This window comes from Echeneis naucrates, chromosome 4, assembly GCF_900963305.1.
Source record: "Echeneis naucrates chromosome 4, fEcheNa1.1, whole genome shotgun sequence".
In the NCBI taxonomy this organism is placed as follows: Eukaryota; Metazoa; Chordata; class Actinopteri; order Carangiformes; family Echeneidae; genus Echeneis; species Echeneis naucrates.
In genome coordinates this window covers 10676403-10820581 of record NC_042514.1, presented here as the reverse complement: position 1 = coordinate 10820581, position 144179 = coordinate 10676403, and the positions used below count along the sequence as shown (strand labels likewise).

The 144179-nt window shown below is 39.1% G+C and overlaps 1 protein-coding gene across 3 annotated transcripts; it reads left to right on the top strand.

The window, feature by feature from the left end:
* Positions 1-56439: 56439 nt before the first annotated feature.
* On the top strand, positions 56440-123452 carry LOC115041980 (uncharacterized). 3 transcript variants are annotated; one of them, XR_003840655.1, is made up of 6 exons: positions 56440-56710; positions 61380-61501; positions 65035-65082; positions 112076-112281; positions 122026-122299; positions 122628-123452. XR_003840655.1 is itself a non-coding variant. In XM_029499941.1 (5 exons), the coding sequence occupies exons 1-5, from the start codon at positions 56653-56655 to the stop codon at positions 122246-122248; spliced, it is 606 nt and encodes a 201-aa protein (XP_029355801.1). In that variant the 5' UTR covers positions 56440-56652; the 3' UTR covers positions 122249-123452. The 3 variants fall into 3 exon arrangements, 2 of the variants coding, with proteins under 2 accessions (XP_029355801.1, XP_029355800.1); XM_029499941.1 differs by having other exon boundaries at positions 56440-56659; positions 122026-123452; XM_029499940.1 differs by having other exon boundaries at positions 122026-123452.
* Positions 123453-144179: the final 20727 nt, after the last annotated feature.

Below are 144179 nucleotides of genomic sequence, written 5' to 3'. Positions count from 1 at the left end.
ACATGTTGTTAATATTCTTTAGTACAACAGCTGCTCCACTTTTGACGACATGGATAAATTCAAACTGGTCAAAGATATGGGTCCTGGACGGAGGTGGAACTTTGGTGCATGCCAATTCAATATCTGTGCTAAGCATAAGACTTTGATTAGCGTTATTAGCACCGCAGTGCACCTAGGTGTTTTCCTGGAAGGCTAACCACCACCAACTGAGCCAGGTGACCAGGTCTTGAGTGGAGGCAATAAAGTTTATAGAGATTGACAAATTTTCTGAGTGGCCTTCTAAGGAGCTGCAGTTTTTGGCACTTTTCTTGGTGGCTTATTTCTCCAGCCTAGGAGGTTGTTCTTTTAACTGTGGATTGTGATGCAACTGATCATACAGCTATGTGTAATTAAGTTAACTTAATAACATGTTATTTTGTTAACTTGTGGGCTTGTATAGAATTTTAGCACTATATCTATCTAATTAATTTAATAAATAAATAAATAAATAAATAAATACTTGATTTAACAAATCCTGATTAAACCTGTACAGTGAGCGAGCTGGGAAAGCTACATTGTGAGATTAATGAAGTAAGTGCTTAACTGTACTCTTTCGCATAGAAAGGAAAAGAATTTGGTTTCATATGTTATACAGTCAGTTAAAACTGTGGTACTGTGGTATGGTTTCCATGGTGTCTACCTCAGGCCGCTGTACCACCAAGAATAAATAGTAAGGGACTACATTTTACCCCCAAACCTATCTGTAGCTGTGCATGTACTTTGTGAACTGTGGATTGTGCATTAATGGCCTACATCTTATATCCTTGTACTCTGGTCTACTATTGGAATCCGTATCTAACTTCCTCCCCAAAGGAGTCCACTCCAAGCCATCATTTAAGCTTCTTAGGTAAATTTTGTGAACCGCTGTAGATTGTGCTTGGAATCCACCTGAGTGCTAGGTGTAGTAATTACCGCTGTTACACTGCTTTGATTCGGTGCTCTGTTGATCTGGGTTGATAAAGTCAAAATGCATATTGTAGTGTGAATAAAGGAAAATGTATGTGAGTTTATTCTCTAGTCTTAAGTGGCTTCCTTTGTCATGTTGTACTGTTATAAGGGCTGGATGTGACTGCAGCACATTCAGTTCTAACAGTGTTTTTGCAGAGAAGCAACATTATTAACAGTTAATCATAGAGTCGGTTGTCAGCAGGGGTGGCTGCAGTTTTCATAATGGTCTAATTTCAAGCAATCGCTGACTAATTATCTGCATTTGCACTTGGTGTGAATTCTCTTAGTAAATCTGCAAGAACTTTTAATATAGAGTTTATGGTCCAGGGATGAATTGTTGGGTTATATGTCCCTAAACACCATAGGGCATAACTGTCCCATAAAGCTGTGACATAACTGCAGCATAATTAAAGGGGTAAATTCTTAATAGAAGACTGTCACACTAACGCTTTAATCCACTTCTTGCCATCATGGATTGTGTAAGGCTGAACAACAAACTAATGCACACACTTTTTTAAATTAAAGGCATTATATTTTCACCAAATATTAAAAAACATATGGACCAAAATAACTTTTGTTGGATATTTCAAAAGGAGTGCTAATATTTTTACTCGTGGCTTTCTTATAACTTTCTTATAACCAAACCAAACAACCAAAGCCTTTGCTCAATTAGTTTTACATAACTTTATATAATTTGGCATGAGTGACTGACTGTTTGAACAGACTTGCAGGGTGCCGATATTTAACGGTTCCCACAATTATATGGCTGACGGCTAAACACTTGTTGTTGTTTTTTTTTTTTAATCCCTTACCTTGAGTTTTGATGCACAGGGCATGATGTCCACACACACACGCACAAGCAAAAAAGAGGGCACAAAACAACAAATCTGCATAATAATTTTGATCTTGCTATGTTGCACTTATTAGTAGTATTAGTATTAGATAGTACTTGCTACTTATTAACGAGAAACAAAAGCCACGTTGTCGCACACTTTCACAGCTAATGTCAGGAATTTCTGAAAACTGAAATTTACATATTATTTTAGACAACAAAATGTTAAAAATCATTGTCCAATACTAAGCCAAGGCCAAAGCATAAGGTTGGCAGGAATTTGATGTCATCTGTCACAGACTGGGGACGCATTCAGAACTGTGTACTCGTCTCACAATCCTCCCCAAACCTATTTCTGACAATCCCTGAAATCTGTGTTCAATAATGACCTTAATACGTCTATACTTCTCCCTTCAAAGCCCACTTTAGTCATGGTGACAGAGTTAAAAATTTATCAAGTAGAGAATTTATCAGCAGAGAGGTAAAATAGTCTTACATACAAACCAAGGCCTTAAAATCGTCTCAAAAGGGTCCCCGGGAAGTGAGACATTGTCTGAAATCACAAAAAGTTCCCACAATTTACTCAATATATGAACCTTAAACTTCAACTCCAAAAGGCACCAGATACCAGGGAAGGGGAAAATATGTATTTGGAAACAATAATAAACACGTAATTGTTAAAACTCAAACCAGATCCTGTGTGTAGTGGGAAAGAAAGTGAGGGGTAAATACCTTCAGTGATACAGGGTTCACTCTTTAATAGCCAGGTAGGAGGACTATTAAAGAAATATTAAAGTTTTAATACAGCAGCCAGTAATTTAAGAATTTATTTCCACTATTACTATACTGCTGTGTTCTCTGTTCCCTGATAAATTCTAAAAGTAAATTGTCCAATTTATAGAAAGTGGTTTAGATGCAAGACGAACATAGAAAAATAGAGCTTCAAAGTTTCTCTACCATAGTCAAAATACCAACTCCTAGATGTTCAAAAGCTTTTTGCACAAATTTGGAATAGTAATCGGGGCAGCATGGCGGCATAGTGGTTAGCGCTGTCAGCCCGTAACAAGAAGGTTGCGGGTTTGGTTCCCAGGCCTATTGTGAAGTTTGCATGTTCTCCCTGTGCCTGCATGGGTTTCCTCACACCGTCCAAAGACATGTTTGGGTTAACTGATGACTCTAAATTCTCCGTAGGTCTGATTGTGAGTGGTTGTTCGTCTGTCTGTCTCTGTATGTTGGCCCTGCGATGGACTGGCGAACACTTCCAGGGTGTACCCTGTCCTCGCCCAGTCTGAGCTGGGATTGGCTCCAGTACTCCCCACGACCTGGAAACTGGAAACTGGAAGCGTTAGAAGATGGATGAATGAATGGAATAGTAATGGTCTCGAAGATAATCCTGAGCTGCCTTGTTAAACAGAAAATAGTTAAAAAAAAGACAGACGTATCCCAATGTATGCCACAGTTATTAGGATCCAAGCCACTATGATTATGTGATTCTTTGTGTTGTCTGTGTGTGGGTGTGGGTGTGTTGGTAACAGAGAGACATGGCACAGGACAGTTAGTTGCTCAACATCTCTGTAGTAATCAGCCTTGCGATATACTGATTTAAGTTTGATTTGAATAAGCTCTGGAAAGTAGGTTAACTGGATTTGTCGATAGCTGAACAGTCCCACATGGTGCCTGCTGCATTATGTATTTATTAAAGGGGAAATACAAACAGCCTAGAACCTGAAATGTAGAAGGCAGAAAAAGACCAATTTTTTTTGTCTACCTGCAACTTGTGCAAATTTCCATTACTCAAGAATAGTAGCCGTGTGCCAAAAAGTAAAATAAAGAAGTACTGATACTCCTGCTCTTGCTGCCTGCAGGTATCGCTGATGGAAAGCTAGACAGCTTCTTCATAAGCTAGTTCAAAAAAAATAGGTGTGTTGCCACTTGGCTGCTGTATTTATGTAAAACAAACTGTGGTGGATGGGAGCAGTTGAAAATTTGACTTTTCTGTACATTTAAAACATGTTGAATATGCATAGTTATGAAATTGACATTGACTCTTATCAGCTGTGGCAAAGTAATACAAAGCATGATCATGTAGGTGTGCACACAATGTATACAGCACTTATTATAGTTCACCTTCTATACCAGTACAGTTAACATCTGACAGGTTAAGTAAGGGCAAAGGGAACGAGAGGGAGGACTAGATTATATGTGCTGAGGTGAAAGGTGAGCTATTATTACAATAATCTGATGTGAAGTCAGAAACATGAAGCTGATATCATTTGTGGGTTTACCCTGTACATTACCCTGTATTGCATTTACAAGCAGATGTAGGAGTGGATAATCATTTTGATTCTGTATAATCATGCCATCAGGAACCTTCCCTCTAAGTACAAAGAAGCTGCGGTTTTCTCTGGTGCCACGAGGCTCACGTTTTGAAAACCACACGTACATGTGACAGATAGTGACAATAGGGACATTTCGCATGACATGACATGTGTCAATGCCAGTGTTTGTTTTCAGAGACTTTAAAGAAGTTTTTTCAGGCACTTGTTTGTTGCTTGTTGAGAAGAGGCTGTGACAACACAAGAATATGAGTAAATGTACGCTGAAGTCAAAACATGCTGCTGAATGCAAGTGAAGGAAATCAGGTAATGTTACATCAGAAAATATTGTTTAACCTTTTTTATGTTATAATGCAGCCTGTTTAAAATAGAGCTGCGCTCTTTCAACACATAGATTCTTAGACATTTTACATCTCTAACATTCTTACTAACCATACTGTGTACCTGAACTGTACATATTCACTTGATATAAATTGTGACTTTCTTTAAATGATACTTATTTTAAGCTTAAAAACAATAGTTTCAATGAGACAAAAAAATAACATGATCACACACTAACAGATATCCACTCACACACAAAGCAATTCTGTTAGCGAGGCTCCCCACACATAAACTATTGTTCATCACCCACATAGTCAGAAATTCACATTTACCCTAAAAGGAAGTTCCACATTTTTTTAAACAGGGAATAGTGATCATTAAAAAAGACAACAAAACATAAAAAAAAAACCACACACACACACACACACACACAAAATACCAACCTCAATGTCATCTATTTACAAAAATGTCTTACATTGAGCAAGCTGGGGGGGGGGATTAAAGATTCCTGCATCTGACACAGACACAGACACACACACACACGCACACACACACACACACACACACACACACACGCACACACACAGCACAAGGGCAGCAGTGAATAGTGCAGTAGTCAAAGTGGTTCTTTTTAATTAGTGTTGAATTATTGAGGCTTAAGCAGGGAGTGTTCTGGTGGTGATTGAGTCACAGTTGGGGGGGTACCCTCAATTTTACGTATTGATCCCCCTTTTTGTTCAACATGCATTTTGTGAACTTTTCATTTTTATTTTTTTATTTTTTTATTTTTACTTTACTGAATCAATAGTTTGTATTGTCAAGATTTTTTTGACTTTGGTTATTAATCCAAAGGTGACATACAAATTAACTGAAAATTGGTACACCAAACAGAAAGTGCTTTAGATGGAGAGCACAGAAAAACAGTATTTAGCACTTTTGTCACAGCTCTGTTCACAGTAACAATGTCAAAAGGTGTCGATCCTATTTTTCTTTTTTCCTAGTACAAGTACAATGGAGCTACAGTGGACTCGCCTCTACTGTTCTCAGTAGCTTTTCTTCTTCCATCTCTCATTTGCTTTATCTTTGCCTCCCCCCCCCCCCACATTCTTTCCTTCAGAGAAAAGAAGGCTACGCATTAATGAGTCAATGCGGAGCTGTATTATGTTTAATTAGGTAGTTTATATAATGAGGTGTTCATTTCTAATGGAGGGACATGCTGTGAGCAGCACATCTGCAAGAATAACTCAGGCAATCAGTGGCATGAGGACCCATGGAACTGCAAATGAGACTTACTTACTCAGAAATGAATTATGTCTCAGTGCCTTTCGCAAAGCCCATTAATTAAATCCACTGGCATCAAGGTCTTTTTCTTAATTTCATGTACCATTAGCATAATAAACACAATTTGAGTTAGCACAATGTGATCAGTTTAATGGATGCTATTTATTTTACTTTATTATTTAAAGCTCTGGTAATGGGGGGAGAAACATAAATATATCTCTCTGGCTCCCTCTATGAAAAACTCTCATCATGTGCTGGCGTCTACACAGATGGCCCCATACATTTTGGAGAGCTGCTGCTGCCCATATAAGCGTGCAGAGTGGAAAGGTGTTACGTGGCTATAATTTTAGGGCTCTCCACTGCAGTCCAGCGAAAACCCAGGCCAGGTTTCACATTCATTAAAATGAGCCTGCGGTCTTATATGTCACAAGCTTCTTATTCATAATGTTAGTAGTTCAGAAGTGTAAGCTTTTCCAGTTTCTAGTTTCTGTTAAGTGAGAAGCGAATTCGGATTTGGAGACGTTTATACAATCGGGGTATTTGAGGTGTAAGTGCAGTCTGTAGCAGCAGGAATCCGTGCACCTTCATTAAAACAATGCATGGACTTAATGTATGGTAGTGAATTTGTCCTGACCTTAAAGCAATACCCCAGAGGTGAGATATGATTAGCGTTATTGTTGAGGACAGGTACATCATTATCTCAATGTACCTCAGCCATTGCCAAGTTCCACAGCCACGCTCCATCCACAGAGTTGTGCACTGGCACAAGCCATAATCTCTTCTCAGGAGCAGAAATGCACTTAATCATCTGCTCAAGTTTCAGGGACTGCCCCTGAGTGCTCTCTGTCTAGTAGAACTACGACAATTGCTCGGCAGAAAATCTGCAGCAATGTTTTAAGTTCTGAAATTAATTGCCTAATGGATTAGGAGGTATGGAGTGTCCTACTTTGCTGGGATGGAGCAATAATTTAAATTGTGCCAGGTGAGAACAAAGAGAAGTTATATTTCAGGAATGGGTAGGTTTTTTTTTTTTTTTTTTTTGGGTCCCTCAGATGAAATGCATATTTTATTGCCCCAAATACTGTGAAGCCTCCACTACCCCCTCCATTGGCATTCAGGGGTTCATCAAACAGTCTCGTGCCTTGAAAAGAGAATTAGAGCCAACAATTTCTTGTTACTTACACACGTGGCCAGACACAAAAGTACTCAGAGAGCCAGACATGGATGTTCACACATTTTGCATTGCAGAACAGTGTCGCATACACAACAGATACAGTGAGACTGTGTTACCAAGACAACTTACCACACAAAGATGCAAAGTGAGGCTCTGAGCTTCAAAAAAGAGGGATGTCTTTAAAATAGACTCCCATTTTTTTGGACAGTCTAAGTGACCGAAAGCCAGCCTGTTACTTTGGCATACCTCATCGTAATGGACATTTAAGTGAAGGAGAACGGCTCCATGTGTCAAGTGTTGAGTGAAAAACACATGACACCAAAACCCATTAGCGTCGCCCAGAGAGACAATGCCCAGAACTCTCCCTCCTCCTCACTCCAGACTCAGGGTGCTGTTTCTGACAAAAGACACTCTTCCTGCTACAGATAAAAGGCCCCTCGATTAGCCCAGGGGTTGAACTGTACTCCATTCCAGTTTCACTTTTTTTTTTCTTTTTGTGTAAAATGAGAACTTGAAGTGATGTCAAAGTCTGGTGTAATGAAAGTGAGTGTTTTTTTTTTATAATAGATCTCAGGAAATCATGGAATTATCTGTTCACTGAAAGAATATTTTATATGAAATGCTGATGCTCAGAGATGACTTTTCTCGATGTTTACTGAATAAATTTACATTGACAGTTCTTAGTAAATTCCACTCAGATTATTATATCACTACTTGTAATCACTATGGTATATTGAAATCTATCTTCCTTTTTGTCTTTATAACATCCATTGGGAACCTGTTTTACATAACAAACAAAACTAAAGAAAAAGTAACCTATGAAAAAATTTATATCACAAAGTTTATCTTTAAGTCAAAATCAAATTTAAAAAAAGGAAAAGATTCTCAGCTTGTTTGTTTTCCTGATCATCATTACTCATGTTACAAATGAAATAAAGAGTGCTGTCTAATCGTCTAATGCATAACGTGGAATATTTTTCAGGTGAATAAACCAAATAATGGAACAATGTCAATTTACAATTTGCTTGTGTTTTCACCTGTCAGACTTTCTAAATTAATCATAAAACTTGAATCTAATCCAAAGGTCTCAGTTTGGTCAAATCAGTTCTTCACAGTGGTTTTTTTTTTTTTGACACCCCCTATTAAGAGTGTCTGACACAAAAAAGGGCATAAGAGGATCAATAGTGGAGTTACGTGCTTATGTTACCCTGAGAGTCCTGCTGGTCATTGAGTGGCGCCATGAGCTCATAGCTAATGACTGAAGATCGATGGTCAGAAACTTGGCTGTGGTTTGTTTCAGTGTTATGTTTACCATACACTGACTGTTGCTGCACCACTGACACACTACCCCCCAGGGAGAAAAAAACTAAACTCTGGCCCTGGAAATACATCTGCTGAAAGTGGTTTTAGTTGCTTATTAAATTTTCAACTACATGACAAAGCCGTGATTGTATTAGTAAAACAAGACAGTCTGTCAGTTGAACCACATAGATTCTCTAGCATGTCAGATGGCAATGTCATTTTTATCAGGAGACTTGGCAGCTACCAGAAGCCCACAATAAGATTCTCTTCAAATGTATCATCATAACACCATATAAATGGGTAAAAAAATAGCTTTGACATTTTATCAATTATACATTTAATTAAACATAAAAAAAATCTTGCTAATGTGTGAAATTACTGAAGAATTGTTGAAAATTGTCAGATTCATTCTTTTCCACTGTGATATATTTTTTATTTTTTTTACAGCTCAGTGGAAGAAGTATCTCCAAGGGTAACTAGCTATGTGACTGATGCATCATGTAATTGATTTGAGAGAAAGTCTGTCATCAGATCTCATGCACATCAGGCTCCACCATCATCAGCTCTAATTAATGTATTTGTTTCAATATGTGAAATCAAAGGTCATTGGCTGTGCTTGCTTCACTCATGATATTATTTTAAAATCCCTATCTATGTGTTTTAACCAACCCAAAGGATATTATGATTTAAATGTAGTTTTTGCATAAAACTGTGAAAAACATAGAAAACTGACTGGGAGTCCATTTACATTTATGTCGACAGTTAGTGATGGAAACAATGGAGAGACCAAACAACAATTGAACCTCAGTTGGATCAGGACTCAGGACTTTATGAGGAGTTTACTGAGCACCAAAACCGGAGAATGTATTTATTTGTTAATGCTGTTTGCTGTCTTGTGACTGGCAGTGACTGACACAGTGTTAGTGATGCAAATGCAAACTTGCTCTCTGTTGGCAAGAGTCAAGTTGAACACAGTTATATGACACTGTGGGTGACTATATATATCAGAAGTTTGCACCATTAGCATCTTTTATTGAAGTTGTTTGCTAGTTTCTAACTGGCAGTGGCTGACACCATATTTTTGGTTGTGTTCATGCAAATTCTGGCTTTTTGTAGTTCCAAAGTTATGGGTTTATTTTGTCTTTCCCCATGTCCCTGTTAGCTGACATGACTGATCTATGAATCCATGGCTGTCTAAATCCCTTGTTTTAAGACTGTTGTAGTTCCAAGGTGGAAATGTGCATTTACTGCTTATTTCACTCAGGATGTGTCTCATAATATATGAAACAGTGCTGAAAATATATTGCCATCAGGGGGATTCTTAAGTACAAGTTTGTTTTGTGGGAAAATATGGCATATTTACTTTAAATAGATTAATATGACATGTTTTGGGCCAGGAGTAACCGTTGTTTTTCCAAGTTAGGGGAGACTTCCAAAAATGCATTGAAATGAAGGTGCTTAAGAGGATCGTTGTTTTCACAAAATGATATGCAAGATGCAAGAGTGCCAAACATTTCTGTGCAGTCTTGAACAGATTGTTTAAAATTGTCATTGAATACAATGGAGCCTCTCTATTTAACCGCTCTCCCTCAGTCAGTGATGATTCCATGTGAAGAAAGATTGAAAATGACTCCCAGTGCCACCATGAGCCGCTGTGGTTTCAGGCTCAGAGCCCACATTCAGACAGGGGCCCATCCAGTCCATTTTTTCAAATGTAGACTTATTATTACCTTCCCACAATAAATTGCTCTAGAGGCCTGGGGAAATGCTGCTCTCCGTTTCTGTAACAGTGGCATCTCGGATATCATTAGGAAAGTACTATGCAGGGGGACAGCAGATCAATGGATTCCACCACAGAAGCATTAGTACACTCTGTGTATGATCAGTTTACTGAACAACACCACCTCTGTGTCTCTTACTGGAAACAATTGATGTATTGTTGCAGTGAAATGAATCCCCTGAATTCATAACCCCAATCAGATATTCAATTGGCACTACCCAAAATAATTATGTGGATGCCTACAAATGAGAAACTAATTCTGCCTGTTCAATATCTTACACTGATTTGTCATCTCTGTAAACCAGTCTGAGCATTTCAGTTTGACGTGATTTCATTGTTCTTTCATTTTATATTCTTTGTAAATCAAAAGAATCCAATTTGAATCCACAGGAGAATACTTCATTGCACAGCAACATAGTGTGCTGCTATTGGAAAATACCTTTGGATGTTTTGTATGTCATGTTCAATACTGAATTCTCTCCAATCCAAACATGATCGACATGTTGGACCTCAACAATGCTTTGACGAAAATATTTTGCACTCAAAATCGACATGCTGAAATCCAAGCCTAATATAATCCGATGGGCATACAGCAATAATTTAGATACTTCACAAAGTGGAAAACGTCTTTCATTCAAATGTATTAAGCAAAAAGGATGTGAACATAAGCCAACAACCCTTCTTCGTGAAAATACAGTCAAAACACAAAACAAATGAAATAACTTGAATTAAGGTCCAATAATCAACTATTTGGTTGGTAAACATGGAGTAAAATAAGTAAAAGTAGGCACCTCAGTCACTTAAAGATTAAGTTTAGCTTCCAACATTTGCTTTTAACTGAAGCTAAATATTAAATTTACACCTGATATAACATTTGACTGATGTTGGCAATGTAAACTTAAAATATAATGTGCAGCATAACGTGAAATGTTTCTCTAACTGTACTCCCATGATATGGTCAAAGTTTGACTGCATCAATTCTTGAAAGACAGACTCGACCATCTGTTGTTATTAAACCACAAAACTACACAGTCCACCCGTGGTTGTAGAAGGATATTACTGAACAGTGTTTCTTTTCGCTTACTCTCTTTGGCTGAGTACAGGCACCAGCTTGCAGAGAAAACATTTACAAGACAACAGCCAACTCATTAATTTTAGCTGTTCTGGAATTAACAATTATTAACAGCTGATGTGAAATATCGTTGTTTGTTATTTTAACTGACAAAAGTGACAATCAGCGCCAGGTAAAAACAATGCAACTTTAATGTGTGTCTTTTGCCTTTTCTTTTTTTTTAAACATAAATTAAAATTACTATTAAAGAGTGAGGAACTATTGCATGTTTAATGAGTTCTGCAAATTGAAGGTATTTTGTTTATTGAAAATTTAAATTGTACCCAACTTTAGCTGCAAGTTGTGATTAATAATGTATTCACTTTTTGTGGTGCTGCGCTGGTATGAATGCATTTTATTTTTGCTCTGCAAGTTTCATGATATAGGTCACCTACAAAACCCTCAAAATTTAAAGCCACATCCTCTGCAGGCAACAATAAATATTCCAGAGAGGTTGTATTACTTAAGTGACATGGTCACAATGAGAGAAGCTCGCAGTCTGAATTAAAGATGTACTCTTTACAAATGATGTGGCTACATTAGATTAGCCACAACCTGTAATCTGTCACTTAACTGCAGCATGCCTTGCTGTTTGAACTGATGTAAACTGCTGCTGTCTGGGCACAGAGCTGGGGAGGGTAATGGGGATTCATTGATCCACTGGTCTTTAGCTGATTGAGTTAGATAATTAAAAAGCCTCTTGTATCAGTTCCATTAAGGATTGTTTGTGTTGCTTTTTTTTTGTTTTCTTCTTGCTTTTGTTTTCGAGCAGCAAAAGTTGGAGCTCCAAAGAGCTAGGAAACAAACTTGTCGTTTTTTTTTTTCGTGGACCATTTATCATTTGGTTTTAAGATCACAAATGATATTGTGGACTAGATGGAGCACAGCGTAATGTACCATTCTAATCTACATCACATGGCTACATTTCACAATAATACATCCATGTGATGTAGATTATGCAGAATGTGAAGGAATGAAAATGGGTCTGTGTAAGTAAGATTTTTAAGCAGTGTGTGTGATTTTGCTGGGATCACACATCCCTCCTGTCCCTCCGAACAGGAACTGGAGTGACTGTGCTGTCTTGAAGCGTGCAGGCCGAGGTCTGCTCTGTACCTTCTCCAACAGGCCAACTGTCCTCTGCTGTCACTGGAAGCTGCGCCAGGCTTCCTCAGAAATGGCTATGATGTCTGCGGCAATGCTGAAAATAGCCATGCTGAGCTCATTAGCAGATTAGGTGTTGCAATGAATCTGTGTGGTTAGAGCTCCACAGCCTGATATTGTTCCTCCAGGACGGCAATTATAGCTGATTGACGTGTTGGCATATGGGGATGGAGGGGTGGAGCCCACAGCTCGTGCTTCTGGAGGAGCTACACATGAAGGGCAAAATTATTTTCTCTACTGTAACATACAGTCCTTAAACAACTCTACTCATTTTGTTAGTATCAACTGAGAGATCTGTAGTTGTGAAGTAAGACATACTTTACTTTGCATCAACTGAAATAAGAAGTGACACGCTGATCCTGGGCTGTAGGTGCCGCCTAAATTGCATGCACACCACAGGGCTTGTTGTCTGGTTTAGAAAACAATCTTGGGCTCAAAGTTGTTGGCATATTCGTTATTTTCTCACATACCTGCACTCAGGGATTTACTTGTAATTTCTTCCCTTTCGATCACGGACGCCTTGCCATCTCTGGGGCTTTTCATCACAGCTGCTAATCAAATAAGTGTGCCCTTATAAATAGATGCTGTATGTGGTTCTAAATGGCAGCCCTACCTCCTCCATTTGAAAGGGAATCATTAGGAGTTTCTGGTTACTGGCTGACCCCTTGTCTTTTAAATTATCTAGTTTGATCTGTGGTTGTGTAAAATGCAAAGGAAATAAATTTAATTTCACAACATCAATAGTATATCAGTAGCAGCATGAGAATATTTGATTCCTTACCAGATGCAGCAAATTGCCAACTGGCATTGAGGCACCTGATCAGATGCTTTTCAACTAGGTCAAATTAGAAAATGTGGAAATATTTTGAACTATGCTGACATGTCATGAACTTTATATGCCATGCACCTTTTCAAGATCAGGAAGCTGGACATGCTGAAAATAGGGGGTTGGCAGGCTGTCTGTGTAAATGATTGACCAAAAGCAAAGTGAAGAAAAGGATAATGATTTAAAACTGTGTGGCTTGATGATATTTTTTGGGAGGCGAGGGGTTTCATCTACCACAAATAATGATTGTCAACCTCATTCCATAGTGTAAAAATCCAGGTTAAAGTTCTTCTATTGTAGGGATTGTAATCATCCATCCTTTGAAGTACTCTTCTCAACAAATTGATATTCAACAAATATCGAGGACATGACCTTCAAAAAAACAAAAAAACTTTTCTAGTTCCCCAATCCCGGTCCCTCTGGCATCCTGTGACCATAAATGTCTGCTTTGGAGCCTAAATAATACTTCGTATTGTCCAAGAACAAAGGAAGCAGCACATGAGAGGTAATTTTAAGAGAATCAAAGAACATGAATAACCAAGATTTTCTGGGTTGCTGTTTATGAATCCACAGGTATAAAGTCTGTGGTTGAAGTAGTAAGTCACAGTAAACTGCTCCTTCGTAAAAGTTGGAAGTGGTAAATAACCATCATATAGCTATATGAAGAAAATTGTTTATTTTATCTGTTTACAACTCCAACCTGACCTATGGATAGGGCGGGGCGATAAAACGATAATGATAATTATCACGAAATAACGTTTCCTCGATAGAAACATCAGACGTGGTCGATGGAGCTCATTCCATCCATGTTTTGACCAGCAACACGAACAGCCAATGAAAATGAAAATAGAGCCCTGCCAAGCCAACCACGCAGCTGGAATAGAGTTACAGCCACGTCAGGCTAGGTTGACACACACACACACACACACACACACACACACACAGAGGGTAGTTGATGCAGCCGGCTTCAGGGTAAGCTCACGTGCGTACGTTAGGAGTGGGAGTGAATTACGTGAAAATGGCAGAAAATGTTAACACAAGCGACAGCGCCCCTGAAGAAGGCACTCCAACGGACACAACCCGAGGCTCAAAAGATGAGGACATTGTTGAGAAAAAAGGTCAGAGGAATTTGGTAGTGTGGAGATATTTTGGCAATTTAAAGTCCAACAAGAAGCAGAGTAGCATGCACTGCAAATTGTGTCGAGCTTTTGAATGGTCAGAATTTAGGGTTAGGGTCTTTTTTTTTTTTTTTTGTAATTGACCAAAGAATTTCGTTGTCGATTTATTTGTGTTCTCCTGTAACGCTTGAAGCTACTGATTGGTCAGAATCAAAATTTTTGTTTATTATATGATCATTTCATTTATTTGAAATACAATTCTACAAAGTCCGTAGTTCATATGTTTAACTTCTGAGAGAAAATAAATAATATTTAAACCAATATTAATGTTGTATCTTCACATCTCACATAACAGTAAAAAGGAACCTTTAAACTTGACAGAAATAGTTATTTGATTTAAATCGTGATATATCGACTATCTATATCGACTGATTGTGACAGGGTTTTGTTCCATATCGCCCAACCCTACCTATGGACGCCCTTAAGAGGACATGCTGTATATGAGCACTTATAAATGTGTGTTTTCAGAGGAGAATGACTCCTAATAAACACAATATGTTTATATCTGCTTAAAGCTACAAATGTGCTGTAAGATTTTATGTAACATTTACATGCCGCTGATAAATGCTAAAAAGGGGGATTTAAAGTAAGCTGGCATCGCCACAAGATAAAGGAATCCATTGATGGCAGCGAAAATCTCTTCCATAAAGGCAAGATACAAGATTTAGGATGAATTTGGGGGAACTGGAAAAGTATTTAGTTCAAACACAGTGTAGAAGTTTTGTACCCAAAAATTTAAAGAACTCGGTGTGAGCAGACACAGTATAAGGTGTGAATGAAGGGATCTTTATAGACCCAAATGCACTGCATGTCGACACAATACAATTTGTTCAGGGAGAGGTGCATTCAATTTACTAAAAAAAAAAAAAAAGTTTATTCAAGAAGATGGGGTGGAAAACCTGAGACAAGAGGGAAGCACTTTAAAGTAGGGAATTTTTATTTTATTCTAAGAATAAATTTTTTGTTTTCTTTTTCTTTTTTTAAAAGAAGCTTACACCTTAGAAATTATTTCAAGTATAAAGTGGGATACAGAATAAATAGGCAGTGTATTTACCCCCAGGTTCACAACCCCCCAAGACACACCAGCAACTGAGCACCCTGATGCCTAAAATAGAAAAATAAATAAAACAAGACGAAGAATGAGCTTAGTGCGTTCAGGTTCACCGCCAGGGACAAGCCTGGTTTAAGTTATAAAGGATTACTTAAACCAGCTCAACCAAAGCAGCAGTCCGGTGCTTCATCTGCAATAGGTGCAAACACTTAAAAATAACTCAAGTCAATTATGGAGAAGATACTCAGAGGGCCCAGCAGTCTCACTTTAGCACAATAGCAAGGTCACCTTCCTCACCCTGGTTCCTGATTAGAGGTTGACAAAGGCAGGGTCAATAGGCTGACCACTCTGACTCCATGGAGAGGGGTTGGAGGACAAGGCTGAATTTCCTACAAGATTGACTCTTTGGCACTGATAAATGTACAGTTGAACGACACATGACTTACTCATGGCCTACCTCTTCAATACAGACCTACAGAGCATACGATGGATCAATGTAGGACACAGCTCCACTACAACTGCATGCACCGAGCAGTCCTACCACACCGCCACCAGAACGCCGACAGAGAGACCTGATTGATCCCATCTGTTTATATAGGCAGAAAAATCTGTAAACCTGCCTAAAGGGGGCGCTGTTCTCCCCCAGTGTGATGGCCTTGACATTAGGAACAAAGAAGTAACTAACAACAATTAACTAACTGGATGATGGATAAATAAAAAAATAACAAACAGAAAGAATATTCCTGAAAGGTTTGAGGAGAAAAACGTTACTGATGCACTAAGAGCCTAAATCTTCCTGCTTAGAATGATCTCTGTAATCTCAGCTTTAATAGTTTTTAACTTTCTACATTTGTATTGACGGGATGTTGCTTATGTTATTGCATGTCGTATATCTCTCATTGCAAAGGGGCTTTTCTGAGATCTTGTGAAAAGAAAGTGAGCATATAAATGTGCTTTTCACACTCGGCTGTTTTGGAACAAGTAAAACAGATTTTGAGGGAGGATAAAATAGGATAAGTACTTTTTTTTTCTCTTCTCCATTTCTTTATTTGTATGTCAGAACAACACAACATTTCTCGGTTACTTCTTACCTGCCATCTGAAAAATAATCCTGCAGTAGCTTGTTGGTTTGGAATTACAAGGCTTTCAATTAATTATAGCTCACGCTAAATTAATGTGTATCTTAGTCAAAAGCTTCTCTCGTTTTGGTGCGCATATCTTTGTGCTTAAAAGATCCTTGGTGGAAAAAAACAGACAAAATAGATTTATAAAACAGTTTGGGGTTTTTGTTTTTTTTTGGTTGTTTTTTACAGTTTACTGAGGTGGAAGAATCTCCATTGCCATAAAAATGCAACAAAGTGCAATGGAAACAGACAACAAAGAAATCACGATGCGCAATATTTCCATCATTTTTTCACATCTTTCTTTCTTTGAGGTTTGACTGCTGTCTTTTTCTCTGCCATGGTTTGAGTCCTCATGTTTACGTTTAAACATAATCTATCAGGAGGGGACTTTTTTGTTTGTATTTATCATATATAAAGCAAAAACAAATACAAGGACAACTCTTACAATTAAAATTTGCTCTGTGACATTCTTGGAATTAAAGTCTAGAATAAACTGGAAGCCATTTGGGAATCTCCATCTATTGTTGGACACCAGATTCACAGCTTAACACTCCTTGATTAATTGGTTTTTAACGGATATCGTTAGTCATAATTTTGGTGTCTAATTAGCTGGAACAATTTTTTTTTTTTTTATATTTGTTTTGATTTAAGTTTTATCAAATAATTTTTGGCTTTTTTTTTTCTCTGTTTATCTCATCAAACTATGCTCTCAAATAAGTTCAAAGTTCTACTTTGGTTAAATACAGTAAGGAGGCATGAATTAATACATTTAAATAAGTTTTCTAATCTAGAGACATTTGAATATATTCTACATACATGTCTTGGATCAGGGATAATTCACATTAATAGATAAAACAGTACATATTTCTGCCATGATTGGATTATCATAGCCAAAGTGAGTCAGAATATAAAGACAGTTAAAAATTACTTGTGGATTGAATTCATTTCTACATAATTATACAACATTTCTCAAGTCATTACAATTTAATACAAATTTGTTATAAGTCTGTTTAGGAGTTGGCGCAGCCAGTAACTCATCCAAAATGAGGACTTTGACATCATGTAGTTCTGCATATTATCTGAAACAACAATTCAACAGATGGATTATGAGACTTCTTTTAATTAGCTTCTGCGTGTAGAAAACAAAATAGGACCTCTCACTTTTTCTGCAAATTCATGTAAGTTACAGATCAAAAGGTGCAAAGAAAATGCTAATTGATGCTTCCCACATTTATTCTGAATGAGGAAAAAATGGGTGTCGTAATGATTGTATAAAAAGATAAGAAGTTCAAGTAGCCTATAATAACTGAACGCTTGGCCTGCTAATGCTCAATTTAGTTTCTTTCCATTTTGGAAAAACACACCTTGAAAATTGTCAAGTACATTCTGTGAATGAGAGAAAAGACCTTTGCAGATCATATTATCATAAAATAATCCAAAGACTCAAAAGTTGTGTGCACCGTATATTTGAGCTTCTCTGTGATGGTCTGATGTCAGAGGGGAGAGTGATGACCACTGTGTGTAGAGTGCAAAATGAGAATACAATTGTTTCAAGGTGAATGTACTCATCATTCATTTCTACTTTGTTGTTGTATGGAACTCTGTCAATTCATCTATTTGTCAGTCTTCAGCAAAATTGTGTCAGCTATGCTGCAGTGTATTCTAGAGAGTAAATGCTTTGGCGTTATCACATCCACGCTTCACAAAGGCAGAGCATGTATATGTGTGCATAGCACACAGACCATTCTGCTGTAACTCATTTTCTCCAATGTTACTACTTATTCATCTGTTTTACAGGATCAAGATTTATTTTCATTAGTATGGATTCATGTGGGAGATGACACATGATGATAATCTATATTAGTAATGTATTTTTTATTTTCCTCTCTACATTACAGCCTCTCTGTATAATACAAAAAACCATGAAACTTTAAACATTCTGCTCCACTCATGATGTACATTACGTTTATATGTGATTTTTTTTTTTTTCTCCCAGGTTTGTAATCCTCCCACCGCTAACCTGTGATTTCAGGCTATCATAAGAGAGTTTCAGATTAAGGCTGATGTCACAACATGTTTCTCCTTCAAAGGGCGTTATCTGACCCCCTGTTGCCAAGCAGTGCAAAGCTTTCCACAGCCATGTTTCAATTTAAATGATCACAACTCTGAATGCATAGAAAATATTTCACAGAGAATAATAAAGACTGAATGATGGTAACTTCGTCAGTGGGAACATGAATCTGGCCATTACCGTTTCAGATGTGTTATCATTATGGTTCAAAGAGATTACAAAGAGTGAGGAGACGACTTGTGCCAAATTAAAAAAAACAAAACAAAACAAGACATCATAGCAGCATTGTGAGCACATCTATATTGTATGTGGTACAACCCCCTGACCCATCAGGACAGCTCACATGAGGTCACTAGCTCACATCAAAGGTATCAACATAGTAGGAATTGGCTAATGCTAACTGTTACCAACAGAATGTGATATTGCTGTTGCTGTTTGTTTAATAGAAAATAGTAAATAAGTACTAAATAAAAGAAATGAATCATTATAATGAACAAAATTTGACAATTTTTTTTTAAATACAATGGCCTCCCAGTGTATTGTACTGAACCCAGAACCTTCTTGCTGTGAGACAAAGACGCTAACCACCAATCCACCATGACGCCTCATTTTCGTCATATTAAGTTCGGTATTCTTCCGTGAGGCAGCTTTTATTTATTCCTGTGGTTTAATTGAGCATTTTAATGCTAATCTAAAGGAGAGATACAACTTTTTGAAGAGGCCACATCTCTTTAATGAAAACTTGATGAAATATCTTCAAATTGGAGTAAAATGGAGTTAAAGTGCTACATTATGTTTTGGCTACATTATGATAAATATGCTCTCACTTTGTTAATGTTAAAAGCCTTGGCCTGACATGCAGAACAGCTATAATCCACTCTGTACTGTTCCATATTTATTTATTTGACTTTTATTGATGTACATTTTGTATGGCATCCTACTTAGGCTTGAAAATGCCTCGGTCTTGGCCTTTATCATTTGATAAATGTTTTTCCTCTGAGTGCACGTCAAGTTCCCTTACAAGTATTTCGTGGCTTTTACCAAAAGATATCGCAGCAGGAAGTAATCTAATAATGAATACAACAACAGTTTACACACTGCTTGGCTTTGTACCCGTAATATAAACAATGGCACTGCGGCCATCCAGACCTACGCTAATGGACTACCGGAGCAAACACATTCATTTAATCACAGGGATTTCTTTCAAAGCAAACTGGCCAAGCCAAGCAGCAGAAGATGAGAGGCTAATGACCCATGAGCAATAAGCAAGTGTTAGATTGGATGTACTCAAGAACGACTACAAAAAGAAAGGGGGAGAAAAAAAAAAGCTTTTACGAATAGCGTATCAATATTTTAAAGCATAACCTCTATGGCATCCTGCTCTAACTGGATTAGTTGCGTGATGTGTTCTGACAGTATGCTGTTAGTGATACTCCATTTGATTTGTCTGTCATCTGATTTTCCCTTGGTAATCCACAGAGCACCCTTATATTTCATAATTTGTTTTGCTATCAGGGTTGATTTGTAAATGTGCAAATTCTAATTAGCCATAGCTACTGTTTCTCATTTATTAAATATTAAATGATTCCTGTGGTGGAGTCTTTCTTCACATCCCCCAGATGAAAGTTTGTGGTATGCAAATTCAATTGCCTTTTAGATGTAAGCGGTTTTATAAATGCCCCATTTTGCGAGTGAAACCATTTCCCCCCTTGTTGTTTGTCTGTCCCTGGTCCTTAAGTTGATATTTATTCATCTCCACTTGTGTTTGGGTTTTCAACAGAGCTTTCAGGCTCCTGTACCAGCACTTTGTTTGACCTCATTACTTTCGGTTGAGAATCGACTTTGATCAATTACAAGAAATAAGGTTTTGCATTGTCTCAGAAGTTAACCAGTAGGTTAGAACACAGACGTTTTTTCTTCTTTGCTTATTTATCCTTGTTGTTTTTCGTTGTATTAGCCAGGGCCCTGATTGATGTTACAACTTGGGAACCTTTTTTATGAATACTTTCTATACACATTTTCTAAAACTGCATAGAGCATCATGGTAAGACCTTTACAACATTGGCGCGCTCGTCCTGGAGAGAATTCACAATACACATGGTATAGTTTGTCTATAAGCCATACAAGAGTATTTTGAGTACATGAATCCATAAACCCCAAAGAGTCACTGTACAACATAAATAAATGTTTTCCATTTGGAATTAATCTGTATAAAAATTGAAGTTCATTTGTTGTGAATACTTAAGAACCCTCACCTTGTGAAAATTCATGTTCCAGAGAGTGAAGTTTAAAGAAATGAACTCTGATTTAGCTGGTGCTGGTGGCAGTGTTTACATTTAAACCAGAGTTAAAACAAAAATGTAGGCAGTCACCATTTATTTTATTTATTTATTTGCAAAATGCTTGCAGAGCAGTTTTGCTTATGTCACATTTGAACTAACTGTAAGCACATTTTGGGAGCGGACAGTATGAGTACAGCAGCCCTGAGATCGAGGGATGATATTCCAACATTAGGTGTTGATTTTTGAGATATCTCCCATTTGTGTTCAGATCTGGTGACTGCGAAGGCCACACGAGTTGCATCATTATCATGCGCATCAAACTATGCAGTGACCCCTTATGCCTTACAGATGGTGATCTCATCCCCCCCCCCCCGTTTCTCCACCACTTTATTCAAGCTTTTCCTTCAATTTGCATCTTCATATTTGCTCCTCTTGCTTCACTCATGGCTGTTTTCTTGCTGCGCACTCTCAGTTTTATGTGATCAGAAATGTTTTTGAATGCCACTTGTATTCAGCTGCCAGACATTTATTGAACACCCACTTATCCCAGGAGAACTTTACACTAATTAAGTTTTAAGAAACACATCCATCAAGCTATTGAGGCAGTTAATTTACTATTGCAGTGTGAATTTGACTTTCGCCACAGGATGATGCACATGTTTCACACCACATTGTGCAAGTCTCTACAAAAACACTGGACGTTTATTTATTTATATATATAAACATACATCTTCAGCAGTTGTAGTGAAACCTGCTTTCAGAATAACAATACATAAAATTAATAAATATAAATAATTGTTAAAACAAACAAAAAAAAAAACATGGCATGGACTCTATCATTCCCTCATAGTTAGCATCTGAGCCAAATTTTTTACAAGTCATTACCACAATTTCTTCTATTCCTAACAATACCTCCCTTTATCCTACTTTCTCTCTGTCTCTGTTTCTGCCTTCTTCTTGCATAATAAACCACCACCTAATTTGTCATGAAATCCCTCATTTGCTGGATACTCAGAAAGGCAGATTATGCTTATTTTTCATTTGGACAGTGGGAGATGGAGCCAGGTGTTTGGCAGCAGCAGAGTGTTCAGGTGTAACTGTGCCGTTGACGGAACATGACGAGCAGCCACAGATGAAGGATGAGGCGTGGAGGATTTTGGGAAGAGGGGCACCCACGACCTGCTCCCTCAAGAATACCCCCGCTGATTGAGAGGAGGTAGAAACTTTCTTTGGAATCACTTCTTGCTAGAATCAGCTCCTATTTCTTAATTAGCCAGTTAAAGCCACATTGGACATGCAGCTGCTATTCTGGGAGAGACAAGGAAGGATTTTGCTTTGCGCAACAAGATTAATTTGTGCTCCTTCAAACAGTAATGGTCTGATCTATAACAAGTCCATTAAATCAGTTGGTTTCAGCTGTCATCATGTTAATGGTGAACATTGGTATAAAAGCTGTGGGGGTCATGAGTGTGGTGTCTGTTATTCGGTCCTGGTTATAAAGGCCGATTATAAACAGGAGACAATGGACCTTGTCTTTCATATTGATTTACTTTATGTACTGTAAAGGTCAGTTTAGAATTTCGGTTTAGAGATTGCTTTGATAAATGTCTGTAAGGGTAGTTTGGTTTTTGAAACCCTTTTTACCATGTACCAATACACCCGTATAATGAATAACTTTATTTATTTAGGACAACAGCTATAACAAAAATACAACATCGTTAAATTGGCTATAATTTGGCATTTTTTCAGAGTTTTAAATAAAATCATATATAGAATTACCTTGCTGAGGTGTTAATGGTGTTAATGATCAGATCACATAATAAATATCACATAATTTGAATTTACGAGTAGCACGGTGGAATAGTGGTTAGCGCTTTTGCCTCACCACAAGGAGGTCATGGGTTTGCTTCCTGGGCCTGGGGCCTTTGTGTTTGGAGTTTGCATGCTCTCCTCGTGCCTGTGTGGGTTTCCTCCGGGTACTCTGGTTTGCTCTCACCGTCCAAAGACATCACGTTTGGGTTAACTGGTGACTCTGAATTGTCCATAGGTCTGAGTGTGAGTGGTTGTTCGTTTCTGTCTGTCTCTGTATATTGGTCCTGCCAATCATCCAAAATGATCCCATCTTGACCAATTTTACAGCAAGGCTTCGATCAGTGGTTTGCCTTATTTCTAGAATCTCATAGTCTAACATGCATGTGCGCCAGAAAGGGCCAATGTCGTGTGCAGTCAGTGGTGGTAATGAGCCATGATAGGTGATCATGCACCAGTATAAGAGAGGAGGATAACCAGAAGCTGCAAAATGATGGCAATTCCTAAACAAAGACATGATTTTTTTGCATTCTGGTGAGAGACAAAGTTAAAATTATGGGAAAATGAAGATGAATATTCCTCAAGTTACTGTTATTATGCTTATCTAAAAATGATGATGAATTACAGCATGTGTAGCTCTGATTGAATGTTCTATTACTGACACCTGTGATTCAAAGTGGTTATGAGAAATGCATTTCAGTGACACAGGTCATTACTCAGTATGTCCATGTTGGACAGCTATAGAAACTCCATCCTCATCTTTTTGAGCATGCCCATCAAGATTAATATAACACTTCATAAAGTCAGTTCAGTTCAAAACGGCACATATAGTGACCTCAAACCAGCTACTAGCAGGTATTAATGTATTTGTTAAGAACTCATGGAGTCATCATTGTGTATTGTTTTCAAGAACACTTTAGAAAACTGTTATCAATTCAATTCATCCATGCTGAAAAATTTCTTCTAAGCTGGTAAGTACACAGCTGTTAATGCCAATGCTGGCAATGAAGCAATGAGAAAGCGACTGTTGTATTCTTTTCTTAGCAAACATTCAAATGACTTTTCATTTAGCCCTCTCTTGGCCCTTCTAAAGGGAGATGTTGTGGTTGTTTGTTTTTTTTTTTTTATTTCCAGCCATTCCACACATCCAAATCCCAGACTTTGACTTCCCTCACAAGTTAATTTTGTGGCAAAACTCTAGCCATGCCTGCAAGCTAGCTCATCTGAGCACACGGCGCCTATCATGCGAGCCCCTGAATTGAAAAATCCTTTGCTTGAAATATTGACTTTAATATCTCATTTGAAAAATTCATGTAACCTTTTGATGTTAAATCCATACTCAATTTTGCAGAGTGTCATAGGAATATGCAGAAAGGGGATAGGAGGCATTATTATGTTTTTTCCTGCAGAGAAATTACATTTTATGGTTGTAACACCAACCTCCCCTGTGTTCTTTTTAGTCCATGAGGAAAAAAGGACAGGGCCATTAAGGCAAAATGAAAAGAGCTATTGATTGGGCTCTTATGCCTTTTCTATTTGCCTCATTTCCTAAATGCATGATAATAAGGGCTCAGCCACTGAAACTAACAATACTCCTTAATGAATTGAACTCAAAAGAATTAGCCTAAGTTTGCATAATGATTCACAGATGTTTCCATCAATAGATGATATGCATTGAGTTTGTTATTTTGTACATTCATGTTCCATTTACCAAATATACACTCATCTCCTTCGAGCATCATGATGCAATGCGGACTTTATTTGATGATTTCTGTTTTGCAAAATGTGTGGATTGCTATTACAGATATCTGGCGCGACATTTTTAAAAGCTATGACATTATAATAATGTTGCCGTTGATGTATAAGAGTCCAATGGGGAACAGTGGGTTATAACAAGCTGAGGAAAAAAAATGCTTTTAGCTAATGGAGTTAGTGTTTTAATAGAAATGTGGCCATCACAAAGAATGAGATGAATGGAAAGACAAACCATCGTCAAATCCACTGTTTAACAAAAAAAATTTGTCTTAGAAATGTAAAATTTTTTTCTACAAAGTGTTCAAAATAAGGTATGTGTCTTGTTGCCATGACAGCAGCTCATATCATATAGATAGTTGAAATGTTACTGCAATCATGATTAGTGTAAAGACAGAAGTTTTCTTCCTTGAATAATTGTCTGGCTTCATAGTTGCACACAGGACAATACATTTCATACTATGTGAAGCCATGTCCCATTTTGAGCCGTCATGAATGCAGTTTTTTTAGTGTGTCCACATATGTGTTATTGTTATCATATCACAGAAACAAAATACATATGATAAAATGAAGTATTTTAAATGCTATACAACAGTGATGTATATGTCATCATTTTTTACCTTCATGAATTCGATAGAATGCAAATTTACTTTTCTAACACCCTCACTTTTATCTGAAGGGTACAGAGAAACTTTTCAAGCAGAATGTTTAAGTCAGTATTGAACCAAGAAGCTGGTTTCCATTGTGTGCGATTTTATTTTATCTTTTTCCAAAGGGCAAACTGAGTAATTTGAACTTGACTTGATTTGAACTGACTTTGTACCTCAGGTCCTGTGATAGCCAGGGGCATGATGTTTTCAGCTTGTCCATCCCTTTGTCCATCTGCCTGTCCCATGAATGTGATATCGGTCACATCTGGCAGGAGTTTCCTAAAATTTGGCACAAATATTCATTTGGACTCCTGGGTGGACTGATTAGATTTTTGTTGTGTAAGGTTAAGGTCATACTCACAACTGGCAAAACCAAAATGTTATATGACAGAAAAAAAAACCTAATCTACTGTATATCATTGGCTTGTACCACCCACTCCTCTCATGAGTTCATGCATGTGGAGGCACCACAGTCATGTTCATTTCTGCTGAATTCAGAGGACAGTGATGGGAATGCAGACTTAAGAACCAACAGAGGAGGAGTAGATCTAAGGTTAAAACAATATATCTCAAATGTGTGATGAGAGTGTATTAAGGCTGAAAAGATTCATACACCATTTTTGCTTAAACTAAAAAGAAAGGCCATGTTTGTTTTTTTTTTGTTTTTGTTTTTTGTTTTTACAATGAATACTCCACAGCAAAATTTAAATTGTGTTTCAGAATTTAGTGCTCACCTACTCAATCCTCTTGTTTTATATCCGTCCGCACTACTTGGACAGATATTTGCACCTTATATTTTCCGGTATGATGAGCTTGCCTTTGTTTGTCCTACTTTACCGTATGTTGCTCATGAACTTGGCTACAACAGAAGCATGTCAAATTGCCAAAAGTCTCCTTATCACAGCGATGCTTGCTGATACACTGATGCTAGGTAAGTTATTTCCCTCTAGACAAATTATATATTGTGTCCAAGCAGCATATCTGAACATGAAAGCAAAACAAAGTTGGCTCGCAGCCCCCACTCCTTTGATCCAAAATACAGTAACACTGTTAAGTAAGATGTTAACTGTAGTATCTTTACTGCACAGAATTGTATCATCTAATTTTCTTTGCCTGTTTGGGTTTGCCTTACCTCGGGCTACGTATTTGCATAATGAGCATTTGCAGTTGGAGCAGCGAATTGTCGAGCCAGATGCACAGAGGTGAGGGTGAGATGTTTGAAAATGCCTCTTTATTTATTTATTTATTTATTTTTAGAATTCACTTTGGCAGTAAGAAACTATAACACTTTGATGCCATCTAGAACTAAAATGGAAGTCTTATCACAGCAGTATTAGTCAATACAAGCAAGGAAGTGATGCCATTTTTTTTTTCCCCCCCTCTCTCCGGTACATTACTGCAATCAGATATTTATACATCAGCTTACAAGAAACGTTCACGACCTTTCACATTCATATTATCACATTGTTGTGATTTTTTTTTTCTTCTTCTTCCTTTTTTTTTTTTTACAGCTTCTTTGTCTCTTAATCTTCATCATCAGTGAAAATGATCTCTGCATGTGGCACTCATAGCCTTTCTAAGCCAGTGGCAGATCCATGGCCACCAGTGTCACTGGTGAGGCACCCAGAGGGAAGTCATTCAACTCTAAAAGTAGTGTCCCTGTGGTTTAGCACACGGCCAGTTACAAGTGAAATTGATCACTGTGATACTTAAGAAAAAGGAGTAGTCTTCTGAAGAGAACCAATGTCAGCTGTAAGGTGCTTTGTTGTGAATCCATAACAGTTCTTTGTCTGCTGCAGCAGCCTCATAGCAGGACAGTTTACCCTGCTGCTCTCTTTCGCTGTCTCAGCTTAACTCTGTCCTCTATCTGGGGACAGTCACCTGCAGAGGGGCAGATGGTCTCATTTCTCCCACTGGGACTGTCTCACTTCATGTGCGCAAGTGTTGCAGTGCTTTACTTTGCATTTCTTTCTTGAAATGTAAATATTCTTGTTCATTTTAGTCATAGAATCAATTTCAATAACAATTTAAATGTTGTGCAGTTTTATGATGGATTTTTTTGATCATTATCATCAGTACACATTAATGAAAATTAACCAAGAGTTGGACCAATCAGTGGGATGGATGGCCTACTTTGGCAGTCCTGCAGAAAGTGGGTTGTTGGTCAACTCAGCCAGTGTTGTAGATGTGTTACATCTGTTACAGCTGCTAGTGCTACTAAAGAAGCTTTTCATCATTTTGAAATGCTCCTATACCACTGTCTATACCAGAACAAATTTATAGCTATAGTAGTTTTAATGAGCATTATCAAAATAAAAGTCTTCACATCTGCAAAAAGCTGTATTCTGCGTTTATTAGACTAAATTCAGTTGGGAAAGAAATAGTATGAAATGTATTTTTTATATTTTGGGGAAAGGCTGTATCCCCAGTGTCATGGAAACATCTTAGACTATGCGCCCTAACTTCTCTCAATAGTCTGTAGTGAGAGAAGTTTTAAATCATTGCAGTTATGACCACATTGTTTAAATGGCAAATACACTTGCCAGGCCTGGTCAAATGCCTTGTCGGTGCATTAGTATTATAAGACAGTGAAAAAGGGAATGCAACTGACAAACAAAAAACAAGTATGTCACTGTCACTTTAAGTGCAAAGTATCTTGCTATGTGGGTGTGCGCTCGGTGCCACCAGGTCTCCTCTAATCAACCGACCCCAAATAGAATCCAACACTGTGACTATCGTTAGCAATCACATATGGTGCAAACTTTTAAAAGCTTTTAAAGGGAACAGGAGATGGCAATCTGATTGGTTTATTGCCGTCCGCACATAAAACACCCTCATGATTAATGGAGAGCATTTCACAAAGTACAGCACCTTAGAAACAGCCAGCTTTTTTTTGTTGTTGTTGTTTAAACACATCCCTGCATGTCATTGGTCCATTGTGCAAACACTCACTGTTTTGCTTTATTCCGTGAATATTTGACTTTTTCTCTTTGGTTGCACTTGTTTGTTTAAAAAAAAAAAAAAAGCATTCAGAGTTGATATACTTTCATCCCTTGTTGCGTGCCTTTTCTCATCATAATTCTTAGTTACTCTATTTTATAAATGCAAGTGCTTGCGCTGGTGTATAATATTATTCTCCTGCAAACACAGTGTCCGGTTTGCCTTGCATGTCCTACATCTCAACTCCTTATTAATATTGCATGATCTTGTTAGTGTCTTCTACCTCTTCTTTACCCCTCAACATCCCAGCTGCAGAAGCTGGAGGGTATATCTGAGAGTCAACTACAGGCATGGTAAAGGTTCAAGGATTAGCCTCCACTGTCTGTCTTCTATAAAATCATTATATGGAAGTGTCAAAGGAAACAAGATCTGTTGCCTCTTCTTTCCCCCCTGCACTAGAAAATATATTTGTTTGATATTTATCTAAATAAACCAAAGGCACAGATGAGTAGGCTTTTGACTATTCTGAAAGAGGACCGTACAACATAAAGCCAATGAGAGATTGAGACACAAGTCAGGGTTTCAAAAAGCATTTGAATAAATCACAGTGCTTTATATCCATCACTATAGATGGAAACATTTCTTTAAAAAAAAAAAGAAAAGAAAATATTTAAACACTTACAGTGTCTATAAGTCTGCAGGTCCATATGTGGACCGTCTTCTCTCATCACAGTGGGCATATGCTGTGGCAACCCCAAAGAGGCCAGGGGGAAAGGCTACCGTGCAGTGGGAGCAGAGGAAAAATAGGTGCCTCAGAAAGAAGGTCAATACTGAAAGTGGAATAATGAATACAGGGAATGTCGGGGCTATCATGCATCTGTAGAAAATTATATATTTAAAAAAAAAAAAAACACCCTTATTGTGCCTGTTGAGTTCATCCATTGTATTCATACGAATTCATGTAAGTTCATGTGTGTTGTGTCTTAGTTTGACTTGCAGCGGTTAGAAGACTGTATTGGCAAAGCATCAATCAATGTGTAGCCACTTAACCATTCATGTTAGTCAAAGAGAGACAAGTCTGAAAACTATAATCTGAGTGTAGCTCAGCATTAGGTGTAGGCTCAGTTTAGTGTAGCAGCTTTAAATTGCTTTGCCCCTTATTTGAAAAATTAGTTTTTAAAACGTACTACCAATAGCCAGGATTTACTGATTCAGTTCCTTCAGATATTAAATTGGTGCCTTTGAGTGACCATAATTAAGAAATAAATGTGTTTGCTATTTAAACTTACAGTTATTAATAATAATAGAATAGTAATACAAAAACAACAAATGGCTGGTAAAGCCAGTAGACTTGCAGCTGAAGAGTGACGGGTCTGATAACTTATTGATTTATTTTACCCCTCCAGGAGCTGCCACCTTAATATGGTGGAGGGCTTTGAGTGCCCTAGCGATCAGAGGAGCTGTGTTGTCGGGGGTATGCCTCAGGTAAAGTCTCCCAAAGCAAATTCACCCAGTTGATTCATATTAGTGATTGATTTGGGTGGCAAATTGGATCAGGAAGTCTATCAATGGATACAGCTCGTAGGACCCAGATTGTCTGGCCCATGAGGCCCAACCAGGTGTAGCCCAAATAAGTGACATGGGTCCGTGCTTCCTTGGGCCGATCTACCACTGAAGGAACCACGACAGCTCGATGCAGTGCTGATTGAGAGGCAGCCGAAAATCGGGGCCTTGGCTGTCCAATCCCCTGCTGACATGTCTGTGGTGGTATCAACTCATCTCCAACCCCATGTTTTGGCCGCCTGAGTCATTGACATGACTCTGCAACATTGTGTGGTCATTGGGGACAGTACCGTCCCAGAGTCCGTATTTTAGTCAAGCTCCAGAATCAGAAGGAACAATGCTAAACACTGGGCCAACTTTATACATGCACAAGGGTTCTAGAGGGGGCTTGGGAGTTTGCCCAACCAGTCTCTGTGTCATTTGAGGATCTGGAGAAGGCTTACAATTGTGTCTTTTGAGGTACTCTATTTGGTGATGCTCCAGGAGAATAGAGCGGATGGCCGCTACTATGAACTATTCAATCCCTGTACTCTTGATGTCAGTCTGGTTTGTGTTGCGGCAGGAGGTCAGGCCCATTCCAAGTTAAAGTTGGGCTAGCCTTTGGTACCAGTTCTGTTCCTAATTTTTATGGCCCAAAAGAACCGGCTCATAAATGCCAGCGGCCGAAATGAGCTCCCTTCATTAGTTGTCAGGTCTCCCCCTTGGAGACGAGGACAAGCCAGAGGTGGTTTTAGCATCTACTCTTGATGCCTCCCGGTCACCTATGAATGAGACCTGGGCAGACCTAAAACCTGCCGGAGAGCTTGCATCTCTCAGCTTGCACTGCAGTGCCTTGGGATCCCCCCCAGAGGAGGTGGTGGGTGTGGCTGGACTTTCCTTCTGAGACTGGTGTTCCCACAACCGGAAATCCAGATTTGCGGTTGAAAACAAAGAAAGGTTCATCATCGATATCAGAAAATAACAGAATACGACACTGTTTCTCATATATTTTACTCATCATCCACTGTTCATGTATTTTTATTGAAAGCAGCTTGCTCAGTAAATGCTGTTACTCCTGCAACTAAAGACAGCTCATAGAGGCAGAGGAAGCAGTTGCAAGGAGCAGTCAACTTAGATTTTTTATTTTCCCCCAATAGTGAAAAAAAAATCACTTTAAAATCAGATTACAACACCAAGTAGCTGTTTTGATATCTTATCATAATTTTTGTGGTCATTTGTCGGTTGATCTTGTTTGTTTTTCATGGATATAATTGAACGATATGAACGATATGAAGATGATGCCTTCGTTGATAGTGACCTATAAAGCAGTCATTAGCAGATACTTCCCCAAACAATGGACACATCTCTTTTATACATAAACTATATAAATTATAGGTTTTATATAAAAACTATCTTAGATGAGGTCACAGCAGTCATGCCTGTGAACGTGTCAGCATTTGAATCACGCCTATCTTCAAACCTTTTGACCCCGACTACACACCTGTAACTGCATGTTGCACATTTGTGAAACTTTCAGTGAAAGAGAGTCCACTGACAGACATTTTTCTATGAAATTTCTCAAAATTGTCTCTGTGGTACTGGTGCGTGCTACAGAAAGTTTTTCCACACACACACACAGTCAAAGTAGTATTAGGTCTGATCCTGGTATCAGGCTTTTTTTATTTTATTTTTTTTCCCAGGTGAGTACAGATTCAGACAGTGATTTTTCTGGTGTCTCTAGACAGTAAGAGACTTGAACTCCACATGCAGGCCATCTGCATTTTGAGGTTTCGTTCTAGCCAGATGAAAAACAAAGACCTTTGTTTCAGATTGAAGGAACATTAATCAGAGAAGCTGTTTCCATTGGAAATAGGCAGAATGTGGGGAGAAAATCCAGCTATTAACTTAAAGCTTGCCCAAGCATCTTTAAAACAACTCCTGACGTGGCTGTTAGCAAGGTTTAGCAATCAGATCAAATCTGTTTCAGATAATATTCAGAAATGGCAATAATTCCTCATTAGCAATGAGTGCATGATTTAAATATGGTCAATCCAGCTGAAGGACAGCTCTCTAAACAAGGTATCAGCTTTGGTATGAGTATGTGTGAGTGGTGGGGGAAATTCTGAGAACTCTGGAGATTGAATTTTGTTAATTGCCATCATCCATCAAGCATAACGTTCATAAATGGAATAGCCATTGGACATTTAAGATAATGCTCAACCAATATGATGGATCACAGTGTTCGTGCTCATGTTCAATCTGGTTATTGTCTGCGATAACAATTTAGTTTTAATTAGTCTTATTTTACATGTTTGAAATGGTTGCAACCTCCTGAGACACTAAAGCGACAGTTCAAAACAAATCATGTAACTAAAACATATTGTCACATCTTGGTTTTTTTGTTGTCACAGTTGCATATATAATCAGATATTAAGATGTTGGATTAACAGTGCATTTTCTAACACAAATCAGTGAAAGAAACTAAAATGACATTTCTGGGGTACTTGATTTTACTTCACACTAGCCAAATCCTTTTCAGTTATTTTTTAGATGTAGTTCTCTTGTCAGAAAAATTGTGAAAACCCATGTTCACAAAATACAATTAATGTTGCATGAATATTTCATTATGTATTTTACAATAGATTATCCAGCCTACACAAAGCAAATTATGTTAGTCAGACCTAGAAACGGGTGAAACAATATTTTCTTTTTCCTTACTTTTTTGTGTTGCTGCATTTTCAAGATGTTTATCATAAGTATGTCCTGTTTCTGTAAATACTGATTTATGGAGTTTATCGTGCTCCACTGAATATACAGGAAACACTTGGAGACGAATGCTACTGTATGTGGTGGAGAAGACGCACCGCCAGTGTGACCTTCTCTGTTGTAGTAAAACTAAAGGTGGCATGTTAATGACCTATTATTGGACGTTTCATCACAAAAAAGTCCTGGCCATGTTGTTTTGATAATGATTTTATGTAAATGTCATACAGCGTGAAACTTTCTCCTTCTCAGCAGACAAATGTAAAATACGACCCTTTTGTGTTAAACAAAAAATTACAAACACTGAGTCGAGCGTGTGTTTCAGCTTAAGAGTGAGAAATGTCAACATCCATTTAATAAATTTGTTTTTGATTGACACCAACATTGTTGAGTATCAAAACTTAAGCAATGCAGCACGTAATAAATCGAAGGTCATACTAGACTTTAATTTGTCCGTAACTTTTTGTTTTTGAATCCTCAGAAACTAAAACAATTGTCACTGGTAATCTTTTTTAATTCACTGTTTTGTGACAGAGAACTTCCTGCATCGTGTTCATGCCATGGTGGGGTCAGAGGTGACATCGTGTCAGCGCTGCCATCCATCTTTGACTTTCAGAAACATAAGTGTCAATGTCAATAAATGACAAGCAGGTGGAGCTGTGAGCAAAGTTAAGCGTCCGTTAGTGTTACATTTCTTTTCCAAAGAGACAGACGTGTTGATCCTTGTTTTTTTTTTTTTTTTTTTTATAAAGGTTTCCACATAGATAGATGGAGCTCATTATTACTGCAGCCTGTTTCCACACAGTGAAGTCTACGTAACATCAAGATAATGCCTCTCTGTACTCACTCCATATCTGGCATAACTAGAGGCTAGCACTCTTATTTTAATTGATGTTACTTCCACATCTCTGATTCTGCCTGTGGATTCTGATGTTACTGCTGGTTGGTGCTGTAAGTGATAGCATGGAGAGGCACTTCTAATCTGGAGGTGGCAAATAATCAGAATAATTTGGGCCTTTATGTGTGTCTGTTTGTGTGGGGTGATGGCCTGTATGTACCACTTGTCATTTTTTCAATTACTCGAGCTGTGGTTAAATGTTCATTTTCAGCAGTCAGCCCGGAGCAAAAACTACTGAGCCCCATTAGGTTTTACCCACAGCCTCACACTCATTAGTTTTCTCCGGTCAGACGAGAGCGAGGTTGGATAAGCTGGGCCGGCCATCCTAAAGAGGTCATGGTGGAGCCTGGTGCTCCGTGCAGCCACAGTAGAGATTGTTAAGGAATTTCCCCAGTATCTTACAATAGGAGGGTTGCTGTGAGGTCTTGGGTGACCTTTTTAAGGCAAATCAGCACACAGTCCTAATTGACCTTATCTCTTTTTATTCCCTTCTCTGTAGCTCTCTGTCTTCTTCTCACATGTGTAGGAAACTATTGACCTATTGGCGACGTTGATAAACATGACAGCACGAATCTACGAGTTATGGGTACGTTTACATCCCACAATTCAGGAAAATATTGGAAATGTAGATCTTTTCTACTGCTAATAGGTACAGGGATTTATTCCACTTGTATCTAGCATGATGCTTTGAGAAGCAGTGCAGGCATCATTAACCAGCGTCCTCTGTTTCCATTGACCTGAAGGGATCCCGTCTTGATTTTGTGCCGCAAAGGCTCTGCCAGCTAAATGGAGGTTACAGGAAGATGGCATCCATTATTGAGGTATTCAATTCAAATGTCACCCGTTTCCACTTGGCACTGGAGGCGGGGAGGATGGTGGGGAGCAAGTTTTTGTTCCTTGTTTCAGCACTGGGAGGTATTTTGTTTTGTTTTGTTTTTTTTTTACAGGCATTAGCAGGGACAGATGCAAGGTGACACCATTGTAAGTCTCACCACTTCACCTTGCACTCTGACATGTGGACATTCGCTTACACACTCTCTGCATGGTTAGTATCCTCCCGAGCACAAGCCTCTAAAACAAGGCTGATTGTAACTATTCATCATCCAGCCTCCACTTAATTGGAGCAAAAGTAGATTGGTGTGTGTATGTGTGAAGGGGTGCTCAAAGGTGGGTGTGTGAATACAGTTCAGACAAGAGCTGAAAATACTTCAGGTGCTCACATGAAATAAACCCACTTTCTCTGTAAGTGCAGGTTACTTATTTGGCCACTACAGACTCAGCTCTCATTACCCAGTTACCCTCCTGTCAATGTAATTCAGTCCTATCATCCCTCAACCCTGTTGAAATTAACAGGTAATTTGTAAATGTCACTTTGGGTTAGGCACCTCATTTTCTTCCTTTTCCAACAATCCAGCACCCACCAGCTAATTTTTCTTGTCTTTTGAATAAGGTTTTCATTCACAAATAGAGTTATGCTTCACTAAATAAATGGGAGTAATTGATTAAAAGAAAAATGTGACTTTACCGAAATGTATGAGAGTCAATCAGAGACCTGCTGTCCCGGATGTCTGCTGGGAGGTGAAATAATTTGGAACAAGATGGTAAAAGCAATAAATCGAAGTACTGTGCACTGTATATAAAGGACTTGATATGTTTCCACACACAACCATCCACCCACACGAAGAATCCCGGGTTTTACCGCATGGATCATTTAGGAAAACAGAATACCCCCAAACTTCACTTAAAGCTTACAGCAGTGTCACCTCTTGGATTATATTTCATGATACGCACACTAATTGCCTGTCTCCATGTAGGTGGCCACACATGAACACACACGTCTGCTCATCAAGTGAGCAAATGACCATTCAAGAGATTGATTGATGTTTTTAGTGCCAACGTTATGAAACAGCACCACCATAAAACTGTAAGTGATTAGACTACCCCGTAGATTTCAAAGATCAACTAACTGATCGAAAAACTGACAACCTGCTGACAGCATCATAAAAGTCTGTTGTGTTAAAGGACAGCCAAAGACTTTGTAATAGGGAAGTTTATTTGCATAGCACATTTAGTCCATAAATATAATTTAATGCGCTTTTCATAAATCATTCAAAATGTTAGCGACGGAAACACATAATGGAAAGTGATATGTCAGAAACCGTTTTAAAACATCAATAAAATATAAAATAAACTGAATAATGTGTTGGGTTATTTTGTGGTTGGCAGCAGTAGCTTTGTGTGGCATCATCTTGTTGCCTGGCAACTGCTCAGAGCAGCAACTTGGTGATGAACTTGGTGTAGCGCTGAGCAATTAGAGACACTTTTTCTCAAGACCAAAGCACAACTGAGAGGCGGGTCAACGTGTCAGCCGGGTCACCAGACACATGAACCCAGATGGTGGGTAATGTTGCTCTGGAGCTCCTACGTGGATTAGGTTGCAATATCGATATACCAACTTCAATCAGTGCTCTATGCGCATTTCTGCTCCATTTAAGTAGCCGAAAAGATCACTCGGCAAGTGTAATAAGTGTACAAAAGTTAGCTACCGCTGGCTCATAAATGACATCAGGAACCTGCAGGTTATCTGTCTGGTGCGTTGCTGAGTTTGCTAGTTTAATGGGAATATTTCTTTGGGAAGTATTTGCTGTCATAGATTATTTTTGATTTATTTCATGAATTGTTTGTAAAATGTCACTATCTGTGCATCGGCTGCTAAACTGGTTGAAGTGCTCATTCATATTTTCTTGTCATTGTGTGTCATTTTCAAATTCATCCCATACATGCACAATCAGTAGAAGGTGTCAGTCTGTTGTGTTGCTGGTATGATGTTGATGTGACTATTAATGAGTCTGTTACTCTTTCTGAGAGATGTGCGCATTACACATGAAAATTAGGCGATGAGGTAAATCTCTTGATCGCATGGTGTCCACTCCGAGTCATTAAAGTCGGCAGCGAATTGGAAACCAAGCCTCATGATCCATCTTTGTGTAACTGTTACACACTTGACCCTCAGTGTGGTTTGGACAACACATTCTTTCTCTGACTTTGGGTCAGTTTAATTTATATCTCCTCATTGTTGCTTCTTCTATGTAATTAACATCTCACTGACACACTTTGTTAGCACTTATTGAACCTTCAGTGCTCTTAGTGATACCAGGCAACGCAAACAAACAAATTTTTTAAAGATGGTTAGTTATGCCTTTTTTTTTTTTTTTAAACCTACAAAGTGCCTCACTTTCTATTACAGGATTGTTTTTTATTTTCAGGTTTCAGCTTATGAAACAGTCACTACTCAAAGTGTAGACCACAGCCACTGTTACTGGAAGATTTCTAGATTCTTTAGTGGATGAGCATGGACACAATTGGAAACTGCATTACGGAATGTTCTCCAGAAACATTAGTGGATTGCTTCTGGTCTGACAAATTTATGCTCTCAAGAATGTGTATTTATCTTAAAGACTTATTGTAGCAGAAGCTTCCGATCATCAAAAATAAGACTTTAACCTTTGGTGGCATTTTGGCTTTGTGATTTCCATGGACTCTGATATCGCTAGGCTGATAGCATTAGTGCGATGATGTCTTTTGGGATGGCTCTTAGTGCCTTCCTTAGGTATTAAAGGTTTTGGAAATGATCATCAGGAACGTTGATATGATGACCACGAAGGCGGAGGGATTCGGGTTTCGTTTCACTCAGGTGGAGGAATCTAATAAGGAAAATTGTTCCATTAACTGTAATGCAGCCGTTATGACACTGAAAATACAACATTTAGGCTACATCACAATATTGCGACAACCAGAATCCCAGATAATATCTACTCTCATTTGAGGATATTATAGTGATACATTGCCCAGCTCTAGGTGGCACAAGCACACAATTTGTGGTTTGCAATAAGTCAATTCAGACAAAGCATCATTGGATTTCATGCGTAATGTATTAGTTATCAAAAGATCCCAAATTTCTTTTTGAAGAAACATGCATAAAAAGCATGGAAATTTAAAATGAATGAGAATTACTTGAGTCTATCACTTAAGATTTTCATTTTTCTGACTTCAAATACGCTTCTCGTATAGTTCTCTCTGAGCTGTTACACAGCCATCATTCAAAATAGCAGTCAAGCTAAATCCCCAATCAGTCAGCGCACCAGCTAAGTGGAATTCAAGACTGATTTCACCATGTGATACCCGTGTGTCTCCAGCTTAAAAGCCTCTGTGTGATTGATAAATATGAGAATTGGGGAGACATGCAGACTGGGAAAAGGCCTCTCTCATTAAAAATATGGTGTTCGTAATGAAGAGGAAATAGAATTAGCACTGAGAAGGATGACGGGGAGCAAATTGCTGTAAATATTGCAAAGACTGATTGGCAGCCTCCTCCTCCAGCCAGAGCAGAAAGTCATTATGTGGGTTTTGGATATAGGTTCCCCATGACCGCATATTTATTATCTATCTAAATAGAATCACTTACCTCTGATGCTGCCTCTGATAGCCAGTCACCACAAATATCAGTTCCCTCGGTGCCTCTGCCGGCAATTTTACATAAGGCCAAATGATTATGCGCGCAACCAGACAGAATTGCATTTTGCTGTTAACTTGATTCTTGTTTTCCTATGAGAAATAACCATTTGTGGGAAGATTTCTTTCCTTTCAGGAGTGTAAATTCAACACTGTTGGGCATGCTCCGTAGTGGAAAATGAAGTCTCTCAAAGAAAGTCAGAATATATTTTTTTTTTAAAAGAAAATGCCTCCATGTATTACAATGACTGTGATGTAGCTATAAGCTTCTTCTATGATCCCATATCTTTATTCACTGTACCCTATTTATCAGTGTGGTGCAGTTAAGCTGTTTTTTTTGTTTTTTGTTTTTTGTTTGTTTTTTGTGCAGCCATTGTTTAGGCATTAAGAATTGTGGCAATAAATATATGTATTACAACGGGGGATGCAGCACAATGCCTATTCATGAAGGAAACATATGCGGCACTTAAAAGCATGTATGCACATAGGGCTGGCCCATTTGTCAAACCAGGAGAGCTAATTATCTCATACTGTGCAATATTGTTTTCGAGCCATGCATTTCATTTCACAACATTAAAACATACGTGGTGGAAGCAGCACAAATGGTTTCCATGAGTATGAATGCATTAGAAAATTTTGGGAGGGGATGTTGTATTAGAACTCCACAGGGATATCAGCATGCTACACCTCTTTTGGTTTGTCATTCATCTTCCTCGGTGAGGGCGGAGAAAGAAGCAGTGGGTAGTGACGCCTTCAGCCAACTTGGCAGGTTAATGAAGGTAATTTGATTTCATACATAATGGCTGCCCATGTCACGCAGGGCTTAATTGCGCTCTGTGTCTGGGCGTCATTTCGCAGTACCAGCCGAGGCCGTGCATTTCCTGAAGGTTGTGCAGAGGCAAACAAGTTCCTGATTCAAGTGAGATGGAACTGATAGCTCTGTTTCATCTTCTAATAGTTTATCTTATTTCCCAGGCAGCTGTGAGCGCTGCTGTCACAGTGTGGTGGCGGCAGCTCGGATTTTACTGAATCAAGCAAGTTCATTGCTCCACGGCAAACAAACGCCATAGTAGGCCTTACAGTCCTCGGATGACACTAACAGAACATGCTGGTCTTAACACTGTCATATTTGTTACACCTTGATTTGATATCATCCATGTGGAATCACATTTTGTGCAACTTTAATGTTGTCGTCTCTGACTTTGTTTCAGAGAAGTTTGACTTGTGCACGTTTCCTGTCAGTTTATGAATGATATATTCATCAAATTTGGGTTTTATGGTTGTCTAGCACATTGCGATACATTAGTATATTACTTACTGAGGTAATTTAAACTTTTCTTGCTCCCATCTTTAGAAAATTTCTCCAAACTGTGGTTTGAGTTTAAAATGTGTTCCGTATGCACGGAAACAAACATTGAAAAAAGAAAAACAAGTAATATAATGAAACAACTTGTCATATAAATATATGATACACACAATATACAACCATGAAAATGGGAAATAAAATGTTTAAACTTCAGCTCACCAGCGTAAAGTTTATTTTCTCAAACTAAATAATAAGTTTAATTGTGATGGAAAATTAATGTGAGGATTTTTTTATGTTGTTGGTTTGTTTTTCTTTCTTTTTTTTTTTTACCTGATTATTGGATTCTAATCAGCTCTTGGGTTAAGCTGAGTTTCCAAAGACCTTCTTCATTTGATCACTATCTACAAAGCTATTGTAGCTATTATAGGCCATATTCCTTTATTCTACCATACAATCTAAATGGATCTAGTTTCAAAGCCTCAAGGACAGTCTGGGCTGGACTCAGCTGGATTGCACTTTCCTGCTTATCTTCATCTACAATGAAAGTCTGGAAACATCATAATGCAGAAAACAAAGTAATGTTGTGTTTGACAAATCACAAACAGAATTGTGGTTTTACGTAGCAAGTATGACAGACCTTGTCTGTCAGAAAACTGTCCCCAGAACAAATGTGTATTCATCTAGGGCTGTGCTTCTCAGTTATTTTCTTTTACACACACACACACACACACACACACACACACACACACACCCCCCACCCCCCGGCATCGCACTGTGCCCCCACTATTTGAGAAGCACTGATCTAGGGGAAGATATTACCATTTCTGTTATCTATAAAAGTCCCTTTTGATGCTAATGATTTCATTATTTATATGCTCTTTATTGACAGACAGCAGCGATGGAGAGCCTCATAAGTTTGTGGTCATCACAGCTGCTCTCCATCCAAAACTGGAGGCCAAAGGTCCGTCAGACTGTAAGTACTTTTCTAGGGGATCACAACGCCATCCAAGGGCGACAATAGACTCTGAAACTGTACAGCTCCCGAATGCTACAAAATATTAAAACGAGGTGGCAGCTCATCTCCACATTCATGACATTCAAACGACTTCAGAGAACTTCATCTGTGTTGAAATATACAAACTAATTTACTGTGGCTCACATTCGCTCATAATAGCTATATTACTGGGATAGCTTGGAAATTTTTGGAATCATTACTTTCAAAAGTGGAAATTATATCTAGTGATGATTGCTTTTTTTTTTTTTCTTTTCCCAACCATGTTAATACTGACGCCTTCTTTTTGTGCAGCCAATAAGCTGAAAATAAGTTCAATATCCAAACTCAATTGTCTCATTTTGGCTGCTAAGCTAACAGACTGATAGGATGAGGACTGTATGTCTAACCCAGAGATTTTATGGGCGGCAAACACGATGAGGGGTTATTGAGACAAGATATTTAATAGTTTCATGTTTATTTTTGCCGATAAACAAAAACCTGACAAAAATAATTTTAGTGGTTTTCTTTTAAATATATTGACACAACAGTCAGTCTGTGGCTAAAATACTCTCTTCTGTACGTGCACACCATGGACTAGCATTTTATATTTTTGATGATCATTTTATATGATCAAAGTAAAAGATCTCAGTGAGATTTTTTTTAAGTGCTTTTGATATTTTGATGAGGTGATGTGATTATGCTGTATGAACGTCTGAGCCAGCAAACCACAGTTTAGAGCCAATGCCGTACAGATTACCTGCGGCCCTCATCAGCCAGGCTCAGCTACACCAAACTGAAAGTTTGCATTAGCTCAGTGTCCTCTTCATATATATATATTACAATGCTCACTGAGTGCCGGGGATGAAATGGAAAGCAGCTGGACTGAGTGGATTAAGTGGATAAACACTGCTGCAAATTACCATCATTTCTAAAATTCTTCCTCACCTCGCTGCTTAGTGACTGTACTGTTAGCGATCCCGACCTCTTACTTAGTTTATGTTTAAGCCCCTTTTACTTTCTTACACACTTGTTACTGTTAAGATTGTACATTGTCGGCTATAATCACCTCTCATGCTTCAGTTCCTAAAACCATATTGCATTTTTTGACTTTCAACATTATAAGAAATATACTTCCCTTGACATCAGAGATGTAGTGCTAAAAGAAATAATGATATTAATAAAAAAAAATGGTAGGCTAAATGAATCTTTATGTTCAGCTACTTTATTGCACTTTGACAGTCATCAAATATGATAAATTATATGAACAAATGAAGACCTAAACATAAAGCATATCTTTTAATTTAGTAATAATGAAATTAATTAGCCCAGTTCATTTTTTCCAATATCCGTTAAGATGATGAAATGACAGCCAGGAAATAATAAATGATTATAATCAAAAATAAATGTGACGGAGGCGTCGTAATGGACTGCTGCACATCTTTGATGACAGCAGCAGCTTATGCTGTTAGAGCTGCTGTTATTCCTTGTTTTCTGGAGCCAAGCAATGTGTAAGTGTAATGGCACTGAGGGAGTTGAGTGGTTTGTTGGAGTGAATTTTCTATCCTTTTCTGTACCTGGATCTGTTGGGCTCTCAACTCAACCGTTTGAAGATGTTGGGATGCTGATCCAGCTCAGTTTGGCATTACCTGTGAACATGTGTATCCAGTAACAGCACTGCAGACTTGACGTCATCCTGCATAGCATGTGGGAAATTTTCTGTGCTCTTCTTAAATCGATGTAATAAAAACCGATGTTAGAGCCAGCGCAGAGGGATGAATCAGACAAATTAGCTCAGATCAGTGAACATTATTATGAAATTTACAGGGCTTATTTGTGATGCATTGGTTTCCTTGAGAGGTTTTCTTTAGTCTTTATAGCAGACAATTAATGTAGTTAGACTATTCCCATCATTCCTCCTTAATCTGAATTTTAATCCTTTTCCTTTATGCCAGAGTGCTGTGGCTGGATAATCACGTCAGCCTGTTTCTCAAATATGGAAACTTTCCTTTTATAAGGTCAACATTCATGGTTGTTTGGCTCCATAATCTGCCATAAAGCCAAAGCAAAAGTCCACTCCTGAAAATGGCTCATTAAGATTTTGATCAATCTTGTGCTTTCGGTGAGACAGACTTAGGAAATGCCATCAGAAAATTGCATTTCCCAATGACATTAGGCGCCCAGTTGACCATCCAATTCCATGTGTTTCTATTGAGATGTTAAGATCTGATATCATTTCAGTCAGAAAACCTGCTTTTTTCTCTAAGCGAGGCAATTAAATTTCCTTGATGGTCTCTGAGAGCACTTAGCTTAAGAGAATACACTTCTAAATCAAAAAGCTTTCAATCATCTCAAATCATATTTGGGAGAAATCTGCCCCCGAGTGTAGTGTGACATGTAATTCCGTTGAGCATGTGACAGACTCATGCTGAGATAAGTGATGTTGGGAAAGGTTATTGTGCATTTCTCTGTGATCTGTACATTGGCTTGGACATGTTGCTTTGTAGAGTTATTGTGTAATTTCATAGCAGCAACAGAACAGGACAAGAGAGCTTAACTTGGACCGACGAGCGACTCGACAAACAGGGAAGGGATGTACACAAAAGAGAAGACAAGTACCTGGGCTGCTGATTTTATCTAATGTGGCTTTAACTATATTGTGTTAGCAAAGAGTAACTAGAAGTTTTAATCAAGCAAAGAATCTAATTCAGTTGAATTAAGTTCTAAAAGGATCCAAAACAACCAATGAAGCTCAGGTTTTGGAATCCATGTTTAGATGATTAGATGATGAGTTGTGAGGATGGGGAGTGGCTGATTAGCGTGAGACAAATGTGACACAAACTTGGCTCACGAGTTAGGCGAGGACATCTGCTGGGTCAGTTGACCACCAACATTCGCTTACATTCTGAAGACGAATTCAGGAACATCATGTTCCCAATGATTGTAGTACTACAATGGAGGTATGCATGCATGGACACATTTGACATGAACAGCAAGAGCGCCTTTGTTTTATTTTGATGAACATGTTTTTTTTTGTAAGCAGTGTATTGTCGAGAATTTAACGTGACCAGAGTGGAGAAGGAGAAATGCATGCCACAAACAGTTAACCTGTCTGGCATGCATATGAGCAGTTGACACAGAGCAACATTTTTGGCCTGCAAATAACCAGCTGCAAAGGATCTGTGTGGACTGCCCTGAACTTGGGCTAATGAAAAAAATCAGTGTCATGTGGACGATGTAAAAAAAAAAAAAAAAAAAGGGGGGGGGGGGGGGGGTGGGGGTGACCCACAGTCTGGCTTTCATTCAGTAACATGGAGGACAAACAAAAGGGAATTATTCACCGTTAATGTGAATAAGTCCTCACCAGGGCTGTTTGTAATGCAAATTGCATGTTGAGCTAATGATAAACACCTTGGTCCTGATAATTCTGCTGTACATAGCAAGCTAATGCTTGCTGTTAGCCAGGCGGTCACTAATTCTTGCCATCCCAGATGGTGAGATATGAATTTCATGTCCTGAAATTGAATGTTTCAATTTAACCAAATCAATATGAACAACTTGAATTCTTCAATCTTAATGAGGCCCATTGAGTACTGCATGAATAATTTTAGTACATTTTGTAATATTGGATATTTGAATTTTCTGTCTGAATTTCAAGCCTTTTAAGTTTTATTTTTAGGCTAATTCAGAAAAAAACAAACATGAATATAGAGATGGATGGTTTTCGTAATAAAATCTATTGAATTTGAACATTAAGGGAAACTTTCATACTTTCATTCTATGTTCTATCTCTATAGTGCAGGCAGTATTACATATCATCATTGATTAGTTTAGATCTTTTTGTACTGTACTAAATGACATTCTGGTTTATGGAAAAGTTAAATCAAATTATTGCAACGTATTAAGCGCTCCAGTCGTTGAAGGTGAGAAAAGCAAGGGGGCCATCTGGCAAGTCTGAAATAAATAACTTAATTCTCTAACTACCTGTTCACTGGTTTACCATCCTGCTCTATCTTACGACAGCTAATTAGGCAGGTTTTATACTCAGGTTTACTTAACTCTGTCATGCAGGATAAATTACCATTTTGCACTTCTCACTTAATCATTCTAATTACCAGAGGCAATTTATCAGGCTGTCTTCTGGGTATGAATAATTGGAGAGATTATTAGATGAGAGCATATTCTGTATATATCAGGATACACTGAATTTATTTGAGAATATAGATTTAGAGGATGTTCAGATAGACGTAAAATATGACTTTTACGGCAGTGTAATACATATTTCAGGCAATAACTTTGCAGTGAAATTTGCCTGATGTAAGAATTTTACAGGTATTCACAGGCTCTGTACTGCTTTACAGAGCTCATCAACAATAGACAGGTTGAGCTGGGCTTGTTGTTATGCAGGTTTACACATTTTAATGTTAGTGTGAACTGGGAATGTGTAGTGGGAGGCGGTGGCCCTTTACTGACTTTGTCCTGACATTCATTCCCACACTATATCACAAGTGAAAGAGGGATGCATCAGGCGCCCCCCTCCACATGGATCAAAGAGGGGTGTGCCATGCTGCTGTGGGCTTACTTGAGAGAATACCAACATGAAAATACCACATCCCAGTCCTCTGTGGGGGGCTGGTCTGTAATTGTGTCTTGTCAGACCTCCAAAGTCCCTCTCACAGCTTCGTACCTGACATTTTCCTCCAATGAATTTATTTTTCATTCTGTGATATTTTGGCAGTTGTGCCACTTGTGGCCAAATTTAGCTCTTTTCTCCCACCATGTGTACTGCAAGCCAGTGATAAAAGTATGTGCATATTGCACTTTGTATGAGAATAAATGTTAACCCCATCAGGAAAAGGTCATACCCAGAAACTGATGAGCAGCTACACTCACCGGCCACTTTATTAGGTACACCATGCTAGTAACGGGTTGGACCCCTTTTTGCCTTCAGAACTGCCTCAATTCTTCGTGGCATAGATTCAACAAGGTGCTGGAAGCATTCCTCAGAGAGTTTGGTCCATATTGAAATGATGGCATCACACAGTTGCTGCAGATTTGTCGGCTGCACGTCCATGATGCGAATCTCCCGTTCCACCACATCCCAAAGATGCTCTATTGGATTGAGATCTGGTGACTGTGGAGGCCATTTGAGTACAGTGAACTCATTGTCATGTTCAAGAAACCAGTCTGAGATGATTCCAGCTTTATGACGTGGCACATTATCCTGCTGAAAGTAGCCATCAGAAGTTGGGTACATTGTGGTCATAAAGGGATGGACATGGTCAGCAACAATACTCAGGTAGGCTGTGGCGTTGCAACGATGCTCAATTGGTGCCAAGAAAATATTCCCCACACCATTACACCACCACCACCAGCCTGAACCGTTGATACAAGGCAGGATGGATCCATGCTTTCATGTTGTTGACGCCAAATTCTGACCCTACCATCCGAATGTCGCAGAAGAAATCGAGACTCATCAGATCAGGCAACGTTTTTCCAATCTTCTATTGTCCAATTTCCATGAGCTTGTGCAAATTGTAGCCTCAGTTTCCTGTTCTTAGCTGAAAGGAGTGGCACCCGGTGTGGTCTTCTGCTGCTGTAGCCCATCTGCCTCAAAGTTCGACGTACTGTGCGTTCAGAGATGCTCTTCTGCCTACCTTGGTTGTAACGGGTGGTTATTGAGTCACTGTTGCCTTTCTATCAGCTCGAACCAGTCTGGCCATTCTCCTCTGACCTCTGGCATCAACAAGGCATTTCCGCCCACAGAACTGCCGCTCACTGGATATTTTTTCTTTTTCGGACCATTCTCTGTAAACTCTAGAGATGGTTGTGCGTGAAAATCCCAGTAGATCAGCAGTTTCTGAAATACTCAGACCAGCCCTTCTGGCACCAACAACCATGCCACGTTCAAAGTCACTCAAATCACCCTTCTTCCCCATACTGATGCTCGGTTTGAACTGCAGGAGATTGTCTTGACCATATCTACATGCCTAAATGCACTGAGTTGCCGCCATGTGATTGGCTGATTAGAAATTAAGTGTTAACAAGCAGTTGGACAGGTGTACCTAATAAAGTGGCCGGTGAGTGTATATGCACCAGCATTGTAGGAGTCTAAATTCATTGGTTTCTATGAAAACATTTATCAAGTGGCTGCCATGGAATTTTAAAAACTTGAGCAAGAAAGAAAACAGCCCTATCACTGGTCCATCTACATAATCAAATTTACCTCAAGGCCATGTGATAAAGCTAAACAATTGGCAACATCTTCCATTCCACCGGGAAAGTCGGTGCTATATAAGTGCTATATATATTTCGTCTAATGCGTCAAACTGGATAAAACTTTAATTTCCCACATAGCCATCCTAATGGGTTAACTGTAGTAATGTTTCAAGGTTACCGTTTATGGTTTTACTGCATTTTACCAAAAACAGAAAATGGTTTCCTAAAGGTTTTTCACCAGGATGTATCCCCCCCCCCACAAAAAAAGCAAAAAGACAGTGAACAAGGTCTATTGATGTGTAGCGCTGTGTTCGGTGGGATAAAAAAACAAAAAAGTTTCTCCAAGATTCCAATTTTGAGTTTTTTGTGCTAAAAGCACATTTTCTTTTTTTTGTTTTTCATCTCACCACAATTTAACAACTTATGGCTGTTTTTGTGCAGTCGAACATCTGTAGGTCAGTCGAGTCGATTTCTCTCTCACTCTTATCCTTGTCTCAGAATAATTTTTTCCTGACTGCTATTACGGATCAGAATGAAATCTTTTAAGTTTTCCTTTCTGACTTTAGATTTTCAACCATGGTCATTCTGCCGTGTAGATGCTGGGAGATACTACAAACCCCCATAATGCAAGGTATGCATTAGATTTAAAATTACACTAACACTAGATGATCCCAAGATTTTCATTCCTAATATGCAGAAGAAATAAAGTCCTAAATTTGTGCCAAAACATTATCCATTGTCTCCTCCTATTTATTATTAATTTGCTTTAGGCGTGTCACAAAAATACTTGCACACAATATTTCAGTCTTGTGATGGTAGAGAATGGTAAGGGTTTAAAGTACATGTAACGTGTAAGGCCCAAGAAATACAGATAAACTGAATCAGTCATATCTGAACTCTTTCTATATTTACAGCACAGCAATAAAATAATACAATAAAAAAAAAATCATACAATGGCCATAATTAATAGAGAGAAATGTATGTCCTCGACTGTACCAACACAATGACAAGTTCAGCAGAAACACATACTGCAGGTTGTCACGGGTTGTTCGGTGCTTCAACTCTTGCTTACTGTCATGCCCCTTGAAATCTCCTCGCACTAACATGCAGTTATGTTACTGAGAGGACTGAAGATTAGCATATGACATGACAGATTACATTAAATCATGTCTGCGCCGTACTTTATGACATTAGCCTCTTAGCCCAGGCACATGGATGCATGCAAATGTTCCCCCAAACCCTCTTATTTAAATCTGCTGCATGACATGGCACCTTTGATATGATTATTAGTCATCTAAGCGACTTGACTTCACCCTCATCAGATAGAGGATGTCAACGAAGGTGAGAAATGATGGCCACTTTGAACATGAGCCGTGACAAGCTGTGGAGAAAACACTGAAAAGCAGGCATCTGCGTGGCTGAAAATGTTATTTAACAAAGATTGTCCAAACCGGAAAGGTTTATCTTGATGCTTTCCTTAGGAAAATGTTTAAAAGTATCACTGTCTCCTCAACTATCACAAAAGCGGGAAGTTGTTGAGAATGTGGTTGTTCTTTTTATGCTGTCCAACTCATTAGTAACAGAAGTCAGTCTGTCTCAGTCATAACTGCTGCCCAGATGGCTCCCCAATCTGCCCCATGTAAGGAGTGAGTCATCATAATCACATTTAATCTGCTTTTTAACACATGCCTTTTGCTTCAATTTTTAAAAATTATACACTACAGTAATAGATAAATCAAGCTCTTTTCCATTTTAGACCCTAAAGTGACTCGGAGATTGTCAGATATGATGTTGTTTTGAAGCGGTCAGTGTTCTTGATATTTAAAACACCTCTGTTAGTCATACTCAGTGTTTGCATATTGTGATACCCAGTCTTCTGCTCTTTGGGGAGGTAGGGATTGTAGATACTTCTCTCCAATTATTCCCAGTGTCATTGGAGAAGCCCCCAACACCACTCGAGTGTCTTGTCTGTGCTCCGTGGTCTTTAATCTTAATTATAAAGCTATCATTACAGCATGAACCCTGGGCTGCCAACAGTGGAGCCCTGGGCTCATCTGCTCTGAATCAATCAAACTAAGTTCTGCACTGGAGGACTTTTCTCTCTCTTTTTTTTTTTTTTTTTTACTCAGGTCATTTTGATTCTCCCTTATCTCATTTTCATAATTATGCTTGTCCCTTCTCTAATGGAGTGAAAATGCTCTACCTCCGCAAGCTTTACATGGTCAAGTCTGAATATTTAAAACTACAACGTCTGACCTTGCTTTAGAATATTCTGACAGCGAATAATCCAAAAGATCAGCATTTGTTCCCCGCGGTGCTTGTTAACAGAAGGCTTGTTAATGGAGGAGAATGAAGCAAAGAACAAAATAACTTCAATGGTTTATTGTTTATGAGACGGTGTTAGATATGGAGTTATGTGGCTGCGAAACGCCCTCATTCACACTCAAATTGTCAGCTTCTGCTCTAAATCAAAGCAGTAAAATTGGATGACGGAGAGAAAGTTGGCAGCAGTCAATGACAAATTCTCCCTATCTCAAACGCAGCTGACATCTTAAAGCTGTGATCAAGTGGAATAATCAAAGGCATTCAGTATGTGAACTGCAGAATGTGTCTGAGGTGGGTGATATTGTGGGTTTATATAAAGTCAAACAAAAATTAAATTTAAAAAAAACAAAACAACGCTATCTCCTGTTTGGATAGTTTTCTGGAATTACTATAAAAAGCTATTTCAATTGGATCTCTTTTTCTGCAGTGTGTCTAGTTCTCTAATGGTTGGGCAGTTTTGGTCATCATTTGGTAAGAATTTGACAATATTTGAAAATATTTAAGTGATATTTAAGTAATATTTAGTGATGCATTTTACAGCAAATAACTATATATTTCTATATTCATTGCAAAAGTCTGTAAAGTTAGAGACATTTTCTGTGAATTCAGTCATTTTACAGTCGTCCAAGTGTCATTTTACAGACTTTTCCACATAATGAAATGCATTTATTTCAAATTTACTTCAAAAAAATACTGTATTATTTGTGCACTGCGCTTTCTTGAATTACATAAAAATGTATGTAAAATGGCAGTAATTATGTGTAATTAAATACATTTCTAGTTATTGCAAAAGCCAGAGTTGATACAACAAAAAAAAAGTTCATTCATTGTAATTTTAGTGAAATGACCCTGTCAAGTTCCACAGTCATGTTCTGTGTTTTGGTATTTCAGTATGACACTTCCTGTTTTATTTTGGTTACTTATTTGTGTTTCCTGTCTCCCCAGAGTCAGTCAGTCCCCAGTATTTCCAGCTTTCCTGTCACCTCCTGTGTTACAGCTGTGTCTCGTTTCCCTGATAACCTTTGTGTGTATGTGTGTCCTCAGTCCATCCTCCCCATTGTTGTCAGTTGGTTGCGTCGGCTCCATCACTGTTTTTCTTTGAGTTTTTTGTGGTTTTTGACTTCTGCCTGCCCCTTTTTGGACCGTTAAAGTCTCGGTGTTATTGACCAGTGTCAGTCCTTGCCTCTGTGACCTTGGTACTAGTCAGTACGAACAGGGCACAATATGCACTCAGCAGGTTTGAACGGCTTCCTCACTGCCCTCCTGGTGCAGAAGGATGGCATCACTAGCAGCGAGTCCAAGCTCGGCTCGGTCTACAACCAAGTCTGCAATCTCACTGATCAGCAACAAGTTCATCCAGGTAGACATCAGCTCGCAGATGGTGTTAAGGTGTTAAGCTCTCAACTGTCATTTGGATCCGACCATCCTTGCAGTGCTTGCTCTCTGCCCCCTCCCCTGTCACCTTGCACCTTCCTCTGCTGTGCCTGGCCAAACCAGAATGGTTTCCGGACGATTCTGAGCGATATCTGCCCTTCCTGATACAATGTGGGCTTCGTTTCGAACCACAAACTGCTTCGTTTTCTTCTGAGTGGGCTAAAGGGGTGTTCATTGTTTCCTACCCACCCACTTCATGTTCAACTTTTGGTTGACTCTGACGCAGATGAACTTTTGCATTGGACGGGCGGTTGCTGCACTGAGTGGCGCACACACCTCAACTCATCAAAGGTAATCACATGAGACCATTACTTTCACCAACTTGACTGCACGCTCCATCCCCTCATCCGGGGGATTACCTTGCCTCGCTCGTCACAATCCCTACAGTGACAGGCCTACCGTGTAAGGTGCCTTTCATTGGGGCTCATGCTGTTTTCCACCTCGATGGCACATTCTCCTTCGACAATTTGCCCAGAGGATAACTACCAGCACCTTTCCAGGGTGCCCTTTTGCTACTTGGATCTCAAGGAAGTCTTCAACAAGGCTAAAGCTACCTCGCTGCCTCCACACCAATTAGTTTTACATTCATCTGTGCTTTTTCATTCGAACTCTGCAAATCAGTCTGACATCAAACTGAAATGATAGTCTTTCATAAAGACTAAAAGAGGGGGGGAGTGTGCATGAACCCATATGTATTAATGCAGCTACATACATGATTATGTTTTCATTCATACTGTACAAAAATAATAATTGACCAAATTCATTTGAACACGATTGATGGAGCTGACAAGGAAGCCGAGCGCACCCCTCACCGGTCAAATTTAAATTTCTGTGTTGAGCGCAGGTCCTGCTGCCAGACATCCCACTGTTACCTGATGAGAATATTTCTGCTCATTTTCATTTTCAGCCATCTGGAGTTGTAATGTTTTAATGGTGAACTGGAATATGGACAAATAGAAAGGTAAGACAGAATCCGTTTAAACAAAAAAACATTCGGAAGCCACAGCTGGTGTTTAGTGTAGCGTTTTTTTTTTTTTTTTTTTGGTGTCATATCGGTCTCTTTGAAAAAAACCGTATTGGTCGATCACTAATGCTGATAGACAATTTATATTTCTGTCTTTGTTTAATTCAGTCTTATACGTCTTATTCATACAATCATGGAATTCAATAAACATGACCTCCTCTGTCTTCTTCCAGCCTGCTGAAATCAAGAATTATGTGGTGAGATGCTGTGATACATTGTGGGATATCAACAACTTCACTACAGGCCTTCCTTCAGCCTTGCAGGTAGCACTCTCTCACACACACATATTTACACCTGATATAAACACGCCGATTTCCTCATTGGTGTTTAATATATTTGAATTGATCTGACATTGATGTGAGCATTGTGTGTAGCATAGATGGCAGTTCCTATACTGGAACAACCCTCCTCTTCCAAGTAATATGGTGTGTATACTCAGCTACACAGAATGGAGGTTATTAGTGAGTGGCATGTCAAATATTCAAAGTAGGAGCTCTGAGGTTAAACTAGTACACACGTTGGTCAAATAACCAGTTGTTCAAATTTACCAACAAAATTTGGTGTGAAGTCAGTGGTACAGTTATTGTAAGGGAACATTGTCATCATAGCAATATGCACCTCCATAGGTGGGTGCACAGCACGCCTGTTTAGCACAAGCTGAGTGTGTAAATAAGCTTCAGATATATATATGTATATATATATATATATATGACAGCTAAGTATCCAGCTGATTGGCAATTTGAAGGTGGATTTTCCTTCATCAGCTATTTTACACCATCACTTCTGGTATAGATTCATTGACCTTAATGGGTTGGTTTTGTTTTGTTCTTTTTTTTTCTGTTTTTGGTTTTTTGCAGTCAAATTCTGGGGATTGGTAAAATTGCAAATGAGGGGGCTGACTGAAGTTGATCTGCACTGGAGTGCATAAAAAGTATGAAGCTGTGTCAATCTGTTAGGGATGTAAATGTAAAAAGAAAAGACACGTTTTATCATTCAATTAATGACTATATTTATGTATTTATTCATAAATCTTCCTTTTTCTTTTTTCTTTTATTGGGCAGCGTTGGTCCTCCATAATTTAGTGGAGTCCAGTGTCTGCCAGAGTGAAAATTTGGTAGACAAGTGTTATCACAAATGCTGTAAATTTAAGTTTGAGAGGATTTTAACCTTTATTTTGTTTGTCTGTTTTTGTAAAATGAAAATTTTCCACGGCAGAAAATTTAGTGGAATGACTATTGAAAGTGTTTGATCATAATAAGTTAGGAAATATCAGTACTAATACTTTTTCTTTCCTGCAGAAACTTGCATGATTGAACATTATTGTTATTTTATCCCATTATTGAAGGTGTATGATCATAATAATGCAAAAAAAATAAGTAATAGCAGTTTTTCACCAATTAAACCTGCATGGATTCACTTCATTGAACGTGTATGATCATAGTAATTGGGGAGAACTCTGTAAGATAAGTTTTACAGTATTTTGCTCCAGAAATGTGGCTCTTTACAGTGTTCCCCATTGACTTACACAGAGAAATCAATGTTCATCAGTGCTCATGGACTATAAAGAATCACAGTAAATGCACCATAATAAAGTGTGCCTCCCTGAAATGCCAGCTTTCAAATGTCAGTCAGCCGCTGCCAAAGGTCCACACAGAGGCCTGAAGCTTGGACACTGTTTCCACAAACTCTGTTTCCAGAAAGGCTTTTGTCCTTCTTTTTTTTTTTTTTTTTTTTTTTTTAAAGTTGACCTGCATGCAAAGTTACTTCAGGACTGATGCATTTCGCTTCAGTGGAAAGGGACTACATTTAAAATTTTTGTAAAACTGAAATAAAGAAAAGAAAAATGTATCACAGTAGGTGAAAGTTGAATTACTGGAGACTACATTGAAATGACCCGTATCACATTAGTTTCAGGGGGCCTACATCAATATGGAAGAAAATGTGTGAGGAATGTAGAAATGTACAAAGTTCAAAAGTAAGATATTTATGAAGTCAAAAAAATTATAATATTTAATTTTTTTTTCCACAATCAATGTCTGCCTGAGGTTCTGGACTTAGTTAGGATTTCTTACATTTCAAGAGCCACATGAATTAAAAAAAATGTCCAATTACAGTATGTTGGTTTGAAGTGGTTTCTACCACTTGCTTGCAGAACGGTGGCTAGCACTAAACTTACACAGCAAGAAGGTTTTGTGTTGAAACTGGGGGTCTGCGTGGGTACTTCATCTTCCTCATTAGGTTAAATGGCAAAAGTGTGAAAATGAATGGTTGTTTGTCCGTATAGGTCAGTCCAATGATACACTGACAAGCTGTCCAGTTGTCTTACAGGTGTATATGAAATATTATGCTATATTTGTCATTAAAATAGAATGGAGATCTCTGTAACACTATAGCGTAATAATAGCAGTTCGCCAAAGTGATTGTGGATATCCACTGTTCGAATAGCAGGTGATATAGACGTGTCCTTAAGGCTGTACGCCCTTCTGATTGCGTTGACGCTAACCTGTTCAGGTTAAGACTCATCACTATAAGGCTGTATTAACTATTTTATATCAGATAAAAGCACTGACAGTCAAAAGCACTGATTCAGAAGAACAAAAAGAAAAACAAAAAAAATGTGGAATTGAAAAAAATACCTAGAGCATGTGAACTTCTAAACTTTGAGTCTGCAGTGGAGGGTCTTTAATAAAATCCTCCACAAAGACAACCTATAAGTCACATCATTCGCTGTTAAAGACGATGAAGCAGATGAAAGAGCAGATGAATTGAGCTTTTCAAGTTTGAACAGGCCCTGCAGGTGTGGGACTGCTTCCCACTGTCCGTGCCACCTAGTCGCAGCACAAAGGGAGAGGAGCCTGACAAGTGAAAGTATGACAGAAGATTACATTGAGTTCATAGGTCACATTTCTTTAATGCGCAAAACCTTCAAAATACCTTTTATTGCTGTCTGAGAGAAAGCGAGCGCTCTAGTTTAATGCCATCGAGTGGAGGTCTTCATTGGTTTTAAAATATGCAAAGAAGTACATGCTAACATTAACCAGCGCCTACATTATTTATCCTCCTGAAAAGTGTTCTATCAGCACTAGGCCTGCTTTACTTTATTTTTAAATATTCAAATTAGGACAGAACTAAAACATCTACCATGCAGAAAAGGCTTTTTTTTTCCACATTTGAGTTTAAAATTAAGCTCACAATTCTCATATGTTTGGGTAATGATGGTTTGGTTTATTGCTAATTCTGTGGAGCTGCAATTTTTTAAAGGAATTGCCAGAAGGCTTAGCCATCTACAATAATCAATATGTTTCCATGCGGCCTGCAAGATATGATGAGTATCCACTTCAGTTATTCAGTTTTGATGAAAAATACTCAAAGTAATGTTAATTGACAAAATGTAATACCTTTTTTATATCTCTCTGATCATGATATCAAAATATGTCGGAGGCCGATGATGATGATGATGAAGACGACTGTGTGACCTAATAGGAACTTCACTGTTTTTCTTAGGTTTATTTCCACTTTGAGCGATTACTTCAAAGTGTTTTGTAGACCCAAATGTGAACTCGTTCTAAATGTAGAAACAGCAAACTATCATAGTGTTTGAAAATCTTCTTCATATTAATAACATAAGGTCAGAAACTAACAGATTAATCTGAAGTCACTTTCTATCCATTTTTTTTCCGGTTAACCCCCCTCCCCTGCCCTCCACCCCCACCCCACCCCGAAGTGGACTTTATTTACATGGCAGGAGGTTTAAGTGGGAGAGGGAAAAGCTTTTACTTTGGTTTACATTGGCCATGTATCAGTGCTCTTACTAAAAACTAAAGAGCTGTTCCTGGCTTTTTAGCACTCAGCCGCCCCCCTCCTTACTCTTTATTCCCTAACACCCATCACAAATTTGGTTTGGTATGTGACTGCTAATTTATCCTTTCAATGTATGATATCCTGTCATCTCCTCATTTGTCCCTGAGTGTTTCTAATCTGAGATAATCCCAGTCAAATCCTTTGATTGTGTGTTTGGACCTGATCCATCTCTGAAGATGCAATTTAATGGGCTTCATGGCACTTGGTGTAAAGTCATTTATCTAGTGGATTGGATGTGAATGCTTGTTTTAATAAGTGCTCTTCGTGAATAGTAGGAGACGTGCCATTTAATTAGGCAGAGTATAGACCTATTCCATGCCCACAACTATTCCAAGATTTTTTTTTTCCCTTTCTTTTTTATTTGAAGCTGAGTGCTTTAATAGAGCAGGTTGGGTCCTGCAGATTTTGCATTTGGATAAAGTAAAACCTGTGTGATAATGTAGCTTTATGAGGGTAGTCAAAGGAAAAACCTGACAGATAAACACCACACTGATAATAGAAACATTTTATTCCTAAAAAAAAAAAAAAAAAAAAAAAAAACACAAATTAACTTTTGATGCATAAAATTTTTTTTGATAATCTGTTGACCATCAAAGTTACAAGACCAAAGCAGCATGTACCCAAAATACAGTATGGCAGTCGTATATGAAAGGACAAAAAGACCACAGCAGGGTCAGATGTTCTGCCAGCAAATGCCAGAGAGACAGGTATCTAATTTACAGTATTTAGTTGAAATTCAGAGATATATTTTGAAAAAGTGGCTTTGATTCCACAGAGAGATAAATGAAAGCAGGCTTCTCCTTTTTAGCCAGAACTGTCAGGCGTATTGATTGATGTGACAGCTGTTGTGGAAAGATAGGATTATCTATAATTAGCAAGTGTTAGCTTATGACCTACAGCTAACTGAAAAAAAAACCCAAAAACCTAAAGTACATTGAAGCAACATTGTTTTCCTTTGAAAGAGCTATAGTCCATAAATAAACACAGGATTGATTAAGATGTATACTGACAAGGCTGAAGAGTACTGTTTGTTTTGGCATGATTTATTTCAATGGATTGATCGCAGTTTATGCTGTTCTTGGTCAGTTTTTGATTGTAGTTTTAAGACCGAAGATAAATCTTGCAGAAACATCGACTCATTGAGAAACGAATAAATGCCGTAACTGTTGCTGGGGAACTTTCAGCTGATACTTGTACGCAGCCAATGTGAAGAAAGATGTGTGGGGAAATTCCAAAATCTGTTAGTCATTTCCCAGTAGTGAGCATGCATGTTGGTTTGTTGCCACACAATGAAAATAGACTTTTCCATGACAAGCATCTTTCTCAGCTTTACCCACTTTCTGTGTTGTTGATGAACTCTGGATCTGCGGTGTGTCATCACAAGAACTTTCTCACCCACATCATCTATTTTTAGATGGGCTTGACCGAGAATACTCAGAGCTCGCTGCGAAGCTTCTCTCTCTGGTGTTTTGTCTTTTTTTTTTTTTTTTTTTCCTTTTCCTTTCCCCTGCTTCGGCTTCCCGTTGTGACGTGCCCCAGTTCCCAGCTGTGATTGGCTGCTCACTTTCACAACTTCCTCAAAAACAAACACAGAACAATCAGCTGACGGTGAATAAAGTGAAAGGAAGCGTAGCTGTAAAGTTGCGCTTTTTTGCTTTTGACAAGTTAATCAGTCTCTAAATGTTTATTTAACTCCAGCGAGAGAAATCATAAGAATGTGAGGAGAAAGTGGAGGAAAGTTTCTGGTATCTGGAAGCACTTAGAGGTGGGTGGAAGAAATCGTCTCACAGCCACAGCAAAGAGTGAAACATGAGCAGTGAGTACCAAGCACTTTCTTCAGCAGAATCATGCAGAAGTTTGTTAATCGGTAAGTATACTGTCCAAAGTTGTCATTTGCTATTTCATGAAGCTGGAAATTATGCTTTAGAATTGGTTAGTTCATGCGTAAATCTTTTTCTTATGTGGACATGCCCTGTTTCTGGCACCCAGATATTACAGGACCAGGGCCTGACCCTACCAAAGATTTCCAGGGAATTGTTTTGGAAGAAACTGGGTCTAAAAACATCCTCAGAGTAGGCCTCGAGAGCACTCTGCGCTGATATGCTGAAAAACATCTTCCCTTTCTACAAATGCCCGTGGTGTTATTTTCAGTTTATGAATTTAAATAATCACAAACTTCATCGCCAAATTATAGACAAATATGAATTTCTGACATTCTTAATTCAATTTTTGAAATTTGCACATGCCTATTCTTATACCTATCCTTGCAAGTTCTCACTAATAAGCCTAAATATTCTAATGGTATGTAACAATAGGCCATTTGCATTGTAAGATCTAAGCGAACATGCATGTTTGTGCATGTAGTACATACAATTTAAAACAGTAGGGAAGGTCCCTCAGCTCTCACATTATTTGTGACAGTACAACTCTACTGTATGAGCAGTATTGCATGCACGGTAGTGATGTTGCAAACCCTCTGTACGCTGAAGTATCTCTCCATGGAGTACACACTCCTGTTTTCCAGTCTCCTTCTCAGTGACGTGTCTGATTAAAGGGGCACTGCACTGATTTTGCACATCCAGTTTAGTTAACTTGCCACAGATGACACGCGTTGCAGCCTGTGAAAACACTGAGTCAATACAGCATCTTCTGTGGCTCTCAGGGCAAAATGAAACCCTCAGGAAAAAAAAAAGCAGCCCTGGTGATTTCATGATGATGTAATTGTTGAGTTATAGAAAGGGAAGTGAAAAATTAGATGAAAGGGACTTAACGCTTACCTGGACATGCAAGTCAAATTATCTCAGCCTCTGCTGAGGTAGCAGTGCTAAACCAGTTCACTACCATTGCCCTGAATCATCCAGTGACTTTTAAGACTTTAAGAATGTTAAAAAATAGTAGTTAAAAGTTATATTTAAAAAAAAAAAAAAAAGGGCGGGGGGTAGTTCGTTAAAAATGTATTGGTTAAAAAAAAACAAATATTTTTGAACACACATTATATATCAGATTCCTTATTTCCAGGGACTAACACACATCCGTTGTTTGTTTTTTCCCTTGTTGTGTCATACCAGTTAAGAATATCAAGAGAATTACTGTGGTTGAACACAACGCTGTACGATTGGACAGTTGGACATGTGTTTTTAATTTTGGATAGAGAGTTTTGGGTCTGGGAAAATCTGCACCTCGACATCTCATCACCTCTGTCATCACTTTCCTGGACCGTGTAATAATGCAGGAACATCAAAGGAGAAGGATAATGTAAAACAGTAATTCCTTCTTCCATCTAGAGGTGCTCTAGGCCTGCACTCGAGTCTTGAGGGCCGCGGTGTTGGTTTACCAGTCCCCCAACCCCCATACCACCCAACCCCCCATTGTAGCCAGATGGCTGTCACACAGGCGGTTCCTCGCCCAGACCATGCTGATTTCCCATCATTCTTCTGTTAATGAGGTCGTTAGCAATGCAACAGACAATTAAATTATTCCAATCTGGCTTTTTCCTCATTGTTGTACTGTATTACAAACTGTAGTATTTCAAACGCATCACAAAAAAAAAAAAAAAACAGCACCCAGTTTGACTGCTTCTGTTCAGATGATGGCCTCTACCCTTTTATCATTTGTTTCCTTATTATCCACGCCGCAATCCAAAAGTGAAAGTCAATTTCAGACAGTTGTGTAGTATAAACAGAGCTCTTGACAGCATTGGTGTTGGTATTCGCCTTTGTGATTGTGGGAGATCAGTGTCTCCAACTGACAAACTTTGTTTTAGTACATCGTCACCCTGTGTGGAAACAACACAGCCCAGAGCTGCTGCTGCACAGAGGAAGTTTTGTTTAAGTCGTGTAGAGGGGGTGACTTCAGCCAGTTAGTCGAGCGCTCACCTTCATGTGAGACGCTGCCGAACGCTGACACTGCTGACAGTTAATTATGGGAGTCACAGATCACGCAGACTTGTCAGCTAGGCGACGATTGACATGCCGCATGTTTACGTCTCTGTTGTAATGTTGTTTTCTAGTTATTTTCACAGCAGCAGTGCAGTCGTTATTTAGCTCCAGAAGTGCCTTGGGGCCTGCCATAATGACCGTAAAAAGCAGTACAGATTCAGAGAAATGAAATGTTAAAAATGACTTGTGGGTATAATTGGTGAAGCTGCCATCACAGTTACTTTGGAAATATTTTTGGTCAGGCTGTTGAAACTCAGACAGCCTGTTAGCTAGAAAGTCATAGTCTATAGGTATGTCTCTGCATGGCTTCATTATTTTCCTCAAACTCCTCCACACATACAAAGTTATTTTGACAATGAGTGAAAACCAACTAAATCTCATATATTGTTGGATAGACATACAAAAAAAAAAAAAAAAAGAGGGGGAAACAAACAGTTTTGACACACTGTAGTATTAGGAGAGTGCCTCACTTGAGTGATTTCCATTTCTAGGCCAGGTGGTGTCACTACCAGGATGGCAAAACAAATGACAGCCAGACAACTCACATTAATCTCTAAAAAATCCTGATTTTTAACTTCACCAAAATAGGTGTTGAGAAAGATGTTCATCTGGTTTCTTTCCTGTGCTGCTTGTCTCCGAGGTGTGAAAGCAGGCGGAGTGCATGGTCAGTAATAAAATCTGCTTACGCAGATTTCGATGGGTTACATTACACACCCGACCACTGATTAAAAGATTTTTAGTTGAAGATAGATTTTCACCTGAAGCAATGCGGATCAACGAGAGCCCCCCAAAGAGACAGGAGCTTCTGAGGCAGCAGTTTATCCCACATTCAGGCAAGCGTACTCGTGACAGCTACCCTGCACTGATGAAACCAAAAGATCTGCCTCACAGCTACTGTCCAGTATTTGGGAATCATCACCGAGGCAGATATTGGTGAAGTTCACTGATAAATCAGAAATGCCGGTCACAGCAGAATAATTCATAAAACAATGCATGGGTCTTGAGGCTAACCCCCGTCTCTGGCTAGCAGCTTTGCTTTCATGTCTACTCTTATTTGAACCAGGGCAGATCATTTGATTGCTTAGCCAACATTGGTTCAAAGCAGCCATTGTTAGTTGTGATGTCCCCATTTCATTTTGGCTATTGCTACCTTCCTCCTCATCACCCTGAGGAGCATCATCATCGTCATATTTACAAATGTATATTTGATTAATTAAATAAAAATGGAAAGATGTGTGTATGGGCTGACTTGATTTTACATAAGAAATACATTTATGAAGAGAAAATTGTTGAGTACCAAAAAATTTGTCCCCAGGAATTCATAAATTTTGAATGACATGAAATGGAAAAAAAAAAAAAACAGAAATTGGGTGCACAAAGGGTTGTTAATCCCACGAAGCAAATCAACCTGAAGAGGTGTCAAAAAAACGGTCTGTGAAAGGTCTGTGTGAGGTGCGGTAACTTATTAGTTTTCATCTGGAATTAACTGCGTTGAAGTGACATTTCATCCATCCTGCGCTCAAAAGCGTCGCTGCACCGTTTGGGGAGCGCGGTTTGTAAGCCTCAGCCTATAAGCAGCCTCAGCATCGGAGGGCTTTATAACCCGCTCCCACTTAAGGATAATTGGTTTGGAATGACACTCAGTGTGGCAGACCCTCACGTCAGCTCACACACAGACTGAAAGTGGGTGGGAGTAAGGAGGGGGGGTGCCTGGGCCACATTGGAATCGGGCCAATATGTTGTCAGTAACAAGTCCTGAGCCTTATTTTCACCATTCAGCATGTTTTTTTGGGGTTGTTTTCTCCCCCCCCCCCCAAAAAAAAACCCAGAAGATTGAATGGACGATTTAAAAAATGTATATTCCACTAAATATCCACAAAGAGAAATTGTTCAAGGAAAAGTAGTATGAGTAGTCTGATAGCAGCAGCTTGGCACATTTATTTGACGTCAGTTTAAACGATTGCCTGTACTCATGGTGAAGCCTGAACTATGCTTTAGCATCATTTAAACTAACTGTTTTGGTTCCACAATCGTTAACCCCATTGTGTGGTGCACCCCATTGCAGACAGACACACTTGGTGAGCAGCTGGTGACTGCAGCTGCAATAAAGCCAGATTTTTCTCAGGAGTTGGTGCTGACCAAAACGGAGAGAACGTTGGATGTTTTTCCAGCTATCCACTGGAATGCCTATATGTTGTTTATTGTAGTGTGCAGTAACCAAATTACACATGGCACTCGACATATCGGAAATAACAAAAAAACCAAACCATTTGTGCACTAATATGTACTGTCCTGTCAGCTATGTCAACCTGTTCCGAATACGTTTAAAGCACGGATTTGCTGTGCTGCGCTCCCACTGGGACCAAAAACGCCAAATGCCCAAGGGAACTCTACAGATTGTGCCTCATGCTGTAACAGGAAATATGTTGCCGTATAAATGGGAATACTTCTCCAAAAGTAAATGCAGTGAAAGTTTGAACAATTCTGAATTGATCATTTCATCATCAGTCACAAAATTGAATGCGACTCAAGGGTTAGCATTGTGAAATCAGTGATCAACCATTTATAACCTGTATGTTTTCCTTTCCTCTTCTACAGAGACACTGGAGTGCTTTATATGCAGGGATGTTGAACTTAAAGCCAACGACCCACTGAGGAATTTCTGTGACTGCAAAAATTTACTCGCCCATCACATCTGTCTATCCACATGGATCCAAAGGGTAATAAAGACTTGATATTTTGAATTTCTTGCCGTATTTCCTCATCAGACTTTTTTTTTTTTTTTTCAAACATGAAAGGGGGAAAATGTCTGTGTTGGGTTTACTAACAGTGAATAAACATGTCATGTGATTATTCCCTTTTGAGACAAAGCACTGCTGTTGGCCTTAAGGTAATGAGCTACCTTTCAAATGGCAAAACCACTAAGTTTTAATGAGGGTCGTAAGCAATGAGAACACGTCATTGTTGAAACACAGAAACTGAAAGAGTGAGAAGTGCTTGATAATGGACTGCAGAATTTCAGAAAGTTGTCAAGCCCCAGACACCTGTCAGCCCGCTGCAAAATAACTCATTAACATCTGTACTATAGTACAAACGTGTGATAGCACTGATGCAGCCGGTCACTGGCACAGTGTTTTTCTGCACTGCACATCCCAGAAGATCCCTAAGACACTTTTCTCTGTTAATGAATTGTATGTTTCAGTGGGTGGCATGGATTTCTTTCTGTGCAGCAATGGTGCTTATTGCTGCTCCCACTAATTACTCTTTCTCCATTAATTCCCAGCAACTGCTACTGCTGCCATAATCTAAAAAAAAAAAAAATTATAATAATTACCTCTGTATACCTCAGGATTTTTTTCCCCAGAAATCCTTATTTAAAAAAAAAAATAAAAAAAAAAAGAACAACAACAAAAAAGCTAAAAGCAAGAGTAGAGATTATTCATATGGGAATGTAAACTCTTCAGTTGCAATTTGCCACATATTTTAAACTTGCTCTGTGTGGACAGGTGATATATGAATACACAATTCTTCTGAATGTAATTTAAACACTGTCTTAAAGGGCCCTACGACAGTGCCCACTTCCCACCATATATATATAATTGTATAATGCATTTTTGTGTTTTTAGGGGAGCTTTGTGAGGCTTTAAGTCAGGATATCTCAGAATCTGCTACAATAGCCTGGAACAGTATATTCTAAATATTTATTTTGTGAGTTAAACTACTTTATGAGAGTGCACTCATAAATTGCTGGAACCATTTTGACAAGAGACCCAAAGAGCAGATAAACTGAAAATCGCATTGGTCTGTGTCACTTATGTGCTTTTGGACTATAAAATTTCAGCATTTATGGTTTTTCATAACGCTTGCTTCCAAATAGGGTACATATAGAAAGCAACGCTTAATAATAACAAAACATCCGAATATATAGTGGCTGTATGCTGCCATGCTGTACTATACACCCGATGCAAGATAGGGAATTAGTGATTTGTGTATTAATCAAGATAAATTTGTCTCTGCTGTTGTTCCGTCCACTGCTGTGAACTTGGATACTCCACAAGTGGTAGACAACGTGTTACAGCAGACCTTTCATCTGTACCACCCAGATGTCAGACTGAAAAGCCACTTCCATTAAGTGTGTGTCTTCCCACTATACAATTATGTCCTGACACACAGACTCATGAAGCAGGCACATGGACACGCATACGTACACAGACACACACACAGTGAACCGTGCTCTCAGCTGTGAGTGTGCACTGATGCTGCAAGACTACTTTCGTTTTTGTGTGCGTGGAAAGCGAGGGTGGGAGAGAGACGCTGTGCGACCTTTTAGAGTGCTCAGGGTAGGGAGCCCCTTTCCTTTTACGGAACAGAAATCAGCAATTGACCTGTCACTTTTGCTCTGATAGCCATCTCTGGAAAGCAGGTCATGCACATATGTCTAAAGTGCCTCTTAACCGCATTTTATGAAGCCAGAAAATGTAATCCAATAATGATTTGACTTGCGAGAGAGAGCCGGCCAGCTGGGAGTGATAGCATGCACTGTTACCACCCATAAAAGCAGCTTGAACAAAAAAAGGGCAAATTCCAAGTCTTTATTTAATTTCGCCTACAACAGTATGACACAGATGTTGTCACTACACAATGGGCAAACTGAATTCAAACAGAACAAAATAACGCTGGCATTTATTTCCATAACTGTTGATGCATACAGTGGTTTCCAGCAGAGGACTATCCGACTGATTATTATCTGCACTGAGGCAAACCATACGCTATCTGTTTTTAGACCGCCTCATTTGTGCCCCCCTCCTATCCCTCATTCAGGTTCCCAAAGACAAATAGCATGGCACAAAACTAATTAGTAACCAGGAACTAGTTAGGAGATGCCCTTTGAAAAACATGTCCTGAGGCTGGATTTAAATATAGGGACAGAGTCAGTGACTGAGTGTGTGCTTAGGAGATCCCGGCCTCCAGGCGCGGCAGCACTTTGACCTCTGACCCTCATTATAGGGAGTGCATTCCTAGAGGGGTGAAACCCCTAACAGCACAAAGTACAAGGGCATGGGAGGACTGTATGGCTTGTACCACACCAGCTGTGTGCTGTCTGGTGTATTTCACGACCCAACCCAAAAACAGGTTCGAGAAAATACAGAGCAGGGTTTTGGAAAGTAATGAGGTAAATTCACTATCACAACTGATAAATGCAATTTTTAAAACTTTTTTCCTTCTCTCTGGTTTCACTCTATTGAAGTAAATGGGAATTGGTATTGTGCAAAAATGCCCTCCAGGCATTGTGATCCCATCCATCTTAAACAGAATCTATTGTACTTAAAGCAAGAAAAAGGGTGAGAGAAGGAATGGAAACAAGAACTTGCTCGCTAAACATAGCGTTCATTCAGAGTGAAGCATCGACCAAAATATGAACAGATGAAGAAGTTAATGAGAGGATGAGTTAGATATATCTGTGTGTTTGTCTGTGTGTTTATGTTAGCGAACACGTCCTTGACTGTGTGCATGCCTATATATTCCTTTAATTGCATGCACACACCACACACAAACACACACACACACACACAGACTTATCCTGTCTCTGTCTCATGGGTTGATAATTCTCATCATTGCAAACAGAGTTGGTTTACATTCATTAGTTCAACACTCACAGCAATCAGGCCACAGTGCCGGGGGCAATGGTCCTCTTTATAAAATCACATTGCCTAATAGCAGTGTTCTATAATTATATGCCATTAACATCGATCAAAATGTGCTCCTACATGCCATGCATATTAGCAGTGGATTTGGCACTTAGTGTTTGTACAAATGAGTTTCTTGTTCTTCAGTTAGTTAGCACCAGCTTGAAGATTATTGCCAGTATGTTATTTTTGTTTCATGAGCGGATCTGTCATGTCAAGGGGTGTATTCAGCATATGCATTAAACCAACAGGCAGTTATATCATCAGTGATTCCAAGATGCCAAAACTCCAACAGCTACGAACGCGGTAACGAAAGGACAAACGCACAACCATGTGAAATGTGTTTTCAGTTTTACTGTCCTCTGAAATTCTTTATGTCTTGTAGATGTTGGCAGCTCAGTAATTAAATTACAATCATTATGCATAACGCACCTCTGTGTTAAAGATGAAATCATGATTTCCAAACAAACATAATTTGTTTATTGATCAAAACAAAATCCCGTGGTTGTACTTGTGAACTTGTTTTGATTGAAACTGCCATTAAATGACTTAAAATATCCTTCTAGGGATGTGGAAGTGAAGACAGGCTGCGATGCATCATCTGCAAAGCCAAGGTAAGTGTATTGATGTGCGTTTTGATACAAAGTATAAAAATTCAATGAGATATTTGATGATGTCTCATTCTTTTCATCACACTGTGCGAAATGTAGGTAGCAAGCATTTAAACAAACACCATTTAAGTCATTAAACAGTGGCTGCTTCTCAGAAAGCAGATTTAAACAGAGCAGATCCATAATACTAATGAGCAATCAGGTCTTTGTTTTGCTCTGTGATTTAGCTGATTTGCCAACAGTTGTGTTGCTTATGAGCTGTAAGCTGTCTTTTATTCCTTATTATTGCAGCAGAACACTCACTGTGCAAAAAGGAAGGAGAAACATTACAATATTTGGCAAAGGATACAAGCCATGTAATGACAAAATCTGTATTCATTTCATGAGCAGAAATTAATCACGCTTTCCTGTGGTACATTCCTAATGCAAATTTTCCATCAACACATTGTGTCTGGTGTTTGTGTGTTTATTTGTATGAAATGGTGGAGCTGATGTGTCATCACAGATGGGCTTGCTTTGCTGGATAAGGTGGCCACATTACTAACCATCTCAGATTAGGAAGTGTAGTGTTCATGTGTTGCATGTATTCATGCGTGTGTCGTGGGTCAAAGCATCACAAGCTGTCTACTGGGTGTTTTATTCATTGTTTGCTCTGCAGTGATGAGTTGAAAACTCAGTGATCTCTTCTGTCTGTTCTTGTATTTGTATTTATATTTTGAAGAGATTCAGCCTGTGAAAAAACAGTTACAGTACCAACCTTTTGGGGAATTTATTATATTTAAAACATGAACTCATACACAGACTAATGCGAGTCCACATTCATTTTTAATCATCTAGGAATGTGTTTGTGTTTCTCTTTTTTTCCATTTATAGACAATTGCAAATGTCTTGCAAATATACAACAGGATATTTATGACCAATAGGGCGGTAGTGGTGATGATGATGGCTGAACTTTGAATTCCCTGTTTCTGTCACTCTGTTATGACTCAGTCTGGTCTCTGTGGGTGGGGTTTTGGTTCGAGCGGTAAGGACCTACTGATTCACACGTGAAGTGGGAGGGGGTGTGGTGATGTTATGGGGTCATCTGCCCACCAGTGACAGCAGCTGCGTTGGCTAACGGTGTTTTGCAGAATGTGGCATTGAGAAAGGGTTCTTTTAGGAACAATGTTACCTGGAGAGGGAGGGAGAATGGAGGGGGGGCGCTGTAGCACAACAAAAGAAGAGGAGACTGGACCGGAAATTCACCACACACCACCATTCTTCACTCAGTGCACCCACGAAACAAAACCGGATGGCTGGCATCCTCGTAAACGTGAGCAGGTACATAAACCCCTTAGTTCGGGAAGCACACTCATCCAGCTGAGAGCAGGTTACATGTTCCAGTTAACTGCAGCACGTAGGAACCGGCAGGCCTTTGTGAGGTGCGGGTCTAACTTTAGAGGAGCGCGTTTGTTTGTTACATCAAGCTGAGCTAGCTCTGCCCCTAAACACACAGAATTGCAAAAGCTCCATTCGGATCCGGGTTGTGGCTTCCTTTGGCTGGCTGACCCCTGGGAGGGTTGGTGGCAGGCGTGTTTTCTTGCACTGATTGCAGAATATCATGGTCATGGATCCTGTGACAGCTGACATGAAGCATCGTAGCAGTTATCTGCCATTTTTTTAAGCTTAAGTATTTGTGATGATCCATCATGCTGGTCAGTTTGTATTGTGCTCAGACTTGTACTATGTTCTTGGCTAGGCTTATCAGCAACTACTTTCCATCAGTCAGTCTAGCCTGATTAGTGAGCATCATTTAGGACAGTGATCATTATTTTTTCTAGCTTTCTAACATTGGCCTCAAGCCCCAGGCCCACAGTCAGACAATTTCAACATCACTTGCGTCATTGGAAGCAACTTGTATAACACAAGAGAGGGTGTTTGACTCCCAAGAGATTTCGCAACTGATTAATAACCTTTGGAGAAAACTCATATGGGTGTTGTGATGGAAGAAAAAAAAAATCATAACATTCACAGTGTAGTAACAGTAAAGTGAATTCTGTTAAACTGGCAGTAAGCGTGTCATTTCCAATCACCGGCTGTGCTGTTTGACTTTGTTTTGCCGATCTGTGTATTTATCTCTTTGGAGTTCGGTGGTATAAGTCAGCCACGCACTCAAACTCATTTATAGCTCTGTGAGCTTAGCTTAGCAATTAGCAGTGGTGTCTCACGCTCCTCATTCTCCTGCTCTGTGTGCTTCACGTGCAGTTCCTCCTCCACCATAGCGATACAGTACATGTGCTAATTGCAGGTTGTTGACAGATATGAAGGAGAGTTAATGAGTTGAAGGCAAGGCTCCACACTATAGCTAGTCCACTGAGTGTTAGTGTAACTAGCCGGGCCTGTAGTCAGTGCAGGCCGACCTGAGAAACCGACTGTAGTTATCGGCGATTCCATTCTGAAGAACCTGAAGTTAGCGAAACCAGCGGCCATAGTTAAGTGCATCCCTACTACTTCTGAAGTCATTGTACTTGGCCCTAAGCACCTTCGAGAACCATTATCTGATCACCTAACCACACTGAGTGGCATTATTTTGGCCTCCACTTCCACTGTTAGGAATCTTGGAGTCCTTTTTGATCAGGACGTGTCCTCTGTCTCTCGGCAAGGCTTCTTTCACCTACGCAATATTGTGAAGATCCCCGTCCTACAGGTGCTGAATCATCTGCTCCATGTCCCCGCTCAGCACCTGCTGCTGCCAGAGTTACCTTTAGTTATCATTACACACTACAACTCATTTCCCATTGTAATCTCTTCTTCTCCCCTACTGCTAATATTTACTAGAGTACATTTAGAACTGCCAGGTCGTATGTTTTCTGTATGGTTTGTTTGTATATTTCACGGCATCTTCTCTCCACCCCTCTACCGAGTCCCCCCTCCTCTCCTTTACGCTCGCTCTCACTGCGTATCTCTGACTGCCTCTGCTTGCCCGCCCCCCCATCACTCCCTCCCTCAGCCCAACCAGTTGAGGCAGATGGCTGCCCTCCCTGAGCCGGGATCTGCCTGAGATTTCTACCTCTCAAAGGAACTTTGTTATGATTTGGCGCTATATAAATAAATTTGATTTGATTTGATATACTTCTGCTCTGATTTCTCTGTAGTTGTAGTTCAACACATCCAAAGCGTCCTGTATTATTTGATTATTTATTTGAGAATGACAATTAAGGCCCCAATGGAATCTCGAGAGAATTGTGGGCGCAAAAATGGTTATACTAACCTGCACACTCTCCCTCCCTGACTGTTAGTCTTGTTTGAATGTTAGCCATTTTTATATTTTCCTATTTCCCTGGCAGTATTTGGCTGCAGGCAAACACATGTTTAAGCGTTATAACCACTTCTGCTCTTCTTTTACCAGCAAGGAGACATTTCTTGTACTTTTGCAGCATCTCCAACGGACTGCTGCACTTGTGTCTGTCCATTATACCGATGGCATCACCATCAATTATTAATGGCAAGCAGTAAATGTCTGAGGGACATCCCATTGTGAGACCAAACAGCGATGCACAGGGGTCAGCGGACTGGTGATTGCTTCAAGTGGCAGCTGTGCCATTTAGAGAATGATTGTTGGGAAGCTTCTACTGTATTGATATGAACTCTGCTGCACTAAGTTAATGCATCAGTATAATAACATTTTAATGCCTGCCGTAGCATGGCCATTTAATATTTGTCTACAGAGAGATGTATATGTAGATCAGCAATGACTGTAATGATGATAGTGATAATCATTTGGTCCTGCTCTGCTATCAGTCTCTAATGCATTACTGCAATCACCCTTGGTTAACATTAAGAGGCTTTAGCCGTTAAGACTTTGAGAAACCAATGTTTGTCATACGGTCTCCTGTTCAATGTTCTTGCCATTTGATTCTCTAGATTTTTTTTTTTTTTGTTGTTGTTGTCGTTGGTATTGTTGCTACTACTTCTTGCACAATGTTTTTCCGTTCTGCAACGGGGTCTTAAATGTGGGCCATTTGTATGAGTTATGCTAATTTGTTGGGGCAATGAATGCATTAATTTCATTAGCACATGGCCTCAAAGCCATAATTACCAGAGTAGGTGTGTCACAAGCAATCATGTTAAAATTTGCCAGTTAATTATTAAGATTTTGTTCTGAGGGACCTGGATTTGACATGAGTCGCCGAGGGAGAAAAAAAAGAGGAGAAAGTTAATGCATTCCAGTGGCTGAGGCTAGGTGCTTGTTGTTGAACACAGTGGGGGTGGCTGAGGCGTTCTGGGCCTACTGGCACGATTTTTGCATGTTGACAGCTCACATTCTGGACTAATTACCACAAATAGCAAAGGGCTAGCTGGTGCTCGGTCAATCCAGGAGGGTGTAATTAAAAAAGAAAAGGAGGTTCAGAGCTGCCTAATGGCCTTTGCTCCCTCTGATTGGAGTCTGGTGGAGAAGATGTTGGTGGGGAGTGGTGACGTAGGAAAAGATTCACAACTGTCTGCCGTGGCCCTGATTAGACCTTTTCCAACACAGAGCTGGGGTCAGCTGGGAGACAGGCTATGTGTCTGACGATGCACGTTTAGTAAAGAAAAGTCATTCTTGGTGCCGTTACCATTACAGTTATCAGTTTCTCACCTCATAACTGTAGGAGTTATGTAAGTATGATAGATGTGTTTAAAAGAAATATGTTCCTTTTTATACCCTGCCAGCATTTTGCTGTTTCACATCTACAGTTGTTTTCAAGCAGTACATGTTCTTTTGCAGGACACAAGGCTTCATAGTAGTGAGTAAAGTTGTAAATTAGATAGCTCAATTAATGAGCAACCAAGACAGCGTATGCTAGCAAAGGAAATAGTGAGTCAGTCAGCAGACTTGATCTAATTAATGGCCAAAGTTACGGCACTATCTTTATTTTTACTGCCTCAAAGTTATAACCTGTTTCTGAAATCCCAAATCTCAATTAAAAATAAAAAATAAAAAATACACACACCCAATCAAGAAAACGTTGAGAAAATTGAGAAAACATTTCAGTGACTTCCATAAATGTCCTTGAGACTTACTACGGGTGTAACCACAGCCATAGCTACTGCTTCCCTAACCATAACCACTGCCAACCTTAACCTAAACTCATCCAAACCTTCACATTAAAGCATGTCTTCCCCATAAAATGTTTTGATTTATATACTGCAGATTTGATTTTGTCTACATAAGGAAATCCCCACAATGAGCCTGTAAACAGCTTTAGGTCCTCACAAAGTAGGTAACACATGGACAACACAAACACACACAGGCACCTACACACATACAAATGTCCTTGTTTGCCAGATTTCATTGTATAATCAAACCATAGAGGGAACACACCCTGAAACGTAATTATTAGACAAGTCTTTTGAAAAAGATCTTCAACTATATGGAATCAGTTTTGTCTGTCACAACTCAGTCAGTGTCTGCACTGTTTTCATCATGAAACTATCGCAGGAAAATGCACAGGATGTCAATGTAAGTTTTTTTTATTTATTTTTTTATTATTGTTTGTAAAATCCAATTTCTGCGTAGCATTGTCAGATAATAGTTCATGCTTTCACCCAGCTAATAACTGCAATTCACTTTTTCACTTTTTTTTTATGTTTGCTACAGATTTTCATTTTCATTGAGCAATATTGTGGAGAAAAAAAATAACTAAATGTGTCGGATTTACACAAATGAAAAGATAAATTAGGAATGAAAAGTATTTTGAGATACTTTACTGTTAAAAACACAAGTAAGATTTATCATGCATGATATGGAATAGTGTTTGATTAACTGTATTTTTTGGCTTTACATAAATTAATAGTATTTGAAAAGAGATCTCAGCTAAAATTAGCTGGCTTTTGAGTACAGTGGACAGTTCAAATCATAAAAAAAAGTAAATCCAGGCAGAACAACACTGTAACCAGATATCTAGGTTTCCACTCATTTCCATGCAATTCCATTTCCATTTCTGACACAATTTCCCATCCATCCCCGCCCAATGTCTCTCAAGTGTCTCCTTAAAGGTACAGCCATTTACACTCCCATCCCCCTCGTCAAAAAAAAAAAAAAAAAAAAAAGTTAATCATATGATTTTACATGGAAAGCAGATTATCCGTAGATTTTGATGAATGCAGCAGCTGTCAGACTCTTCATTTGACTAAAAGCAGGACATTCTGCCGAGGCCTCTCATATGTCACTAAGCTTCTGTCAGGACGGCGCTATGACAGGAGATGACACATGAAAGGAATTCTTCCTCATGGCTTTCCCAGGACAATGGAACATGGCCTTGAGGTAATACATGTGTTTGTGTGTGTATTTGCGTGAGTGTGTGCACAAGCATGTAATGTGTTGTTCAATACCAAACCATTTCGGTTCATTAATGGACACACATCCACAAAAAGTAGTTTTCTTTTATTGCCATATATTTGTATATTACATTTGAGCAATTGTGCGAACATGTTTCACATTTATGATGCTTTCATGGTGTGCTACAGCCATAATCATATTTCCACTAAATACACTGCTGATACAAGCCCACATGGCACTGTTTATCCTACAATTACCAAGTCATCCGTCCCCATATAACTTGAAGTAATTGGGAAGATATCATGTTAAGTTTTAAGGGCAGTCAATTTTTCCAAAAACTAAGTTCAAACAAAAGGATTGAATATGCGCATGCACGCACACACCCACATATCCCTGCGAATAAATCTCTCTAATAGGTAATGGCCTCCAATTAGCCCACATTACTAGTTGTTAAGTTTACTGATAGGTCAGTAGAGCATGCCATAGGTCAAACTGAGTCAGATTTTCAGCGCACCCTCTCCTGAATCACAAGGAGACGCACTACTTAAAATCCTTTGTTGTTCTTTGTAGGCTGGAAATTTTGAATTTGCACAGGTTGTTTGAGTTCACATTTGAACATTTTCTCTGACATTAAAACAAATGTTGGAATTTCAAATAAAAGTGACAGCGCTATTTACTTTTTGTTCCTCAGCTGCTCTGAAGGACATCCAGCCTTTTTTACACACACCGAGCAATGCCATAGCATCTGAGAGGCCTGTGGCCTGTACATACATACAGCCTGTCCTCTTAGGTTAGATTGCTATGCTCTGTCAACATCTGCTGTTGCATAGACACATTTACACTCAGAGTTCTGTTCTCCAATAAAAAAGGAGGCTTATCTAATATTATCTACATCTCTTTCATGGGCCCAGGTTATGGTGTCTGACCATATTATCAAAACTCACATCTGAAATATGGTCTTGTACCTTACTTGATTTACTAATTTCAATTGAAATTTCTGTACGCTAGTTTGTTTTGGCTTGAATTCTTGTCTGATTTAGTCTGAATAGTCAGCACAAGGTCAGCACTAAAAAAAAAAAAAAATGAATTGGAAGAAAACAATAAATAGATAAATATTAAATAAATCAACTAAATCATCTAGTTTGGGTAGATTTGCTAAAACATTTAATTTCCTTCAAAGCATAACTCCACTCTAACCATTATTCCCAACAAAGTATTACTTACACAAATTTCTGGGAAATTAGTTGGTTTCGACTGATTCTCTTAATATGTTTGTTTTGTGCATCTCAAAGTGCTGCAGGGACAACGCACAAAACGACCAGTGCCCCTCAGAAGAAAGGGACATTCTATCCTACATGGTAGTGTGAAAAATGGAGAGGTGGGTTTAAGGGCGGGAAGTGAGATTGGGTCTGGTGTTCTTTGTAATTTTACCCTTTTTCTTTAACCTCTATGGCCTCCTTTCCTTTCCCACCATCCATCCATCCCCATGCCCAATTCATTGGACTTCCTGTTCAGAAAGGTACTGGTACTGAGCTGATTCAATTAAATTCTTCCTTAATTGTTGTTCAGGCGGCAGGCTTAAACTGAAAGAGAATTAATAACAGCCCTCGTCGGTCTCCACAATGTTTGCAACCAAGGAAACATCCCAAAAATTGGAGGCAAAGTCGGTCCTATTTTCCATGTGTCTGTTTCCATTGGTCGATAATACAGCTGTGAGGAAAACGTGGTCACAGTTACTGTGTGGTCCCGTGTCTTGGTTTGCAATCGATCTCTTTGTCAACACTCTTAAACGTCTAGAGCAAACTTTGTACCCACAAAAACACAGCCGATGCCAGAGACAGCTCTGCACAAGGACAAAAGATCTTACAATTTCTATTTTTGTGAAAAGATGGTTTAAAGCAGTTTACTGCAGTGAAACCCATCAGATCCATCAATTAGTAATGAAACAAATGCCTTCCTGTTACAGTATGTTCTTTCTTACTTGTTGTGGATTAAAGCATGCTCTACAAATTAAACATCAGCCTAGAAAGGAGCTATTTCTTTTTTTTTTTTTCCCCCACCGTGACAAGTTCAGATGTCCAAAGAGAGAGAAATCATTTGCAGATGCATTACCGTTTAGGTAGCTAACAAAAGATGAGTTGTGAAATGGCAGGAAATGATGGCTGCCAAAATTAAGGTTTGAAGTTCACATATCATTAACAGCCATGAAATCAACTTTTCCTCTGACTATACTTTCCCCAAGAGTCTGCCTTTGTCTTCAAACCGCGCCAAAGCAATCATTATGCTCAGACATAATGCACCATAATGACAGTAATTTCAGTATCAAATTTTCAAATGTTCAGCCTTAATTCATTGTGGTTAAGCAGCTTAGTTGTAATTCACATTTTCTTCCCTTCTTAGCAGACTGCTTTAGAAATGAGATGTCTAAAGAAGTACGGGAGAGCCCTGAATGCAACTTTCCAAAGCCTGTATTCACTGCACTTAATTTACAGCCTCAAGTGCATGTGATTTGTGCAATATTCAGGGTTTATATGCAGCGAAGCAAATCAAGAAAAACCTATAATTTCGCTTTTTGTTTACATATTTAATAGTTAATATTAATTGGTTATCAAATGGCAAAAACCGATTCCAAAACTTCTTAAGTTGGTTTTCATAGCAGCATCAGAGAGACTTTTTCTTAGTTGGCCATCTCAAAGCATTAGGACCTTTGCCGATATGTAACGATGATTATATCAAGACTAATATAAAAGTAGTCTTTCATATAGTTAAACTAATAGTAAGCTAAAACAAAGCATTGGAAATTATTATTTGAGACGTTATTTTCCAAATGATTCACTTATTTATTGTGAATATCAGATTAGTCAACAATCTAGGTAAAATAATAAAAAGTAAGAAAATGTAGGTTTTGTTTTTTTTGAATGGCGCTATCATTATTTCAGATATTATAAATGATTTACACACACTTACCAAAGTGTGGCTTTCATATTTGATATCTTTAGGATAAATTGATCCATCTGCAGTGAATGTGACTTCTGGAAAAAAAAAATGCTTTTATTAATATGATTATGTACATAAATATATATGTGTACTTACAGATATATATATATATATATATATATATATATATATATTTTTTTTTTTTTTTTTTTTTTTTTTTTTCCCAGCATTAAAAATGAAAGTTACATATGTAACTGTAGTTCTGTGAATCCTGGATGACCGCCAGAGGCAGTTTGTTAAGCTCAACATGTCGGATCACTTACCTATATCATCAAAGTCCCTTGTGACCCCTGCATGACCCTGACGAGGCTGTATCTTTTGATGCTGTAAGAGGATCTGTTCCAAGGAATCTTCTCGCAGGATCGCAAGGATTCAGAGTGACAGAACAGTCTGTCATGAGGAATCACAGAACCTGCCATACTGTGTAGAGGCAGAGGGACCGGGCAGCAAGACCACCTCCAATGGATGAGCGGCGACAGGCCGCAGCACAAATAGTTTCCAGGGGAAAACCCTTCAGGACAGTCGAGGAAGTGAGGGCACTCCCCTCGTTGGCAGGGGATGAGTACTGGCACTGTACGCGTTGGTGAAGGTGTCTATGATCCAGTGGGACATACGGTGCTTAGACTGTGCACAACCCTTACTGTAAGTCCACCATAACATCACCACTGGAAACACATGGTAGCCTCCACGTTTGCCTTAGGAGCCCACTCTGGGCAAAGCCGGCTGGGTTTACCCTCTGCCTTCCCGGGTGCTGCCTGGATATCTGGCAGAATTCAAAAACCGGCCGAGGTGAGGCCATGCCAGCACCTTAGGGAGAAATAGCAGTTCTGGCAAACAAGAAATAGATGTTAGCACAAGCAAGAGCTCTTCTGCTAACTGAAACAGAATTGGACACCAAGAAACTAGCTGGGAAGGGGTACGAAAATAGTGTTGCCAGTTTCCTGAAGTCCTGAAGGGACATTTTATTTTTTGTGCATACATTATGCACAACAAAAATAATGTCTTACACCTGCCTCACCATATTATTATTACATTAGCCGTCGCACCGTAGCAACAGCTGATAGCTTTCTGTTGGTCAAAGAGAACCAATAGAAGCAGGAGAATTCTTGTAGCTTTAGTGACACAGAACCTCATTCCAGACGTGCAGAGTTCGCAGCAGCAGCACAGTTTCATCGTAATAGAAATCGCCCAACATGGATTTTTACGTCCCTTATTAGTTCGATAAGAACGCATATTTTAATTCCCAAATATGGGACGATTCCATATTTTAAGGAACACTTGGGAACCCTACCAGCAAAAGCTGTCTAATTACCGCTGACTGATGGGCGTCGAACTGGGGCCAATGAACAGATCCTCTGACGATATGCGATATAGCCTAGCTGGGGTCATGCAGGGGTCACAGGTGACCGTTGATAGAGGTACTCAACCTGTACATGCACGAGACGGTGATATCCAGTGCTTAAAGAACTGCCTCTGGCTTTCAAGAAGGATGAAATAGAACGACACGTAACGCCACCTAATAAATGCTGAAGCTGAAGGTGCTAAGCCCAGCTGTCTTATCTACTGAAGTGATTAAATTATTGCGAGAAAACAAACTGAAGTGGCAGTCAATGGCTGCTATTTTTGCTTCGTGTTCTTGCTTCCATTGCTAACCTTTCACATATGCAGCTCTTCATTAACCAACATTGTCCTCAGACCAAACCCTGCTAGTGAGGATCAGTATTTTCATTATAAGGGGCCCCCACAGCCATTATGCATGAAATCTTTTGGTTCCAAACGGGGCTGTAAATTTTGAGAGAATCTGACACCCCGGCCCGAGGGTTACAGCAGAATGCTAACGAGGCCACAGCAACATTTCCATCACCATACAGTCAGTTGCACCATACATCAGCTTTGTGCTGAACATCTTCCAGCAAGGCATGAAGTAAGTGACAATTTCAGACGCAACACTTTATTAGTACCCCACCCATCTCTGACGTGTAATGAATAAGGCCATTTAAACGGGATTTATGATATCTTTAAAACTTGATTGCTTAGAATTTGAGAATTATTCATAAGACTAACGCATAATTTGTCATACAGCGCATGCTGTTTTGGTGGGAACAAATGGTTTTGTTGTAGTTTTTCAAATGAACTCCCTTTCATTCAGTCTTCAAATAAGCCATTTGTATGCATATATGTCCATGCAAAGGCTGTAATTAAAGGGAATGGTGACAACTCACAATCAAGTTTTCTTCATAATGCATTGTGCCACTACCGAGCTGAAGTATTAGATATGGATGCAAATAACGAGAATACACACACGCATTATACAGCACTGCAACTTTTGCCAACAACAAAGAATAGACACGCAGACATGACTGTGGATTCGAGATGTTCAGGGAAAAATAATATAAATCAGATTTTATTTGATTACAAGTGACCTCTGTTTTTTCTCTCTCTCTTTCAACAACACACTTCAGGAATAGTGTTATCTTGCCTTCAGTTACATTTTCTTACTTCCACTATGAGAGAGGCATCCTCGCCTTGTTACAGAGATTATTGTACTCACTTCCTGAGGCAGTGTGACCATGCATTGTGCGCGATGCCCAGATCATCTCTCAATTACACATGGATCCTGAGGCAGAGGGTGGGGACCCAAGTGAAGGACCAGTTATGTCCACACACACTGCTATAGCTTGGAGGCATGGCTTACTATAGCCACAGCCAAGAATGGGGCCTCTCAGGATAGATTTACACACAAATAAAACCAGTCTTATCTTGGCCCACATGTGAACGAGAACTGATTACACGGTCTACATTTCAATGCTCAGATTAAATGGAGTCATTTTTCTGTGGCCTATTTAAAACCAATTTTAACCTGCAAACAAAATGAAACCAAATCTGATATTACCACACCAAGACCTCAAAAAATGTCATCCCTCCACTGAGAAACAGTTTTAGGAGTCACCGGCGTGCCAATGGTTTCAAAGTTTTGCATTGGTCGATAATAATACACTGGTGAAAATGCAAGCCAAAAGGAAATGTGTGTTTTCATTCCTAAAATAATATCTGCAGTGGAAATGTATTTGGTCAACATCCAATGACATCCTCATATATTATCTCTGTACCAGACACCGCATAATATTTTTCTACTTTCCTTTTATCGTTATTCTCACTTCATCATCTGACACACAGACCTGATGAATAAACAGGTTGTAACTGTTCATTTTTAAATTTATGCTTTTAAGCAGGACTCCCTTCCAAAGTGACTAGATTGGATTAAAGCTGAAACGAAAGCTTTTCCACATTTTTGTAATTAACCACAATTACCCAGGATCCCAGTCAAAGTTGTCTGACGAACCATCAAACACTGAACAACGGGGAAAAAAATTCAATATATATTTGTTTCAATTGCATCTACAGAATTTATCGCGGCTGTAGCAAAAGTTGGGAATAGCCATGAGAACAGGGAACTGGTTCATTCATGTCAGTCCTGGTTAGTTTGCTAATTAGCTGCCATTAGCAGCTGGTACCAGAAGTTACTGGCCAAACCACAACAACAGAACTCCTGACTGTATTGAACTCATTATTTGTGAGTTCAGCTTTCCTGTTGTAATTCTTTCTTTTAAGCTCATCCTCAGTACCACTTGGGTAAATCTCATGCCAACTGACATGACGAATTGCTGTTAGTTTGTGACTCATGATTGTGGATATTTTTTTTGTATGTCATGCAGCTCTGATGAGCTGTAATACACAATACAGCAAAGTTAGATTTTTGTTCCCCTCGATATATATTCAGTAGAATTTGAAGGCCAAAATGATCAGTTCTCCTCTGCATTAACCGCCCACTTGTCATCAAGGTCAGTCTAACATACTTCAGAAGGAGAATATATGGTGCTCGTGAGCTATCTTAATTAAGTTAGTTGGAAATCAGAGAACTTTATGACTGCTAATATCCCTCTAAATGGGATACATTCATCCCGTTTAAAAATTTTTTGTCTAAAATGAATCCATTGTGCATTTAATTTACTAAATTGTGATGAGTTATCCGAGTACTCTTTATTAGCCAATAAGTTTCATCAAACTAGTGTGTGTTTGTGTGTGCGCGCATGTTTTTGTGTGAAATGCATGGATGCTCGCACATTTGTGGGTGTGTCTGAAATCCCACACAGCTATATTGAAATGCCTCAGCAAAGCTCTTGATTACTTGTGGTTTTATGTTTGGATGGTCCATTTAATTAGGTTATGTACGAGATAAAGGCCAGCTCAGAGTAATCACAAGGATTATTTACTCTTGTTAATTGAGGTTGCATCTTAGCACCACAACTAAAGGTTAACGTTCTCTTGGTATATTATTTACTGTCCACACTCCAGATGCTCGCTCTCATGAACGCACGCTAGAGGAGTGAGAGGAAACTCCACAGGTGCTGGAAGGGGAATGATTTGTAGCGTAACATTGACAGTTTTTGAACTTCGGATATTTAATGACCCTGCTCTAAGCCCGCTGAAAAATTCTACAATCTTCATTTTAATATTACTCTGGCGCCGGTTTGATGCTCAAGTTTCTTGCAGCTTTAGGTGGGTGCAGGCCATTGCCAATCCTGATCTCTCCTTTAACTTAACACGTAATTCCCCTTGCACATGTAAATCTTAAAGCAATCTTTAAAGTGAATTGAAAGGTAGATTTGAAGTGACATTGTGTGATTAATTCTGCCGCTCTCTAAATGACCCTTAGTTCTGTCTTCATTCGAAAGCAGTTCTAATAGTCTTTCAATAGTGATTAAAATTACAGAAATGTGAACCTGTAGGTTAATAAAAATGGTAATTTAACTAGTATCTGATTTAATTGACTCTGAAGAAGTACTTAAACGTGTTTGCACTCTGGAAAATCTATGGTTCAGTGGCAAAGAAATTGGAATATCCAGCTGTCAAGATAATAAATTTGACGATTTCATTACTAGAATCTTCGCACAATCTCCCTTTGTGCTGATCTCAACTGCTTGCTGCTAATGTAATAAATCACCTTTATATTTGGAATTATTTTATATGTTTTAGTGAAGTTGTAATATACTTGACAGAATCCAAAGTTATCCACCTTCTTCACAGATTTAAGATTGGAAAACTTAAAGTAAACCATATACTTACATCAGCCTTAGGCCCTTTTTTCCATTACTTTATAACTATGCGGTCGGTTGCCATGCACAGAAAAATAATATTTTAGTTAAACAGTTAGTTCAAGTATGGTTGAACAACATTCATAAGACCCATTGCCAGTCAGAAGACACTGAACCAGTTTTTGTTGACATTTAAGCGATGAATTAAATTTGCTGTAAAGTGGCTATGCTGAAAATAAAATATCTAATCAACAAAAATTTAAAAATCATGTAAATAAAAAAACTAATACACACAAACCTGGAGTTGTTTTTGCACAAAATAGACAGAAGGTGAACGCAGCGGTGTCTTTATCTGTTTACAACAACGTCTGTTGTATTGTGTTACCGTTTATTAATTGTGTATATGCGGTTTAAAAAGACGAAGTCGAAAATAATTACATGCAAAAAAAATTAAATCTCACCAGCATGGCGTGGTATTGCATGCTTATGATTGCAGATCCCTACAAAGCTTGGAAGCCAGATAATTCATTCAGGAGTATAATTTCTCCTTTTTTTCCATTTCTTATTTATATGATGCCAAAAATATGCTCCCAGGGCTATCATTTTTCTGAGGCTGTTTGCAAAACCAGAGCGGTAAGAGGATTTATCTTCTTGACCCATCACACAAAGACAATGAGCCGCAGAATAGTGGTGTCCAACTGGGAGGACTGAGGGTGGGTACACCCACCCATCCTCAGGCCTCCTTCTAAAGACAGAATCATGTTACAGGTGGAGAGACCCATTACTCTTGTCTCTATCAACTCTCACTGCCATTCTCGAAGCCTTATTGCATGTGTGTTGGTTGTGGGGATTACTGTATATCAGCGTTGTATCTCCAGCTATTTTCGACCAGTCTCGGCTTCAGTTTGTGACAATAGACAGAATTATTTATGTGCGATGGCAGTGGCAGGACAAAGTAGCTTGTCCCACTCTCACTGGTAAATACTGCCAACGTCTCAGCCTTTGCATGCTGATTTAAGAATAAAACGGTGTTGCAGAACTCCTCACTTTTTAGGAGTTGTTTACCCCCAGGCTGGGGCTAATGGTTTACTCACTCCCCGACAGGCCCTTGGGCTCTAGGTAGTCTCACATTGTCAAGCTGCTCTCATTAACTGCTATAACTCCAGGAGAGATAAGCGTTGGACAGTTACATGCTCATATGCCTCACAAGTGGAAGTGCAAGAGACTGACAAACCCGCTTACACGAAGTACACAGAAAAAAATATCGTCCTTTTTTTTCCCCCTTAGCTTTTAGTTGAAGGCAGTTTTTTTTCGACATAGCTGCTATTTAGACAGACATTTTATAGCATTTACATCATCTGCAAGACACATTTCTGACGAGAGAATTTTCTCAGCAGTGGCTGGATTGAATATCGATAGGTAATCCAAAATATGGAATTGCGACACTTGACTGAAAAGCTAAATTCATAAAATGTTTGTTACGTGCTTAGTGATGAAAGTACATTTGGATATATGGAACAGCAACTCCATTTGCAGGGCAGAGTTGGGCGTAGAGTGAGAAGGGATGTCGGACACATTAAATGACTGGTTCCAAGTTGGTTTTAGTCAGAATATATGGAAAACTTTTGTGGCAGACTAATTAAAGTTACAGCTCTAATCCAACATTAATTAACCAGAAATGACTGAACTTAAAGCAGTCAATGTAACAGTTCAACTGTTTTCAGTGCAGCTGTCCCTAAAATATAAAAGAGCAGCGTTCTCTCTGGTTGTTTTTTTTTTTTTTTTTGTTTAGTTGTATTACTTAGTGATGATTAGCTCAGTTCAGCCTGTTTCAGTCAGATAAGGTCGTATCAACTCGGTTTCCCTTTCATAAGTGCACTTATGTTAGTCCGCGGTCAGTTAGAAGAGGTGATCATCAACACTCCTACCACACCAGGTACTCAAGGATGAGGACAGAGGAGCAGACAGAGAGGGGTCCCGAGCCACCTCCTTGGTGGGGACCAGGTTCAAGAGTCGCTCCGTATCTCCCTCACACAAAATAATACAAACCAATACTTGGAATCTGGGTTCTCCAGGTCGAGGACGAAGCAAGGGTGTTATTATATTGATTATTGGATTTCAATTCTCTTATGGCCATAATAAACATCACATCAGCATATTGTAACACAACAGTAACACTGGAGGATTTTATCCCTTTTTTTAACGTCAATTGTTAGCTTTTTACTATGAATTATAGTTACAGGGCATTTAAAATGTTCACAAATGATGTAAATAACTAAAGATTCTTTATAATCAAACATTTCAAACATTTTAAAATGAGTTAATAAATAAATAATGATGAACTGCAACATCATGTATGCCATTCACACTCTTACACACACAAATACATACACGAAGTCTTCTTAAACATATCTAATATTATTAGCACATTATCACACAGCAGTTTACATGCCAAGCAAAGCACACCCTATAGTGGTGCCTGTATTGACTGACGCCGCAAGCTAACTGTTGCTAATTACATTAACACAACTCCACTAACTCACAAAGACATCGCCAAAAGTGATTAAACACACAACCTCAGTTGACTTCTTTTAGCTCCCCCAAGCGTCTTCTGAGGGTAAACTATAGTTCGTTGAAAATGGACTCGTTTTTTAACTTCACTGGCTTCATTGTGTTCGTGGTGCTTCTGGTGCACGAGGGGTGACTTACTCCTTCCTGCGGCGGCATAGTCGTGGGTGTCCTCCCACCGTCCAAAGACATGCATGTTTGGCTTGATCATGTGTTAGTGTGAGTGGTTGTTGGTCTGTCTCTGTGTGTTGGTCCTGTGATGGGCTGGCGACATGTCCAGGGTGTACCCCGCCCCCGCCCACTGTGAGCTGGGATTGGCTCTAAGCGGTAGAAAATGAATGAATAGGTTCTGATTCGTTACATCAGATTGAGTTTTCCAACACCATCACCTAGTTTCCATGAGCTGGCCCAGCATTTCATCATGTATCACACACAATATTTAGTTGACCACTGTCCTCGACCCCAAATCTGCATTTTATATTGACAGGGATGGTGAAAGAAAAAACTTTGGAGGGATTTTCTGATGGATGAGCAGCCTGGAAATATGACAACTCAGCATGTACATTATGTCTCCAGTAGTGCAGTAACAGTAGCAGATATTCTGGCATCAGGATGCACATACAAAACAGCTGTCAGCCTTTGTTGTATTTTTTCTTAATTGATATGCCAAGACCCTTTTCACTTATATGGCAGCTCCTGGCAGACCTAGCCACATTCTGCCATTGATTTCCTATAGGACTTAACATAAAATATAGACTGCTAATCCAACAGGAGTTCATGAAACACAGTCTCAGATACAGACAGTCACTTTGTTAATCTACTCATCTATTTATAAACCTTACAGCTGACTCACATTAAAAATCTGCTGTTCTGAAGTTGCAATTGGTGAGAGTAGACACAGCTGTCCCAGTTGTGTCACAGATAAAGATGACAAACCAAGAGGTAGACAGGGAATGAACACAGGATCACAACTGTACAATCTAAAGGACTTCAGTGAACTTCTAATCAAAATAACCGTATCTGCGTGAAGCTTGTAGTCTCAAAGGTTTGTGGAGGCAGTCAGAGGAAGTGTTGATTGAACTGCATAGGGGGTTAAAGTTAAACTCATGTAGTAGCATTGATTTGGACGCAGGGCCACAGCTGTCACTGAGTCTTCAGGACTTCTTCTAAATTAGCTGGTTTTATCAAGATGTGGAAAAATGGCATTTCTCAGAAAGCGTACATGTGTCGGTTAGCAGATGATTTTTACAATCTGAAAAACAGTAATTAGATGGACTTAGCAGCATCTCGTTCCCTTTTCTGATAGGAATAAACCTGACAATGTGTCAGTTATACATTTCATTAACAAAATGTGAACAACCACTAATAAAAAAAAAAAAATCATTAGGTTTTCTTGGATGTTATGAGGTGAATAAGGCTAAAAAATCTTGTCCTGTTTGTCAAAATTTAAGTTTGCATTTATAGTTTTATTCCGTTGTGTGTTTTAATATTTAACAGTATACATAAATAGAAAAGCATTTTTTTTAATCTATATGTCGTCTTTTGAAGGCGCCTTAACCCTCTGACACCTGCATTCACACACTGTGTCTACCTGATGATTTACAGGTACGGGATGGAGGTAATCATTTGATTCACTTTGATGCACTACAATAGAATGCAGGTAGCTACATAAAAAAGGGCCGTTTTTTTAGTTTCCAACTCTGACTTGTCCAAGTTTGTCTTTGCAGAAGCTTCTTATATATCAAATAAGTTTGCTATATTTTACCTTTTTTGGGGTGGGTATTTTTATTACATGCCAAAAAGTTTAAATAAAGACACAGGGGCAAGGTCAGTTTAGTAATTTTAAATGACTTTAAAACAAATTTGAAAGAATAAAAGCATTTTTCTTACCCCCATTTAGTGTTTCCTCACTTGAATTTCACAACTGTAAACCCTCCATCAAGTAGTCTGCAGGAATTTTTTTTGTGAAATTGCACCCATACAACACATTTTCTCTCTTCTCTTCTTCCCTTTGCCCCATACTTGTGCTTGTTGAGGTTGAAAAGATTAGGGGAAAATAGTGCATCATAAACTGGCTGCAGGCCTTCAGGCAACAGTGTCTGCTCTAAAGCTGGATAATCTCATATCAGTGTGGCATGTTCATTTAGCTTAAAAGATAGGACCGTTTTAGAAGCACCTCCTTAGGTTATTATGAAGCTTTTCATACTCAAGATGATAAACTCATTCTGGCACCTGTGTAATTTACTAATGACACATGATTTTAGCCTGCACCGACTGTGAGCCAGGGAGGAATTACAGTACACTGCAAAGCCTCTGCAGACATGCCAGTCACCGACACTGAGACAGAACCGGGTTGGGTCATGTTTTAACTTCTTTAATTAGGTGTGTTTACTCTGTATTTTATTTGCAGAGATCATGGAAGAGCCCGGGGAAAGGTAGATTTAATTAAGGGACACTGATGAAAGCACACAGCTCGTACAATCTCCGAAGTGTTTCCTCTGATATTGCTGCAAAATATCCTGATGACAGGTGGTGCTGGGGAGGAGTTGACACGGCTGTGAAATAGAACGATTTGGATTCATTCTCACCATGTGTAGGTGGGAAAGTGTTATAGGTCTCCTGTTATATACCGCTGAACGCCCATTTATCTGCTAAATAAAAATTCAATTAAATAGACAATCTAAGTTATGTATCAGTCATATTTTGAGAGAGGAAACATATAAAAATGTGATTACACATAAAGGAATTCTGATAGTTGGTGAGATAGCAGAAATGTATGAGCAGCTTTGCAATTAACAAGTGCAGGCCTGCCACATTGTCAAATGCCCTCACGTGCTGTCTCTGCGATAATTGTCACAGCCCCTCTCTTTTATTACAATCTGTCATAGACTCAACCATATTCATTATGAATTCTTATCTGCGTGTGCTTTAACATTTGCCAGATGGCAGGTTGGTATCAAAAGCTAATAATGATGTAGTAAGGAAATTAAGACTTTATCAAAAGCTACTTAATGCCGGGAAAAAAGGAAAATCAAAATACACTGATGAATCAGTTGATCCTTGATTATCCAATCTCTGAACATGAAAAAGGTGAATCATCCAATCTTATAACCACAGGCTGTAGAATGCAAAGCTGAAATTAGATTGGGTTTAGCTTAACTATTGTCCTTTGGTCACAATTTTGGTTTGATTTGGAGAGAAATCCCGTTTTATACACAAAGACCTCATCTGATTTTCCAACCAACAGCACACTGTCTCCTGGCTTGAAATGTAAAAGTCATAACATGAGCTGAGCTGAGGAAATGCACATAGCTTTCAACCCATCAGACATTTTACACATCACCCAATTCCCAGCCAAGGGATTTACATTTGCCACATGTTCCAGATGCTAATTAATACACGTACAGAATACCTACTACGCATCCTTCCTCATGACAGAGTCAAGTCAGTTTGCAATTGAATAACACCAATTCACAACAGAAGGTATCTCAAAGCAAACAAAAGCACAAAGGGCTGTATGTTATTCAACACATGAAAATATGTGATTTTAAATGCAGCAGAAGGTAGACAAGTAGAAAAGGGATTTAATTTGACGAATCTAGTGAATGTCAAGGATCTGTAATTGACATGCTTCATGTGGGTTTTAGCTTGTCCCACATAGTGAATCCAAATGATATGAGCAACGGATAGCTTTTACATCACTGATTAAAGGGAGTGAGTGCTGGGTTCGTAAGAGGAAAGCCTCTGCTGTCCAATAACTTTTGGGAGAATGGATTTCCGAAGCATGTGTGCATCACTACAGCCAATTTTGGACCCCCCGGCAACAATAGAGACAGTGAGTGACACAGTCGCTGCATTACACATATGAACTATTTACTTAATCTCACATGACCTCAAATAATGGCAAAGTGTCAGTCACATGCCTGTTGTTATGTGTTAAATTCATTGTGAATTTCAGAAAAAAATAAAATAAAGTAGCTTATTAGCTGCTGGACTGGTTGGTGATCTTTGTGGCATTTCTTCTATTTTCTCTGTGCTGTGACCCTCAGCGGGACAAAAGCATTGATGAGTTTCAGAAATCGGAAATTCAGATTTCTCTGATTTTTGATTGCTGACAATACCTAGTGGCATCCTAATTCATGAATGTCTCAAAGTTATGGCTCTCCTGGACGAATTTATACACTAGCAGACTGCACAGCAATTATTCTCAGTATGCAAGCTTCCTCTGTTGTGGCTGCTCTAGCTTACTTTTCCTTCAAAGTTCACTACTATAACTATATAATTATGTAACTATAGACGGGATATAATAAAAGACCTCTGTGAATTTGTGGCAAACATTTATGTCACTCAGTGTCCCTCTTCTTCAGTTATGCATAAGTTTAGGTTTTTATTATATTCAGACTTCAGTTACGGTGCTGTTTCAGCACACACAGTGTGACTTTGTATGTCAAAGGTCAAAGGTTGAATTCCTCCCCAGATCCTTTGACTGGAGAGTTTTCATTAAAATGAAATGACTTTGGAACAAAACTTTATGGTTTTTAACAAGCATGTGAGAAAACGCAGTATAAATTAAAAGCCTAGAGAAAAGAATGAAATGGATAATGACCTTAAGCTGCTGGGATAAATTTAATTTGAAAGTTCAGTGTTGAGGGTTTTTTGTTTTTTGTTTTTTTTTTTTTCTCTCAGTAAAAGTGACAGAAAATAAAGCTTTGGAAATTGGACTGAACCAAGATCAATGCAGGGGAAGTTTCAAGTTTGTGCCGATAGCATCCAGTAAAGCCATCACTACAATACAATGAGGCTTCTAATCAAATAAAACTATGCAAATTAGAAATAATGGCATCGCTTGCGCAATCTTGTTTCATATGTGTGTGATACTGCCCTTAATCCTGTCTAAAATGCAAGTAAAACCTGTCGTTAACATGTCCTTCCTCTTGAAAAGTAGGCACAGAACAGAGGGAAGAAATCAGCAGTATACAATAAATAGCTGAGAAAATGGGGCTCGTGGGGCCACGAGGTATGGTCCTAGATTTTCCTCCCACAGTGACGTCTTGAAGAGTTCAGGAGTTATGTGCCAAAGTTGTGGAAGATAATGCCTGGTGACAGAGACTCGCCACATTTTTCATCCAATACTATCCAGTCCCATTGCATTCTGATCACACCTCTTCAGGCAGATAACTATTTTGTCGGGATTAATGTCCCAATTTCTGCATCCTCCAACACATCACAGTTAATGACCTTGATTTAAATCACAAGATGGTATGCCGGCACTCATATTACTTCCAAACAAGAAAATAGATCCGCCTTTAGGTGTTGTTTTTGTTTGGCCCTGTGCTGTGCAACTTTTGCCCTGCAGCTATCAGTGAGATTGGCAATCACTTCGACTCTCACTGTGATTCATTCTGTGCTTTTTTTTCCCCGTTTGGGACTCCTCACTCACGCATACGCTTTTTATTATAATTGCAATTTGTTTATTAATTATTATTTTTTTTTTTAGCACTTGCTGTTTGATTGCTGAAGCTTAAACAGTTTGACATGGTGAAAAATCATTTAGCTTAGGTAGCTGTACAAACGTGAAAGGTATGATAAACTCAGAGGGTGAATTAGTGCTACTTTAAAGCAAATGCTTTTAAATATTCCAATAAATTCCAGCATCTAGGCTAAGCTGGTGACGCCACAAAAGTCAAGGCAACCTGCATATACACCTATAAATGAGGGGGAGGGTTACATTCAAACTGTGCACATAACAACCCCTCCATCTTTTTTTTTTTTTATTATTATTATTTGATTTATTATTATTATTTTTTTTTTTTTTACAATTTTAAATTGTATTCATTGTATTAAATTCATTGTATAGGAAAAAGGGATTTACTCTTTTGATTCAGAATTGATTTATTCTTTAGGTTGCAAGCTGCAGCAAAGCAAGAAAGTAATTGTCATACTGTGAATCACTGACTTTAAAGGGCTGTGTTGTACAACAAACTCCTTAAAAACTTAAATAAAAAGCCGTAAAAAAAAAAAAAACCCCATCACTTTGTTGCTTCACTTAAGGGGCTCGATGCCATTTAAAATAAAAAATCATTATGACTGTTGGATTTAGCTGTGAGGGGAAAATTAATTCTAGCATGGGTGTATCAACACTTATTTACTTTTACTTAATTCTCCTCTGTCAGTGTATTGACTGCTGCACTAAATGGGCACAAAGTGTAGGCAGTAATGACACAGGTTAATGATACAGATGTGTCTGTGGAATGAACAATGCTGATGCTCGGTTAGAGGCTGAGCTTTTTTCACAGTTTGAGAGTACGGACTGTGACAGAATGCCATTTCGACTACTCCTATGAAGTAAACAGCTTGCTAGCATATTAGCATTGAACTTGCTCGTCTTTCCCTGTGCGTGTGTGCGTTCTGTGAGTGCTGCTAAGCTTTTCGCACTGCCTATTTATCACAGACATGAAGAGGAGTTTCACACCACTTTTTGATGTGATCTGTTATGCAACTGACATTTCCATTTAAAAAATTCTGCTCTACTTAGCGTTCCCTAAGGAGACTTAAACTTTCTGTGTTGGATTTGGAGGGGGGGGAAAAAAGCAAGTCTCAGAATCTCTGGTGCCTGCCTAATATCCAAGGTGAAATGGGCCCAATAACCAGTTCCATGTTCAATCAAGGATAATGCGTTTTGGACACAGCATTCTTGAGGTGGGTTGGTGGGTGAAACGTTGTCTGAGTAGCGTTATCAAGTCCCTCCCAGGAAAAAAGTGCCATCTGAGTATTTAGTATGTATAATGAGTCTGCGCACAGTATGGTTGTCGCTCACTTGATCAATGAACCTAAAAGCTGCCTTTGAGTGTTGAGCAGTGGAGAATGCAATAGAACACGTGCTAACGTGCCACATATTACAGTGTGTACAAATGGACGTGCCCTCAGGCTCAACAACTCGCATGTGTGACGCACAGAGAATAGCTTTAACTGTTATGAAAGCATTATGACACGTATTTCCATGAAGCGGATGAGTGACCAGTTGCAACATGGACTTCACTATGAACCTCTGAATGTGTGCTGGCTGCTGCAGTGAGATAATATGATTGATCAGATCGGACCACCTTCTTTCATCGCTCCATAGTCCGGGTCTGATGCTCACATCCCCATTGCCACTGCTACTGGTTGTCGCCAAGGGTCGGCATGGTCACCTTCTGGAACTGGATGTTCCTCGGATGTTCTGATGCCTTTCTATCAGAAGCATTGACTTTTTTATCTATTTGAACTTGAGCAGCTCTTCTGATGGATCAGACCAGCCTTCACTCCCCACCTACATCAGTGGTCTTTGACCGCCTGTTACCCTGTCACTGCTTTGCACTGGCTGGTTCTCGCCACTGCGGACCAGGAAGAACCCACATGGACTTTTGGACGAGCTCTGACCTAGTCAACAAGCCATCCAAGCTCCCATCATTAACCTTACCCAATTCTGAGGACAAAATGCTTCATTTACTATACCCACTGACAGGTGCCAATTTGGACCCAAATAATCAATGTCAGTGGTCATAATTTTAAGGCTGACTAATTGTTGTGGGAGCAGCGCAGCTGCATAGTGGTTAATGCTGTTGCCCCACAATAAAAAGTTTCTGGGCCTGGGGCCTTTCTGTTTGCATGTTCTCCCTGTGGATGGATCTCAATCTACAGTGTAGCTCAGAGCCAAGAACACAAACTATGAGTGTACTCCAGTTGAGCTGTAGAAATATCTCAGAGATGATCAACAGAGATGAAAGGGGCCTGTTCAAAGTGCCACAGTGAAAGGTCCAAAAGCATGAATCATTGTGATGAGTGCGGTCTCATTACTCACATTTTAAACAAAATAGTCTATAAAGCAGGGTGTGCATTGGGGCGTTTTGACTGTGCCACACAGGCAACCTGTCTGACGAGCCTCCTCAGTGTCACCTTCTCGCCTAAACAGGATTTCTTCAGGTTAAAAATAAATAAATAAATAAATAAATAAGTAAAGCAAAATGGCGATTGCCAAATTTCAAATTCAAACACAAACTTCAAAGCGGTAGTTCACAAACCAATGGGTGACATCACAGTGGGTGGACACTTGCTCTGAACACTTCCTGAATGCAGTCTATCAGTTCCGTTATCAGCTTAGAGAACATGTTCAGCACAAATTATTCTTAATAACTGTTTTTTTGTCATTCCCTAAAATGATACTCAGATATGTTTTTTTTCTCTCATAAGCTCTCATAGCTAAACAAACATGTGGAAACAAACACATCTGGATTTGATCACGCAAGGCCTGAGGAGTCTGACTAATCAGTCTGAGTAACCCAAGTAAACTATTGCAGATGTGAGATAATTGCAGGCACCGGCTCCCCAAATAACTTCATTTAGATTTGCAGAATTAACTCTGTCAGTATGAGGGCTGATAGGCAGGTTGATAGGCAACTGACCTATCTCATTTTCCTACTTCTCCTCAGTGCAACATGACCTGCCGCACTCTATTACAGCGCACAGTTGTATGTTCAGACTTCTGTGTCTGTGTGCTAATTTAATGTAACACACTTTAAAATTAGGTCCCTGTTAGGTGAAGAGTATGTGCTGACACGCATGCAGGAAAATTTTGAAAGACAAATTGACTTTGAAATGTAAGCTGTAAACTATCCGCATTAATTGTTTAAAATAAGTTTCCCCCCCAAAGAACTGACAGAAATAATGTAATGCTGGGCTCGGTGGGTAGATATACTGGCTAATTGGCTCTTTAAAAGAATGTTAAGCCATTTTAAAGGCCTCAAATTGGTCTTTTCTCCTTCAGAGCAAGTTTGGAGTGCCATAAATAATTAGAGTTGTGCTGATTGTTATGGACTCTATATCACACGATGGCAAAAATAGTCAGCAGGGAGGATGCCAAAGGAACTTTATGGGCCTCATTTGGCATAAGCTCAAATGACACTCATTAGAACAACAAACTATGAAGGAGATGATCACAATACAGATTACATAACTATTAGGAGATTTAAAAACAAGCTTGTACAGTTTTTAAGTCATTATTAGAACAATTGATTTTCTGTACATCCTACAGAAACAGAAGAACATATTTGGAGTGAGGCCTCAGGCTACACAATAAGCTTAATTAAAAGAAATGTTTTTAGCTCAGGTTAATTAATACCGAAAAGGAGAACTATTTCTATTACTGTTATTACACAGTTAAGTTACATGAGAATGGTATTTAACCAAAATAATGAAACTCCACAGAGCTGAGAGAAACTCCATTGTCAGTCAATGATATTAAATAATCGTTTTATTTTTTCCGATAAGCAATGTTGTGGGGATTTTTTTTTTTTTTTGGAGGGCACTGACCAACTCCTTGCCAATATGGCACCAGATGAAAAATACACTCATAATCACAACTCATAATTTTGTTCGGAGTTTTTCGGGGATTATTTGTCATCTGTTAAAGGCTCAAATTCTGAGTTATTATTTTTTCGTTTCCAACACAGCCTGTAAAGATAACAATGAATGCAGAAAAAATAGTATCATCCACAGTTTTTCTGAAAACTTTTCTGAAGTTGCATTTGCTAATTCTGGGTTGAATGTGGAAGCTAATTGCTGTATTGTACCTGCTGTTTGGTGTCTGTGAAGTCGCTTACAATGGATTCTACATCGTGAGGCTTTGCAATCCTGACATGGAGACATGGTAAGCAGTTGGATGCGCTAGTAGCCTCAGTCTCTGTGCTAGCAGAACATATCCCAACTGTTGTCAATTTATCAATGTATTGTGCACTAGTGGGCACAGTTTGAGCCACCATTAGGACAGGTGCCTTCATCCATCATGGCCAAGTCACTTATTCCACCTTGTCAGGGGCCGGCACTTTGGAAGAAATGTAAACAACCCTCTGTGGACAATCAGAGGAACCAATTCAACACTCCAACTTGAGCATAGAGCGAGTTCAGCCTCCCATGCTCACACTAGTCATTTTCCTTATGTCCATTCATTGTGCAGAGACACTGATATGCAGCATATTAACTGCTGATGAGACTGCAGTTTAAGTGCTGCATGTTTTCCTCCAGCTGTAATTATCCTATTGTCTTGATTACCCAGAAAATCACTCCATACAACAAGCAAGAGTGTCGCCTCTTAAAAGGCAACAAATCTCATGCTTTGACATGAAAATAAGTTTGGGTTGGTTTTTTTTTTCTATTATTGTTTTACCAGACACTGCTAAATTATGGATTAAGAAAGGGAAAAATCTATGAAAAAAAATCTCTTTCTCCAAGACACTTGTGGCCTTTATGATTAATAGCGTGAATTAATAATACAACAATAATAAAATATTGTATGCATGTATTCACTATACAAGCAGTTCATTCATTCTGTGCCGCCTATCCGTCAGGGGTGTGGGGACTATCCAACTCAGGATTGAACATTCTTTTCATTGAAGCTTGTTTAAGAGAGTTACATTTTGACAATTATAATCTGATGAGGAGTGCTTTTCCCTCAAGCTGCATCGTTGTAGCTATACTGCTGAACAGTACAGCAAGAGGAGAAGGAAACTGGGTTTTAATTAAATGGCAAAAATAAGTTAGAAGTTTGGGGATGCACAAAACTGCTAATAAGCCCCCGCCAATCATTGAGAAACATCGACAGAATAAGAGGTATAAAGGGCAGATAGACTGATAGTTGTTCACCAAATCAATATCTGCAGCCGTGATGAATGCATTTATGTTTGTTAAATTAGTTTTTTTGTTGTTGTTGTTTTTTTCAGTTGTACTTCACTCCCTTGGCAACCATGTCCCCTCAGGCACCAGGCATCTTATTTTTAGATGACAAAGACAACACGCCAAGTGTTTTGACTTGTCACAGGATGAAAAGACATTGGTATAAATAATGAAATTAATAATATTTGGATTTTATTTATTTGTTTCAGCTCAAGGCTCCTGTTGTGTTTGCTGCCGTATTGTCATTGCTTCTTGGGAGTTTGATAGAACAGACTAATTATATTAATAAAATAAAAAGCTTAATTGTTGCAGTGGCTTGTTACAGGGAAAAAGATATTGTCTACTTTTCTCTCTGTGAACAATTAAAAGACCAAACAGCTGTCTTTTGACGTGTATCTGTGAAGTGGATGCAAGCGTTGTTGTTATTCTGATGAGTCTAAAAGTTGATACCCAAGACAAAAACTATGAAAATATAATTTTCTAGAAAGCCATTGCGGTTGTAGTTCCTTTCAACCAGCATCTGTTGTAGCCCCTATTTCATTCAACTGAGACCATTACGTGAAGAGGAGAATGAAGTTAAAAAAAAAAAAAGTAGCTAAACAGACATTATTTGGCTAATTGCCGAGCACAGAACCAATCTGACGTGTTAACACTAAATTAAAATGGAGCCACATGTGTTACTGTGAGAGGAATTCAGCATAATGAGAAGTACAAAGGAGCAGATCATTTACCAGACCTCATGAAGAGCACTGCTGATTAGCTCAGAAGTTCTTTCTGATATGTGAGAACATATGGATTTTTTTTTTTTCCACAGCCAACATGGATATGTATATTGATGCAAAAATTAATAATATAATTATCGTGCTTTTCTGTGGTAGTAAAACTAATAATAATGGTCATTATAATATGGGCCATGTTCACTAAGAGCAGAAATAAATATCACACTTTTAATCCAGACATATCTCCCCTCATTCTGATATATTGTTGTGAAACGGATTCAATTCGATATGAAAGTAATTATATCTATTATATTCAAACAAAATGTTGTAAACCTTTGGCCATGCTAATCACATCTTCTTTTATTCCGAGTGAAGTCTCTAGTTGGCTGTTTCTTTCCTTTCATATTATATACGCTTATTATCTAATTTTCTTTTGAAGGCCTTGATTATTCCCGGTCTGAAAATGAGCAATAATTGCTGCCCTACTGCTTACAAAGTCTGCCGAACAGGAGAATAAAAGAGTAGTCTTTTCAATGGTCAATCAACAATGAAGTACATTAATCATTATCTTACATTACAGTTTCTTGTTTTGCGCGTGAAACATGGTTCTGGAGGAATTAAAATGTCTTTTAGCCTTCCAATTATGCATAGGATTTGTATGGTTACACTGAAACATAATATGAACAACAAGCATAAAATAGAATTCACAAAGAGGAGAGCGCTTTGATCACATACTGTATGCCTTGAGGAGTCTTGCCTGAGACTCTTTGATGTGAATCAGTGCATGAAAGACAGGTCCAATTGGCCTGGGGTGACCCTCAAATTTGCGCTCTTTAATCATGTGTTCCATGTCAGGTGTAGAAAAAAAAATGATCCCTTGTGATTTTTTTTTTTTTTTTTTTTTTTCCCCCCCAAAGATTGTATAAGGTACATTTCCTGACAGAGGGGTATTAAACAACTTGCCCTTAAACGTACTTTTAGTTACTGCACAAAAACACTTCTGCTTGCTGCGGAAGATTTTGTCGAGACGGAGACCAGATATGAGAAAAACCCTAACAGTTGTTGTGTTAATACCGTCATAAACACAGGGATTGTAGCACCTAATTACCATCAGATGGATGGAACTGAAAGGTCAGCCATGGCCTTTTTTAACCACACTACAAACATGGCTCGAGGGATACTGATGCTGGTCTGGAAAATGAAATATCTTGACACTAGGGATGCACTGAATGGATTTTTATTATGTTTGTTTTTTTATATATATTTGGAATCTTTCAAGGGTGAATCGTAATGTTTTTTGTTTTGTTTTAGTTTTTTGTTTTGTTTTGTTTTTTTTTTTTTGTTTTTTTTGCCTGGCATTTCAACACAGACTGAAACTTCTAACCTTTCCAACACTTTATTTCTTGGTAGAAATAAATCAAAAATGTATGAACGATTTTGATGTAAATGCTAATGTAGATTATTAACGCTGTAATATTTGCATTTGTAATATTCTTTGCTCTAAATGCTACTACGTATGGAAAAGTAACTATTACGTTTAAAGGAATTATTTGTAAGTTTTACATTTTCTATATCCAACGTTTTATCGATGTTCTACTCACTAGTCCAGAGAGAAAGGCACTAACCCTCAGAAAACCTCATTCCTAACTCGTTAAGAGATTACCAGGTCTCCAGTGTTGGCTAAAAGAGTTCCTATCAATGTTTGCCCTTCTTTTTTTCATTGAGGTCAGCATGCTAAGAAGTTGGCCCTGATTTATTCCAGCCCTTCTCATCACTCTCTAATTGTGACTCACTGTAGCCTCAATCTACCCAGAAAATGTCCTGAAGGCATTTTGGAACATTTTGTATTAAAAAAAATAAATAAATAAAAAACAAAAAGCAAAACATAAACCATAAAGACTGACACACGTTCTCCTGTCAAGGTACCAGCTCCTGTGGTAATGAAAAGTAACAGTTTGTACAATAGTTAATCCTAAACATTATCACCAGCAGGAATCATCATGGACCATCTGAAAAGTTGAGCTTGACAAAGTGCAAAGTTGCGATTCATTTGTATTTAACTCCACACTCTGATTAGTAGACATATTATCGCCTATGCAGGTGGGTGTGTGAAAAAGCTACAGTACGAGTCGTTTACACATCAAGAAACAACATCAGCATTCATTCATTCATTTTGAGTCTCTTATCGCTGCGTTAGCTTAGCTTCATTTCCTGACAAACATTTTTGGCTTTTTTGTTGCTGGGTGTTCCATCGTCCAAATCTAAACTTAAACTTCCCGTCTGCCACATAAAGGAGTGTGGTTGTTTCAGAGTCAGGCAGAGTCAGGCAGAGTCATCCTCTCAGGACAAAACAATGTCTCATTGGACTTTTGGATTTAACAGGTTTACTGTCGAGTGTATCTCACCTCTCAGCAATATTTTCTGACCTACAGTAGTGAAACAGCTACAATACATCTTCAAGTTTTTTTTTTTGGTCCTGGTCTACTGGTGAGGCATGATTTATTCTGATGGATAAGCCATGGTTTGTCATTCAGTCCAACTATAATAACACAGTCAACTTCAGCTCCTTCCCCAGTATGGGGCCTGGCAAATTATAGTTCAACAATACCAACCGTGACTGCTCCAATAAGTGCTATGAGAATGCCTCCAAGAGCAGAGAACAAGGAACCCTTAACTATGATGCTCTCGGGGGATATATTCTGGCAGCCAATTAAATCTTAACTTGACCAGAACATCCTGTTTAAGGAAGACCAGGCAGCAAAACTATTGGGCAACAGCAGAAAGTGTATTTATAAGGAAATTATGGATCTTCACATAATTGCGGCCTGTCTTTCTATGGGTCAAGCTTGAGCAAAACTATATATGAGGACAAGCAGTGCGAAGGGTACTAAAGCTTCTTAATTTGCACATAAATCATTTCATATTGTATGTTTCTTTGTTCAGGTGAACGCAAGCACATAAATTAGCTCCCTGGATTAGCTGTTGTAGCTAACTGTGTTGAAGTCTAGCTCAGGGGCAGCTTGAAGAATAACCAAACTGGTAGCTCTCTGTAACGACTGTGCATAAATTCTACGTTGCTGGCAACTCTCAGCCTCAGACATGTAAATAAACCAGTATTGCAGACAAATAAGGAGCTAGCTAATTAGCGTTCAGAATGTGGTTTGGGTTATGTCTAAGCGCTCACATCACTTGGTTCAGGTTAGGGAAAGACCGTCATGTGGTTGAATACAGAAAAGGCTGTGACTTCAAAACCATAGTGCGGTCTTGCCCCATATTTTTCAGCAGACATTGGTCTGCAGTCTGTTTGACTCATGCCTAAAGTTTCAGTGCAGCAGAGAACAACAAGTCTATCACGTTTCCCTGTACTCTGAAAGATTATGCTAAATACCCGGTAAATTAAAAAGTGATGCCAAGTGGTTCTCATCAAGCGTTCGTATGTGATGATATGGGAATGAACCTGTCGACAGTCAACACGACATCAGATTTCACCCCTTTGGCCTCAGCAACTTTCCTTCATCTTCACTTGACTTTCATACTTGCTCTGCATTGTCTTTGCCATTTATCTTACTTGTTTTTACACTGGATTAACAAAACTGCATAGAGTTGTTGAGACTGAGATTTTTTGTAAGACATAGGAGGCATTCCAGCTATATAATCCAGAGAAACGAGTCTCTGGTCAATTTATTTTATCATAAATCAACGGGTTTGAGAAAAAAAACATACATATTTTGACATGGAAAATGCAGACTGAATTCCATCGCTCCCGGTGTGAAGACATTTCTGTGTGCTTTAACAGGCTGTACTTATTTCTATATGGAGATAGAATTTTGGAGACAAATGGGATATAAGGAAGGATATTACCTCTTGTCCCTCTCCGAATAAAAAGGGCAGACCTTAGTGCTATCACAAAGAAAACAGCTTAGCGGCAGTGCATTTGTTTTCCATTCAGAGAGAGAAGCACTTTGTCTTTCCAATCGTTACCTGTCTGTGAATCAGTTGCTCCATTAAGGAGGGCCTAAAGAGGGAGGTGTTGTCTAGGGCTAAATTGCAATTAGTCGGCCTGCAAGTGAGGCTGGCACCAGTTAACTTGGGATATTGGAGTGCAAGGGCCCCGTAATCAGGCTTTGGTTATGTAGAACAATGCATAAAATTAAATTGACATTAATGAATAATTGTGTAATGAAAATGGAGGAGTCGAGTTAATTGCATGTTACACTGAGTGTAATGCCCAGATAACCTTGTGTCTAATGCTATTCTTAGTCTGACTGCCAAGGCTCTCACCGTGGCTCCTCTCGGCAGGAAGTCATTAAAGCTAGGGAGTAGATAATGCCAGTGTGCCGAAACCTGGAGTAGCTACAATCTTGCAGACTTTCTTTCACTGGCTTTTTTCCTTAAGTGGGCTATGCTGAAATCATTTGTACATAGTCTGAATGAAATTAAAGATCACCAGTGCTACACATCTTTGTCTGGATGGGATTTTAGAGTGGGGCCCACTCACTTACTGGGGCTGTTACACCATAGAGGAACAGTAGGGAAACTTTAGGCAGACTGAACAATGGTATGTTTGCCAAAGTTGAAGAGGAGACTAAGTGAAAGTTGGGCAAATCACACCTTCAATTTAAAAATAATATAGGCTATTCCACTTCACTTTCACTGCCACTCCTTTTATCAAAATGTCACTGACCTTTCAGTCTTTGGTCACGCTGGACAATAGGAGCTACAAACACAGAGCATATTTTAACAGTCTCTACTGTTTGTCCTGCTGAAGCAGCTCAAAGATCAATGTGCAAGTTGACAATAAGACTAACAGCGTTTTCTACACCAAATGATATTCATCTGCTCAATAATTTGTCTAATCTTTTTAGCAAATCCCATTATTACTACTCTGTGGCTCTACAATAACGCTTAATTTTAGGGCCCATAATTCCTGATGTAGACAGTTTGTGAAGTAAATGCTAAGCTAGTGTAACCTACCTCAACTGAACTTGCAAAAACTGGTTAACTGTCTTCAGTCAGCTTTTTTTCTGTTAAAATGAAAGTTTTTAAACTCGTGTATGAAATCATTGAATTCCTCTTCATGAAATTCTGAAGGAGTGACCAATAATATATATATATATATATATATATATATATAGTTTCATTTTAATATTTTCTAACCTAGTTTCATTGCCAGTTTTAGCGATGACACATTGTCCAAAGTATATAAAGTAAAAATTGAAACAACCCTCCACCTCCGTATGTTTTGCGCTCACATAGCACTTAGTTACGAGAGCCACACAAAGAGAATAAAATTATGAACTGACAATGCAGGACCATCAGCAGCAGCTTCCTAAAACAGAAACGAATGTTAAAAAGAGCAGCAATGTATTAGGTCGCTGCAACTGCGGTGTCTCAGATCATTAAGTTGAAATGTATGAAAAACATATTATCGGAATAACATTCGATAAATAAGGCTAAAGATGCAGTAACAAAGTCATTTTTCTGATCATGCCTGGTAATTCTGTAATACCAGTGTGGTGTTGTTTTGTTGGAAATGACGGAAACGTGTATTGTTACACATATAAACAGTTCTTGAAAATGGGATTTGTAATGTGGGTTACGTTGCCATTCATCCATCACTCTGCCGTCCATGCTGTGAAATGTCTGACTGACAGACTGACAAGTGACTGAAATTTTTTCCTTTTTTGGAGGGGGGGGGGGCTATGAGTGCCAAAAAGTATGGTCCCTTCTTCTTCTTTCTCTTTTAGGTTAATGGCAGCAGCTTACATGCTATGTTGCTTCATAGGAGATCAGGAGAAATGAGAACCAGGTTACGGGTTAACCCCTGCATATAAATATACAGAAGACCGACATGAAGTTCAGAAATAAGGGCATCTTAAAACTCACCAATCCTTAGCCAGGTCTGTATTGTGTTGCATTGATATTTGAAGCTCTATAGCTACGTAAAGCTGGTTAGTTGCAGCATTGATGGTATAATCTTAGATTGGGCGGCACTGCTGTAATGGGAAAGGATTGTCATGAAAAGGAGAAAAAAATCTTTTGAAAACAAATCTTCTGAGGTCATCAGCATTGATTTTTTTTTTTTTCTCTTTGATATTGACCACAAAGCTACAAGGCTGTGTGGCTAACAAGGGAATGTTATCCTGATTTTAGAAAATAAATGGAGCTCCAGCAGCTGTTTAATTTGCTGCACATTCTTTTTAACTTGAACTAATGCTAAAAAACAGTAAGTATTGTAAGCAGATTTGATATTGAAGGGGTCTTTGTTCGCATAAAGGCAGAATGCAACAGTTGTCTCCTTTTCTTATCAAGATTATCACAGTGTTGCAATCGAAAGTGTTGAAGCTTTGTATTTGGAGGTATCAGGAAACAATAGTCATTTAGTAGCAGACTTGACTCACTATAAAACAGTTTTGATGGTTGAGCTTGTGAGCCTTCATGCAAGTCAATCAGTCACGTTTATTCACACTGAAACATTTCAACAATTACTAAGAGAAGTGGCACAACATTAGCAGACACATTCCTCCTCAGAATTGTTCTAATAACCTTGGTCGTTCTTTAACTTTTCCAACAACACATGAGTGTATTTACAGTTAAGTTTGCTCATCGGTCAGATATTACCAAGCGACATACAAGTGAGGTATAACACTAAAGAAAGCTCTGATTTAGTAGGAAATCTTCCTAAAAACTATCGCTACTGGATCAAAAGTTGAATTTAAGTACAATCAGTTTATGGTGAATACTCCTCAAACAAGTCACAGTTAAAACAGAGCAGTTTTTTTTTTTTTGTTGTTGTTTTTTTTTCTAAACTAAGGATGAGGAATTGTTAGAAATCATACAAGCAATCGTTTTGTACCTAATGAACAAATAAAAGTCTTGATAGAGCAACTAAATGATGCCAAAATCCCAAATTTTCAAAGCTTACCGACAGCAAGAACATCTGAAAGATAACTTGGAATCCGTAGATAACCTGTGTGGGCCACAGGAATAATTTATTTAAAAACCTTCAGTTCCTGGGACACATGGCTTTAAAATTTTGCTCAATATGCTTTTTTTTTTTTGTCCAAACCTAAACTCCGCAAGCAGGGAAGGGAAAATGTCTCCAAGTAGCTAAACAAGCATCTCTTTTGACAAAGATAAAATAAGGGCTCCTGCTTCTTAAGTATCATCAATCAACCATGACGTCCTTGTCGTTTTCCATCCCCACGTTCTGTGTAAGCTTTTGTCCATATAAATAAACTAATAGGTTAGATGGGTGTGAACATCAGCTGCCATTACCTATGTACCACCTAAACCCAATTTACCAAAACATGCTAAATGCTTTTCAGATAAATATCTGACATATATGTTCACCTGATTTGACAAACCACATCAATAGTTATTTGCTTGGAATTTACACCAAGTTCATCACATTAGCAGCCAGTACATTTTTTTTAATTGCTTTTATTACACATTTCAGGCTAGGTAAGCTCTATTGGTCTCAAAACCATCATATATTGTATGTAAGTGTCCCTGTTCCTTTAGATCATTAAAATACAATAAAATATTCCAGGAAACTGTGATAATCAGCAAGATACATCTGGTTACAATTGGCGGGCTGTAAGTGTATCATTTTGTTGTTGGGGAAGTTTACAGATTCAGTGTTATTATCACCTTGATTGTGTCGGAGACAAATATTACTTGATTACTCGCCAACACTAATATTAATATGTGAGGAGAGATTATGCCGTCTGATGTTTCATTTTCAACACAAATGCATAGACTAAAACCTTTGATGCAGATCCTTTGTGATCAGGCCAATAACACAACACTACAGTTTTACACTGCATAAGGAAATTCTATTAGCTGAGTCAATAGTTAGGAATTTAGTTTGAGCTATAGTGGTAAAATGATGGACTAAAATATTCTCTCTGTTGGAAACTTAGTAATATAGATGACAGAAATGACAGGTTGGCACCAGGTTGGCTTCAGAGATGTAAGAGCTGAATGAGCCTTGGTGGCGCTGCTGGTGAGAGAAAAACCTCAGTGTTTAATGACAAGTTAACTGGAGTGTACTTACTGTGTGCTCAGTTAAGCCAAATGAACTGTTTGGGGAATGCTCTGCCTCCCAAACTTCACTGGGATCAGGCACACCACAATAAAGCGTACATCAGTAAGCATATTCACTAAGCTACATATGGCTCCAGAAGTCACCTATTACTCCGTCAACTGACATATGCCAGCGTAGCGTATGCAGCACTAAAACACTATATCGATTAACTTGAGGAGCAGCTGGTGCATCCTTCTTCATATTTTGCCTTCTCAGTCCTGTTTTGATGAGACCCCAAATTAAAATCTTGTCTTAATCACTTTTATTGAACTTAAAGCCATTTATTTTTATTAAAATCACCACACAAGTCCGGCCCCGGTAGTGTTTCACGATAGAAAGACTGTGGTTATAAGGAAAAGGGCAGCTTCACTGAGACAGCCTCTTATTTTTCCTCCAAGTGCTGCTAACAGGTTCATTTGCAGCCAATATTTCTGATAAGCTAATATCAGCTGGCAGATTTACCGGGCAGGCCCCTACCTCTTGAGTGTCCTAGTTATGTCACCCTCTGGAGTACACAGGACGCTAAATCATACTGATAGATATTTCTTGATATCACTTTTTGTTTGACAGCTGTACCATAAACATAATTCAGTATTTATTCAGGAATTTTTATTGGAGTAAAATGAGCGTAAATTCTGAAATTAGCCGAAGACTTTTCTGGATGACCAATGCTTTGCATCCATACACTGTATGCTGAGGAGAGTCATTCAGAGAGTCAAACTGTGTGTAATGCAATATTTCATCCGCTTTTGAACACATCAGGCAGCTACTGTACATCAAAGGGGTCCACAAGTCATCTAAAGATTAACTGCCCGCTGTTGTCTACATTGTTTTTAATGGGGTCTTCACGGCAGGCAGTAATATAACCATTTGTGTTGCTCAGCTCTTCTTTTAAGCTTCCTGATCCCCTCTGGTTTAGCTGTCTGTAACTGAACCTTAGACAATAAAGGGGATTTCCTTTACGGTTCTGTGTTGGTTTGTTCAGGACTACTGGACTTGTCTGGGTCATGGCTAAGCAGAGCAGAGCGAACCGTATAATGGCACATTTGGAAGCAGGATTTGTTTTTCCTCTCATCGTTATATTTCTCTGATTGCTTCATTTGCTAATGAACTCTTGGCGCCAATGTAATTGAGTGACAATGTTGTAATTTTTATAATATTTCATTAGACTTAACACAGTCAAAATGTGTCGAGGCTGTCGGAAATGTTAGGACTGCGAAAATGGAGACATTTTTCTTCAGTCACTTTACCTTCGTAAAAGATACAGGCTTCACTCACATCAAATCTTAACATGCACTTTAGTTCAGTTCACTTTTATTGCCTGAAGCTGATTTTGTTAACGTCTCAACTTATGCTGATCTGCGTAAATAGATAAATCCAAACTGATCAGGTGGTTAAATTGTTGATGTCACCTATTTTTTTTCGGTGTATATCAAATGAATTAAAAAGTCACAGCTTAAATTTTCCATAAGCCTTCATAAACATTAGCAGCACATTGACACTTGAGGCTACGCTGACTTACCTGTCTGAAAGAGAGCAATGAATAATTTGATCACATTTTTCATCTCACTTGAGTGCTGAACAAACAGGAATCTGTGATTAACAGTTTTAATTAGGATTCTAACTTGACAAATTCTTACAGCCTTGCAACGTGCCTAAGATGAATAAATCACTGGCCTGGGATCATCAAGCTGCCTCCTAAGTGAATTTGCCTCAAGATTACTTTATGATTCCACAAACTGTGAATCAGCCAAGGCTGAGTGTGTTTAACTAACCCTCTTCCCACCACGTATCTGGTGGAGGAAGTTTATGTCCACTCAATGTGCTGACTACCCTGCTCAGGTGTGGGACCTGCATACTTCTTTGCCTCTTGAGAGCTGTATGTCAAAACTGTGTGGACTCAGTGTTATCCTCGTAGCACGTAACATCTTTCCACATGGGTTATGAGGGAAACTAAAAAAAACAACAAAGCATTGTGTTAGATGTCAAGCTAAAGTTCATTTGCAGGTGATGCTACCGGCTGGTCAAGGAAAAAAGAAAATTAGTCATATTACTACTTATTCATTGAAATGAGACAATACTATTTGAGTAATCTGCAAGGTATATTTGTCTAAACCTAAAGAGCAGTATGTATTTATTTAAGTAATATAAATATGAAAGCAATAAAGGTTAGTGTCTCTTAAATAAAATGCAGCACTGATACTTAAATGAATCTCAAAACCGCACCAACTTATGCTGTCTATATTTGTTATTCACTGATCAAGCATCTACACGTTTTTGTAGAATAAAGTAAATTTACACAAAAAAAAAAAACAACAAAAAAACTCTACTTTATCAAAACACTAGTTCAATATATTTCTAAAGTAGATGGGAAACGCTCAACTACTGGAACTTTAAAATGTGTAAAAGTTTCCAATAAAGTTTCTTATATTCATCTTAATTCCCAAACATAAGCTTATACAGAATTAATGAGGAGCATGAGAAGCTTCATAAAGCACTTTATTTATACTTTTTTCTTTGAATCGCTAGTCAAGCCTTTTCTCACTGCGCGTCAACTGTAAATTTATAGCTACGAAAAGTGCTGCACTGTAATTTTTGTAATAGCAGTTTGGTTAGAGTTGTAAATGGAAATGCACACCATCCCTCAACTGCCATGACCCGCCCCAATGCCAAATTTAAACATCAGTAATGTGCACTGATGTCTGAAATTCCATTGTGAAAAGTTAAATTTAAATATTGATGATATGCATCATAACTATTGTAATCAGACATCCCAAGCTTCACCTCCATTATTAATTGTCCAAAGCATAATGATTTATTGTAGTGCTGCCGAATGATTATTAATATTCTGGTTGATTATACCTGTGGGCGGCAACAACACCGTTCTGCACATAAGCATCTGCTGAATGAAAAAGTATTCTTCACATAAAAATTTGTCCTTGGAGAAACAACAGCTCATTTTTGCTTTAATCAAACATATGTAAAGGTGCCGTTTATTAAGGGTGCTGTAGCTCGCATTCACAGGGGAAATATGTAATAAACATTATCTGATGATTCCCTTTGTTCAGACTTGTAAGGGAAAATAAAAGTTCATTGTGCATGCAGCTAAGTTCGTGATTCTTTTGAAACATTTGCATGCCGTAACTTGGCAAAGCTCTTAAGAGCTGCGCATCAAACTGCACCTGCACTGCAACAAAAACGTGCTGCCCCGGTATATCACACCCGTGTGACACACTGGTGGTTTACATTCCAAAGTAACAGCAGAGAGTGACAGGAGTGCGTTTACAATACAAGCTGCTCTTAGCCAGGCATGTCTGGGTACGCTTGAGCCGCAAAAACAGCAGGCCAAGTTCAAGATTCATGTCAAGATTCACTGGGATCTCAACACTTAGAGGAATGCACAGGTGCAGACACTCTGCAGCAGACAATCCCAGCTAACACTTGATCAATTTGACACTTCCCAGGGCTGAGGCCAACGGCGAGTTCCTATGGGACTGCGACGGGCCTCGTGCAAGAAAAAAAAAAAAAAAAAAAAAAAAAAGGACATGCACTGAGCTGTTTGTCCCTGCATCTGGTCTTGCAGGAAGCTGGCCCAGTAAATCAGTTTCCTCGTGCTCATTTGCAACATTAGTGCTGATGGCTATGTAGCAACACTTTTACTCTGCTATGCCTGACCTCGTCAAAATAATCTATCCATCAAATGCTGTCGCTTTTAACAGAAGGTCCTTGGTTAACTTCATCAATACCAGCTCAGATGACTTCCTTTAGATAACCGCATATATTTCTATGTTAACAAATAGCTGTTTAGCCAATACGTTTATAGTCTGCACTAAGCTTTGCTGTCAGAGATGAACATGATCTCAGCAGTGAGTATCTGAGGAGTTCTATTTGCAGCTTCATTGATCACGAGAGATATCAGTGTCCCTAAAACAACATATCCGAGGACTTTCATTAACCAAATTAAATTACATATCCAATTAAAGTGCTTCACTCATAAAATTAGAAAAGGCAGACACAACATAGTATTTTAATGATGCTGATTAGAGATGTTGCTTAACATCACTGCATTTTTATCCTAAATGACACGTCTTTCATATGAGTGCTGGGGAAGGAAGGCAGCGTTCTGTTCTAACCCTACTTTTCAGCCACTGAGAAGGAGACTCAGATTCATTAACAGACCTTTGCAGGCAATGAAGACAGGTGGCAATAATCCTGACAAGAGACAGATATGAAGCCCCTCATACAAAACCAATTCCAACTGCACTCCATTTTTCAAAAGCTCATCAGTGTGAAGAACGACAGAGTTGAACCCGTGTGGCTGCAGAATTTGTTTCTCTCTGATTGCCTTGTCAGGATATCTTATCCGATGGCAGATGACCAAAACCCCACCCATCACAGACAAACTCTCCCTCTTATTCCCTCTCGGACTCACAAACCTTTTCACACAATGCGTTCTCTGTCTTTCCCAGTCACACTTGAGCACACACCCTCTCATGCTGTTTTACACCTCCACACGACCAACTACGCAGCCAAAACTGACCATCCGCCAAGTGTCTATCGTGTGGCGCGCAAGCTTTCTGTGTGGACGCAGCACACTTGCAGTTTCCATTTTTTGGGGGCAGATTTATCACTAGAAGTTTTTCTTCGATTAAAATATGAAATTAGGTTAGACAAAAACGCATGCTTTGCTTTTCCTCAGCAGCCTTTTGGTTTTTTGTTTTGTGTTTTTCTGCTCAAATCCGAGCAATCACTGGCAGATTATATCAGTCACAACCAGCTAGCAAATCCTGCTAATGTTTACTTCATGACTGGTACAACATCTCTGGCTGACTTATTGTAAAATGAGAACCCTGCAGGAGGATATTAAATATGCTATATATTGTGATAGAAGACTTTGGATTAAGCTGAATGTCAAAAAGAAAAATGAATGAACCTGAAACTGAATACTGTATCGCAGGATGGTAGCCAAGTCATTCCAATGAGGTTGTTCACTGGGCATACACCAAAAAAAAAACCTCAGTGGGATTTCTTTGTTGTTTTGGCCCACCGACTATGCACACAACTCCAGCTAGGCTGAATAAGAGCATTTACATATCCGTCACTTAATCCATCTTCATCTGGAAGTCACTTTACTGAGAGAGAACATTGTGCCACAATTACCTGACAACACAGCACAACCACAAGGACTTGTGATTCCTTTGGAATGGATCTGGTAGTCCTGTTTTGGGCCTTCATCTAACAAAGCCTGATATGTGGCGACCAAACTAAATTGTTTCCATACAGGGCAGTGACTCTGGCTGTTGATCTTGGTTATAGTTTTGGGTACGAGGTTATCCATCTGAACGGAAAGGACTGCATTTAATTTGCACAATAATGTATGTAATTGCTATTAGTGTGCAGTGTTGTTCTCCACTTCCTGTAATGTGATTTAGCTCTTCTGTGTTTGGGTTATGTATATCCAACATCCCTTCTTTTCCCTCTCACCACTCCAGCTAACTCTCCTCAAGAGAGCCTCAGTGGTCAATGATGGGATCCACCCTGGCTGTGCAAACACTGCTCCCACAGGAACATTAATTTCCAAGCAGCCCCATGAGTGAATCAAAAGCGAGAATGCTCACTAAGCATGAAGAGTAGGGAGTGAAACCATACTTCTTGATTTAAAAAAGCCTTTTTTTCCAAGAGAGAATATATAATGGCAAATTAATTTTTGAGAGATTAATGTAAAAGGTAAATATTTTAGTGCGTACTTATCTTCTAAAAAGTCAGAGCATGGTCACATCCTCAACCCCTACCCCCCCCCCAACCACATTGGTTATCCAATGTTTGTAGAAAGAGTTTAGACGTATAAGGAGAGTCTAATGAGAGAAGAGATTCCAAACTGCCTGATGGCTCTCATCAATCACCTTTCTCCTTTGGAGGTGTGATGGTGGCTGGGGGAAGGTGCCATGGAGGGATGTGTGGGAGGGAAGGCATCAGGCTTTTAATCTCAATAAGTTAATAGACTTTTTCATCTGGTCTTCCTAAGTAGAACTTCATCCCAGTTAAAAACAAACAAACAAACAGCATGTACACGGGAGATTGTCTCAAGAGTTGGTTGGCATTTCCACAGTTAATTCGTGTTGCACCTGAATTGAAGAGCTTTAACGAAAGTAAGTCGATATACCGATTACCATTTAAAGGGTACCAATGAGCCAGTTTAGGAAAACAAATCCAGATCTCTACTGCAATAGGAATACACGATATAGCTATTAACTATTAAATAGCACGTTTGCTATTAGAGGCAGCTCTAGCAGCAAACATGTATGTTTTGAGATTTTATACATAGTAATGTTATTCAATTAAATATGCAAAATACAGTAATAAGGATTTATATCCCAAGCATTTTGCTGATCAGGGAATATTAAACATCCTGGATTGTTCCAGTTTCAATCTGGCTGTCATGAATCCTACAGAAATTGGTAAAACACCCCTGTCACTGCCAAATTGCCCAGTTTTCACCAAAAAAGAATATTACACTCGTCAGTGCTTAAACAAGTGTTTTATTTTGTTCCCTGATCTTACGTAACCAAATATAAAAACATAAAGAATACACCTGAAACCGAATTCAGCACTTATTGGTCTTCATGTGAGCCAACAAATCATTGTATCATTGTCTTTCAGATAGAGACATTATACATGCTGTCATGCCAAATAGTCTAATCTTCTAAAAAGCTTGAGGACATGTATCTGGCCAATGAAAATGCAAAATCGGTTGTGTTCATGACTGAAATAACTTTCCTCCATCTGAATGGGGTAGTTGGTACACGCAAGTGCCCCAAATGTGGCGTTTCTACAGCCCATCGTTCAGTTTACCTATTCGCTTTAGCTAGCATTTCTGCATTACAGCTCTTAATTTGCAAGATAGCATCAGCAAACAATATGCCTTTCTTCAGGAATCTCTTGTTCACATCAGACTGAAAATAATACCATTCAACTCACAATAATTATGTTCTTAGTTAGTCAGTTAGCTAGCAAGCTTGCTGACGAAATTCAATGTGTAATTTTGCATATCAAAACTGATAACTTTTTTTGCTAGAATACATTAAATCTCTTTCAAATAAGGGTGCATTGTTTCCAAAATTATTTGAAGTTTCCAGTGTTATCGACAGCTATTATCACTATGCACTGCAAAGTCCTACAATTTAGGTTTAGGTTCCAAGGAGGATGGAATTAAGAATGAGTTTTTCACTGATTTCTTTTTTTTTTTTTTTTTTTGTATGCCATATCAATCCTTTTTCCTGAGGCAGTTGGTTCCATTGTGATTATTACACCTGGGAAAATTACACTAAACTTTTTGCTTTTATTAGCTATAGCAGGTCAAACATGTCTGACCATGACTTTATGAAGATAATATTGTGTTTGTCCCTTTATCCCCTGTTGTCTTGGGGCAGATTAATTAATTCTCCTGGTTGGACAAGGAGAGGGAGAGGGGATAATATGGAAAATATGTAGAAAATGTATTTGGGTTGACTGTCCAGCTATTAATAATGATTGTGTTTGGATAAATAGTGCCCTACTTTCAGAATCTGTGGATCTAAATATTCCCAATAGGCTGCCTCCCTCATGTATTGATTGATTGGTATAGTGTTTAAAGGTCAGAGTCATAAAACATCAGAATGTAATTAACACACTGTGATTTTTAACCAGTGGTTAATGCATGTTGTGTTGACTTTTGTAGCTTTCTTCTCCATGCAGTGTTTGGATTACCACATTTTATTTGAATTTAAGATTAGGTTCAGAGCAAATGTAATTTCTGACAAGACAGTGTTCCAAAAAAGGGTCAGGCAGGCCTGCCAAGGCTGTGATACATGTACTCATATAGTGTGTCTTTAATCATGGTTTCCTCGGATTAGGTGGACCATTGTGTCTCCTTTTTCCTCTGAACTACTCATCTAGAAACCTGCAAACAACAAAATACTAGAGACCTGCTTACATTCCATGCAGAGTCACGTGGGCACAAGACAGATGTGATGGTCTGTCTCCTCATGGTTATTTCCCTCAGCTTCTTCACAGATAATTAATTTGGCCAGGGGAATACAATAAACATTTTGAGCTGCTTTTAACCCAATTCAAACTGTCTTGACCTTGAATGACTAAAAGCTGAGATCCCACTGATGGATGTGACGCTAAGAGCTTCATTTAAACGCGCCTTTTCAGGATTGTCAGCAAATTGTGTTCAATTGCTTTTAGTCATCCAAAACCTTACAGACTGACCACAACATTTAGTCCCAGTATTTAAAGCTTGTGTTGTCAGGTTCCATTCCCTGAAATACAAAATAAAGGCTTCATTGTTTGGCAACACATTTGCTCTGTTATTACCTTGGGAGTTGAGTCTATTCATATTTTCTAAGATTGAAAACATATGTTTTCATTTGAGAAGACATTTATCTGAATATCTGGGCAGAAAGGATGGAATAAGCTTGCAATTTGTCTGTCTTTGTGTACAAGCAAAATCATCTAGGAAACTGTCTGTATTATGAAGCCAAATAGAAAAGAATTCAACTTCAGTTTTTGATTCATAAATGATTAATACAATTTTCTAAGATTTGACAAACAAGACATTGTATTGGTTGACTTGTGATCAAGTGATTTAAATTATTGTGACATTTAATATAATATCTAACTGTGATCTACATGTGTAGTGTCTGTTGCTTGTCAGGAGTGATCTTAAAAATGAGCCAGAACTTTTTGAATGTTTTTTGTATGATAGTTGAGATTCATCTGAGAAATCACCACAGTGGCTCAGATCAAATGACATTTACAAGTTAAGGAGTTGTAATGTCTGTCTTAGTTCTTGGCCTACTTTTTTTTTTTTTTTTTTTTTTATCCCAGAAAGGTGTAGTTACTGATTTGGTTTTGATTTGGCTGCACCAATACTCCCTCTTGAGAACCTAAAAGAACCTAATATGAAATGTAAACCACAACTCGGTTGTTTAATCTGAGTAACTAAAATCAAAAGAGGCAAAAGATCACAATCTCACTGCAATGAAATGGGCCAATTCCTTAGAACATACTAGCATAGCTCACTTGTGGAGGAGCAAGCCTAGACAGAAAGGGTTGAGTAATGAAGATGGATGCATTCTGTTATCAGGCAGCCACTTACTGGGGCCTGATGTAACCTTAAACACTGAGGATAGCTCAGTTGCACAAAGAAGCTAATTAATGAATAGCAGCCATGAAAGAGGACAAGGCAAGTGCACATTTGCAGATGAATTCCAGACACTAATCAAACACTGTTGAAGTGGTTTGGTTTGTCTCCAGAGCAAGGCAATGTTTGGCAAGGATTTAAGGCAGTATTTGCATGCTGGCCTGATGCTGGATACATGCTTCAGTGTTTTTATATATGGGCATGGGCTATATATATATATATATATATATAGTTTAAGTGTTTTCTAAACGCTTGCGCTCACATTGTGCTCATTCGCAGATATAGTCAGCCAATCAGAGAATGGGATTAACAATGGTTAAGTCATCTTCCCACACAGCAAGGCGCCTCAAGCTTCAGCCATAAAAACTAACACCAGAAAATAATAGAAACAAGCCTAGATAACATTGAAACAGCTTTTATTGTTTGTCATGAGCCGACCTTTAAATCGGGAGGTTTCAAGAAGTATCTTAAAACGACTGTAATACATGGGGATATAACAAAATCAATCTATTTGATGAAAAGAGATGGAGGTTGAATAGGGAGAAGGAAACCAATTTTCAGATCACTGTTTAGTTGTCTGACCCACAACTTTGATGGTAACAGCTGAAGAAACATCTGAGAGCGAATATTCAACTTACATCCATCTGGTGCCCACAAAGAATAGTCGAGATAAACGATACTGTTCTTCCGTAATGAATGTGTAAACAAGTTTTTGCCATATCAACTTAACAGGTGATGATGGCTTGGTGTTACTCGATAATTTCTTTATACGTTAAAGCAGGTCTCTAGTTTTGGACTTCTAACGACTGCTTTGTGTCAGATGATATCAGCAGTCATTCAGTTTTCATTGGACGGGACATCAGACTAATTAGCTTCTGTGTAAAGTCCATGTCTTGATTCAGCTTTGATCTTAATGTTGATGTCATCAGACTAACACGCTTGAAAGCACAGATTTGATATGTTGATGTTTTTCGAACGTGGTGATTGCCATGGTTACCATCTTAATTTAGCAAATTAGGACACAAACATGTGCTATTTCAATTTCATTCTTAATGGAAATGCCAGTGCTTTTACAAGCAGTTGCTCGTAACTAATCTTTTCAACCAAGAAATTTTCACTTGATGATGCTGTTTGCTAAACGTTCTGCAGATCAACTGAAAAAAACTGTTTTCCGGGACAGAAATGCTAATGGAGCTACAACTTCTTCGTGCGTTGCTGGCTCTACAATTTGGTTTATGCATTTTAAACTCATGCTGATGTGACTGTACAGTATGACTGTGCTAAATTATGAGGACTCACAAAGCTATATCGGGTGTCGCTCTTGTTTTCCAGTACCAGCTCCAGTGGAGTTCTCCGTGGCGGTTGATGAGCTTCCAGTGGCAGACGTGGCTTGTGCTGATGACCGTGTTAGTTTTGCTGGGTCTTGTCCCTTATGTCGTTCACTGCATGATGACTGCGTTCGACAGTCCTCCTCCTCCCAGCACCTTTAAAGTGGCAGCAGCCTCCTTCGGCCTACTGACAGAGATCCTGCTGGTCAAGTGAGTACTGACATTTTTACTCTGTTCTTGAAAAGCTAGAGTTTAAGTACCCTTGGTCTGATCATCACATAACATGGCAAACAACTTTGACACATTTCTCAACTGCCGCATGCCAACAACAATTTAAAGAAATACAGTACAGGCCAAAAGTTTGGGCACACTTTCCTATTCATTTGAATGAGACGGTGTGTCCAAACATTTGGCCTGTACCGTATCTAATTTTTGTGTGATTTACAACAGGAAGTAGTGAGCATCTGTGTCAGCCAAATAATCATCGCTGAAAACATGCTGTTGTCCAACCCCCAACACCTCCCTCACCCCCACCCCACCCCTCTTGTTTTTTATAGTCCTCTTTCCCATTTTGATATCGCTAATTGGAACAATGCCTGCGGTTCTGTAAACCATTAGTAAATGAACAGTCTGTTTTTATTAACATCTAACTTGTAAATAATGAATAAGATTCCTGGCACGAACAATGTCTGCTCTGTGATTAAAAAACAATATGTGACAAATAGTGTAATCAGATTACAAATTCAGATTAGGTAATCGCCTGAAGGAGTAGCTCAGTCAAACTGCACATTACTCAAAATTACATATGTTTGGAAAAACAAGAAAAAAATTTTGAAGATGAAACTACATTCTTAGTGACCTTATTCATCTGAGTGTTGATGATGACCTACTTAAAGCATTCATTGTAAAATATGATGTTCGTAAAAGTCAAGCTGCTCACCAACCTCCAATTGAAAGATTCAAATTTTGTGTCCTCCATCGCCCTCCTCCAGTGTTTGTCTTTATGAAAATAAGAAGCTGTTTGTAATTAACTAAATAAGACTTGTAAAAAATTTTCAGCTTTTAAATACTTTTGCAAGGAATGTGGCTAGTAAACTGTTAATTAATAAATATGGTTGCGCTGGTTCTGTGCTTCTGCATCATCATGCTGTTTCGGTCTTTGTCCGCACTAGCAACAAGCGGTAAGTTTATGACAGGAAATTGGTTTGTGTACAAAATATGCAGCAGCTTCGGATGAGCTTCATTCTTAAATAAGCCCAGTTGCTCATTGTTGCAAGTTGAAAGAGGTGCCCACAGTTATAATACTGAAATCCAAATTTTTTTTTATATATATATATATATATATAAGTCTTAAGATAACAAATAAGAAGAACAAATTGATTGTTATTCTACATTTATGTGGTTTTGAAAGCTCACTGCTGAAATTTGGATGTATCTGACTGGAGTAAAAGAGGGGGTTTGCTGTCAACTGATGCTTAAATTATTGCTGGTACAATGAAAAGGTTGGTGGGTGCCCTTATTAAGATTGGTGAGGCCCACAGACTGCCCCATGGTGTCTGTGCTGCATGGGATGTGCCAGCCTCCTGCTGCCCCCTGTCAGGGAGCATCTCAGTCACTCTTCAGCTCCGGGGGGAAGTCCTTACGAGCGCCAACCCCCTCATCTCTCACCCACAACACACCCAGTTAATCTCTGAAACAGGGCCTTAAGACAAAGATACACAAGTAAACAATTGGGATGAATTTTTTTTTTTTTTATTGTGATCACCCAGTGCTGTGTACTTGTGGGGTCTTTTACTATGACTATAGCACCTCAGACATCTTTGGTTTGCCGGAAAACAGTTAAACACTGTAAGAATTCTTTATTTCATCATTACAGCGCAGTTTTTAATGAATTTGATATATTATTTTGGTTACAAAAAAGGTATTGTCATCACATTGAGAAATAAGCTATTAATCACTTTATCAAGAAGCATAATGCTTTTTTGTTTAATAGAACTCCATCCGTTTTATATATTGAAGTCTGTCTGCAGGTCTTGGAAACAATCACAGCATTTTGCTTTGAAATACAATTTTTGGCCCCAGAAGGAGCAGTGCAAAATCTAACAAACTGCCTCTGTGGTGGATTTTCTGCTGAAACACTGGACTCAGAGATAAAACCATAGAAACCAATCAACCCAAAGATGAATAAAAAGGATTATTATTGATCAAGACGGCGGACAAAGCTCTCACAAAGTTGGCAAGTAAAGTCATCCCTTGTCCCGACTTTATGAACTCAGGCTAACTCTTCTGTAGGACTAGAAGATGAACAAGACACACAGAAAAAAATTTGTATTGGTAAAAAAAGAACAGAAAAACAATCAGTTCATATTCACAACAAATAGCAAACAGTCATAACCAGTCATTTTTAAACATTAACAGGATAAGAATGATTTGGATTCTTGGGCACTGGTACTTCCAGTGTTGCATCATTGTCAAGGTCAGAGGTCAACTAATAAATTAACTTTAAAATTTTTCACAATTCTTCATAAAATAAACAACCAAGCATTACTTTAAAAACTTAAGTGATGACACTAAAATCATCAATAGTTGGGCTTGTAGTCTGCTATTTTGAAAACAAAATAAAATAAAATACAAAGTGACATTATCTGTTCTCTGTTAGGCTTGTGAACTATAAAACAATACGACCGGATATTCGGTTTGACAAGTGATATGGTTGTGTCGGTAGCAGCGTCCTGAATCGATAAGAATCAGCCGTGAATCCATAGATGAATCGATTGCAGAGTCACGGGCCTTAGCGAAGGATCGGTGGCCAAACCATTTGTTGAGGAGGTGACAATTTGGAAGAAAGCAAATGAGAAGCTTACGCAACTCAAATATACAAATAATCTTCTAATCTCTAAAAATAATCAAATAATCTTTTCCACAAATATGCTTATTTTCTTATTTTGAGAAATTTAGAAAAATTGTTCCATAATTTAATGAGGGCCCAGTTCTGGGTCCCCCTGGGCCCGGGACAGCAGATCTGTCCCCCCACTCTCGGTGGGCCTGGCCCCACCCACTGACTTCGATGGAAGAGTTTGACAGATATTCATGAAGTACTGCAACAGGAACATGAAATAATTAATTAAATAGGGAAATAATTGTATATATATTTACATGAAACAGAAAAGAACATTTAGGAAACAGAAATGTTATATTTTTATTCTTTGTTTTTTTATTATAAATATGATAGATATGATAGACACACAGAGACATGCTGCCTCACCTTTACACTGCAATGCGCTTCACTTCCCAACATGACAGATGATGAAAGGTTGACAAACACAAAATAGGCTCAGCAATGGGGAACTATATTGAAATGCATGTTGATACTTGTGGCACATGAGATATTGTGCTAAAACTGGTTAATATCCACACAGCTCCACTTTAGGGGATCCGACTGCAGGTCTTCTGTCCTGAGTCTCTCGTTCACTTGTCCCATGGCCGCTGCGCAGTGTGACCGGCCTGAGCAGGTGGCCTTGTGATTAATGTGTGACATAGTCAGCACGTAGCCATGTTGTGTTGTGTGTTTGTCCCTCTCTCCGTTGAATGGTGTGAGAAGTAACTTCAGCTGTAGCCGCTGTAAGCTTTATGTTCAGTGTGATGAAACACCTAAAAGTATTGTGTTGTGATGTTGGAAGGAGGAAGAGAGCTGAATAAAACCGGTCCATGTGTTCAACTACTCAGTTCAGCCTGCACTGCTAGTTACCATGGTTACCAGCATCAATGAGACTTAGCTTTATAGCTAGCTACACTAGCATAAACTGAGCTAGCTAAAGTGCGGAGCCGCGACTCTGACTCACTAATTCTCGCCTCCGTTTTTGTTTTTCATAAGAGGAAGCAGAGAAGCACACAGGACAGTCTGTTAATGAAGGTGAATAGCAGAGACAGCAACATGATGTAACACAGCACAACCAGCAGAGACTGGACCCCCACAGACCCCCCCCCAGAGTTTGAGACTGTGTTTATTGTGTCCATATAAAGAGACACCAGACCAGAGGTCTCCAAATGCGGTTTCCTGATTCAAATGAGTGACTCCTGATCAGACTTCAGCAGAGCTTGATGAGCTGATCATTTGAAGGTGTGTTGGAGCAGGACAGTGTCCCTCCAGGACCGGAGCTGGAGACCTCTGGACTGGACCAAACCCTCCAGAGACTGGAGACTAGACCGGATCCGGATCCCTCCAGAGACCGGTTCTTGTAGGGCCTCTTTAACTGAAGGTACTTTTGAACTATAAACATGTCTGCAGAATCAGACATGTTTCCTTTCCTTTCCTGTATTTCCTGAGGTTTTTTTTTTTTTATTCTTAATTTTTTGAGCAAATACTTTTGTACTTTTACTTAAGTAATATTTTGACAAAGCTACTTTTACTTGTATTGGAGTAATATCTGACAAGGAGTATCTGTACTTTTACTCAAGTGCTGAAGTTATGTACTCTGCCCACCTCTGCAAATCTCTGACTGAACTCAGCAGTGGCGTTACGCTGCATGCAGTCATGAAGTTTGGATACTGAAATGTAGAATTAAGTAAAGACATTTTTCCTGGTTCTGCTGCTATCATTTTAATTTGTCTATAGTCGGTCCAACTATGGAGGAGTGCACTTTTAAACAATAACATCACTAATATATTGCTCTGGTTGTCAACAATTTCTCACTAACAGGTAGAGCCTTCATACTCTAAGCTGGATCGATCTTTTTCACATTCCATTCCTGAAACAACGACCTATTGCTGTAAATAGCTGCTGCAAAAGAGCACCAACTGTCAGTTGGCAACAGAAAATACTCCCCAACAACTGCACTTTTTCTTCCTGCTGGTTCTCCCAAGAGCAGCAGCTAAAGCAATTGGAAGATGTAACCTTAATTTTAAGGAATTACTTAAATAAAACTGAATAGATATTTAACTAATTCATATATTGGTGACTTGTGACAGAGAAAATTGTGAAGTCACTCTGAGGTGTACAGTCTCATTACAATAATAGAAAAGAAAGAAAACAAATACACTAATGTGATAAACGTCATTTGATTACTATATTCCTGTTTAGTTTGGTACCTTTCCTGTTCAGTGAGAGGATTGAAGAAAGTTATCTTCATATTATGAATACATTATCATTTATTACCTGTATTGTGTATGTCGGAATCGGAAAGGGAAAGAAGAGATTGTTTAAAGCCACTAAGTAGCATAATTCTACTCAGCCTCATTACTGTATCTTGTAATCTTCTGACAGTTTACCTTCACATTAGCATTTCTCATTTTCGTCAAATCCATGGAACTCCTGGCTTCCTGTCAACATTTTTCAACCTCCAAAACAATCTGTTTGAGCCCTTGTCTACTTTCTGCAGGTCTGTTATTGGACAGATTCACAAAGTCACATGACATTTGTCAGGCTTGAACTGCCTTTCAGAGGGCTGTCACACAATATGTGCCCTCTCCTTCCTTTACTGTCATGGCAGGAGTTGCGGAGCTGCGACAGTGCCCTGACCATGCTGCTCCGCACTGTGAATTCTTATATGCCATTGCCTGGAGGTTAGAAACTCTCATTATGCCGTGTTAGATTTATTAAAATAGATTATGGAAATGTTAATTAAGTCATTAATTACATTATTTAAGCAGCATTGACAGATAAGGGACTGTGTATGTGTGTGTTATTGTGTGTGTGTGTGTGTGTGTGTGTGTGTGTGTGTGTGTGTGTGTGTGTGTGTGCGCGCAAGAGGGGATGTCAAGCTCCCTGGGTGGTTTAAAAGGATGTGATTGGTGACAAGGGACACTGTAGAGATGGCGTCTAACTGCTAGTGCTGACATGATACAAAGTGGCCTACGCTGCTCTCTCACCTCACGCTACTGTCTGCAGCAGTTTTCAGAGCTGCCTGGGGACGAGTAGCTCATTGTGGGTAAAAATGTGTTGTTGTTGTTGTTGTTGTTTTGTTTTGGGTTTTTTTTTTTTGTGAGCTTGTTTTGTCTTCTTTGAAGTAAATAACAGCTACATATACAGACATTATAGAAAAAATAGAGCGTAGACAGTGTCCACGTCCATAAGGGTCACTGAATGGCTTAATGGGTTTGGAAATGATGTAAATCATATGCTGCGGTCTTTGCAGTCACCAGAGCCCAACCGAACCAGCACTTATTTTGCGATGACCATCATTTTAACACCTGGTGAGGGAATATCTTTCTCCATCGCAGATCCAAGATTTGTAGAATCCAAGCATTGCAGCTGCTCTGGCAGCCCAAGACCAACACCCAGAAACGTAATGCTGGGTTTTCCTTCAACATGTCATTTCCCTGTAAGTTAAAATGTTTTATTTGAGGGAAAGAGAGTGTGCTAGGCAGCATGGTGGTTAGCGATCCACAATAAGAAAGACGTGGGTTCGGTTCCCCAGCCTGGAGCCTTTATGTGCAGAGTTTTTATGTTCTCCCTGTGCGTGTATGGGTTTCCTCCCAGCACCCAAAGACATGTTTAGGTTAATGGAGACTCGAAATTGTCTGTAGTTCTGAGTGTGAGTGTGAGTGGTTGTTGGTCTCTGTCTGTCTCTGTGTGTTGGCCCTGGGATGGACTGGTGACCTGTCCAGGGTGACCCCGCCCCTCACCCAGTGAGCTGGGATTGGCTCCAGCACCCCCCGTGACCTGGAGGGGATAAGCAGTAGAAGATGAATTAATGAAAAGGAATGAGAGTGAGCAGGGTAAACACATTTTGCATTCTGCTTCACATTTCCCTTCCTTTGAACATTTGAACAAAGTATTTGCTGTGACATTTGAGCTAAGGCCTCAAACCATATTTCCAAGCTGTTCCAAATGAAAACACAAAGGCACAATTGGAAGATGAATTACCTACAAGTTGATACTATGGACTCTCTTATCTGTTGACAGTTTAGTTACCACAAAGCACAAGAAATGTGTTTTCCAATTCTCTGAGAATTGAGCTTTTCTCTTTCCCATCAAACCTATATTAAGGGAGGGAAAATTGCTCTGATCACACTTGATAAGAACAAATGATAGATGTTGTAAACAAGCAAAACGCTTCAATTGTGATCTGAGGCATTGATTTGCCTCAGTACACAATTACTATGTGGACTGAGGTTATGCTTCAAGTCAATCTGGAGAGAGAAGGGTGTTTTTCTGTTTTCTGTCCATTGTAGCACTTTTTACCATACACCAAAAATGTCAAACTTTTGAATTACAAAGTATTATTGAATATTATCAAAAAGTACACATTCTGCTGATGGTTGCCAGGCAATGCTGAGCGGTGTCTGTCTCGAAATGAAGTGGTTTGTTCAGAGAACCTATCCCAATTTACCTTAAGTATTGTTTGTATGATTTGTTGTCTTTTGTAGTTGTTGTTCTACACTTAGACTAATAAAATTGCTTAGTATTTGCTTGCGTTTAGGATCTATAAACCTTATAAACCAAAAATACCCATTACTTCTTAAGCATTGCCAAACACTAGGTGGAAAATATTAGATGTTTAGCATACTTGTAACTTTTGGCCAACAGCTGGAGATGTAACTGAAATATGCTGTGTCCCAGGTTTTATTTCATCTACAACTAACTTGCATTAAAAAAAATGTTTGCGATATAATCATGACAATATTTAATATGATTTCAAACTTAAGTGTTTTTTATTCCAATGTATTTTTTCTAGTCCTACAAACTAAAGCATGATTAGTATTTAAGTGTCACTCCTCGTCACAAAACCACAAAGAACTCATTGTTTTGGTTTTACTGCAAAAGACCCTCATCAGTGTTTTTTATGTAAAAACACACTGTACTCCATCTGCCTATCACCACACAGCACACAGAAACAGTTCAAGACCATCCAGTCAACATGGTAGCAAAGAACCACATACTTGGCAATGAACACCAAAAATACAGCTAAATGGACTTTAACTCTGAATAATGTCAAAATGAATCCAGCTGCTATTCTATTGAATTATGTTGTCCAAACTGAAAAAATGACCAACAAATGTTCCCAAGGCTATGCTTTTAATTAGCATTTTGTCCTGAGAACACTGTTGAGAAAAAAAAAAAACAAAACATCCAATAGTCTAGACCAAAATAGTAACAAGAAAAACATCATCTGAGCCCAACAATTTAGCATTTTTCATCTCAATGTTTCCATTCCACAACTTCATGATTCTCTCTCACTTTTCTAGTTAATATTGTTTTCAGAAACAGCAGGCAGATAATTTCTGTGAAGAAGCTCTGATAAACCCACCGCACACTAACCTGTACAGAGTGGAGCATTTAGTGCATTCAGAGCCGGATGTTTCTTTCAGGTTTGGTAGAGACCAAAATAGAGTTATTGTAAAAGGAGAGGGCATATAGGACCGCGTGACTCTGTAACTCCTTCACTATTGTTGTGGTGTCCTTATAAACATGGAAAAGCTGTCAATTACTGCACATTTAATAGGAGAATATCACACTCTTGGTTAAATATTGAGAAAGTCAATGCTCGCCTGAAGCACAAAATCGGATGACACTTATTGCATATTTATCCGAAACTATGACTTTATTAATAGGTAGTGAAAAGGCCTTGGTATAAAAACTAAACAGTGCAGCCGGGGACATTCTTGAGGTTTGACCTTGTTAATGTGGGCAAATGGACCCCCATATGTGAACTCTATAGGAATTATTTAGTTTTCTTCATGAATTGTTCCTGAAATCTGATGTATTCTTCATGTAAGTCAAGAGTGTTAGCAAACGCAATGCACTAAAGTTAATACAACACAAACATAGATGTAGCTGCACAGCATTCAGACCCTTCATCCATAAAGAGCCCAGCTCAGCCATTTTCTTCTGACACCTGGTCTACGCAGCTCTTCAGGCCGACCTTCAGGATCTCCACTGGGTTGAGTTCCAGGCTCTGACTGGGCCACTCCAAAATGCACATATCATGTTTTTGCAGCCAGTCTGTAGTGAATTTGCATCAGAGTCTAGGGTCACCGAGCTTTTAAAGAGCTTCCACTGGCAGACACACACCGCGGCATAATCCTGCAAGATTCCCTCATAAACATCTGAATTCCTTATATCTAGCTGTCCAGGCCCTGTGGAAGCAAAGCAGCCCTAAATGTTGTTGTGAGTGTGTTTTCATAAGCTACAGCAGCTCTAACCTGGACTAACTCCTGACTCCAATTAGGTTTTGATAAACTCATTAGTCGAGGGATTCACATCCTCTTTCAAAGAAGGATCCATCCATCCATTATCTATACTGCTTATTGCTGAGAACATGTAAACTCCACACAGAAAGGCCCTGGGCCCAGGGCTGAAATCCATAACCTTTCTGTCGTGAGCCACTGCACCACTGTGTGGCAGAAGCTGTTTTCGTTATCAACAAAGTAAAAAAATAAAAAATAAAAAGATTGTGTGTGTTCAATTTCTTCTTCCCTCCATACTGATGTAGGTTTATGTAATTATCAACGACCATCCACCTCTAACTTTTCTGCAGGAAGTAAGGGAAGACCATATTTCCTTAACTTGGCCCAACCACCGATTGTGGTTCTTATAAAATGTATCTCGCCATGGATACAAGTAGTATGTCAGCGTTTTTGCCTGTAAACTGTTGACTGTGACATAATTTGATTCTATTGTTGCAGGGCAGTTTTAATTTCAACAAGAGATACAATGAGTCATCAGTTCTTTGTTTGGACAATGTTTCAGCTGGAAAATACATCCACTTCCTTTATATTTAGAGAGAGACTGACTTGTCTTTCCCACATACAGAAGCGGGACAGTTAATGGCAGAATAGGGATTTACTAATGAGATTAGGATTATGTTATCATACTAACTAAATTATTTGGGATGACGTGTGAATGTATTTGACTGGACTTGGATGACAGAAATATATTAGATGACACACTCAGACTCGGGGTCTCTGAGTTTGTTCCCTCCTAATGTTTATATTCCGATGGTGTTTTCTCAGGTGTCTGTCGAGCTACCTCAGTAACCGATACCGTCAGGCTGAGCAGAGCTCCTTCACAGTGCGGGCCCGCCGCTCTGAGGAAGACAGAACGGGCCTGGACCATTGGGATCAGTCTGACGACACTTCAGCAGCAGCAGGTCATGCTTCATCAGCGGCCTCACCTAGTCAAGTGGACACGAGGAAAGTTTGCGTGTTGAAGGATGGATGTCTTACCCTTTTCTAAACCACCAACAGAGGAGCTTTACAGCACAGAAGGCCAAAAAGGATCCTTGAGGTATTACATGTGTCTAAGAGCCATTTGAGGTACCTCATCAGTTTATCAGTGCATTAATGAGATCTTACACTTTAAAATCTGTTTTAGAGGTGTCAGATATTCTTGTTTTCTTCCAAGTCACAGCCTTACATTTTATTCAGTGGATATATTCTCACATATTGCAAATTGAGGATAAGGAACAGAATGAGCACGCAGCTTGCATGAGTGTGTTCGTGCTCAGAGGGGGAAAAAAAAAGCCTGAAATCACTCTCTATCCTTAATGATGCCCACACAGAGACAATGGGGCGCCGCTCTGATTAGTGTCACCTGTCCTTGTGCATCTCATCAGCTCCATTATGGCTCCATCTCCAATGCTTCTTCTGCTAATTGAATAGCCTGTGAAGTGGTGACGAGGATGGGGGCGAGAGCAACGTCTGTCCCACTGCTGCCTCAGAAATGAGAGTAAAGCTTCCCAGTTCCCAGCTTCTTGGTTTTTAAAAAATAAACCGTGATCATACCAATAGAAAAAGTGCCAACAAGTAGCCCCCATTTTATTTTACCATCATGTCATCTATGGGTTATGTTTATATGTACCAGTTTTCAGTTTGCATATTCTGTAGGTGTTGAGAGAGATGCAAGAATGCACTTTGTTTTTCTTCAGTTTATCAGACAGAACATTTATATTGCACATAGCCACAATCATTGTTTTTCAGGTTTGTACTCATATGTTAACTGCAAAATGTATAGTATTGCAGACCATATGCTACAATTAAGAAAAAGAAGAACACAAAATGATTTTTGGTTCAGACTGTGGTTTAATCAAACCATAAGAAGTGAAAAAACATTGTTGAAATAAGTGCCAAAGAGATTTATAGACCGTTCTGTTGTACATATGTGTCAAGCTTCAAAAATACTGTATCCTGCATGTACACACACGTATAACGCAACCAATACGTCCTTATTGGTGAGCACTTCATGCTCAGTTAGTGGTCATACCCTCCAGTTTACACCACAGGCTAGTTATTAGTTTCCAGACTGCAGGCCAGAACAGAGATGAACCATGATGATTCATCTCATGATGAACATTAGGGTCACTGACTTGATGAAGCTCTTCCAGAGCTGCAGAAGACGTACAGTTTTCCAAAAAGACTAAAAAAAAAAAAAAAAACTTGTATGTAAATGTATTTTGCAGGAAACTGTCTTACTGTCTTGTTTATTAAATACTTATGTTGAATAATTAAATGTTGTTTTACTGTAAACCAATGTTGAATCAGTATGTTCAAAAGTTTTGTGACAACCATTAAAAACTGAGGCAGGCCTCAAGCTGATGTTTACATCGAGTAATCTTCAGGTCTCTTTCTATTTAGCCAAATTAAAATATATAGTGTAATTTTCTTCCTGCAAAGAAAACCCTGAAACAAAAAAGCCGTCTTTTATTTTGATTGGATAAACATTGCCAGCTGTGATGCAGGGCTGTAACGTTGGTGCTTCTCCTGCCAGTCAGCAGCTTTGCTGTTATCTGCATGTGCCTGAAGCACAGCTAACGTAAAAAGATCCTCCTCACTCTGCTCTGCTCTGCTCAGCTAGCAGTGAGATCTGCAGGCTTATCCTGCCAAGGGCCTCTCCGTTTCACCCCTCGGTCACAGCCAAGTGACTCTCAGCTGTGCACTACCTCAGCTTCAGCTTTCTGTGGACCGAACAGAAGACGTACAGCAGTATCTCGCCGCTGTATCGGGTAAATGCCACATAACAGGCCCACAGAGGCCCAGTGTCCCTATGCCTGTATGGTGCCGGGGCTTAATGTGTGTGTGAGGGCCAGATGGACATTTTCATGAGTGTATGAGTGTGGATTATTCAGCCGGCAACATCTGGGGCTCCACATGGTACAGCAGCCTGCTGTAAGAGAGGCAGGTGGGCACACGGGGAGGGCACGCCTCCAGCGGGTTCCCTTACATCCATAACCACCGACAGGACATCGCTGCAAATGGCAAAACCGAAAGGTTGCATGACCATCAGGCAAGACAAATTCTTCTGTGAATCCTGGCAAACGGCTGGCTTTTACCTTCCCACCTAACAACAACCTACTGTTTCCCATTATTAAAAAAAAAAAATTAAAAAAAGTGTTTTTGGCATGGCATCTGTTTGTACGGTGGCCTGGAAGTGCAAATCACAACAGCAAAAGAGAAACGACAACGACAAATCAAAAAAACACAACAGCAAAAGGGAAACGACGACAAATCAAATAACACAACAGCAAACGAGAAACGACAACTACGTTAACCCAACCAGAAAGGGTAGATACCTTCGGGTGACATGAATCATCACTGATTGGAAGAAGGACACCACTTCGCGGCACGCCAGACAAACAAACAAATGAACACACTGTGATGAATTGTCCTGGATGAAACTCAACTTCTGCAGTGATTGTGGGTAAAGGCTGCAAGAAGTTGACGGTGATCAAACTCATGCACGACAATCAAGTAAGTTAAGGGATGTAACGTTAATGTAATGTTTGTGTTAGGCTACTTTTGGATGTTGTGACATTTCCTTCCCAGAGCAAGCTAGCTAATTTGCATCTGATTTCTGACCTTGCTCAGCGGTTCTGCTACAGAAGCTACAGGATACATACACACAAACTTAGGTAAGGTTTAATGTAGAGTGAGAAGTTTGTTGTGTGTCATTTAACCTGAAGGGGTTACGAGTGCAACAATTAATTAGATAGACAAAAAAAGACACGATTGATAAGTAGCATCATTTAGCGTAGCTATCTACAGGTCTGGTCGCTTTTCCGCTGTTTTGCTAACCCTCGTGGCTTTGTGCATTTGTTTAATGAATCCTTTGATAAATCGGTGGATCGACTGATTATATACACGTGACGTTGTGTGTATTTGTGTAGTTTTATATGTCATGAACAAGCGATTACGGTTTACATGTCTTGCGGTCGCGGTGCCTCGCAGACGCGAGCTGGGACGCAGCTTTGGTTAATGTTGTTGTCGTTTCTGTTTTTGCTGTTGTGTTTTCTCATTTGTCGTTGTCATGGCTCTTTTGTTGTTGTGTTTTTCGATTTGTCGTTGTCGTTTCCCTTTAGCTGTTTGGGTTAGTTTGGGAGCATTTTCCCACATTTGCACATTGGAAACTATTTAGGATGCCAGCGATCAGGCAAGAGGAACCGAGGACTGGACTGTGATTAATAGCCTACCTGCTCCACCACCTGAGCTACAGCTGCCCATAATATAAGCATGTCACCGCCATCAACATATTGTCATATTTTCTTCTGATTGATTGTTGTCGGTGTTCATCAACGGGTCACGCAAGCAGATCATATGATAATGTGGCAGGCAATGGGTAGTTAAACTGTGAGGTACCAGGATTGGAAAAAATTAGCCAGTGGATTGATGAGTCAACGGGAAATGAATCAAAGCAACAACAACGAAACTGCAAAAACATTATGTTGAGCATGAATGTGTGCAGAGCATTAGACTCAAAGTTTGAACAAGTCTATATTTTAGGTTACATACCGCATTTTTATCAGGTAAAAGCTGTGATATATGTCCCATATTACATTTACATTTAGTGAACTGACGAGCAAACAGGAAACAGAGGCCAGGGGATTGGTCCACTGGAATTTTATACCAAGGTGTTAACCACATTGTGACATGTGGTATGTGTGATCGTTTCAAAGGCGTACCTACGAATCGCTAATTATATATGTGAGATTGCACTACACGGCGTGTCAGTGTATAGTGTGCAAGTGATTCCATTCTAAAACTCGAGCCTGATTTATTAATTCCCCACACTCATATTAGATTGAAGTCAAGCCAAGGCCTTTGTGAAATCAGAACTCATTAGAAGTCCACCTCATAATGAGCGGCCGTGAGAGATAAATCTCCCACTCCGCACTGACTGAGATCCGGTTAAACACACCCGCAGTGCCTCAGACCACATGTGAGCAAGATATTTGCTTTGAAGCACCGACACATAGATCTCAATCAGCGTGTCAGAGTGCCGAATGTCCGAGGTTATGAGTGACAGGAGATCCGCTTTGCTGTTGGCTACCTGTTGAGGAGGATTAAACAAAATACAGATGGTGTTTACATGTTGAGCAAACAAAGGCGGCATCTGTTGTGATGGTGCTCAAAAATGCTACAGTGGCATCAAGTGAAGACTTGGTTCAAAGTACAAAAATCATTGATTAGCTCAATTCTATACTTTTTCAAAAACTGTCCGAGTTTTGATCATGATTTTTCATTCCTCCATGTGCTCCCGTATTTGTTCTTTATGAGAGCAGGAAATAGAAAGTTAGAGACTGCAGACAGGAATTCATAAATGATGGTTTTTCTGGCCTGCAGTAGCATCGCACATGACCCTGAGATCACCTCTGAAGCTGTTGTGTGTCCGGCCATGTATTCTGGCCGTCAATGCAGGACGAGCATGCCGCGGTCTGATCCACCGCGAGGCCGAGTTGAATAAATTAAAGGAATTACCAGCTGCCTTGTGCAAGCTTGCGGGATGCAGGGTGGCATGAGCACACCATTACAACAATGATAAGGATATCTGCATGGCCTTGTGTTAAAGGAATTACACATAGCATCCAGATCCTTTAAGAGAGTCTGACAGTTTTGCGCACACTGGCAAGTTAGTATGACATGAAAATGTGTGTGCCTGCAGAATGGCTCTGCAGTAGCTTGGCCTGAGTTGGGGGCACTGCTCTGATAGCTTGCTGAGAACTTAAAATAAAATAAAATAAAATGTGTTGCATTAAGGTGGAAATGGCCGCAGCTTTGTGCTTAAAAAGTACATTAATACGTCTCTTTTGACAAGATAACATCGCACGGCGCACAATAATACAAAATGATGTCTTCTGAGGTTATTTACAGCGATATGAGATTAGATTCTGACGTTGCAAGAAGTCCTTACTGTCTGTCCAGCTGCTTTTGTCTCGGGCTTTGATAAAAGCAGACAAAGGATAGAAGGTTGTTTTTGAATTCCAGCTACTATATGACTAAGGCTATTTGCATAATATTATGTATATTGTATTCCACCCCCATTGAAATGTTTGAATGTAAACTGTATTTAAGTCTTTAGGTGCAAACAGAGGAAGAAGTGTTATAACTTAAACACGAGACACGTGGCACGGTGTCCGATAACTTTGTCTTCTGCCTGTAATCTGATGTTGCGTGGAGAGGAGGGATTGGCCTCACTTCCACGAGGTGATTTATGATTGAGGACATGCTAATAAAAATATCAAAACAATCTGAGCTCTGGTGGAGAAGATACCAGACCACTACGTACATCATGCTCGACAGGCGTGTGCAGGAATTTGCCTGCTCCGTGATATCATACTCGTATGGTTGCCCCGTTGCCCTCCTCGTGAATAGAATATGCAGCTGTTGTTTGTTCTTTTTTGGGGGGTCAGTGAGGGTAGCACTATTGATACAAGGTGACATTCTCGTGAGCATGTGCTCCCCCCTCCTTGATTGCCAAGCCATCATGAAATCGTGAGGAAAGGTTTGCGCTCTTTTAAGTCTTATGCTTAAACTCATGAATTACATCTAATTTGGGGCTGCATGGATCACTTGCCCTTTTGAAGGAACACAGTTGTGCTATCATATTACACTCAATGGCACAAGCTTGAGCAAAATGTTCTGTTTGTGCTGTCACTGACTAAACACCCCCTTCAAAATTTGCTCTTAGTAAAGGATGCATATCTGAACTCACAGGAGAGACACATTTCAAATAGTTCATTAAATGCCTAGAATAGTTGGATGAAAAGATATAGCAACGCTAACTTTCCACACTGCCCCCCCCCCTTTAACACGCACACGCGCGCAAACGCACGCACAAACACTCACACACTCTCGCCTTTGATGGATTTATATCGAGCATGGGCGTGGACACAGAGTAATTTAGTATGTGTTAAAAGCTCCTGCAGGGATGTAGCCTGTAATACTCACTCAATTCCACTTCCAATATCACTGTTCCTGAAATCTCAATGATTTTCTGTCTCTGTGTCTTTCCCAAACACAAAATCATCACAAAGCACGCTGTCAAAAAGAAAATGTTCTGAATCATGGAATCAACTCCAAAGATCCACTTATGCTGTTGCCAGAAAGCACGCAGAGTACCGATGTTGTCAGAGTGGCACACTGATTCATTATTATTATAAGTCTCAGGTTACTCTGTGAAAAACGCCTTTACATTTTGGAAGGCTTCGACATGTAAATCAGACAAAATGCTGACATTTGTGTCGTTTTCTTCATTATCTCACATGAACACCTCTGGTGCTTGGGAAGAACAATTCGTAATTTTTATCGAAATGGACACATTCATCTGTTTTTCGGCTCCATTTAGTGTAAAGCGTTGCTTTGTAATCATTTTGTTCCATTATGGTCTGTGTGGACTGCTGGATGGCAGAAGTGAATCCCCCAATAGGAAAACAAATTCACCACAAAGGCAATATTTAAATAAGTGAAGATTTACGAGGAGTCACTTCACTTCCTGTGTTGAGATCAACCCCTAAACACTGTTACATATTTCTGTGTGAAGCAAAAGTTCCTTTTCTGCTTCTAAAAGTTTTTTCAAATTGCCTGTGTCCTTTTAAATTGAAGTTATTGTGGACAAGCTTAAAGGCTTGGCCACTCACTTTTCGCTCTCATTCCTGTTGGATGATAAGAACCATTGCCTTGCCCAACAATCAATTTTGAACAAATGTAAACAAATCAAGCGGTAGACCACAGACATGAAGACTTTGGCCAAAACAGAGGTGCCAAAATCTACACTTCTTTTAACAGCTGCCTGAAGCCGACTCCAAAAGCCTCTGTATAGCTTGTTTTTATAGAATTCATCCTTTTTATCCAAGCCTAAAGAAAAGCACACTTCAGGGTGTGCCATTTTGACTCATTTCTCACTTTCAAAACAATGACGTGCTAATTAGTAGGTGGGGGAGCCTCTGCCTTCCACAAACTGTCACACATTCAGGCACCGTTGAGATGGTGACGACGGAGCAGCCTCAGAAACTTATGCCGTCATTTTGACGTTTGACTGCGTACAAAAGGCTCCTTTATTAAGATCATCAGTGCAATTTACTAGTTTTCACTGAGAAAGATGACACCAACAATAGTATGGATTATTTACAGCGCAACTAAAGAATAATCCGTTATCAGCAACTGTTCAAATCCCACTACTCCCATAATATTATTAATTATTACCCATAGGAATATTGCCCAAAATAAGCAAAAATATGTCTCATATTTAAATAAATCGGAATCTTCCCACAATTATTCGGCCAGCTGTTAGCTGGTGGTTTCTTCGGCTTTAGGTGAAGACGTGAGCTGTTTCTTCACAGCAGTGGGCAGCCGATAATTTACAACCAAGATGAGGGCAAAATGAAAGTGATATCAACACTCCTGTAACTTGTCTCACCTTCAGCTACCACGAGAAACAACAGTTTGTGCTCAGTGTCTCAGTCCGTTATTGATTTCAAACACAAGTTGTGATGCGAAGTCGCTGTCTCCTCACAGCGCAGGAAAACACTGCCTCAAGACAAATTTCATCCAATAAGAGCTGTTACACCCCGACACTGGCAAAGTTAGATTTGTATAAATGTCAAGAGAGATGTGTCCTCCTTTTGTTCGTTACAGACTTCGCCAGCAGCTCATTTCCTCCAGGAACGCATTAACAAAGCAGTTAATTCTATCATTAATTAAAAGGAATCACAATTCAGTGAACACTTCAAATTAATCTATTGAGATTTGCTCTCACACAGAGCTCATATTTTATGTTCTTTGTCTCATCAAAGAAATTGCAGCTCAAGAGGCATGTTGTTTTTTTGTTGTTGTTGGGTTTGTGTTTGTTTTTTTTGTTTTTTTTCCTTGTGTCAATTATGTCAGTCTGGTCCTGTGTAGCTCTGTTAGCAATGCATGTCACCAGCACTGCCAGGTTTACCAGTTTGATTCCAAAGGGATCACTTCATGCAATAAATGAATACACTCGGAGCAGTGGCGGGTTTGCACACACAGCTGTGTTTCTTCTTTAAGGGAAAAGGGGAAAAACCATCTTGAAGACATATTATGACGATGTGACTAAACTGATTTTGTGTGTCCTCCGGAGTGGTGAGTTCATGGAGAATTGATCTAAAAGGCATGGATGGATATGGATCCCACGTTTTATCCAGAATCATGCAGCTCAATGGGAAAATCTTTAATCTGGCCATTGGCCACCATGAGCTGTTTATCTCCTCAGTCACCGGAGCTGGGTTATAAATACTTTGTGCTTGGCGTCGCCGCAGTATGGAGCTACTTGGAGGGTGATGAGGTGCTAATTAGCAACTGTTAGCAGAAGTAAAAAACTACATCCACAGAATGAAGCACATTGCCGCTGAATGCTGTCGGTGATCCTTTCTCCACCGCTCACTAGACACAGAGGCATGAGAGATGTTATTAACGCTGTGTACAAAAGCCTCTTTTTTTTTTTCTTCTTCTTCCTTCCAGGCAGGCCAGGTCTGACAAATTAAGGCTGTGGAGTCATTAGATTAAGATAAGAACTTATCTTTTACTCTGAGACAGACTTTTATCTATTGTATCCCCTCCCTCTCCCTCTCTCTCCCTCCAATTCACTGTTAGATTGTTAAACTAATTGGGATGTTATGTGACCAGAAAGGCCAGATAAGTTTTTAACCCTGTCATGAATTAACCTTTCATGTCTTAGGTAGGTCAGAAAAGGTGCAGTCAGAGACATGTTAAGATTCATTTAAGGGATTCTTGATGTATTATTGTTCAGAGACAGCTTGTTTTTTCTGCAGGTACATGTGCCAGGGGGTCTGGAATTGACTCCTGCACGCTGTCAGGGGTTATTAAAGCATAAAGTGTATTTTTTGGGTCGCTGAGCAAGACTGGGGTGGTGTCTTCATCTCCAAGTACATCACTTAGAAACGTTCAAGCAGGTTTCATCACATGTTTCCTGAAAGCTGTTTTAAATGACCTTCTAAAGTTAATCACAGTCATGCTCGGTTGAACTAGTTGAAAGAGAATATGCATCAAAAAAAGAGGAAATAGCTGAATCTCTGTTACAATATAATCCGCAGTAGAATAATTAGGAGTGTGGCTGTCTGAGCATCAAATAAACAATAACCATCATTTGCCTCATTTTCATCTAAAAGCTGTGTGTGCATTTGACCCAATCTGACAGTTCTTCATTTTTCTGTGTTATTAATATCTAAAGAAAGAATCACAGCCCGGAGCAGCATTATTAGAGCTTTGAGATTTATTATTCTTCAAAGCAGAACATTCAGAAACCACCTGAAATAAATGAATTGGACCCTTATGGTAGCAGCTGGTGCATTTCTATGATCCCAGCGTTTAGAATCCTTTGTTTTAAAGGTCATTGCACCACCTCGTTGATATCTAGACATTTCTTTGTAGCACTAATTGTGTCTACATTCTTGACCACTTTGTCAGACAACTCCACACAAGAGCTGAGAATTCAGAGGAGTTTATGCTGCTTGTTTACTGCGATCAAGATAACAAGGACAAGTCTGTGAAATAACGAAGGCCGAGGCTGATGCAGAAAACACTATATTTTCCATTTTAATGGTGTTTAAGCGTGGAAGCTGGAGGAGAGATAGCTTGAAAAATGTAACTAAAGGATCGGATTCAGTGGGATCCAAATGGCAAGGGTAGCTGTTGGGCATGATGACGTTCCTTTGATGTGAGCTATAACTAGCTTTAAACTGAGCTCGGGCACATCATGGCTGTATCCTGACTGATGTGAGTATTCCACTTAGATGAGGGCCACTTTGTCGTGTGAGCCAACTGTACCTTTAATTTCAAATTCTCTAATGTCTCAGATGGGATGACATTAAAGGCCCGGGTCATTAGTGTATTGTAATGTTTGCCCACAACTGTGTGAGCTGGACTGTCATCTCTTGGAATTTTGTCATATTCATCAATGCTCTGCATAATGGGATGAGAAACTATTTACATATTGGATCAAAATTGCCAGAGGAGAGCATTAATTATTGAAAAACTGACAGAATCAAAAGAGCAGCTTTTTCCTCTTCATAGTTTGTTTTCACGGACTGAAAGCCACTCTGTGCCCAGTAAACACAATTATCTCAATTTTAAAGGCGTTGCAGGCTTTTTTTTTTTTTTTTTTTTTTTTTTTTGGGCGAGTGTTTTTTTTTTTTTTTTTTTTTGGTTTTGTTTTGTTTTGTGAGATAGAACATTCTTAACACAAAGGCCAAAGCATCTTCTATTGCCATCAGAAGATGATGGTATGCCCTTCATGCTGGACTTCTCCAAGAGGCTGTAACAAGCATGTTAGCAGGGATGTGGTACAGCCTCTGGAGAGACACCTACTGTACGCTCAGTATCTGCTGATGTGGTGGGTCCTGATTAATAGAGGGTGCATCATATTGATCATTGTCACTGAGTCTTGACTTAATTCTTGAAAATTAAAAAGTGTACTAACAAGAAACCATGTAGATTGTTGTGCGCAGGTTAGTGTTGTCTGCTACCTTTGCCTGCACATGTTCTTATTTAAAAATCATTTGAGATAATTGCACTGAACAGGCCCTTGAATGACACTTTTCCTCTCGTGTGATACGAAACACAAGGGATCTCCACTGTGTATGTCTATGAATTATTTGAGTAAATTTAAACGATTATACAAAGCTGACCTGAACTGTGATCTTACTGCGGTAACTGCAGTACATCGCATACATGCATTTTATAGTCAGAAAAAGTATTGCATGTGATTAATTGTCAGGGTGCCTCACACTAGAACTTGTGGACTTAGCTGTAATTATTTTATTTTTATGAAATTTCCCTATGGGGATCATTAGAATTTCATCTTGATCTTATCTTCATAATCATAATCTTAAAATCTGTTTGAATATGTTGTAACCTGCTTTTCCTCCAACTGAGTAATCTGTTTGTATTTTATGCTCATTGCTGAAATCAGTCTTTAGGTCTTCAAAAACAAATCTGAATATAAAGTTAGATCGTGCCTCCGCTGATTTATTAGGCATCTCACAAGCCAGACATGTATTTAAGCAGAGCCGTAATGGAAGATGATGGAGTTTGTTTTTCAACACTGCCCCAGTATGTACAGTAAATTATTTGCATAGGCAATGTGGACATTGACTTGAAACTGCAGCCGGATACATCTAACCCCCTGCCTCCTCCACAGTGTTGTCCCTTTAAGCTGCCAAGAGAGTGTAGGGGGGTGAATTCATGAGGGTCTTCTGTAATAGGCTGGCATACGCACAGGCACAGCCTGTGGAACCTTACAGGCTGCTGAAGCTGGTCTTGGCATTGCTTTTGGCAGCTATGTGGTTATGTGCTCTCTCGCACTACACATTCTTCTGAAAAAAAAAAGAAAGTTTTAACTAGCTGGTCTTACCACTCCTTTATAAATGAGGGAGCCCTTGGCATAAATAGATCTACATGTTCATTTGGTGTATTAAGAGAGACACACAGTTAAAGAGTGTTCATTACAATTGTAAATTTCTGCCCTCGGGCCCTTAGCCCAGCGCTAGATTACATGAGGTCTATGCTCACGGACAGCGCCTGGCATCTGATTGAGGGTCCAGTGCAGCTAATTAATTTCATTAGAAAGTGAAGTCATCTTCTAGCAGGAATTAATATTTGGAGCGTCATGTTGCTAATTTATTTCCAGATTTAATTAGCTCAGAGAAGAAATGTTGCTTGGGCAAGAGGACTTTTTAATTATCAGCTTGGATAAATTTGAAAATGTTGATGCCTAAGGGTTGAGTTAATTAAAACCTGCATTATTTTAACTTTAATTAGCTCCCATCTTTGTTTTTCTTCACCATATGGCCATGTCCTGTAGTCAAATTTAGTTAATTAAGCTAATTAAGCTAATCATTTTAATTACTCAAGACAATGTGATTGGATAGAGGATGACTACAAGTTCATAGCCAAGTACTTGTTTTTCATTAAGTTGAAGGGACAGAGTTATTTCTAAATGCAGTTGGCAAGCATAGCAGAGTAGTTTGAGAATGTGACAGCCTTTGAGATATTAAGGCTGAAGTCTAATTGCATTCCTTCATAAAAAAAAAAACTTGTCACCAGCACAACTCTTTTAGAGGAGAAATGGTTTACTACATGATCTTTAAGCTTTCTGCTCGTATGCTGATGTTGTACTCCATCCGATTAAATAATGCCTATGCTTACTCATATTTAAGGAGTTCAGCGTCAAAATAGATTCCCTGCGCCCTCAAAGGAGCATGTGGGAGATACAAAAACAGATAACATGATGTGCAGATAAACTATTTATTGTGAAACCACCACGTAAAGCCGATCTGTAAATGAGAAAGAGGCGCGAGTCTGTGGCGGTTGGTGGGACTCGGATGGGATTCTGCCCTTACCCTCCATAACCCTGACGTGTGGAGCGGCCAGGGTGGGGGTCTGTGTGAGTTGCTAGCAGCTGTGTGTCAGTCTGCACACAAGCTGGGCCCATCCAGAAGCCAGGCCTAGCTGACAGATGCAGAGGCTAAACCCAATAATGAAATAATACTGGGAGACATCATGTCCGTGGTTTCCATCATTGTTAAAAGATTTTGGTAGTGAGTACCCCCACTTAGGTAATTTGTTTCCATGTATAATCCTATTGCTCACTATTAAATTAAACCAACTGGTCATTTCAGTTTGGAGCCTATAAATAAACTGGTTGCTATGTGCGCAGGCAGCATGTGGGACGTCTCATCTGATTAGAGGGGAAGCACTTAATAATTTCAACTGAAAAAGGTGACCTTCAGTGTCAGGTGACCTCAGTGGTCTGCCACACATATGGCCCGGCAATATTACTAATGTCCGTTCCTAATGTATTTTTACAATCCTGATCCAGGACCACTCTCCACAAATTGTTTTGGACAAATGTTGATGAGTGGTGAGACGGCAAAGTGTACTACACTGGAGCTGTTTACATGGTCAACAGCAGTCTGGTCAAAGGGATGATAGGCCGTTCTCCGCTTTCAACAGAGAGGTTACTCATCAGTGCGTGTATGTTCAGGTTTTGGTCAGCAGGAGCCCCCCAGCCTTTTCATAGCTCCACTGTGAATTTGTGTACATGAGAGTAGGATGACTCACCACGTCTCCGAAAGGCATTCGCTCACTTCAGTAACGCTGATGTCGTCACCTGCATACCGTACATGATCGCGCCCCTCAATACCGCTGCTGAGATCTTCGCCTCACCTCCGGGCCTGCACTTGAAGATAATCAAATCCTCAATCAGTAATTGAATTTAAGAATCTTTCTGTTCTACATAAAAAAAACGTTTTGCACAGCTGGGTTTATCATTTAGTTGGGCAATACTACATTTCTGACCTAATAATTCTCAGCACTTGAGTTACAACCACGAAAGACCAACATTGTAAGCTGAGTTTGACAGAAAAGGCTCAGGACAGTTAACATAGATAGCAAACTTAGCATTGTTAGCATTTCTGGAAGGCGACATTTGGAACGTGTTCGCCATTAAACTTTGCTTTTGAAAAAATCACGCTAAGCATGATTGCAGCCAGAAGATCACAGTGTGAGTATCTTGGTGGCATTTAAGTTGGAATCTGCCTCGGCTGTTGCTGAAAGGAAGTAGCATTTTTTTGGCTTTAAAAATTATTTGTTTTTCTTTTGTTACTGTGGGTTGTGTTCATATTTTATTTACCAGCTTGTTATGAAGACATAAAAATGTGATGATATCCACATATGCTGTTAAAAATTAAAAATAGGCGCTATGAGCAGACATTCAACTTCAGGGAATGCACATATTATTCTAGTGTCATTGCTCCCGTTTGATATAGCTAAAACATATAAACAGCCTAAATTAGCTTTGTTTATTGTTATATTTTCAGCTTTAACAAGGGAAACATCTGGCTCTGCAAAGAATTGCCATTTTCTTCATCATCATCAATATCGGTAGTATTATAGGCTGTTTTTACAAATCAAGAGCTAATATGGCGACTGGATTTTAGGTGGAAAATCGTGAAAACGCTGTGAACCCCATTATTTCGTCTTATTTCCAGAATTTTTATAATTCGGATTTTTATACACATGAATTTAAAACTCTGATACTCAAACTAAAAAAAGTAGAAGATACAGACCCCCAAATCAGCTCTGCAAAAAAAGAGACATTGGCTACAAAATATGTAAACAATTCTTTTACAGACATGCTTCACTTTCTTTTTCATTCGAAAAAGAAAAAGTGCAGTTTAATTTTCAGTTAATTTCATCATGCTGACCTTTCCACCTTGGAGAAAGAAAAGAAAAATTTGGCCAGCGTTAGACTCACCATCTGACCTTAGCTCTGCCACCAGCCGAGGAGAGCCCGGTTCGAAAAGCTTAATAGATTTTGATGGAAGGAGGGAGTCGTGGAAGCCTCAACAAGCAGACAGCGAGGAGAGCATCTGCTCAAAGGCCACCTCCCCACGCCCGGATCACCATCTCCAGAAGAAGTCGGGCATGGAGCCTTATCTCCACAGCTCCACACTAATTCCAGTGCCCCCACCACACACAGGCTAATTAAGGCCATGCATTTATTTATGACTGAGCTCATTAAACAGGGAAAAAGATGGTCGCCGCTCTGAAAACACATTAGTCCCTGAGGAAACTGCCTGTGAAGTCCTTCTCCTCAGGCTGTTTCAGGTTGCAGATTCTGAATTTTTGTGACATATGAAGAAACAACAAGCTGTAATGCCAAAAAAAAAAAAAAAAAAATCTGCTTTGAGGCGATGAAGTGATGGTACAGGACATTCTTTTTGAGAAGCTCCTTGCACTGGTCCCATTGTTATATTTATAGGTCATTGACGGGGGGCCGCATAAGAATCCCACTTTTAGGTCTTGAGCCTTGCAATTTTGTGATTGTGTTTTTATAAAATCTCTTTTGCATTACACTCGTGATGTATTTCCTTTAATGTAATGTGACAACTGCAGCAAAAGGATATGACACATTGGGAAAATATAGTCCTGATTAACAGACATAATTCAACTTAGATGAACACACCCTGAAACGCACTGCACCACCCCCACTCGCTTTTTTTATGCCACTATGGTATTTAAGTTAATTTAGGACTTTGGCAGTGTAGAGCTATGAAATCAAAGAGGATAGGATATCCCTCAGGTATATTTTCTCTCCCTGGAGAGCTTTTCTTTCACACTCTTTTGGTGTGCGTGCGTGCGTGCGTGTATGTGTGTGTAAAGGGCATAGACAGAGAACACAGATCCCATTCCCTTGCTTGTAATTGCAAAGATAATGCCAAATCGCAGTCCTCTGCTGAAACAACTGGAAATTTGATTTAGTGCTCTTTAATAGTTCCAGTTTTGAAGACGTGTGCCGTTGAGCTGCTTGTCTGGACTAGAAACATAACTTAAAAGTAATGTCGTTTTATGCTTTCATTTAAAAAGGGGCTTAGATAGAAGCCTTAGATAGATAGAACCCCCCCCCCCCTGTTTTATCATCAACAAAATGTGATGGGAGCCACAAAAAACACAATAACAGCTATCTAGAAATCAATAATGATGGTGGGTGAAGTTCACAGTTGTATTAAGCCTTTTGTGGCCTGATAAATTACCTCAGATGATGTCACTCGAATCAGTGGGGGGATGCAAGTTGGAAAAGTAAAAAGAAATCTGATGATTTGGATGTGGAGATGAGCTTCACAATCCATAGTCTCCTCATCTCACAGTGATGGTGAACTGACCGCTGTTCACCACCACAACGTAGTGCGCGGCAGACATAACATCAGTCCAGCTGGACCATTATCTCAGCGTCGGAGAAGTCATTTTGCAGACGAACCAGGTGCTAGCTAACAGGATTTTATTTCCAGGTAAAATACTAATCATTCTAATACGTCTCAGCTTTGCAGTAGCTCTTCCCCTCTGCTTGAGTAACAGGATTTCAATAATTACTCATAAACTGGACGGTATTTAAAGCAGGATAAACAGCATAAACAACACAATAAGAATTCACTTAGACAGCGTAAAGATCTCTCTATAGATACACATCAAAATGTACACAGTACAGGGAAGATGCATAAAAGCTGCAAGACTTTTTGGCAGCTTCTGGCATAAGGCTTGTGTGCCACTGACTTGTCTGTAGTAATTCAAGTAGCAGGGTGTCAAATTTTGACACTGGAGAAGAACATGTGGAATAAAAAGACCATATTTAAATTTTCAGTAAAAAAAAAGAAATACTTTATGAATATGATAATTTTCTGGAGGTCCAATGCTAAATCTTCATGTTTCAGACTTTTCTGACGATTTTAAATGCAAATATCTTGTCATTTGTTTTTTTATGTCATGATGTCATTACCCTAATGTTATCTATGGTTGGAGTTCAGCTGAGGACGTGTTATGTGTGTCCACACCTACACCGTCAGGTCCGAAGAGATAAGTTATGGGAAACTATGTGCTCTCTGGTGTATTTTCAGCAATTCTCTCTGAGGTTAATTTATCCGTTGATTAATTAAGGAAATTCCCAAAAATGAACACCTTCCCTCGAGCTCACTTTTTTAGAAGTGTTTTTATACAGTATTTGTGAAAACGAGCACGGGGATAAACATGGTGGATTTGTGATGCTGCAGGCACAGAGGGGTTGAAATCAATCCACAGGATACCCACTCAGTGCTTCATTTTAGGATGTCTGATAAACAACAGCATTTGGTGACCTTTTGGTATTCTTATGGGGGATTTAACCCCCTGCTCAGAGCTGCGCCGTGCTGGTGGTTCCAGCAGACAGGAGCACAATTTGTGCTGGAACTCAGATGGGACTATTTCTGTAGGCATCACAGGATGCCTGCACAAAAACGATGATATCACATGTTGAGTCTCCTCTGATTCACTGGACAACGCAAGACTCACTGTTTTCGTTTTATCTTCTAGAGTCAGAGGTAGTGTGTGGGAGTCTATTGTGTGTGTGTGTGTGTGTGTGTGTGTGAGAGAATGAGACAGAGCAAGAGAAGTAGGGGGGCATAGGGGCAAACTCTCCACTTTCTGTAAGACTCTGAGGAAGATGCTTTCAATAGCAGGCAAACTGGTTCTGCACTTATTCTGAGAGGAAGCTCAGAGTGTTTAGAGTACTCAGCCCACTTAATGCATTATTATTGTTACTACATTCTTGAGGAGAATGGGAGAAAATGGAACAAGGAATGCTTTTCAAGACTCAAACCATTAAAAGGAGAGGAGGTGTGTGTGTGTGTGTGTGTGTGTGTGTGTGCGCGCGTGTGGGAGGGTAAACATTAAAATGAATGTAATTTTTTTGTTATTTATACTTTTTTTTTTTTCAATAACATCTCAAAAAACCTGCCTGAGTACAGATAGCATGTGCATAATATTTTCTAGCAAAAAAAAAAAATGCACAAAAAGAAAGAGCAGCTCTCATTCTTTTTGTGTACTTAATATTTGGTTTGTTTTGCTGATGATGCTGCTGATGAAGTTATTTGTTTATGAATGGATTTAATCCCTTAATATTATAACAGTGTAAAAACAATGACAACCTATACTTGGGACATATTTTTAAGAAAAACACCGCTGCATTCAAATTTTCACAAAAGATAAGTCCTGAGGGTAGAGGTGCTTAGTTTCTCTCACTGCATTATGAGTGCATTTCCACCACGAAGGACATCTGAGTGTAAAGACAGCCTCTTTTCAACAGGAGGTAAGAAGCCTTTTAACAGTAAAAAGCAAAGCCTTAACCGTGCTCCTTGCGCCAGTGTTCACAGCATACATAATGGAGAGGATAGAGTTACCTGCTACTTTAGGTCAAACAAGGCTGCCAATAATTGCCTTGCTAATATTTGCGCGTCCCTCTCTGTGTTATCGAACACCCCACTAAGTAACTGAGCACCCTAACCAAGGCACTATTTTAAGGTGTTTACTGATTCCACTACGCGTTGAAACAAGACAATTATGAACCACATTTCACACCATTAAGGTCTTTTACACGGCATCAGGTTTCATTGAAAGCTTGGATTCTGGCCTGTTGAATACCGTGTACATCCCATATAGATGTTGGTCTTCATCTGACAGACCTTAAAGGATTTTTTTTTTCTCAACAAATTCAGTTTAAGTAAATAAGCTACTTTCTGCAATGTATATACTTTTTTTTTTTTTTTTTTAATCCTGTCTAAGATGCCATGTTTTTGCACGAGTTTTGTGATAAATGGTTTATGAGATACAAAGGAACAGACAAAACCCCTTGGACCTAATCAGTGTAATTACAGAAATGCTGGAACATGATGGTGAGATGCACGATTTTCACAGGTTTTGGCAAAATTTGATCAAGACTGGCCAAGAAAACAGATGGATGGATGAACTAATGAAGGAGGAAATGAAGAAATTAAAATGAGTAATGTTTTGGAGAAATATAGGAAACGGTTAATGCTACAGAGGCTATGCATGAGAGATACTGGGAAACATGATCTGACATGGAGCCACCTTGTAAAGATGCCATGCTGTAATAATGTATGTTTTGTTGTATCAGTCAGAAAGAGCTAAGATGCATTTAGCATTAGCTTACATCAGCTTTGAGCACAAAGAGGCAGCCATGATTTAATGTGTGCCAACTATTCTCCTCATTAATTTCATGGGAATAGTTTCACATTTTGGAAATGATCTTATCTTACATATCTTATTCACTTTCTGAAAGAGATTTATATGAGCACCACTAATAAGCTAACTAATAGTTGTAAGTGCTGTTGCACTTACACAATAGGAGGTCTTGGGTTGGATTCCTGGGCCTGGGGCCTTTCTGTGTGGAGTTTCCATGTTCTTCCTGTGCCCGTGTGGGTTTCCCCATCATGTGACTCTAAACTGTCTTTAAGTCAGAGTGTGAGTGGTTGTTGGTCTCTGTGTGTCTCTGTGTGATGGCCCTGTGAGCTGGGATTGACTCAACGTGACCCAGAAACAGATAAGCTGTAGAAGATGAATGAATGAATGAATAAGGTAACAGGCTGCAACCTGTTGGCTTATCTTAGTACAAATATGGGAACTAGCAACCTTAAACAAAGATGATATAAATTCTTAATTTGTGAGTTGGTTGAAGTATGCTTTGAGGGTATGAGGGTGGGGAAACAGCTTCATATTCAGTAGAGGCCCTAAATTCAGTTCATGAATGTGGAAGTGCTGACTAAATGTGTGTTGAATTTATTCATCACCAAGCACTTGTCTAATGTATATTATTTCTGATAACTAGTTTGGGAGAAACTAAATTTCATAAAGAAAAAAAACATTGACTGCCAAAAAAATCCCCCAATCAGAATGAGCTACATGATAATCAAAAGCATGTGGCAGAATAAGGACATAAACTAATTACAAATAAATACAAGGTGACTAATCAGAAGTAATCCAGTTGTGGTGCATCAGTAGACTCCCCAGTGAGAGCAGGAAGGAGCTGGAGTTGAAGCAAAGTGATTTCCCTCCGGCAGACATGCCATTTAAGTGTGCTCCATTGTTGTGCGTGAGATCCATTAGCCCTCACTCTGGTTTGCCACATCAAAGCAAATTCTCACATATGGATTATGTGTAAAGTGTGTTGGGTTTTTATATATATATATATATATATATATATATATATATATATATATATATATATATATATAATTTGAGTCTTGAAGTGAGCAATTTCGATCTGTGTGCACACATATACAGCTTTAAATATTTAAGTGTGCATGAATGTGTGTTTGTGTTTATGTGTGTGTGTGAGAGAGAGAGAGAGAGAGTAAACAGCTTAATGGAACCAAGCGGATTTCATAATGGAAAAGGCCACCGTTTGTGTAGCACGACACAGTGTTGCTGTGATGTGGATTACTGAGGTCACTTTAAAGCAAAATCAAACCCAAAATCAACTTAAAGGATAATTCACTTATAAAAGATCTGACACTCAGAGGCATCTTTGGCCTGACAGTCATTTAATAAGCAGGTGAAAGTGGAACATATGTCCCGCTTCTCTGTTTATCACTGCTGAAACATCAACCATAAATGACAACTGTAACATGTTTCATAATTCACACTCAAATCATCCTAAAACTCCTTAAATCAAATGCAACAGCTAAGCTAAATGAGGATGATGGTTTTGAAGCGTTTTGCAGTCAGCTGAGTATTAATGCTGACTATATTTGATGATGTTTCAATAGCTATTCCCCCAAATTTCCAGTTTTAAGTAGTTTATTTGGCCTCGAGCCAAAGCACCATTTAAGTGTCACGTGAAAGAGTAGAATTATCCAATGAGCTGATGGGGCTGGAGTGGGGAGGTGTCTGTGGCGACCATTTTCTTCTATCCATGCAAAGTGCCGCTTGTTTTTGAGTCCTTTGGGCTGCTTGCATTTCTTCCCCAAATTTCATAAATGTGTGCATCCATCCCTTAGCCCATAAGTCTTACATGACACCAGGAATTTTGGGCCCCACGAAAATAAATAAATTAATTAATTACATTGGGCCCCATCACCACAGGCTGTGTGTATAGATACGGTTGTCATTTAACAGCCATAATTTAATCTACATGAAGGCTTCTGACTGGATTATTTTAATATTGCCTGTAGCTGTAATGCAGGCTGAGTTAGGCCACTCAATGCTTCAAACTGTCCAGCATCCAGTACACTCTGTCACAGGCCACAATTCTTTCATAATGATCGTTATGTGGCAAAATAATCAGAGTTTGGATTCCTGTAGTTAAAGAAATAGAAAATGGTGTTCTTTGTAAAAGTAAAAAGAGCAAGAGGAAGTTAAAAACCCACACAGTCTGTGCAATGATGCTAACTGGAACGTCATTTCAGGCAATGTTGTTCACCCTCTTCGGTGGGATGGGGGCGGCAGGGCTGCTGCTGACTCATTAGCTGTTGTTTAGTCGGGTAGGAGGACAACTGATTTAATATGAATATGTTGCTAAAAATGTCCTGCACTGGTTAAATGTAGGGTAAGAGTGGAGTGGAAAGGAGTGGAATTAAGCTTCTTTCACTGTGGACAGTAAGCTAGCAGGCTAATTTCTATCATTCAGACCTTTCTCTGAGAAAAAGTGCGTCACACTCTGCCTCTGTGTTCTCTCCTTTCTTTTTTGAAAACCAGATGTTCTTTTAGCGTTAGGAAGCATGATGACTAGCTTATTTCTCCCAGCCCGGCTTAGCACAACTGCTGACTGCTAGCATGCACCAACAGGTGAGTGTGGATATCTAACCTTGCCTGCCAAAAACAAGTAAAGGCAAAGATTGTTAATGATCTCACTATATTTGAATAAATATTGTATTGATACTCAAGGTTTGATAATTAAATATTCAACAATTTTTTTTGGGCCCACTGTCATTTGCCTTTTGGAATTAAACAACCTTTACAACAGAGCTGACGCAAAATAGACTATGAGAGGTGCCAAGACCTGCCCTCCTCTGCTTCTGATTGGCCAGTAAAATGAGTTAGTTTGCGAGTGGGAGCAGCGTTTCTCTTATTCTAATAGTAGCCGAACTCTACAAGAAGAAGGAAGACTCTCAACAGGTCCCCAAGTGTATTTTTCTCTCACAGCCGCGTGCCGTACTCCGGTAATCTGGCACTGTGCTGCAATACTTTAATCCCTGGTTTACTCTTTACTCTGCTTCCTCTCTCCTCTTCTGTTGGAGTTGATTTCTGCATGGAAGTCTCATCCTGTAAAGCAGGATTGTTTCAGCAGCAGCGGGCTCATGAGAGGCCCAGACTGTGCAGATAAGCGCATCTGCCATTACCGGGTCCCTCCTTCAGACCTATTAGGTCTTGCGAGGACTTCAAACACCAATTTGTTCTGCAAATAGCCCATTCAATTTGTGCCTGCCAAAGAGAGACACCTCTCTCCCTCTCTGCTGTAATTGAATGTTCAAAGGGACATTTTCCTTTATTTCTGTCAGGTATTAAAGTGATGAATAGCAAACGGT

Bases quoted from the DNA above. Each gene is read 5' to 3' on its own strand.
- LOC115041980 (XM_029499940.1), top strand. From the start codon at position 56,653: ATGAGCAGTGAGTACCAAGCACTTTCTTCAGCAGAATCATGCAGAAGT. The intron at 56,711-61,379 runs GTAAGTATACTG...CCTCTTCTACAG, and splicing joins ATGCAGAAGTTTGTTAATCG to AGACACTGGAGTGCTTTATA. The intron at 61,502-65,034 runs GTAATAAAGACT...ATATCCTTCTAG, and splicing joins TATCCACATGGATCCAAAGG to GGATGTGGAAGTGAAGACAG.